The sequence below is a fragment of the Patagioenas fasciata genome, chromosome 19, assembly GCF_037038585.1.
Source record: "Patagioenas fasciata isolate bPatFas1 chromosome 19, bPatFas1.hap1, whole genome shotgun sequence".
NCBI classification, from domain to species: domain Eukaryota; kingdom Metazoa; phylum Chordata; class Aves; order Columbiformes; family Columbidae; genus Patagioenas; species Patagioenas fasciata.
In genome coordinates this window covers 4,297,493-4,440,873 of record NC_092538.1, presented here as the reverse complement: position 1 = coordinate 4,440,873, position 143,381 = coordinate 4,297,493, and the positions used below count along the sequence as shown (strand labels likewise).

Below are 143,381 nucleotides of genomic sequence, written 5' to 3'. Positions count from 1 at the left end.
TTAAAGAAGACCTGAAAGAAGGAGGTGTATGTGAGTTTTGCAAAGATCGCAGAGGAGAGGAAAGGTGGCAGACTATGTACACCCAGCTCTGAGGCTCACAGATCTGTTGCTTTAGGACAATTGTATTCATGAAAACCAGGTATTGCATTTCTTATCCAAGTGATCAGTATCTTGCATAGAATCTCTTGCCAGTCCGTTTTTGTCCTTAAGTCTTATCCTCTGGATACATGAGTTATCCTTAAAAAATATTTAAAGTCCTGTTAGTGTTGCCTTTATGGCCTTCTCATCGGTTTTGCTCTCTTGAGTTTGGTGTATCCCACATGAACACTTCCCTGTTCACACCTCACTGAAGTGTATGCTGTGCTGCCCCACGTTTCACTTTGCACAGCCTGTTGCCCTGGCATTAATCCTTGTTACTCCTTGCAGTGACGATAGTGTGAGGTATTACTACAAGTGTGGAAGTGGGAGGACAAAACTGGGAGCTAGAGTTGTGCTTTTTGTTCTTGGCTATGCTGCTAGCAGCCAGGCAGACTTCAATGTAATCATTTCACTCATAAGGATACTGAAGCAAAGAGCGGTAACCTCTTAAGTGGCTTCACCTCTCTCTGCTTCAGTAGTTTAACGTTGTTCAAATGAACTGGAGAAGACTGCAGGTCAGTTCATTAGGACTGATGAAAACTTACAGGTGGGAGAGGTCAAGCTGTTCCTTGAGAAGGGAGAGATGCTTTTTTGACCTCCTTGATTTCAGCTGTGTTTGACAAGAGATGCTGGCTGATAACACAGGTGCCCAAGAGTGTGCCTCTCAAAATGAGGATCTTCCTCTTGCTGAGATTGTCTTCATTTACTAAACTAAAACCTACCATCCACAACCAAGGGTATGGGAGGCAATGGCCTCTTCTGTTAATAATTCTATTGATTACAAGAATTTGTATTTAATTGCAGTGTGCATGACTGGTATGTTCCAGGTAAGCAGCATGTCAGAGAAACTGGGGAAAGTGAGTTGTTTGTTCTGGTCAGGCATTTCTCTTTATTGCTCCCTGTGATCTGGTTTGTGTGCTCTACATGCATATATATTAATCAATGTAGGCAATCTTTAATTATAGGCGGATGGTACTTACTGCTTCCCAAATCAATGTGTCTTCTAAAGTAGGTGCTAGCATACAGGAAAAAAGAAATCTATGAGCAAAATCAAGCAGCTCTGCTTTGCGCTAGAACTCGTCTTCACTACCTGGTGAAGTCTCACCTGGTCTTTCAAGCAAGTAGCCTTCAAAGGAAAGGAAAAACATTTTCCTAACTCTGTAAAACAAAGAACTGATTTACAAGTGAATGATATTTTTTTTTTTAATTAAATGGAGGAGAGAAGGACCCAATATATCAGTGAACTGTCTTTCAGATGAGTGTTTTCAATAATATGACCAGTGAATGCAGTTCTCCCCACTCTAGACAAAGCTTGGTGAATTGGGGGATATAGCATGTTGAAGTTATATGTACATGCATCCTGTATGTTTTAAATGGGAAATCACCCTGAAGGAATTAACTTGTTTGGACTGCAACAGTGCCAGCAAGCAATGCGTAGATAGTGTGTGTCAATTAATATATAGCCTGCTAGTTAAAAATATGAAGTGATGTGGGGTTTTTCTGGGAGATGTTACTTATGATGTTATGGGCACTCTAAGTTCTTATTCCTTGGCAAACGTTTCCCAGGAGCTGATAGCTATTTTAAAAGTCAGAGAAGGCTTTCAGCCCCAGGTTCCAGTATAAGTTGCAGAAGGACCTGTTGGAGAGCAGCATAGGGGAAAGGGGCCTGGGGTCCTGGTGACAGCAGGATGACCATGACCCGGCACTGGGCCCTTGTGGCCAGGAAGGCCAATGGTACCTGGGGTGGGTTAGAAGGGGGTGGTCAGTAGGTCAGAGAGGTTCTCTTGCCCCTCTGCTCTGCCCTGGGGAGACCACAGCTGGAATATTGTGTCCAGTTGTGGCCCCTCAGTTCCAGAAGGACAGGGAACTGCTGCAGAGAGTCCAGCGCAGCCACCAAGATGCTGAAGGGAGTGGAGCATCTCCCGTGTGAGGAAAGGCTGAGGGAGCTGGGGCTCTGGAGCTGGAGAAGAGGAGACTGAGGGGGGACCTTATTAATGTTTACAAATATATAAAGGTTGAGTGTCAGGAGGAGGGAGCCAGGCTCTTCTCGGTGACAACCAATGGTAGGACAAGGGGTAATTTGTTCAAACTGGAACACAGGAGGTTCCACTTAAATATGAGAAGAAAGTCCTTCTCAGTAAGGGTGACAGAACACTGGCCCAGGCTGCCCAGGGAGGTTGTGGAGTCTCCTTCTCTGCAGACATTCAAACCCGCCTGGACACCTTCCTGTGGAACCTCAGCTGGGTGTTCCTGCTCCATGGGGGGATTGCACTGGATGAGCTTTCCAGGTCCCTTCCAACCCTGGACATCCTGTGATTCTGTTGAGATGTTTACTTTCAGTGACTGTTTCCCTTGTAAGTTGAAGGAGTCTGAACCTTAACAATGAAATGCTCATTCTGAAAGCACAAATGCTTTCCAGTCTGTGTTTCCCACAGTGCTGTATATAGGATGATATGCAACATGAAGATAAACACGGTCATAGTTTTGAGTATACATCAAATGTCTCTAAGCTTGCCTAATATTTTTCACTTAAACTGGCATAGTTCAATATGGAAGATTTTTGCAAAGAAGTGGAAGGAAAAATGTCTCATCAGCACATCTGGTTTTAAAAATTCTGAAATATGAAAAAGAAATGAAAACCAGCTTATTTAAACTCCGTATTGCTTAGTTCAAATCTTCGATGATTTTAAAAACATGACTTCTGAATCAAAGCCGGCTAGGTTTAAATAAAAAAGAAAAAAGAGATGGGTAGAAGGTTGCCAGCAAATAAAGTCCCTGTCTGTTTTAGCTTTTAACTTGTTATTCTGCTTTCAGTGATATTCAAAAATCACTGGGTTGAAACCTGAGCTGAAATCCATGTTTGGGCTCCATGCAGCATGTTGATGGAATCAACAGTCCCGTTTTCTGTTCCTTTGCACTTTGGGCACTAATGTGTACCCAAAGAAATCATAGGTAAGATCTCGCCTTACCAGGTCAATATTTTTGGATCCCTTTGTTGTGTTTCCCCTTGCACTGGGGAACTGAGTATAGACAAAGGTAAAGGGTTTTGTTTGTCTACTGGTGATACCCAATAGTATTCTCTTCATTATTAATAGGATTCTCTTCATTGTGCATGACTCAACAGTGTATTCTTGTCCTATACCAGCTTCTCCAAAATAATGTGATATTGCCTAGGTTAACAAGGGGCACAGTGTGTGGGCAGAAATGCATAACCTTTGTCCAAAAATTAATTTATCTGTGCATTTTTCCTGACCAGCACTTGTTAGAGCATAGAGTGGCATTTGTATGTGAGGCTTTCTCTCCTCCAAGATACTCAGGGCAGTTGCAAATGGTTAAATTATATCATAAAATACATACTTAAGTGTGTATGTGTGCATATATGCATGTATATAAACAAAATTAAGTCATGAGGGAAAAAGAAGTGAGAAAGTGGTAGGGTTTTTTGAGCAAGACATGAGGGAGGTGTGAACTGTTCTCCATTGTGCTTGGTAGCTGTAGCATCGGATACAGCTCTGCACCTCCTTCCCTATTCATCGTGTCTGACTCTAGCCCCAAGTCTTCACTCACCAGTTCTTCCTTCAGATTTAAAGCTACTGAAATGATTTACTTGGCAAAACATATAGCTATGGTGCTGTCCTCAAATTTATAAATGAGTGGTTAAGGTAACCTGCAGTGATATTTTGCTACACTGACAGCTGGTATGGCGACCTGATGCATTATAAATGCACACTAATCTTAGGTGTACCTAATCCTAGGATAGAAATGTGTAGGAACAGGTCACCTCAAATATTACAGCTGAGTACATGTTGTGCGTTGCAGCAGTGATGTGTTTTAAGGTGAGTAGTAAGAGGCCTTGTAGACTTAATGTCTGCAAGGAATTTGGCAAGCAGGTGAAAGGTAGAGAGGTGATTAAGTTGTCCCTCCTGCTAGAAATGCTTGCTGACCCCACTAATTGGATCCCAGATGCAGATTGACACAGCTCTAAACATGAGAGATTTCCGGAAAATCTTGGTCAGGTATAAATGAAAGTTGAGCATTTTTCCAAGTCAGTTGTTAGATCACTTGATGTACAACCATGGTGGGGGAGGTTGAGTCGTACCTTTGAAAATGTGCAACCATATTCTGGACTGACCTGCCAGACAACATTTTAGGCACCAAAACTGCAGGACTTGTCACCGAACAGAAGTTAATCTATGTGCTAAAATTCCTCTTGCTGCTCTAGAATAGTGCAGAAGGACTGGGATTCCTGGTCAAGCAGTTGTTTACAATCACGTGTTCCTGCTACATTGTGTTTTAGTTCACTAGCAGGAGTTTGTGATTCATATTAATGTGGAGTACATGCCTAGTAATGTAAGTCATCTAACTTGTACCAAATGCGGGGTCAATACCATGACCATTATCACTAATGCTATGAGGGGAAATGCTGCTAATGGGAATAATCTTATGATGAGTAGTCTTTTTAATAGCCTCTTGTTCTGTGTCTCGTCCAAAAGGCAAGCACATATTCTGATAAATTGAAGGGCTGCTTAGCTCTCGTGAAGGACTTATCCCAGAAGCTTGTACATTGCATTTCCAACAGTGTGCGGGCTTCCTGAAAAATTCTGGGGTAGTATCCTTTGCTTTTGCATCTTCTGGCCGTTGTCTGATTGCACAGAGCATTCTTCCCTTCTGCACCGCTCATCTGTGATGCACTGGTCATGATCTTTGCCACTGAAAGATTTGTAGAACTAAGAGCAAAAACCCCTGTACTTTCAAATGAAAGAACGTGTTCCCTGGCTGGAAGCTGACATGCATTCACATCACCTGTGCATGGAGCACAGAGGGAAGAAGCGGTACATATTGCATAGTGGGCATCACAGCCCTTTCTTTAAAGCACTGAGAAAGCATCATATACCTTACTGCAAATTTTCTAGATAATGCTGTTTGTATTTGATGAATCTGCTTACTAACCAGCTCGCAAAACTCCTATACATTGATTATTCTGAGAATGTCCCTCCAGATAAACTGAAAATTCATCTGCCATGGATAACACTTAGGCCATTTCTGTCTTATGGAAATTTGCATCTAAAAGATACTAAAAATGTTTTTAATGAGTCCCATAATAATAAAAATAATAGTAGTTATAGCACATAACAATCACTTTCTGAATTTTTCCCTTGGCTGGGGAACAAAAGTGAATTTGGTGTTTGAAGCTGGAATTCCCAGCTGTTCTTTGGCATTTGCTGGGACTGGCATAACATCCCTGTATGGAGGTTATTGGGAAGAGGAAAAAAAGCGATCAACGGCAGGAAGGGACTCATGAGTGAGACTGGACGTTTAAATAGAAGTAGACAAATAGACTTGAAGTTCTTCTATGAACCAACATTTTGCTTCCCTAGTACTCCTGGACTTTATCCTCCCCTCTCTATAGAAACAGTCTACAAGGTTTGGTTCTGGAATTCATGACAAATATCAGTGCATCATCCTCACATACAGAGAGGATCTTCTCCAGCTTCCAGGAGAAAGTGAACAAAAACTTTACAAAACAAATTCTTTACTGGAATTGTTCCTCAACAGGAAAAGAGGCAAATCCTGCTCTGAAATGAAGTCTAAATAAACCTTAAAGCAAGCAGCCAGAACGCTGTGCACAGAAAAACACTTACATGGCTTACCAAGAAAAACGAATCAAGAGTTATTAAATAGGAGGAATCATTGTTAGTTTAAGAAGTTCTCTCAGCTGCAGGTCCCTGGAGGCTGGAAGGGTCCTGGGGATGAACCCTTGTGTGTCCCCTCTTGCTGTGTGTCCTGGGCTACTGTCTGTGTCGGGTATCAGGCTGCTCGATGGGTTTTACAAGAGGCATGATAGGTAGGTATAAAACCACTACTCAAAATGTTGTCTGACTCATATTGCCTTGCTTTACCTCAGCCTATGCAAACTTGTGCCTTTCCTTTGGTAGAACATGCCTTGTGGTTTATGAGCCTGGGTGGATATTCTTTTCAATTCTTTCAGAATCTGTAAAAGCCAAAGGAAACTTCAGATCTTGCTGTCTGCTCCAGTAGGTCTATTGTTATGCTAGTTAGAAATGAGACTAATTGAAATCTATGTCAATTTAATTCTTAATGAGATGCCCTGTGTGACTGATTATTGTTAATAGTAGCTTTATGATCCTCTGGGAAAATTTAATTTCTTAACTACATTTATAGGAAATAATTTTCATGTGAGCACCAAGTATTTGTAGGATTTGAGTCTAAGATCTGAAAATTTTTTTTTTTAAAGGATTTTTAATCTTATTATGATGGTAATCCCATAGTTAATGGTTGTTTCTGAAGCCACAAGATTCTGAGGTGGGTCTTGCTAACCACTAATCATTACACAGCCTCTTTCCCTTTCATTAGTGCCAAACAAAACCCAGCTCTAAGCTGTAGAGACTCACGGAATCATCAGTGCCTGGGCAAAGAGGCAACAGGTTTTATCTTCTGCTCTGTGTATTTCTTAATGTCTGTACAAGCTTTGGCAAGTTAATTTGCCATGGGAGTTTTCATCTGAAGGTAGCTGAGGATCTAACCGAAGTAGTGAGAACCGGGTGTATATCCAGGGCAGAAGTGCTAATAAATACCCGGCACGTCAGTCCAGCAAACTGCCCGAGTCAACCAGTGCTACTAGAAAACACTTTTCCTCTCACCCGTGAGATTATGCACATACCCCATATCAAAACTGGATCAGAGGCTGCCATGGCAATCTTCATATGAAAGCAGATTGGATTGTAGTGAAATATCCAGCTTTTTTCTATGCAATTAGGAAGGATTATGACTAGGTCTGGATGTTTTCCAGATCCCTTGAACTCTACCTTACTTTATCAAGAGTCTCATTGCTTTGAAGGCAAAGAGATTATTCCACTTAATCCCTATGAAATATGTTCTTTCACCCAAACGGCACATCCCTAGAGAAAGGTAAAGGGGGTCCTTTTCAGGCTAGTTTGCATGACATGCAGGAGATGCATACAATCTGCATAGATGTGTTGAATGAATCTCTTTTTATTTTGCATGTCAGCAGTGAGATAATGGATAATACATGTGATCTGCACATCATCAGAATCTCAGTGTTGGGGTGATTGTTGGAACTCTAGGATGTCAACCCAGGATTTCCTCCTGCCTACCATGGCAGTGAATGACACATTCTTCCATTATTGGTGTAGAAGCAGAGGAAAGTGCTTTCTCTAATCCATCTCTCCCACCCAGCCTTGCACCTTGAGACACTGAAAACCGTCCGGACCCGTGGCCGTGGTGTCACTGTGTCTGTTACGCTGGGGCCGTGGCTGTGCGCTTTGCAGGGCTCCCCTCTGCACGTGCTGTTTTGTAAGATCTGTCCTCAATTCCAAGGCTTCAGACAGGCTTTAGTGCTTAGAAATTACACACAGCAAAATACTTGCTTGATTGGCAAGTGTGCAGGAATTTAAATCAATTTCCTATGGAAGCTTTGCCATAGGGAGATGCCTACCTCTTTCATTTCATGCAAGTTACCCAAGAATGTGTGCCTCTGCAGCAAATACCTGTGCATTCAAAACACACGGCTAAGGTAGATTTTTTGTTGTTTTTATCACGCATGTGGCTACCTCATCAACAGAAAACTCATTTTCTCAATATGGAGGCGTATCTACTTGAAACTGTTCTTTGCACACTCCTACCTTTCTGCAGATAGGGTTGTTGTTGTTTTGCCTAATTAGTCATCTCTTGAGGTTTTTAAATTAAAAAAAAACCCAAACAACTAAATTTGGTGCAAAACTCAAGTGGCCAGCTGTTCAGTAACTGGTCTCTATTTGTAAGTTGTGCTGACACAGTATCTACTGATCCATCATGCTTGGACATGTGGCATTTGTATTCCTGATTAAATTAAGAACATGAATGACCAAAGGATGACTTCAGGTCTTCTATAATGAAAAAGCCTGATTTTGAGTTTATATTTGTTAGTGCACTGGAATCCCATAAAATATAAACATTGTGTGTCAGATTTCAGGAGGAAAAAAGTGATGATGTTGTTGTTGTTGTTGTTGGTTTGGTTTGGGTTTTTTTCCCACAATCCGTTGCTATCTAGGACCATAAGATCCATCTCAAGTTTTGTACATCATGTGTCTTGAAAGTTTATTTCCCTTTCAGAGTTAGAGCTTAAATGCGGTTGGCTTCCTGTGCATGTTGTTTCATGATATTTTAAGTGGTCACAGGTTGAATGTGGTCAGTGTTGCATGTGCAGATTGTGGCTTTTTTCAGTAATGACCACGGTGGCAACCTTTATCTCCTAAGTGATGTACGAGCTCTTTTTTGATAAGCATGTTATACACATTGAAGAAAAGGAAGCACCATCTTGGCATTGGATATTGTTCAAAGTATTTTTGTAACCTGTCCTTTACATTAAGCGAAAAGGTATTGAAGGACTGTATTGCCCTTGTTGCAGTGGGAGTTAATCAAATTTTCGACGTGTCTGTATTCTGGCAGGAGAACAACTTAAATGTGAAGGTTTAGACGAGCATAATCTCAACTGCCTCTTGATTTATTGGCCTCGTACAAGCAGGTGGGGAACTGGAGCTTGGCTTGGTTGCGTGTTTGTATATATCTGTGCTGCTTTTTGCTTTCTAATGCAGCCCAGGCAGCAGGTTCCCTATCATCCCATTGCTGTCTGTAAGCACCTGATAAGGAGGAGGAAGCACTACAAGATAAGGAGATGGAAGCTGCCACAGCTTTCAGCCTTGAGCATTTGAAGGGGCAGCCGAGTCTTACACTGAATATTGAGTGCTCTTTGCTTGTAATACTCTGTTGGAGAGGGAGAGCCTTGGGAACATGATGCTTCTCTCTTTACTCTTTAGTGTGATTCATTGTACAAAATACTGAAGTTAAAATCTTGAGCATTATTATATGTTACGCTTAGGTGCCTTATGACCCGGTTTATGGACTGAAAACAATGCAGTTTCCTATAATTTACTAAGAGATGAAGTTGAGTGTTTAGCTTGTTAAAATTATATTTTAGAACAAGAAAGGGCTTGGCCAAGCGGAGCACAAAGGGGCAGTTTCCCAGGCAGGTTTTGCTGTGCACAGGCAGGAATGGCAGATTTGGGCTGTGAAGCCCCAGTGGCTGCTTTGCTGTTGGCAATTCCTGAGCAGCAGGAGCGTGTCGGGGTGGTCCCTGGTTGAACACGGTCCGGTGCGGTGGGACGGACACACACTGAAAGACAAAGTTAATAAGCTATCTGTCCTCTCTTTGCCGTGTTACAGGAGAAATTGTTTGTTTTCCCTTTTAATTTGGCTTATTAACTGATATCCAATTAAACTTGGTGGAGGGTAGAAGGCCCAAGTTCAGTGTAACAAAACATTAAAACATCAGTGAGGCCTATGAACCTTTTCAGAAACATTTGCTGATGTTATTTGTAAACTTCAAAAGGATTGTTAGGTCAGCAGATGTTGGTTATATAGCCTGTTCTTTTACCGCTGGCAGTTACTATCAGTCTATCAATACAGACATGATCTACTCACAGAGACATGAGAACCCAGCTAAGGATGATTGTTTTCCACGTGCCTGAGACAGACGCCAAACAGCTTGTTATGTTGCATATCACAAGGATACCGAATATTAGTTCTTTCTTCTGTTTCCTCTGCCCTGTGGAGGGAGTAGAAGTGTAGGCAAAAATAGTCTCAGGATTCTGGAACTGTGCCTGAGCTCTCCTGGGGTGGGCAGGTGGTGATGTCTGGCTGATACATCTGACATAGTCCCGAGCTGAATAAACTTTCAATACACTGATTTCTTCACTCATGTCATGAAGAGAACGTTTTTCCAAGGTGCTGTTGCAGTTTGCTTACATCAGAGCAAATGCCTGTTTTCTGGTTTTAAATAAAAACCAAATTGGACAGGCCCATCAGAAGATATGGCTATGCTATTGTGCCTAGAAGCTGAGATAGTAGTGTTCCCTTGCTTTAATGCACTTAGGTGTGAGAAGAAGGACTTATCTTTTCCCTGATTTTGGAGAGGAAACAGAGTTTCTGGCTCTTTAAAAGTATGTTAACCAGATTATTAGGTATGTTGATGAAAACTGCCTCTTAAGCAGTTAACTGCCATGAAGGAGTTTTCATCATCTATTTTGGAACTGTGATATGCATTTCTACTGCATATTGGGGAAAAAAAATCCAAGACAAGAAGTATGCACAAGTACCAATTAAGTGATGCCATAAATCGTCTTTGAAGAGCGATGAGAATGCTGTAATCCCATTGTTTTTAAAAGTAAGTTTGCCATTTGGCTTCACAGCCCTGCTCTGTAAGTGCATTGTGCTCTCTGAGGTGACTTGGGGAACAAAGTGCAACACTATGTCACAGAGAAATAGTTAAACCTAATAAATGGTATGGAAAGCAATAAAGGAAAGAAGTCATCACTTCTTTGTCCCCAAAGCCAAGAGTAATTGGGCAAATTCAAGGTCAGGCACAAGTTCTGGCCAGAAGATGAGTGACTTAGTGGGTTAAGAAGATGTTGGCTGCAGTGGCCAAGTTCAGCCCACGTTGTCGGAATAATCTGTCTTTTGGAGGCCTCGCGAACAGCCATAGCAAGGCCAAGGTCATTGAAAACTGCTTGGATAATAGATGTTTTCTCTGTAGTAAAGGGCAGGGAATAGCTGAATAGGACAATTCATGGGCGCTGTTTGAGAGCAGGAGGGTGAGAGGGAAGGGTGAGGTGAACTTTTCTCAACAGAAAATTTAGCCATGTCCTTTCACAGCAAAGGTACTTTGAATGCTGAATGGTGCAAGGCACAAAAAGGGAAAAAAGTCTTTTAAACTAAACCAGCTGCATCAGACTGGGGGCAAATCTTCTGTTACACTGGCCACATGTGCCTTATTCACATGCTATGTTTTCTAAACCAGCCAGACCTGGAAACCACAAGTTCATTGAAGCTGAGACATGCTAGATGTACCTGATAAATTTTGAAAATCAAGCCAACACCTCTGAAGTAATACATCTACTATGTACCCTGTTTTCCCAAAAATAAGACCTACCCTGAAAATAAGCCCTAGTATGACTTTTCAGGATTTTCGAGGATGCTCAAAATATAAGCACTACTGCAAAAATAAGCCCTAGTTACAGTTAATTTTTAAAAAGTCAATTTAAATAGTGTCCTGGCAGCTATACATGTAAAAAAGGAAGTATTTTTTGGAGCAAAAATTATAAAAGACCCTGTCTTACTTTTGGGGAATCAGGGTAGCTTGGTTTCCCCTATGTATAGAAGGGTTTTAGTGCCTTCAGCATCCAAGCAGCTCTTTAAATAAATTAATGTATTTCATTCTTGAAATTCTGTAAAGCTGAATTTGAAAATCCAGCTGGTTTGTGTATGTAGGAAGTATTTTCCATCTTTGAGGAACCTAAATTAGGAAAAAGACATTAACAGCACTAAAGTAAGGGAAATTATTTAGAAGTAAACTTTAAACAAAAATGAAAAGCCGAAATTGTAATGAAGCATACAATATAGAGATACTTTGTATGAGGTACCAAAAATATCCTTGAAGTTCTACAAACCTCTTTGCCATCTTTCCTTCCCAGCATATACACACTGATTTCTAATGAAATATGATCCCAGTAAATCCTGGGTTTATGGTGCGTTGACAGTGGCCTCAAGCATCCCATTTTTGAGGGGTTTATGTTAAGCCTTCTGGAAGATGTTTGTTGTCTTTCATTGCCGCCTTCAAAAATAACTTTTCAATCTATTGAGCCCACGGCTCATCTGACCGCTTTGAAGCACGTGTTTCATTTATGTGTTGGGCTGAGCCTTCCAGCACAGGCTTAGTCCCTGTATCATCAGGCTGGCCTTAAGGAGGGGTTAACTGTAAGCAAATGCTTAAGTACTCTGGTAGGTGAGTGCAGATGGCAATTACTGTCAGAGCTTTGGACATCACCTTGTAATCGTACACACCACTCCTTGACCAGAAGCTTCTGCTAATCCATTGGAATGGCAGGAGAACCACCCGTGCCGAGTCCTGAGGCCCAGCTAGGAGCTAAGCAGTTTGTAACACTGGTTTGAGCTAAGACTAAGTGGTGTGTGCAGCTGCTCTGGAGCCAGCACAGGGGTGATACCCCTGGCAAAGCTCTGGGGAGGACAGAGGGGACAGTGACACCTTCTCTGGCCTTTGGCTTAGGAACAGGACTCACCTACCAAAACTCTTTGTGCTTCTTGGCTCGTGCCTCTGGTGCCTCCTTTCTATTGCCTGTGATTAAATTTGCCTGTGATGTTGATTCTTGCTAGTTTTGGGGAAGCTCATCCTGCATGGAAAAAACCTATTTGTTTAAAAGGGTCTGTAATGAAAGATGACTGTGATAATTGCAGGCTGGTGAATTTGCACATTTGAAGGTTAATTCATGTACTGCACTCAGTCACAGCCAAATATCCAGGACAGATGACTCTGTTTTTAAAAATAGACTGATTATTACAAAACAAACAAGTGAATAGAGATGAAACAGCACAAGTCCACCTGATTGCAGTACTATAGAAATGTCAATGACATACAGTAAGGAACTTCATGTCGATTTAACTATTGCTGCTCTTGTAGAAAGTGACAGAAACAAATCTGTGCAATATAAGGCTTAGCACTAACAGCAGGCTGATGCTAAAACAGGGTCTAAATTAGCTCTCTATTGCTGAGGCCTTTTTTTTTCTGTATGTGAAACTTGTATGTCAAAGCTTGATAAAGTAGAATATGGACAGTTACATCCTTGTCCAGGATGGTTGTGCTTAAGGAAGAAAACAGAGGGCTGCATGTACAAAAAAGCACGTCATGCACCAGGGGAGGGAACAAGTGACTTGCAGACATGTACACACGTGTCTGTGTGCAGAACATATCTGAGAAATGCTAACCTTTTCTCTCTGAGGGAGATTGCAGCTTGGCCTTGCTAGTACACAGTACATTTAGCCAGCAACATAAATATGATGTCAGAGCTCTGCATTTCCTTCTAGACGTGGCTCTCGTGAGGATTAGTTGGTGGGACATGCCTTTGGTTTTACTTTTGTTAGATTTATAATCTTGACAGAGTTGTTGTTTTGTTATAAACCAGATACACAGACCTTGTGGACATCACATAAAAGATAACATGACCCGCTGCATCCAGCTGAACTTAAATGCAGAGATAGGGATGTGACCTGGCTGCTCACTGAGCAGAGTATTTCCCTGGGAACATGGGCTGTGGTCACCGTTGCTCTCCTGTTGGTAGGAGCATGTGTGGGGTGTATGCTCTCTGCAGCAAGGAAAAGGAAGGGTATTTGGTCTTCAGCTTTCCAATTAACTAGGTTTTTGTGTGTGTGATTCGTTTTCTGTTGGTTTGGGTTGGGTTTTTGTGTGTGTGCACTACCCGCATGTTCTTTCCAACAGCAGAATTTGCTCCTTTTGTCTTGGGCTAGTTTAGTGCCTTTTATTGTTTGATGAAAGGAGCGTCAGACAAATGAGGAGAGGCAAGGTGGGAAGCAATGGGATTAATGATTGGTCTTGGATTTAGTGGACTCCAGTCCTGTCTTATCTTTCTGGGGGCTGCTTGGGTTTGGAGAAAACTGCAGTGACCCTCTGCAGGCAAATGCTGTCATCTGTCTTGGGAGAGAGGTGTTTATGCGTGGCCTTTAATGCCAGAAAACCACCTAACCTGTCGTTCTTAGTCTTGCTGAAGTCCTCCAATTCTGCGAACACCCTACTAGAAGAAGGCTGAGTGTTTGCCGTGCACGGTATCTCTGCTGGCCCTTCTGTCTCTACTCACATCTTTCCAAAATGGATCCACTTCATGGAGTGGGAAGTTTGGACCCTCAATCATGATTTGCATTAGTGCTAGTAGAAAAAAACCCTGCATGTTTACACAGGAAAACACGTTTTTAATTTTTAGCAGTATCTTGTAGCCTTAGTATGTTACAGAAATCGCCATGAAGTTGGGGTGTGGGGTTTTGGTTGGTTGGCTTCGATCTATGAAAAATTTTAGGGGGGAAAAAAATCTGGCCTGTTCCAATTTAAGTGTGGTGTCAGAAGCGGTCATCTACTGGCATTGAAAAATTTAAATAACTGTTTGTCCACTGCTCCTTTATAGAAATTATATTGTCTTCAAGGCCTGACCCTAACAAATGCTAAACTTATATATTCAATCTGAGTAGGCATGTGGCGTTTTCTTAATAGCGTATTCCTAATGTGTTTTCTAGGACAAACATAAGCAGATCATGGAAGCAGATGTGTTCCTGGTGTTGTCTGTGGCCGTAGGTGTCTAATCTGTCCCCTTCATGCTCCCAGGCATGCTTTCTTTTCTTCCCTTATCTTTTTAATGAACAGTAACACAGCAGAATATAATATGTGGCCACTTGTCTGTTCTGAGCTATAGAACTGAAAAGAATCTCATTTCCAAGCTATGTTAGCTGGGGAAAAGAGGGGAAAGAGATCTCTTCATAGATAGACGAAGGTTATAAATAAAAGGTTTAAGAGGTATCCTTGATGTTACCTTTTTACTTAAATATATAGGTGAATATTTTAAATATGTCCAGCTCTTTGTCATCTGACCATACTTGTGTTCAACAATTGACTGAAGAAGTGACCATTTGGAACCTGTATAAATGTTAATCTGTCAAAGTTTTGGAATTTCATAAGCATATAGTTGTTAGCAACGTGCTTTTCTTTCACTTCTCTACTCATCTATTAACGGCATTGGTATTCTGTGAAGATATTTCAATATTGTTTAACATTGTTTCAATATTGCATAAAGAGAAATGACTGGAGTCAGCAAACCTGTCCTGAGAAAGGTGAAGCCGTGTAGAGAGACTTCTGTCCATCTGCTTGGACAAGGAACATGGGAGTGCAGGAGTGAGTAAGAAGTTGTGCATCTGGGCGCTGGTTGCAGCATTGTTTCCTGTAGAATCGAAATTTGCAGGGGAGGGGAGGGAAGAAACTAAACTGCAGCACTGGCACTTGGAGGTTGCAATTAGGTCTGGCTTATTCTCTTGTAAAAAAATTTTACAATTTTCCAAGTCATTGGCATAAGCATGGAAAATAGGCAGTATAATGTATTGTTAAATCAGCTTTAGTGGAAATTTCTCATTGTGAAAATGTAATTGAAGCTATCATTTTTGAGGCAGCTTAGTGTAATGATGGCAGCATATTCCACCGATGAGTGGAATCTCAAGATTCACAACATGCTGCCTGCTCACATCTGTGGGAAGAGAACAGAACTTCAGATACAGCCGTGATTTAAGCCTGATTTAACTCACTCGGCAAATATCATCAATGCAGATGCAGAAGAGGATGATGTGGAATGGGTAAAGCCACTTTATGGGCTCTTCTTCTTGTCCTTGTTAAAGAGCGTGCAAAAGGAGATCGGAGTGACAGACAAGTGAAAATACAGCAACCTGCTTTGTTCTGGCCCTGTTTTTGAGGGCATGGGGATTGCTTTGTTTTGTTGTTTTGAGGGGAACTTTCTCTGGGCTTCCTTTGGGGTTACCAGGAGAAGCACCCAGGAGGCTTTGAGCTCTAGCGATAATTTCTTGTTGAAATGTTTGCATTGTAAAATGATAAATAATTAAAATGAAACATTTTTTCAGGAGAAGGCTTGTTTGGAGACTCTCAGATTTTGTCTTTTAAAGTAATTTTTACAGGAAAGGTTTTGATGTTTTTGAAACATAAAAACGTCAGTCACATAATACTGATCCACAAATAAAGCTTATTTTGGACCAACAAAAGGACTTGAGATATTGCCATGGTTCAGCTTTTAATCCTACAGGCAGACCGGTGTCAGGGTGGCTGTGAGCTCACAGCTTGTTTTTGGGCTGATCTTCGTTGCTGCTTGGAACCTCAATAAATTTATGTTCAACCATATTCCAGCAAGCAGCACCTGCCAGAGTTTGGCTTCATTCTGTTTTCATGGCTTGTGGCTTCTGAGAAAAAAAAAAAAAAGATGGTGTATTTTATTGCCCGGCATATAAAAATATGCAGAATGTGACTTTTTCATTTGTTTTTCTCCAAGTTTGATAGTGACTTGAATGATGGTGCCTTGGGAACACAAAATCAGGAGGAGTAACGCTTCTCTTTGGGCTCAGGACAACTACGGTGAAACCTGCGTCACCTGCCCTTAAGAGAGACACCACGGAGCAGCACCCAGCGACAGCCCTTGTGCAGCTTTCACCATGGACCAACGCGCACCCAGATTGGGCTAACTAAGAATTTGCCAAGCAGCTGAGCTGTTTTAAAAGTCCTTGGTATATATGGGGCCTAAGGTGTTTGGGAAGGGAGTTAAAGCACTGGGTTGTCATAACATACCAATAGAATGAGATTCAAGAACTAGGAAAAGCCTTTCTCTTTTCCATCTGGGCATGACAAACAAACAAAAACCCAACCAACCAAAACAAAAGACAAAACAAAAAAAACACCCACAACTTCCTGCAGTTAGGTTTGGGGTTTTTTTTTGAAACAACATCTTACTGTAGCCACATCATGTAAGTGGAGGATATGGCAGTTTTAGACAGATTTGGGGGGCTTTTAAACATCACCAGAAAATGTTCTTCCCCTGGTCAGGGGGCCCAGCTTGCACCTTGTTCTACTGATTTAGTGAAGCGGTGCTCCAACAAGTATGGGAGTGTTCATGCAAGGAGAGGCAGCCTTGGGCTGGAGGGTACACAGCGCGGCAGGGTTTCTTTCATTTTAAAGCTCATGCTTGATCTTTCTAAATGTAGTGCTATCACCACAGAGTTACAAGGTTTTGTTCTTGTTTGTTTAGTTTTCTTCAGCCAAAATAATTATCAAGTCCCTAGTGTGAGTGCAATGATATCATTTGTGTTAAAGCTAGAGAGTGGAAACAGAGTGCTGTTTCATGAGAACTTTAATGCTGTTGTCGTTTTGTTTGTTCTCATTTTGAAAAAGAAAACCAAAGCGCTTAAGCCTATTTTTTGAAGAGAGATAGGGAGAGAGGAACCAGCCCCCTTCCTGTATGGTCGTAGCCCAGTGGGAAAGGCCAGGTTCAAACACCTCATCTAAATCTGGCCTTCCACACTAAAGAGCTTGCCCTTTCTGCTTTGTGTTTGTGTGTCCGTCTGCTCGTCTGTCTGACCCTGCAGTATATGACAGTGCCAGAACCCCAGAAGGAATTATCTGCCTGGCCAAGCAATTCCGCTGTGAGCACAAGAACCTCGGCCCAGCTAACATTTCATTGAAGCTGACGTTTTTCCACAGAAGGCTTTGGTTTCAACAAATCAGCACTTTCCAACAGAGAAGCCTTTCGCCAAAGAAATTCCCTGAATATTTAGTTGTGGTTGTGGTAGCTCCTCAGTAGGGGGAGTTCTGGTATGCTTAGTTATAGGTTCATGCCCATGAATTTGGAGAAAAACATTAAGTGCTTCCATGAGTGTGGTTGGTATATGAGGAAGGGAAAAAAAGCCTCTAGGACTTCTGCTCTTCCTTAGGCTCCATCTCTTTTGCTTTTCGCTCGTTCTTAAGTTAAACAGATTCTGTATGCTATTTTATTTCATTATCATTTTCCCTTGGGACAAATTATTCCAATGCAGACACCTTTGTCATTCAGCCTACTGGAGCAAAAGCAGAGAAATATTCTGGTGAATATGTTGCCTTACCTTCAACTCATTTATTTCTTCTGCAAACATTGTGGACTCATCTAGTGTTCTCTCTGCCTCAGAAGTTTATCCCATTTCTAGCTCTGCCTAAGAAGCAGATCACAAAACCACTGCCTGTTCACTTAAAGAGTAAGATGAGCAGAAATGAATTTGAGTTACGTGCCAAGAGAGGTAAGGAAGACCCTAGTTAATGCCAAGAACTGAGAAAGCTTTTAGTCTTCAGGTAAGAAGCAGATGAGAAAGCAGGTAACTGTCTGGAGTCTCTCTTCTCTGTGTAACTCCAGTTTTTTTCCTTTTCTGTTTTCTGCTAGTCATGAACAGCAATGCAAAAAAAGAAGAAATAAGGGCAATCTACTGAAGGGTTCTTTCTCTAGGTCTACACTTGCTGCCTTGTGGATATAGGCTATTAAAAGAGAAAAAAAATCAGCTGTCAGTTCAGAAAGTGGCTTTTGCTGTCCATCCACCTGATTGCCAGCTCCTGCTCTCCCCTCTTGCCAGAGCTGTCCTCCTGTTCGTCAGGCCTCATCTATAGTAAGAAGCATTGGTTTTGTGTGCAGTATTTATTGCATCTCCTCCCCACCCATCCCCCTCTGCACTTTTTACCCTCCCTCCTTGTTCGACATGATTACATGTTGTTTGGCCCCATTCCATTTAGGTTACTTTGCTGTATCATCCTGAATTTGTGTGTAGCATAACAGCTCCAAAGATCTCCTAGTTTGAAGCAAATTATAGAGTAGGCAGAGTTCATTAAAATAAATAACAGCATAACATGAAACACAGCCCTGAAGTAAACAAAACTGAGATTTGAAAAAGTGATTCTGAGTGTAAAGAAGTCTGTTACATGCTGGCTGATACAGGCAGAAATGGGGTCTTGAAAGCAGCCAGTTTTATATGCTCTATTTAAACCTGTCAGCTCTCCACACAAAGACATGGGTGGTTACAGAACGGGGAGAGAAAGCAGTTGGGGGTAGAGGGGGAATATCTGTGACCGTATTCTAGAACTTCATACCCGAATTCCTCCCTTGATCCTCAAATCTGGAACATTTGCCATGTTGTTGCTGCTGTTTTTCATTGGGAGTCAGTGGCAGAGGAAAGCAGAGGAGTGGAAATGTTTTATAGAAAGCAAACTTTTGACGCAGTTAAATGCAGTTGACTCTCCTTCCTTCCACTTGCTCCCCTGTGTGTCTTGCTGCCCCATTTCTGTAGTCTGCTTGTTTTCAGTGTTTGTAATGTTCCATTTTAAAATATCTCAGTGTTTTTTTCCCCAGCTGTCTTAAAGACTCTTTGTTCCTCAATTCAGCTTTAGTTCCTCAGGGCACTCAGATTATCACTACTAAAATTTTACTCTTAAAATAAAGGCTCAAGGTCCAAGGAGTGGTTTAGAAGAATGTGTGATTTTGTACCTGTTAGACACTAGACAAAGTGCAGCAGAAGAGGCTTAGAAAACACCTGATTCTTACATTCTGCCATCAGCTTTTGCTACTGTCAGAAACAGGATTAAAGGCAAGATGGTCCAGTTCTGCAGTTTGCTGAATTTATTTCAGCAGCTCCTCCTTTGCAGCATCTATGAAGCTGCAAATATAGTGTATAAACCAAGTAAAAAGTATTCCCTGGTCACCGTGGTGGAACACAAAATCTGAAGATGTGAAAACACATTGCTAGCTCTCTGCATTGATAGCTGTGATATTTCCAATATTTTTGCACTCACAAATTGGAACCTGAAGCAATTATACATGACTCCCAAGAGTAACAGAAACAGGCCTTGTGTAGGCAAATGCATGTACATATCCCAATCATGGAGCTACTTCTACATCTCTGTAGTACATAGTTCAGTTTGGTTTTGCTGTTTCTAGTATTAATCTGCATGGAGTGCAGGAGAGTAGTTGTTGTGCATGCTGCTGTATCCTGTTTTCAAGGGACAACAATGGGTTAAGAATCTTGCCCTGGTATGGGAGGCAAGAGGAGGAGAGTATTTTCAAGTACTTGCTGGAATGTGCTTGTCTGGAATCACAAGGCTTGTGATACACGAAGGAAGACCCCGTGTTGGAGACTAGGGGAACAACTGGGCTTTATCATCTAAATCACTCCAGGAAGACTCATTTGTATCGAAGTAATCATGTGAAAAAAAGACCCTTCTGAAGAAGCCAAACAGGAGGGAATGGATGCTAACAATGTGCTGCAGGAAATGCAGGCCGTTAGAGACCTGAGTGCTTCCCTCTTGGAGCTCCTGCAAAGAGACGTGGACGTGCTGGCTCAGACCATCCACCTCTTACAAATGACCAACAGGCCCCGCTTTGTCTCAGCAAAGCCACCGTGTCTCACTGGGACTCCTGCCAGCTTGCCTCAGCTTCTCTTAAAGAGAGCAGGCGTTAGAGTGGATTTAAAATATTCACTGTTTCCTCCTCTTCTCCAAATCTCTGTCACAGGAGTTCCCTGTCAGCCCTGTAGCCAGACAAAAGCTTTGACTAGCACAGCAAATGTGTAGCAATTAGTCCCTTAGGGCAGGCTGCAACTTCTGAAGCCAGCTTCAACAGCAGTAAATGCGTTGCCACAGCCAAAATGGCCCTAGTGAGAAAAGAGCATGGTGTTCACAGACCCACCAAGTCAAAAAAGCCCCAGGGCTTTTCCAGAGGTTCTACTGCCCAGAAGATTCAAGGGGTCCTCAAGTGGAAATGGTAAAACCATGGGAGCCCAATTGAGCTACAGCAGTTGTCAGAGGTGTCCGTGTGCTGCCCTCTGTGCACACGAGGTTACTCTATGAATATATGTGCAAATAAGGTTGCCTCACCATTGAGATGTGGGGTGTAATTTATTGAGAATGTGAGAGGCAAAACACAGAGAATCTTTCCATTGGCATTTGATCCAGAGTTAAATCTTATACCTAAATCCTGTGGTCCAGCAGAGTATACAGGATTTCATCCTGTACAATCAGAACTTTGCAGTGTGTAGACAACTGTTACGGAAAATGTTAATAGCTTACGGATTGACATGGTCCTTAGGAGGCCCCAGATTGCTGTTGACTCCTACCTACTCTGTGTGACTAGGAGAGATGTGTTATGTTCTTCAGTTGGGGGTGTAACAAAGGGCATTCAACAAGACACTGATCTACGCTTTCTCGTGAAATCTCGTCGCCACCAGCAGGTGCCTTCTAGCAGAAAATTCACTGTCTGCTGCTTCCTGCACTGTCAGGAACCAGCTCTTTTATCACACCAGCCTTCCATACAGCGGTGACAGCATTTGCTTGATTCAGTGCAAAAAGGTGAGGTTAAGGGGGAGTTGTGGATAAATTTCACAGGAGTTTCTAATCCTTAATTTGCGGATCATTAACTTTACACTGTAACCCTTGGGAGACAAGGTCACCTGCTCCGTGGGCTGGGAAGGTGCTTTTGCAAATAAGGGTGTTTGTTCAACATTGCTGATCCCTGCTGATCCGTTATAAAAGCCACATTAGTTATTGTATCCACGCGTTATGTACAGTCATGTGATGCTCGAGGCCTGAAATACATTTAGCAAGGCAGAAGAGATAAGGCAGGCTACAATCTGGCTTTCTTCCCTTAGGTTTGCAGAATGTGTTTGCAGATGTGTTGATCTTTATGAGGCTGGTGGGGTGGGTGTATTTTCTTCAATTGCCTATTTCAGTATCAGAAGTACATGAGAAGATGAGGTCATCTTTAATACCTCCTAGTAGCTGTGAAGATGTTGTTCCCACATCCTGAGCTATGCTGTCTCATTTTTGCATCAACAATGATTTTCAGCCTTTGTGAAGTGGACATGACTTACCTGGCTTTGCAGAGAGCTAATGGGCTGAACTGGGTCTGTTCCATTAATACTTATTGTAGCAGATGGCTTTGAGTACCTCACCCGATCAGTAAGGAAACTTTCAGCTTCTATCTCATGTGATGTTTTGGTTCAGCCAGACATGCACCACTTTTTCTCTTTTTGTTGAAGTCATTTTACCTTCCAGACTTTGAGCATTTCCAGTAAACCCCTAGGTGTGACTTACGCATCTTGGTGCTATTGAGAACGAGGGTTTCATACGAGTGGCTGTAGCCATTGAATCTCCAAGGATGTGGACAAGCTTTGCTAGCCACTAGCTAAGAGAAGGAGGAATTGGAACAAAATATCAAGACCAAATATTTGTGCTTGGCTCCTCACAGGCCCAACTTGAGCAAATGTTGCTTGCCTTAGCTGTGGACAATACTCACCTGCCAATTTGAGGTGAACTGAGTTTTGGTAATTTCCTTGCAGTGGTTGGTGCTGCAGTTCCTGTGCCCAACCGTGCATGACAGGTGTGAGCAATTTCATCTTTTTTCTCCAGAAGCAATGTAACATTGCTTACAAGCTGCCAAAGCTTCCTTTCTCCAGCCCAGAAGTCCCATCATTTTCTGTTCTTCCAGGACGGTCGCTGTTAGGTGCCACCAAAGCATAAGAACATAAGTGGGGGAACCAAGATGTGAGGTTTTCTTCTTCCTGACCAAGGTATTTAGTTGTACAATGAGGAACTGATGCAACAGCAGAGTCTGATCTGCACCTCGGCCACCCTGGGAGCATGAAGTGTCTGACCTGTTCAGCACACTCTGTACTTCAACAGTAAATTAAAGGTCTTCATTAGCTTATTTGGTAGTTAAATAAAATGCTGTAAGACACTGGCACATTAACTGCAATCACGTTTTGAAAGGTCTCTGGTTGCTAGAAGGAAATTAGCCTGATAAATTGTTCTTTTCGATTAAACAAATGGGTGATTTTTCACAAGCAAACCCAGAAGCTATCATTTGGGAAGCCTCCCCCCACCCCTGCTTTTAAAAAACATTTTACATATGATTATTCTTAAAGAACTGTTGTTTGGTTTGGGTTTTTAGAGGAGACCATTTGTCACTGAAGTGTAAGATGTCTTGTCAGCCATTCTGTCTGCCTCAACCTCCTAGAGGTCGCATGATCAACCAGTGGCCTATGAACTGTACTTCCAAAATGATAATAACGGATGGTGTGACCTTGGTTCATTGCCTGCCTTTCTGTGCCTTTGTTTACCTGTTTGTCTAAGGAAGCATTACCCTCCCTGGGTCAAAAAGGCCTGTTTAACTTAAGCAAGGAGTTCTAGGATAATTATAGTTACTTAGTAACTTTCATCTTGGAGTAAACTTGTTAGGACTGTTAAGAAATGTGGTGGCTTCCCTTTTGGTCAAAACCACCAAGTGACCTGAGGATACCTCCAGCCCTCAAAGCTTTAAACACAGTCTGCATTCCAAAAGTACCCTCTGAGTTTAGAAACTGGAACAGATTGCTCTGTCCTTTGCGTACGGGGTCTGAAAGGGAACCCAGAAATGCACACCGACCTGGTTTCACACCAGAGCTATCAACATGCTAAGAACTTCATATGCTGTGTCTACTGCAGAAGAGCAAATGCTGGTATAAACTGCTGCAACGCTGGATTCTTCTTGCCTTGGGCATATTTATCCAGGGTATTGCCATTACATCATTCCCATTAGGACTTGTATTATCTGCTATTTTAGATCTTAGAAGCTGTTACAAGCCCTAGTTAGAGGTCAAGATGCTGTTGAACTTCAGATGTTTCTGAAAGAAGAATGTAATTCTGCCAACAGCCAAGCAGTGTTAGATTTGCAGCAATGTCATACAAATCACATGAGATAATTTAATCTAAGTTATGTATTTTTAAATGAGGTTTTATTGCCAAAAAATTGAGATGCTGCATGTTAAAATCCATCTGCGAAAGGCTACCATAGCGTCATCTTTTAGAACTAAATAGGGTAATTTGGGGCTTTTTTTATGGTATCAGGAGAGACCACAAATTATTTGAGAACTTCCTTCCATCATCTAAATAAAATAATACTGAAATACCCTGCTGGAGTAACTGCATAAAACATGACAACTCACGTGATTAGAAATTCTCCTTTATTTTTCGCCTCTGTGTATGGTGTTGATCTTCATGAACTCTTCATCACGGTGTGTAATTACATTCCTTTCACCTAAGCTGTTTCAACATTTTTAAAACTTCGATTTCCTGAAAGCCTGATTGTTGTGGAGTGTTTCAGTTTGGTTTGGAAGCAATCTGCGTGCAGAGACCTGGCCGCTGGACTGCAGCGTGCTCTATGAGGAATTTCACAGTCAGACAAAATTCAGACTCCCGAGAGCCGGAGTCTCTCAGGGGACCGCTGGTGACCTGTGTCTGGCTGTACCTTGGTTGCTGCTGAGACAAGTAGTCAAGGCAAAAATACAGACTATCTTCTTAAACTCCTGTTTTTCACAAAACACTGCATTCCTTCTGAGGACCCCACATCCAGATGGTGCCCCAGGGCAGGGAGGAGATGGCTCTTGCCTTGCTCACCGCTGAGAAGGTTCTGATATGACTGAAAGCTGAGGTATCCGAAAACTGACCATCTGTCCAAATACAGTCTGCATTCTTCTACTGGGAAACCCCACCACCTCCAGGCTTCAAACCCCAAGTTTTGCTCAGTGTTATGGGTGGTATCTGACCTAGACCACTTAGAAATCTCATCTATTTATGATGGCTCATAAGTGCTCTGCTCTCCATCCAGGCAGGACATGACTCATGGTGCCTGGTCCTCATACAGAGATTTGTTCTGCTGCTATCTCATCTTCCTGTTTTCTTGTCCCTTCTCCCCGTTTCTTTGTTCTGTCTGCCCAGCATGTGCTGCGGTAACTGACACTGGAGGCTGTGTGGGCAGGGAACGAGTTTTGGTTTTAATAAAAAAGTGTGGTTACTTCATCTTGCACAACAGGTCCCTGCTCTGTGGCTGGGCCAAGCGAGTCCTTTCGAGCTGCAAAAAAACCCTAAAAACTCAGAATTGCAGCAATCAAAAGATGATATAACATGTTATATATAATAACAACACATTCTAGGCTGCTCCCTGCATGGAATCTCCCAGGTACACCTGGCAACAGGGGAGAGAGAGATGTGAATACTAATGACAGCTGGAGGAGGGGCCCGTAATAGTATTTTGGCTAATTGCCAGGTTGCCTGCTCTTGAAAAAATTTGCTGTGCTGAGCTAGGCATATTTTTCATGTGTAGAAAATTACGTTGGGTGTTGGTAGGGCTTTATATTTTTCAAATGCTTCCTACAGTCAACTATGTGAAGGTTCATGTAGCCATGAGGTCTGTGTTTCTAGCTCAAAGAGGCCTTCAGGCCGGCTTTGAAAGGCTTGGGAAACCATAGCAGCTGAACAGGCCTAGGAAAGGAATTGCAACGTTGGAGAGTACCAGATGTAAACTTACAAAAATGAAGAAGTGTTTTGTGGGTTTGGGGGGATTTTTTTGTGCTTGTTTGCTTGATTCTTCTTTTTTTAGTAAATCCAGATGACTAACTCAGGGCGTCTTTTGTCCTTCCCTGCAGGCAGAACAAAGTCTCTGATGATTTGCTTGCTTCAAAAGGTCCCTACTGGTTTTACCTTTGGGTCTGTTGTATTATATCTCATTGTTTCATGTAAGCTTTTTCTCTGGTAATTAGACTGGTAATAGCATAATCCCTGGTGGCTTTCCTGGAGTGTCTGGCCTCTCTGGCTTGAGAAAGCTTTGCTTGGGGGCAGCATATTTTTTCTGTAAGTGGAAAGGGAAGAGTTGATGTTGTGAATGTTGTCCTGATTATGATGGAAAAATGTTTGAAAGAGCAAAATTTTGCAGAGTTTTCTAGAAGTGATCCAAGCTACATTTGTCTGATTTCCTCTGGAAGCTCTCGGCAACCCTGATAGTGCGTGTTTTGTCCCTGGCTGCTTCCTTCTGGCCTCTGTGGTCTGCATTGTCCCGGAGGAACACGGATATCTCTGTGATTTGTAGATGCAGGTGCAGGCACTTTTTGTAGCTGGGCACAGACACTTTCAGAGCTTTGAAGACCAAGACCTTGAACTGGCAGTGGAAACAGATTAAAAACTCCCTCCAGCTTCCTAAAATGCAACGCCTACAGTCATCTGAGTGTCTCTGTGAGGCAATGAAGGAAAACAACTCCCTGGTTTTTAAGGACTTTTAAAAAAATAGAGATTGACATATTATCTTTGTCTTTCTTCTGGATGATTTTAACTAAATATTGATATGGGTGCCTCTAATTTAAAGCTTTTAATGTTGGGATATGGCCTTTCAGAATTATGGCCACAAAGGAGGAACAGACTTGTCCAGGGGAGAAATGCAGCCACGCAGTGGGAACTAACAGAACTGAAAGGGTTTGGAAATCCTAGTTTCAGAAGCTTGTCTCCAGATCTGGATTCAAGGGATTTCTGCCACAAGAACAAAACTTTAATTTACAACTGCAGAAGGTCTTCTGTATAGAGAAGAGGAATGGTCTGAAGTGGGGCTTGGCCAACTGAGCCCTGATCTTATGCCTTTGGACACATCCTGTGCCTCAGTTTCCCCATGTGTAGAACAGAAGGATTGCTGTTGATCATCTTCATAAAGCCTGTTGGAGATCTTCTACTAAATAGTGCCATTGTGATCTAGGTGGTATTATTGTTGTTGTGTTCATGGCAGAATTGGCGTGATCTGAAGTCAGAGGGAGCCCTGCACTGAAGTTCTGTTTAAGAATACCCCAAGCCCAAACTGAATTCCTGTTTTAGTCTGCGTGGTGTCAGTGGCGCTCTGTGCAGATGAGCTGATGCTCACGAGCACTGTGGCTGGGGTCAGTGTCTCAGTGGCAGAGCCGCCCCCATTCTGGGTTCTGGTTTGAAGGCCCACCCATTCCAGCCTCCCTTCAACCTCCTTATCCAGGAGTAGGGTGAGGACTGGGATGAACAGGCCCTTCACCCTTCAAACACCACCAGCTGTCACACACACAAAGCTGCTTTCATGATCCTAACAACTGTGATTTTACCTCTGTGATACTTGCATGCAAATAGTTGGGTTTTTTTTTCACTTTATATTTGCTTTACAGGGAAACAGATGAGGACTCCCCGTCTGCCACATTGAAGAATAGACACGGTAAGATTTGAGTATTTCCTTGTTGCTAATGAAAACTTTTGAAGTTCTCCTTTCTGCTGGCTTTTGGGTTGTGATTTCCCAAATGCTCTATGTGCCTCCCCCATCTGAGTCGAACAATAGGTGCCACAAAAATTAAACAAAAAGCCTGCTCCCTTACAAATACTTGTAAATAAATGTTATTGTTTTCAAGTGGCTGCTCAAAGTCGCCCCCGAAGGCAGAGACGGGACGGTGGGCAGCGTGGGTCCCCCCTCCCCGAGGCCGGGTAGACGGGCCCGCCCGGGCCGCCCCTTCGCAGGGCCGGGTAGACGGGCCCGCCCCGTCCCGTCCGGCGGCGGCGCGGACTCCAAGGCCCGGCATGCGGCGGGGCGGCGCGCAGGCGCGCTGGGCCGGGCTTGAGTGGCAAGTTGTTTGTTCCAGCGAGCACCAGCTGCTCGGCACTCCGGGCTCCGCTGCCTCCCTCCCTGCCCGGCTCCGCTCCGCCGGCCTCCCCAACTTTTGCACCCTCTGCTCCATCATCTTACCCCCCCGCCCGCCTCTCCCCGCCCGCGGAGCCGGGAAGGGGGAGAAGGAGCCGGAGGAAAAAAAAAATATTAAAAAAAACAAGGCACCGACAATAACAGCCCCCCTCCCCCTCCCCATTCAAAAACAGAAAATAAACCCCAGGGATAGATGAACTACAAATGAGAAAGAGGAAAAGATGGAACTGCATATCCTAGAGCACAGGCTCAGAGTGGCCAGCATAGCCAAGGAGAGCATCCAGTTGTTTACCTATGGATTAATCAAACTTGCTTTCCTGTCCTCCAAGACGAGGTAGGTGCTGGGGATGGGGCAGAGCGGGGGCTGGGGGCGCCCTCCTAGCGAGGGGACGAGGTATTGGGGGGCACCTCCCTTGCGAGGGGGCAGGGTGTTGGGGGGCACCCCCTTTGCGAGGAGAGAGGGCGTTGGGGGGCACCTCCCTTGCGAGGGGGCAGAGTGTTCGGGGTGTATCCTCCTTGCTCCAAGGGGGCTGGGTGCTGGGGGTGCACCCTCCTTCTGCAGAAGGGCAGGGTGCTGGAGTGGGGGGCACCCTCCGTCCCTGTGAAGGGGCTGGGGTGGGGGTACCTTCCTCGCAAGTGGGTAGGGTAGCACCCTTCTTTCAAGGGGGTGGGTTGATAGGCTGGGGGGGCGCCCGTTCTTTTTGAAAAAAGCAGGGTCCTGGGATGGAGGACATCTCTCCTTGTAAGGGGGCAGAGTCCTGTGGTGGGGGGCACGCTCCTTGCAAAGGGGTAGGGTACCCCCCTTCCTACAAAGGAGCAGGGTGCTGGAGAGGGGGACACCCTCCTTGCAAAGGGGCAGGGTTCTGGGTGGCTGAGGGCACACTCCTTGCACGAAGTCAGGGTGCTGGGGTCAGGGGGTACACCCTCCTCTCCAGAGGGCAGGGTTTGTGGGGGGGACGAAGGAGGGACACCTGAGTCTTCGTTACACCCCCCTCCCCAATCACAAGCCTGGGAGATGGTCCTGGGGGTCAGCGCTGGAGTTTCGGGTCCCCCCGGAGCGCTCCGGGGCCGCCCCCGGCGGGGCTCCCGCTGCCTTGCCCAGAGCTGCGCGCTGCCCCGGGCGGGCAATGAACAGGTGGGGCCGGGGGGGCCCGGCCGGGGCCGGCGGGCGCGGGGCGACCGCCGGACAACAAAGGCAACAACAGCAGCGAGAGGAGGAGGAGGAGGAGTGTTGGTTGGTGGTGGGTTTTTTTTCCTCTCGCTATTTTTTTTTCCTGGTTGTTTTTCCTTCCAGCACTTACTGAAAGAGAGAATCATCCACACGTGTGTTTGTTTTAAAAGGTGCTTTTTCAATGCTGCCAAATTGGAGGAGGATGAGGGGCGATGCATGTCTTGCACTTGGTTCTCTTTAAAAATTGTGGTATTGAGTAAAATGAATTGTGAGAGCTTTCGGGGAAAAGAAGAAAAAAACGTAGTGGAAGGCACTGTGATATTTTATATTTTTTTTAGAAGGAGGAAAAAAATACTCTGGCTGGTTTATTGAATGTATTGAAGCTGCTTAGGCCTTTCACAGCAAAACAACTTGAAGTGCAATTGCATGTTCTTGCGTCTTCACTTAGCTTGTTGACTTTGTTGCTCTATTCAGAAAGAGGAATGGGAATGTAAATAACACAGCTCAAACTCTTCTTGTTTTTCCAGCCTCATAATTAAGTATTTCAGTGTTCTCCCCAGATTCACCTCGGATAGCATTCTTGTATGAAGGTGGGAAATTTTCTTTGGCCACAGGAAAATAATAAATAGATAATAAATTTGCTCTTTATTTCTTAAATTGTTTTATTCCAAGCTGTAATTCAATCCTCCCTCTGTGATAATGCTTATGGATGAATGGACCTGTTTGTGGTGTAATTTGATTACGGTCCCTTATCTTACGGTTCAACTTCGTGCATTGAAATTTCGCTCTGATTTGGGCTCAGCCCATTTGGCTCATCGCTGTCGCTGTTTGCTGTGTAAAGTGTATCAGCACGTTGTTTACTGCTGGCCCTGAATACTCAGCAAGGCATTAAAGGCTCTTCAGTCTTAAATTTCTGTTTTTAATGTGTTGTTTCATTATAATTGAAAGTGGTTGCTGATATTTTGGAGGGGTTGTTGCTCTCCTTCGCATGCTTCAAATGTCACTGTTAACGTCAACAGTGAAATCTTTAAATCTGTCACTCCTGATGCATAGACTGGGTTTTGATGAATTTTTTAAGTTCAGGGATGGTCCTGTTGTCTTTTTGTTTCACACTGTATTTCACATCCTCAGCGCTGGAGAGCTGTGAAAGGGTTAGGACGGTAAGATAAGCCTTTTGGGGAGCGATACCTTGTCCTGCATTTGGGTACAACACCTGCCAGTTCGGTATTCTGGTGTCCTCCCCTTTCCATGTATAGCGGGTATTGATAATTCCCCCCCCCAGCTTTCATGGAATCCCAGTGGTCAGGAACAAAAACTGTTTGTGGAAAGGTTTATCTGCATGGGAAACTTCTGTTTATTTCCCTTGTGTTTGTTTTGTTGGTTTTGCAGACAGTAGACATGCAGGGGGGAGAAGGGGAAGCTTGTTTGTGTCACCATTAAGACAGCTGACAGTAGAGAAACATCGCTCTCTCCTGCGTGCTCTTTACATGTCCTGCGGCAAACAAGGTCCCTGACCCCCAAACCTTCTGCTCTGGTGAACACCGTGTGTATGAGGAAGGTGAGGATCTCTGGGAGATGTAACTCCATAAATTGATGATCCCACTGCTGCTTTTCCCTCCTCCTTTAACAAACAAACGTGCCCAGAGACAACAGCTTTTTATATGAGTACCAGACAAATCTCCCCCCCCAGCCACCCCACCTGGAAAGGACCGCTTGGGGGGTGCAAGGGGAAGGTGGCCCACATCCCCGCTTGTCTTTTCTGATGGGATAACAAAGATGCCATTACTTGTATCACCTACGTTTTTCCCAGCGAGACCTTAAACAGAGTTTTTACCTGGGCTGTGAGGCTGCTGGTGAGAAATAATGATTTGTGGGACAGATGTGATCCAGAGAGGTGGCGATGACATCATCAGTGTCCTTATGTTAGTCATGCATGAAAGTCTACAAATTTTACATAGGCTCTTCTGAGGAGTGATCTGGAGGGAATAGTGGAGGCTCTTTCATGTTCTCATGCACCAGGGAAAAGAGCTGGAGCGATTTTTTTTAAAATCTTGTACGTTTTTATTAATCCTCTTGGGAAGGAAAAGTAACAAATCTCCCTCTTATTTGACCTTTTGCCACCTTCAGTCTGCCCTTGTTCATGACATGAGTCTTTTAATTTAGCTTCTGTTACAATAGCAGTATTTTTTCTTTTTAACAAAGAACAGCGATTTTGGAACTATTCCTATGGCCAGAAGCAAGAAAGCAGTTAACGAGGTGAAGAGGTGAGACCAGTAGTGAATAAAACGGTGGGCTGAACTGAGCTGAAAGAAAAACACCATTAATCATAACTTTAAGTTAGGCATGAGGTATTTTATGCAAAGTTGCATTAAGAAAAGTAGTCCAGAAATAAATAACAGCGAAACCCCTAAGCAGTTACACTGAGCGATGAGCTTTCGATGCTTTGCTTCTCTAAGTGCAGACCTATTGATTTCAGCTGAGCTCTGCTAGGCAGGATCAGGTCCACGTAATTTTTGGTTGCGTGCTGAAGATTTGCACATCTCAGCTTTTGCTGTTGCTGTCATCGTCATCCCAGAGTTTTAATGTTGTGTCCGTGTTTGGCTTGAGAGTTCCTTGGTGCCAGGGTTCTTCACCTACTCAGGAGGTGCGCTGTGTATGTAAATGTAACAACCACCTGGTTTTAATGTTGCATCCTTTTTCTTCTGTTTGTGCCGCTGTAAATGTTCGTTCTCTGGGGCAGAGAACAGTGCTTGTTGGTGACCACCTCCCTCCAAAAAGAGCAGTTTCCCTCCCACCAAAATTGTTCCCTTTCCACTTCCGCGGTCAGAGTTAAACCATCTCATGCTTTTGGGTGATGAGCCACAAGTAACCTGCTTGAGGACTTGATAGATATACTAATGGGCTGCTACACTCCTCTCTTGATTTTTCTTTTCCCTAATTGCAAAATATTTTTAACTGTATCTCTTTTTACTACATATGAATTCCCCAGCATTCTGTGAATTAAATCTGAGTGGAGGGGGAGGATGGATGTCTTGGGTAATGCTTGCACTGAGCCACCAGTGCATGCCAGAGGGAGAAGGAAGGTGAGCCTGACATTGTCTTTTGAGTGTATATAAAAATATATGGAGAGTTTAAGTCTTAGACAATAAAGTGGGGTCAGGGTCCTTCCAAGCACTGTATTTGTGTAATGTAATTAGCCCGATTTCTGGGTAATGCTTTGGTAGATCCTTGAACATCTGGAGTCAATGAATTAACAAGTAGCCTTTCCTCTCTGTTCTGGTACCTAATACAAAGATTTGGTGGTAAACAGTGAAACAAAGTAGTTGAGGGAGAAGTGTATTATTTAAATTCTAATGATAGTAAGTTATACCCAGGATGAATGTGAGAGGTTGGTTTGTTCACAGAGCTGGATGGTTAAAATTATTGTAGGTCATGTGTCTAGTATCACAAATTTTAAAATCTGTGAGAGTCTTCTGATACTCTTTAATTTGAGATGGTCATTGTTTCATCGTCCTGAAGAGAAGGAACAAGCTCCGTGTGTGTATAGGATGAGACTTTGGCCACGGAAGGATTTAAAGCAGCCATTTCAAAAGCATCTGTCAGTCTGTTTTCTTTTCCAAGACGCTCAGGTCTTGCAGAGGTGCAGTTTGTGGGTGCTGGTGACTCGAAGCAGGATTCCAGGTACCGTGCAAGCTCCCAGGTGCGGCACTGAATGCAGAAAGTGCCTGTGCAAGGGAGATGGTTCAGAGATGCCGGGTGGGGTGGAGGAACCGGGCTGGGCTCTGCCCTGTGTCCCAGGCTGTTTGTCCTGCTGCCTCCACTGCCCAGAGGTGGGAGATGTTCTTAGAGTGGAGAGCTGCTGGAAAATATTCGTTCTAATAAAAATGTAGCAAGAAATAAACAATGATAAACCGTACAAAATAAACTGGATTTTATTCAGTCTTTGAATGAATAATGAAACTAGGTTTGTTATCTTTGCTGAGTTTATGATGGTATTTTAGGTAATCTGTCCCTTTTGCTTAGTAATAATTGACACCTCTGCTTACTAACAGTGTGTCATTGCTATTAATATAAGTGTTTCTCATTCCCTGATCACTTGTTTACTGTCTAGGTGTCCTGAAATTGGAGGTACTGTAACAAAAGGTCTATTTTGGATTTCAGAACATAATAGGACAAACAAGTGCTTAAAATGTATCTACGCATCACTTGAAGACATTCAAGAGATCAGTATTCTGCGTCCTATGGTATGAACTCAGACAAACAAATGTCGTTTATGCCCTTTTGTGAAATACAGATTGGTCTGCAACATTGAGTGATTACCTGGCAAAGGGAAGTTACTCCTGTTGCTGAAACCTTTTTCTCCCCCCTTGGTTCTGCCATCCCGTATGTCCTAGGAGGACACTGAATAAAGACTTCTGCAGGTTATAAGGTAGCGTTTACTCATTTAAAATGAGTTGCTCCTGTTTGTTTTTGGTGTGTTAAAGACTCCCAAATGTCTTGTGGGTTTTTTAAAATATTTTTTTTCTTTCCTGGGGTTTATGTATGTGTGATATCTGAGGTTTGGGGACTTCTTTTTCAGCCTGACACGGTGACGATGTGTTAGAGAGGGACCGAGCGCTGGTGTCCAGACACCGCATGTGCATGTGTGGGGCTGAATTTGCTGCGAGTGTTCAGGATCAGTAAGAGCTGCTGAGAACGAGTTAAATGAGCAGAGAGAATAGAAGTTGCTTGTTTGGGCTAACGAAGAACATAAGCTCTTCAGTTCTGAATGTCATCAATTTGGCTTCAGGGCTGTCGGGCGTTTCAGCCACTGCTGGGCTGTGAGAACGTTCTGCGGTGGTTTAATACATCAAACCTTGGAAAGAGCAGGTTTCCTTCCTGATGGTCCCTTATTGTTTATCTACGAATGTTGTTGTTATTTCCCTTTCTTTTCAGCTTCTGGCACACGGGCTGGCCGGTGGGGCACTGCTTGGTTGTGTGTCTGTCCCTGCCCGGCAGTCGTGCCCTCAGTCCCCAACCCACCGTGTGCTCTGGTCAGGCCGAGGCTGGTGCCAAGTCCGAAGGTGACAAGAGCGCTTAGAAACTAAATGCAGCTCAAAAAGTGGGACAGAAGTACTGGATCAAACCCACGGTGGAACTCTGGGGAGCACGGAGTGCTGGCAAAACATTGGTTTAGATATTGGGTGTTTTAACAGGGCTGTTCATTTTTTTTCTTTCTTCCTCTTGTCTGAACTTGGACATTTGCCTTTTAAATAAATACCTGGATGTAGTTTGTAGCAGGCTGGTTGTTTTTTCCCTGTTTCCCATGCTGAACTATTTCCATCCATTGGCAGAGCTGTTGCACAGATGTAACACATCATCTGGGGATAGGGTACAACATCAGTGATGTAAAGGAAACAACGCTGTTGCCCACTCATGTTGATCTGAGAAATAAAATAGAGGAAAAATATTTATCTTTTGCTGTATAAGTCATTAAAAATTCCTTTCACTGAATATTTGTTTATTATTTTCAGATGAAAGTCAATATTTAAATGAAAAAGGAGGGGTTTGTTAGCTCCTAGGTGGCTCCCCCCGCGAGCTGGATACTCTTACGCTTCAGCAACAGAGCAAATGTATTGCAGGTCTCTTCAGGAAAAGTGTGACTATGGTGCATTCATCATCAAGAAGTAACAGCTGAGTTGTTCATTAACACAATAGTTTGAATCCACAGGCTACTCCTTCCACTGAGTTATAACTTAAATTAGGCTCCGTTTGATGGCTTGGACTATTTGACAATACCTTGTTTGTGCTCTATAAATATGTAAATCTTTCCAGTTAATTCTTTTTTTTTCATCTGTTGAGCACACTACCTCATTTATCTAACACGCAACTTCTTAATCTTCCTGCATGTTTCAATGTTTTAATATATTTGGACAAGGGCTATAATTTCTTTTTTCAGAGGAAACAGTGCAGATTTGTTCTTTTGTTTACTGCCAGCTCCAGCTCTGATCTGCTGATAGCTGAAGGCTGGTAAAGGAGGAATTATACAACAGGAATGTGAGGAAATAACTCCATTCATTGCAGCTCAGAATCAACAGAGCAAAGCCTGTAAGTCGCAGTTATCATGTCAAAGTAAAACCATCTCTCCTCCACCCAGACCTCAGCTTGATTTTGTGTAGCAAACTAGAAGATATAGTTGTAAAGAGAGAAAACAACAGACAAAAATGTTCTATTATGGCACAAAAGATTGATTAAGTGTGTTCTATGACTATACGGTCCCTCGGTAGCGTCAGACATACTGCAGAAAGTTGTGCTGACCACGGAAACAGAATCTGAGCTCATTTTTGTGGTCTGATGTATAATAAACATGTTGTACTTGATAAAGTTTTATTTTCACATCCAAAAAAAGCAGTGAATGCCTAAACTTCCTCACCAAGCAGAACCGACTTCCTTACTTTTGTCTGTTCAATGTGCTTTGCTGGAGGTTAAAATAAAACATCTAGTTCTGAACTCCAGCCGGCTCTGGAGGGCTCGGAGCCGTAATGCTCAGATAGCAGAGCACATAGGTTCGCACATAGGAAAGAGACGTGGTAAGTTTTGCAGCAGACCATTTGTTAATGATACAGGGATCTCTGAGCTACACTGGTGTGGGGATGTCTTAGTAGGCAAAGTGATTTTGTTCAGACCTTTGTGGTCCAATTAACTTTCATTCATGTGATGTTTTTAAGATATTAGTGCTACTTACTGGCTGGGAATTGTAGGGAGATGAGGGCTGTTACTGGTGATAGGCTGTCCTTGACCCAAACTCTTTCAATATAAATTGTTTATACAGTAGAAACCCAACCCTTTTGTAAGTGTGAGTGTGATCGAGATGTAACTGTAAAAGAAAAGTTCATTTTCATTGCTTGCAAAGTTTGAGTGTCCTTGTTACAGAGGATACTGGAGATAGCATAAGGTGTTGCAAGCTACACCACTTGTTTAGAGTTAAATGCAATCTCTAAGTCTTATGTGAAGTATTCAAGTAGGTGAATTTTTTTTAAAATGGGAATTTCTATAGCTGGGAGGGGAATATCTACAAGTTTTGACGTGGCTAGAACAGTTAAACCGTAGGTGTGACCCTCCCTTTCTTTTTCTGGGTAATGATGTGCACTGGTTTTAATGATACCTGAATATTTATTCTCGTTCTCTGGTTAAAAGGCCGGTATTCAACCCGTAGTGATGCCACACAGAGACCCTGTTCACAGGGTGAGTTCGCTGAAGTTGACAAGTCAGAGGCCTTGATTGAAATGGCCCATGTTAATCTTGTTCAACTTTGGAGCTTTTATTTCTTTTTCTAAAAGAAGATTTTGTCTTTGCTTTCGATAACCTCTGAGGCACTCACTTGCAAATAAATGTAGTCTTGGCAAAAAGGAAAAAGGGTTGTTCTTAATAATGAGAAGGATATACTCTGTATGCATCTAAGCAACTGTATACATTTACATAGATTTACTTAGTCTTTAGTTTGATGCTTCTTTGAAAATGATGGATGACTTATTACATGATTAATCTTTCAGTTGTGATCTTTTTCAAGCTGCTTTTGGATGGAAATTGGAGTTTGATTATAACATGGAAAACAAACATTTTCATTTGCTGGTTTTAAACTAATTAGCAATATCAAATGCGCTGAGTATTTAGGCCAAAAGATCTCAGCGTATTTTGTGTTCATAACTGGGCGGTGTGATGTGACCTGCACTGGACACGTGGAACTGATGGTGACCGGAGCCTTGGCTGTTAAGGCCCTGGAGCAACTTCACTTGCTTTTTCAGTTCCTAATTTGTTTCTTAACCTGGAATGAACTAATGATCATTCTGAACTACATGGACTGATTTGAAATGAGGAAAATATTCTTGCAGAAGATGCTGTTGCTGTCAAAGTCTGGTTTATTGCGCAAATGGACTGGTTCCAGTTGCTTTGTCACCAGTTTCTCCTCGATTGACTTGTCTAATTTGCTTTGGAGTTCCAGCAGTAAAAATACTTCTTTTGATAATTGTTACTTAAATTATCTTATTTGCACCTAAGGTGCCATCACTCAAATGATTTCAGAAATCTTAATATCAGGTTAGCAAATGTTAAAATTGTGCCTTTAATTGTTTTCACGTTCAAACTCCTCGCTTGCAAAATGGGAAAGAGAGAATTAACCTCTTACCGCTGTGGGGATAAATTTAGGACAGTTTATGCTATACTGAGATGATGTGTTTTGAGTTGCACGTTGTTACCCATTTGGCGTTTTCGTAAGCCAAGCAGGGTTTTAACGTGCGTGGCTTGTTTGCATCTGCAAGGGCTGGAACCAGCTGCTGGTGGCTCCTTCTCTCCTGAGCGGGTCCGGGACTCTTAGTGAAGGGTTTTCTGCAGCGAATGGCAGGACTACATGTTTCACAATATTTACCTTTTCCAGTCTAAGGGGAAACAAATCGATTATTGGTTTTGTTAAGAGTAGACAGTATGTAGCAATTTCTGCGCAAATAAAATTAATGCATCACTCCCCAAAATGAAATGAGTTTATGTTACCTGCACTACGGGCAAGGTAATGATAGTTACAAGTGTACAAGGCTGCTGGCTTCCTAAAGAACAAAGCATCAATTTCGACATAGAATGTTTTTAAGTGGTTGCTTTTTTTTCAGGATTTCTGGCACGCAGGTGTCCCAGTGTTGTGACGGCTGCCAGGAACCGCTTTGCTAGACCAGTATGTCTTTGGCTAAGCAGAGAAGAGGTCAGAAGAATTCAGCTTGACCCAAGCAGGCTGGATGGCGGGGCGAGAGGCCGATGCCAGAGCACAGGTTGGGCTGGTGAGCCAGCGTGGATGTCTCAGAACTCCACAGGAGCCTCACACAGGACTCTGACAGTTAATGCCGTAGTGGAACCTTAACGTTTTTGTGGTGTTTTCAGTCTAAGCCTGGTACCGTGCTGTCATCACTGAATTAGAAAGCCAGCAAACCTCCACAGAATGGCCAAGGTCAAGAAGGGTCTCTGAAGATCATCCCAGCTCAAGGCTGGGTCAACTAGAGGAGGTCGCTTAGGATTTTGTCCCGTTGGATCTCGTACTTAAAGCCCTGCACAGTTTTGCGCTCCTCTGTGTTAACGTGTTGTTGACCTTGTTGACATTGTAATGCTTTGCTTCACACAGCATTGTAATGTGTGATTTAATGTCTCTTTCAAAGTGGACAAAGTGGTTTTTTGAACTTAAGAGTGAGACTGTACAGCCTCTCAGTTTTGGAGACAGCTGTGAATATGGAGGAGAAACTGTCCACTGCAGCCAATGTAATGGTCCTTTATGTTTCTTTGTGAGCATTTCATGCAAAACTACTTATTGGCTGTAAACTGAAAAACTAGCTGAGGTTAGAGCAGCCTCAAGGCTCTTCTAACTTAAACTAGAAACCAAAAAATTCCATAGCTTGGTAAGAGCAAAGCTTGCCTTGGGAAAGGGCGCGTGTTCACTTCTGTACCGGGCAGACAGCTGAGTTACCATTTATAATGGTGTTAGGTGGATATGCAAGATGAACGAAGCTACCCAAGCCCTATGTGAGAGTTTTACTTATATTCTTGATTTAAGTAAGGGAAAGTATTAGAGTGACATGAAGTCCAAATGTTACTTGGTCTGACTTTAATGTATGGTATAGTGTGGTGGATGCCCTACAGTAAAAGCTGTACAGTGTCTGCCATCCTGCTGTAATAGCGGTCATGTGAAGAAACCACATTGTATGAAAGAATTTTCTCTCCAGTCTTCGTATTGGTATCAAGTTACTCCAAGGCGCAGCATTTCCGAGTCGTTCTCTTAATTACTGTACATACAGTCATTTTGTTGGCTTTATGCCTTGTCACATTACCCATCGCGGTGCTGTCATCATAAAATCATCTTGGTTGGAAGAGACCCTCAGGATGGTTGGAGTCCAACCATAACCTGACTCAAGCACTAACCCATGTCCCTAAGAACCTCATCTAAACACCTTTTAAACCGTTCAGGGATGGTGACTCCACTGCTCCCCTGGGCAGCCTCTTCCAAATCAGGGGTGCAGAGCCTGAACCCCAGGCCAAACGCCCTGTGTTTGTGTGTAGGGAAGGGCTTACGGCTGGGAAGGGATGAAAGGCTCCAAGGGAAGGGTTTGTACCAAATCACTGAGCTCTCCCCTGGGGGCTCTTGGGCTGTGACAGCCCAGAAATACTCTTCACTTGCACAGGAGTGTAAAATCAGCCTGAATGACTAATGTTAAAGAGTTTTGTGTGCCCTGTACCCGTTCCAATGCCTTTGTTCATTCTGGTGGTGGTTGAATTGTGATCTTAAGCAATTATTTAAATATGGAATAGTCCCCAAACAATATGGTTTTCTATTAGCTTTTAATGATGTTGTCAAGCAGTGTCTTTGGAATGGATATCTTGTTGTAAAGGTGATAATGACCTAATTACCGGAGGGGGAAAAAAAGAAGGAAAAGTCAGAGATGATATATAGTATGTGCACGTATGTGTAAAATGCTTCATGTAAGATTTGTCCTTTTGAGATGTATGTGAGCATATGCTTTACATTCATTTTCTTGTGTGTTGATAGCAGATCACAGAGGTTTTAAACTGATACATCCTTGGCTGTTAATCCATGTTTGATAGCCTTCCATGGGGTGTTATTGCTATTTATCTCTTTTTGAGTTCCCACTGACTGGAACATAATAATGCATTTTTCTTATGGATTTGTAGGTGCCCACAGGACTTAAAGCAGTTAATGGCTCCATCTTTGGTGCCATCTCCGTTGGCTGGATAACCGAGGGTGTAGTTGGGGGATCGTAGCAAGGCAGTTGATGGAATTCCTGGCTCCAAGTCAACAGTTCCCACCTCCAGTGTTGTGGAAGATGCTGTTAACTTGCTGAATGCGATCAGAGTTCAGGGAAAACAAAACCAAACCAATCTTTGAAGCCAAGTAGTTTTGGTTATGTTTATGGCACAGGCTCATAGACAGTTGCAGCAGTGCAGCTATGGGATGGTTAGTTTAGGAGTTGGAGTAGAATTGATTGACTTCTTAACCCTTCTTTACTGCCCAGGAGAATGGTCAGATAATGCTATCTTGTTGTAGGGATAGAAATAATTAATTTGTAAAGGTATGTGCTGTGCGAATAGCAATGGTGTTAACCTTTTTTCCAAACTATAGGTCAGGCTTATCCTATATGTATTACTAGTATCACGTTTTCAATATTACCTTTGCTCACTTTGTGTTTTTAATTCCAACAGTAACATTTTTTCCCCTTTCTCTTGGGTTTGAAAAGCTCCGTGATAGGAATAGAACAGTTCCTGGGTTCAAAATAGAGTAGTAGTTTTTCCTCGGCTTGTTTAAACATATCACTGATTATGTATTCCTTGCAGGATCAGCACAGAGAAAAGGACAATGAAAGAATTTCATGGCGCTCCTTAAATGAGTCTTACATAAAACAAAGTTTAAAATGAATTAGGACCTACCTTTTAAGCACTTGTCAAATGTTCTCAGTGTCAGGTTTTCCTACCACTTAATGTTCACTTTATATCAAATCTAATGTGAGGTACATGATAATATTTTCAGAATCGCATAAGTCCCATTTGAAAAAAACTGACTTAAGCACTTGGCACCTCAAGGCTCATTGGAAGCCAATGGGGCTTACACTCTGCAATGGCTCTTGCTGCTGGAGGGGAAGACACTGGGGGTTTTAAAAGCTTTTCCTGCTGGACAGGCTGGCTGACGACATTCGGGATGGGAGCCGTGGTAAAAATTGCACCCGAGGGAGCGGAGGCTGCGTGGCACTGACTGTCCACGCAGGCCCGAGTGAAGGTGTGTTTGTAAGAATTAGTTTTGGGAATCAAAATGAGGGTCTCTGTTCTCTCTCCACAGAACCAGGGGGTTGGGGAGTCACTTTACTCCAGCGGGGCAGGATCAGGCCCTGCAGTGCAGCAGTGGCCCTGCGGTGCAGGATTGGGCCCTACGGTGACCCCGCGGTGCAGGATCAGGCCCTGTGGTGACCCCATGGTCACCCAGCCTGGTGCACCCCCGGATCGGCACCTCGAGGGGGGGATGCTGCTGGCTTTCCTTGCAGAGGGAGACGCTGAGGCACGTCAGAGCGGCTTATCGGTCTCACCAAGCACGTCTGCATTCGGACCTGAGTGTTTTTTCCAGGTCCTGCATCGTCTCTGCCCCTGGAGCTGTCTCTCTGCAGTAGGACAGATGAAGGCCGTGTTTCCAATCTGTGTATTAGCCGCTTGAAATCCTTATCATCCAGCTGCTGCCTCCTTTTGTCTTTTCTGTTTATAGTTTTTGTAGGTTTGTTAGCAGAGGTGTACTCTGTTGGCTTTGCTTATACCTTGAGAGAGAAATAAGAATTGAAAGATGTTCATTTGAGCTTCCAGTTATAGCAGCTGTCTTCCTGAGCTTCATAAAGAAAACAACCAGAAATGTATGTATGCATGTTTTAATACACACAAATACACATACATATGTGTGTAATATATTTATAGGTATATATGTGTCATCCCAAAGTCAGAGCACTCTTGAAATGGAAATTGCCTCAGCTAGAAATGAGAGGCAGCTTGTGCTGACAAACAAAGCCACATGTTTTTAGGGGCTCTAGTAGCTGCGCTTCAGGACAGAGAGCGTCTCTCTTCCCGCTCTCCTTCAGATGACAGCTGCCACAACGGAGCCTGAATATGAAGAATACATTTTCACACGGCTGCATCCTGGGCACTGGGAAGACTCAAGAGTGCAGAACAATAGCAGAATACGGAGCTGCCAGCAGGGAGTCTGAGTGGACAAGTATAATCATGCACTGCTCAGCTTTCAAGGAAATTACAGTTAGTGCACTGACTTGCTCATAATAGTGATGCATTGTTTAGCTTAATAACTTATCAGCTCTCCAGGAACCAGCGAGTGATCACTGTCATCATACACTGCTAATCATTCTGTTCTCAAATTGTCCCAAGATGAACTAAGGACCTGTCACATCACCTATTAAACTGGCAAACTGAGTGCACTATAATTTTTTTTTTTTGAAGCTAGAAGGAACAATATTGCCCAGCTTTTTTGTTCTCTTGTTTTGTCATTATCTTTTTCATATTTAATTGTGCATGTAGGGTTTTTTTTTTTACATGTGAGGTTGAAAGGACGTTGTAAAATTGTGTTGGGATTTTTTTTTGCGTTTTGTCAAATTTTGTGATATCTACTAGGGAACTGAATCTGAAACCTGCTTTTTAAGGAACATTTTGTTTTTCATAAAGCATTTGGGGCAGGGGGCAATTTTTTGTGATGCTTGTCTATAGTACCTGGGTTCATGTCAGTCACTGGTAAATGCGGCCTGACCGTGGCCTTCTGTAGTAGCCAAGTGTGATGATCCCTGTTACACAAATGTGGAATTTAGGCAGGGGAGGATGGAGTGTTGACCCAGGGGTTCTTTTCCTGAAGGAAAAGCAGCCACTGATACCCAAATAGATTTTACTAGATAATATATCAGAATCTGTTCTTTAGGCGGTAACGTTTTAACCTCTTCTGACTCTTGCTGCTGCCACTGCTTCAGTTTTCCTTACTGGCTGGAGAACCTGGGGACCGGGCACTGGGGTGTTATTTTTTCGCTTTGGTGCCTAATTCTGTGGATGGAAGGGTCGACCTTGCTACCTCAAGACCAGTCTGCACAGCTGGAACGTATCTATAGCTTTAAACTATGTAACATGGCTAAATCTGGTGCTGTAACCAGTCAAATGCGTACCTTGGCACGGACGAAGTGATCAAGTGTTTACCCTGGTTTTAGGTGGATTTTTTGTAGTCTGTGCCGCTACATACACGAGAGCCTTTTCGTCAGGCCCTGACACCAACATTGCTCAGATACCAAATAGAAACCATCCTGTTTTTATGTGGAGTACTGCAAAAAGACCTTTGTTTGCTAACATTGAGATGAAAGATGCAAATTACCAAAACCGTGGGGGTGTTTTTTCGCGGTCAGTGCTGCACAGATGCAAATCCGAGTGGGGGAGATCTCCAGCCTGTTCCATACGTGGGGCTGAAGTGACGCCTCTGTTAAAAGAGGAGGGGGAAGCAGATGGATGTGCCCAACTGAAACAAGCCTCCTTGCTGTTCTGAATAGCGCAGGCAGCTGCGGGATATCTACTGATCTCAGGGATTGTGCACACAGTGGGGTGGGCTATTTTTATTACACCAGGATGAGTACGTGGGGATTTAAATGAAACCCTGAGCATTTCAGTGTTTTTTCAGTTGTTTGAGGTGTTTGCGTTGGTTTCACCTCTGCGGTGTCTGTCTCGAGAAAGACAACTGTATCTCTTGATCAGCGATGACTAGAATTAAAATAGGAAGGAGCCTTCTGCTGCAAGATTTATTGCCTGGCACATCTATGTTGTCTGATGGAGTGTCATCTTTCGTTATGTTTTGAGAAGATGCTGCCTGACTGTGATATCTCTGAACCACATAAGAAAACATTTGGCCGCACCTCTTCTTGTCAAACATGGCAGTATTTTTCTAGCTCAAATTATGTAGGTCTTTGTGTACAGTATTGAAAAAATGTAGGTCCAGCCTCTGCGAATAGACAGAAAAGATGATGTTGTTGTGAAATGATGGTCTCTACAGAGACAGCTTTGTGTACACTTCAAATATATCGCTTATTTTTGGCAGCAAGAAGTGAGAAAAATGCTGAGTAAGTATGTCTTGTCCGCAGGATTGGGTTTCATAATAAGGAAATGCCTGAAGCTTACAGGTGTGGCTTTCTCTTTTCCATGGGAATGTTTCCCACTTCCCCAGGAGTTTGCTGTCTTCCTTCGGAAACAAAAGTTCAGGTAGTTTGGTGATACAAATAAGCCCTGTTACATTGGCTTCAGTTGCTGTAGGGCCAAAACTGGCATTTGGCCCAAACTCCAAGGTTGTACCAGTTAACTGAATCTTGCATTGTGCTAGGCTGAAAAGCATTGCCAGGTAAAAAAATAGAATTGAAATGGAAAGCCTAAAACCTTGTATGAAATAACACCAGTGTGTATTTTAATACAGCATAACCACTGTCAAATGATTTACCTTACTGTTTGTATTGAAATATAGCTGGCTTGGTAGTTATGCTTGACCGGAGCTTTTTCTTGGAAGGGGTATTTCTTTTTTTATCGTGCCTACAGATATGGGAGTGGAAATGTCGATATTCAAGCCAGTGATTTTGTTACAAATCTGCTTGGGATGCCCTGATAACCCAGTTCTATGCCCAGTTCTCTTCATCGATGTCAGCAAGTTAAAGCCCAGGCTGAAGGATTTGTGCAAGAGGGAATGTTTCTGCAAAGTCCTGTTCATGTAAATTGGACGTCAGTACGCTTGAGGTTTCTGGGAAAATAACCTTTTTGCTGAGTGTGGCATGTGTTAGCATCCTTGGATTAATTCATGTTATGTTAATGCCAGCTCATTTCTGGGTGAATTGTGTGAATGGAGAAGTTCCTGTGCTAAGGGGACAAAACATGCAGTCTGGACCTGGCTGTGCAGACTGAGGGCAGCGTTCCCCCTTCTCCTGGCATTTTGTTGGTGGTTTACCAGCTCAGGAAACCCAGCAGGCAACAGGATTGCTTACAGTTCCCCAGCATCCGATTCCAGACTCGTTTGTATGATTTCTGCTACCTAAAGCTTTATTTTGCCAGGGCTCGCCCACCCCTTTGTTCTCCTGGATGACCGATGTTCTCAGTGCTCCCATCCTGTTGCTCAGCAGCTCCACCGTGGTTTGCAGCCCTTGTGCGTTGTGGTGAGTGCGATGGTGCCTTTCTGGCTGTGAGATCTTGTTCAGTGCTAGTTTGTGGAAGGAAAAAAAGAAAATCCATGGTGGCTTTGTGCCATCACTTCAAAGAATGGTTGTTCACCATGATGGAGAGCTTTGAGAAGAAATTATTTTGCTCCTTGAGCATGAAGATGCTGGTTAAGAGTGTAACTGGCACAGGGCTACCTTTGCCTGCGAGCCTGGCCAGATAGGTGGTTTTTATTTCTGTTTAAAACATGAGTCTGCGCCCTCAGCAGTCGTTTCCATAGATATTTTGTATTCAGCTGTCATTGCTGCTCAGGGGCAAGATGTGGTGCCTTGACCTGAGAACAACCCTCAGAGCATCTCTCAGACTGCTGGACAATGGTGGGCTGTGCTGGGAGGAAAGGCTTTGACGCTTCATCAGGGGTCTAGGAAAACTCACGTGTAGCATTTGTGTGTGTGTGTGTGTGTGTGTTAAGCTTTGTTTTTGAAATTGAGAGGAGGATCTTCTCTACACATTTATTGTCTAAGCTCATGCGAAGAGATTCATCCATGGGTACAGGTGACGGTGGTGCTGATCTCTTTGTTTAGAGCAGGAAAGACTGAAGTTTGCTAGTGCTCGAATAACTGCAGTTAAAACATGCGGTTATTTTATCTTTGCCACGTCTTTGTCTTTAAAATTTTGGAACCTCATTTTGTCCTTTCTCCAGGTCCCTCGTATGGTGCTATTACAGCTGGCAGCGATGCAGGCTCTTTTCAATCAGGGCAACGCTCTCATTCGAGGAAGAAGTTAACAGGAGCATGGCTCGACATTGAATGGCTTTTGGTAGGCAATGAGCAAGCTAAGCCTGTGTGAGAGGAGAAATCTTTATTCGATCGAAAGCAGTGGTTGTATTGACGTTAATGTAATTGGAAGGGACAGACTTTGTCCCTGTCTCTTGATAGATTAGTGTTACTTTCTTTTTCCAGCACACTTGTGTTCCGTTCTTTGTGGTTCTTTAAGTAGGAAACGCTGCCCGCTGCTCTCACAGTTCTAGAATGAAGCCTTATGCGCTATCTACAGCTCCACAGCAGTCGTAGCTTTGCTTATTGCAGCCTCAGACGAAACTGGAGCTTATTTTACAGAAATCCAGTAAATTACGCTTCAGCTTTTTTTTGGACAGGTCAGCAGCGACTGGCTTGGAAACCTTGGTATGTTGGATTGCTGTTGTGGAGAAAGCTTCTCTGCAATTTAATCTGAAAGATCCCCACCCCCCGTGTTTATTCATCTGAGCACAGAATGATTACTTTGACATTGTGTGAGCTGATTCCTGTGAAGATAACGGCCCTGCCTGCAGAGCGCGGCCTGGCGCTGGAGCTTCCCCTGGAAATCCACCCAAACCGCTTCACCTTGGCCTGCACACCTTCCCTGTGTGTCACATCACTATTAAACTAGCAGTAGACTTCAGTCCAGGCTTGCACACTGACAGATTTGAAAGGACAAGCTCTGTAAAGCTATTTTTAGTATTTTTACCCATGCATTTGCATGGCCACATGGAGCCTCCTCCTGAAATGTTTGCATCTGTGGAGCAGCCTTCCCATTTCGTAGAAAATCAATGTCATATAGTTATGTGTCACCAAACCAGTGAATGTCTTGACTGTGTCCAGAATGGGAGGTATCACTGGGAAGGACTGGCTTCAGTGGAATATCTGATGTTCTGGTGATCTGATTCATTGCTGGCTTTCTCAAAACCTCATAATGTCCCCTGGTTGTTTTTTTTTCCATAATTAACCTCTTTTTCTTGGTCTGGATTTGTTGGCCCTTAAGTAATGACATCCTTCATGAAAACAGTTTCTTCTGCTTCGAAAAGATGCACAGACTGCTCTCTGTGGGCTCATACTGGGATTTGTTCTCTTGGATTGCGCTCATGTCTTAATAAGAGTCCCGAGTACTTGGGGATTCAGGGATTGTGTTGATTCATTTTAAGGAGAAGATTTTGGTCCCTTTGACAGTTTGTCTTCAGCTTACCACCTTTTGAAATCACCTGCAAGTTCTGCACTGACAATCCGTCAATCTGCCGTACAAGACAAGGAACGAGTGACATGTTTCAACATATCATAACCGTTGTGCTTGCTCCCTCAAACCCTGTACAGTCTTGTTATGTCAGGGTGTGTGGGAGAGGGTTGTATGTATTTTGGGGGGATCTCCTTTTGAGTCCTTTATCTTTTACATCTCGGGCCCTGGAGGTATTTGGTTCTTCCCAAAATGTGATGTTTCGAAGAAACGCCGCTTGTGCTGGGCTGGCCGAAGCCTTTGCTGCCGGAGCAGTGGGGTTTGTGCGCTGCAGCTGAGCAGGCGTCCTGGGGCACAGGCTGGACGTGTGAGAGGCTGGAACGCAGGCTGGAACCTCTGGTGGTACGGGTGGTAGAACAGTGGGCAGGATGGATGCCGTACAGAGACTTAGACAGAAGTTACAGGCTTGATACAGGAATTACTAAATAATTTTTTCAGCCTGTGTTTTGCAGAAGGTTAAACTATAATTACAAACCTTTTCATCTTTCTCGCTCTCCCACGCCACCCCCAAATCTTCTCTTCCCTTTATCTTCTTCATTCTTCTTTCTCTTTAGTCTCCGGAAAGCAAATTCTTCCAGAATTCCTGGCATGAAGATGGAGCCTGATAACGCTGGCGTGTAATACTGAAGTAGGAGCTGAAGCTCCAGCTGTTTCATAGTTTCCAGCACCGGGCTCTTGCAGTGTAGCTGATGGAAGGTTCTGGAGCGAAGCCTCACAACGTGTCCTTTCGCCCCATCCCAGTCCAGTTGTGTGCCCCGGTGCCCAGTGTGGGAGGAGGCAGCGGTTAGGGAGGCTGAGCCCGCAGCACTTGTGTAGTGAGTACAGGAACCAAGATCTCCAGCTTCTATTCTTAGCTCCATATCCAATTCATTGCAAAGCCTTTTGCAAACCATTCGGGCCTAATCCTGCACATATAGCAGCCTCCAGTAAAGTCCGTTCTGTTTGTCACTGGAGACATGGGATCAGCTTCTTAACTGCTGTTTTTCTCTCACTCGGTAGGAGTAGGGGAAGGACAATCACCATCTTTATGCAGAAAGTGCGATATTTTGGTAATGTTTGCGAAGCAGTAACGTGAGCATCACGGCGTGATGTGTGTGACCTGGCATCCATGAAAGGGGACTGATTGATTGTTGTTATCAGCTGGATCTTTGGAGCATGGGATTTTTGGCCTCTCTCATCAGAATACAGTTTTACATGATTATAGAGGATAATGCTGGAAATGCCTCTGCACTGGGTTTGCTGCATGTCCAGATGGCAAGGTCGATGTAGCGTGGACCTTGCTTGATTGCTTTGTGTGCCAGGACAAGTGCTGCTGCTTCTTTCTCTCTTTATGCTACTGGCTCAGCTAGAAATCGAGGAGTTTTATGACTATCAATAAATTCAGAGAGTTGGAAATTAATACCTACAGTGAACTCTGCTTTTATTTGCCTTAAATTAATTTCCCACCCTTTTGCAAGGGCAAATGGGAATGCCTGTTGTTATGTGGTACTTTTGCTTTAAGATAATCTGAGCTGCAATCTTAGAATGACATGGCGTTAAAAACATTCTGGTCTAGGAGTTAATTTCTAGAGTACCATGTAAGATAAAAGGGCAGAACAAAGAGGATGCTACAGCGTGCAAACCCCTTACCTTTACATTTGCGTGTGCTGTATTTTGTAGCAAGTGCAGCTCTGGTATCTGCCAAGTGCAGCATCTCGCTCTGCTGGTTTGTGTGAGGCTTTATTTTCCTGGTGCGGGGACAGGGGTGGATTAATGTGCTGAGCTGCTGCCAGAGATCTGTTAGCGGGCTTTTCAGTGGGGGATCGGCTTGAGAAAAACACAACTTGATTTTTGTGTCAGTTGAGTTTTTGATACGTGTTAGGGAAAGTATGTTCTCAAACTTAGTTCTGAAAACACAGGCCTGGTAGTGGAAGTGCTTGTTAGTGCAGTGGCACTTCATGCTCTCACAGGTCAGTCCCAGTGCTTATGTATGTTTGACTAACAGGGCTTTACAGTGGGCAGGCCTTGCTGAATCAATTATTTAGGTGAAGTAAGAGGCAGAGGAGTGGAATTATTACCTCCCATACCCCTCAGGCTGGGACATCATCCTCCCTTCCTCTCTTCCCAATGAATGGAAATACTCTGACTTGTCCAGCAAGCCCTTTCTGGGAGCCTGGAGGCAACAGTGCAGAGAACACTGGTAGCCCATAGCCAGAAGCTTGAAGATGACTTTGATTTTGTTGGGAGCTACAAGCCTGGACCTTTAAATACACATATAAGTCTGATGGTGTCTCTCCAGCTTTACAGTTTATCTAATTGTCTCTGACTGCGTATGAAGCAATGACCTGGAGCTGCCACCAGCGCTGGTCCTCGTGGTGCATCCCTGGGTGGAGCTGCCGCTGGTGCCCGTGTCCCACCCCAGCGCTGGGGTCTGTATCTTCAGAGAGCCTCTGAGATTAATGCACTAGTGTTGGATCTCTCCCCTAACAATAATAATAATCACCATCATCATCATGATGTGTGTCATTCTGCTCCTGGCAGTCACCTTGCAGTTGTGCTTTGCAGAAGCCCTGGTGTGCGCAGCAGGCTCCTGCACTTTATGAGGTTCCCCTCATTTTGTTCTAATGCTTATCCAAACGTATTTTCTCGTGCTCAAGGTACTGGAGTCTGTTGCTTTGTATCTGCTCTCTGTCCATCAGCTGCCGGATCCCTCCTGGCTGAAGGGAGGGCTCTCAGAAGGAGCCTGCGGGTAAACCATGGGGCGTTTTGGGCTGAGTTTGGTTTGCTTGTCTCACGAGGACTCAGAAGTAGATGTGAGCTTCCAGTTTTCTCCCCTCTCCTTTGCAGAGAGGGTGGCAGCCCTGGGTGCTCCCCACCCCAGAAGAGCTTGAGTGTTCGTCCCCAACAAAATGAGAATCGGAAAAAGGGTCAGGAAAACAACCTTTGCTCTGCTCCTCCGAGTACAGCACCAGACAAGCACCTTGGGCTGCACTCAATGTGTGACTAGTTGTGTTACCTGGTTGTTTACTGTCCTTGGCTGTTTCCAGCCCTGTTGTCAACTAGTGTTGACTAGTTGTGCACTTGATGCTTTTAGCATTTTGACTTAAACCTGCCCAAAACCTAACAAAGGCACTTGGGCTCCTTTGTACACGGACACATTTTTTTCCATGATTTTGATGTGGTTTTAGCCATAAAGCAATTTTTAAAAAATTTCATCTTCATTTCCTTTTGCTGACACTGGAGCATCGTATGATTTAGGGCTTTGTTTTCAAGCTTGATATGAAGGCTAATTACTTCCTTCTTGCATCCTCTCAGTCAGAAAACATGGGACTTAATCTTTCACAAAGGAGAAAAGCGAGGAAAATATTTTGAGTGCATGGGAGTCTTTGGTAAACCTCTAGATTTGAATTTGTTTTTCATAGTGTGGTGAGAACAAAACATTAGGAACTAAGCTCTGAACTCCATAGCACTGTCTGTGTGGACAGTTTCTGTTTGGTTGTTTGCCCTCACTGGGTCTAATTACACAGTTACAATCCAGCCTGCGGCTGAGCGCTTTTAGTAATTAGGGGTACACTCTGGATATTTATTGTTTCTGTAAAAGTCAGGGTGTATTTGTCCTGTTTCAGCCCTGTGACTTGCTGAGATTATCCCTGGTCTTCTAGGCAATTAAGCTGTGTATTTTCTCCCTGTCTCTTTCTTTGTTCTCTCTCTTGCCTTAATTTGGTGTGAGGGGGAGAAACTACATCAGGAAACTCGGGAACATTAGTAAATTGTTAGTGAGAAAGTGTGGGACAGTGTTTTACAGAGATGCCAGTGTAAGGGCCACCTGCTGTTTGGGCACTTTGGGAAGAAAAAGGTTATTACCTCCCCATCAGGTGTTACTTTAATACAGCCAAGGGAATGTCAGTTCTTGGGATCACTCAAGTAATGCAAGACTGACAGAGCTGACATGAATCCTATTTCACTTTGATCAAAGTAGTAGTTGTTAAACTTTGATGTAGGATTTCTGTTAATGGACTAGCCGCTAATGACTGCAGGCACGCGTTAGAAAACACGATACTCCACAACAGAGAGTAAATACCAGATGGTTTGGGATGTGTCTCTGAAAGCGATGGCCATACTAAGATGTGCTTGTGTGACAAACTTGCTGGATTTTTGAGGGGTTGTTTGTTCTGCAGGGTCCACAGTTGGTTCCCAAGCTCCCTGCTCGGTCTGGCTGCATTGGGGCATGCCCGGTGTCAGCACCGTGAGTCACTTCGGTTCAAATTTGTTAGCTAGGTATGCGATTAAGTAACTTGATAAATTGGGAATGCAAGTTGTAAGCAGGGACTGAGGGGCTGTAACCCCTTCTGTGGTGGGATAATTGCAAAATTTGTTTGCTTCCAGGATTTACTAACGAACTTTTTAAAAGTCTGGCAGAAGAAAAGCCAAGTGATTCCTTTGAAGACGGGCTGGTGGGATTCAAAGGCGATAAACCCAGAAAGCTTATTTTAAAAGCAAGTAAGGCGTGTAGAGTATCATTCAGAATAACTTTTTGTTGATGACTGTCTGAACCATTGAAAGCATATGATACAGAGGGATTGCAAGTCCTTAAATGCTTTGTAGAGATACTAACTTTCTGTAAGCGCTTATGATATTCCTCAGGACTTTTTCAACAAGATACATGAAGGATATATCAAAAAATAATAAAATCAGCAATACTGTCTGCCCGCAAGCTTTGTAGCAAGGGAGTTTCTACAGCCTGCTCATGCCTGTGGCTGTTTTCGTTGTTGGAGTCTGGTGTTTGAAAAAATGCAAGATAGACAGCTGAAAACATTTTCACTCGTGTCGACTATACCTACGTTGTCAAAACAGTGCAATTCATTTTAAAATCTTGATTAAAAAAAAAAAGAGCTATTCTTATTTATGTTCCAGGCTGAGCCTCTCTGGTTACACGTGCATCATGTTTGCCCTTCTTCTTCTGTTCGGGTGCCTAAAATACATATCCTTGAGCTTCATATGATTTATTAGCTGGAGCTTTAAAAAAAACCCTTATCATGGGATCAGTGAGAGTAAAATAGATCGGCAATGCTGAATTTTATTCCAGGTGAAATCCCAAATAGCGTCGTATACGCTTGACAGTTGAAAGTTGGAAAGCTAAAGAAAAGATACAGAAATAACTGTTTTTTTGAAGCTTAGTAAGTGTCTAACTGTATTTTCAGCTGAAGAATAGGCTCAGATATGACTTAAAGCGATTGAGCCTGTATAGGGCTTCTCAGTGGACTCTCAGCCGAGGATTTGGGTTTGGGTTTGGGTTGTGCTTCTGAAGAGCGAGTCTGTGCACACGTTCCCAGTAAAGCGCAGCTCTGTTAAGCGTCACCTCTGAGCATTGTTCTAACAGCTGATACTGACTTCACAAATATAATTGTGTAGTGTTGGTTGTGCCGGAGACAACATCTAAATGTGGACTTGTCCTTAGGGGTCTGGATGCGAACCTGGCTTGGGTTAACGCTTAGCTATCTTTTGCCATCAGCTGAACGTTCAGGTTGAAAAGCTGGTTTGTTCTTTTAAGTAGAAGAAGGGTGGAATAAGTAGAAAAAACCAGCAGAGCACAACGTGCACAAGTACTGATGGCATCTGTTCAAAGTGGCAGAGACTTGCCAGAGGCCAAATGGAAAGAATGTGATGTAGTGGGCTTGTTGGAGTTGCTTCTCCAGGTTGCTACGGTAAAGGATCTTTTTAATGATTATTATTATTGCTGCGTGGAATATGAGCATAGAAGATGTGCAGAAAGCTGACTCTGCTGACCGGGCTCTTCTAGCCTGGGTGTGCAAGGGGAGCGCTGCCCCGCAGCCATGGGAGTCGGACAACACGCTGCTCGGAGACCTCTCGGAGCTGGCCAGCTGTTTGAGGAGTGGTGCTACCACAAGTGCTGGATACAAATAGCTGTCAAAGGACCAGCAGCGTTTTATTACCAGTGGTTAAGCCGCAGGACACCCGCATGGGGTGGGTGTGGGTTGGACGTTTTGTTTTCAGCATTGACATACCCAGATAGCCAAAAATCTCAGGAGGTTGGGCCCCAAGAAATAGGACGACTGGCTTTAAGAGGTGAGTTTTAAATGAAAGCACTCAATGTGTGTTTCTTTGATCAGTATCCAGGCTTTCAGTTTAGATTTGTCTGCAAACAACCCTTAACCTATTTATTTATTTTTTAGTGTTTGGTCTTGTGTAATCACATTACTCTAGATATACAGAGAAAAGATATCTGCTTTCTTAATCGTGTTGCAGTGAGTGATGGCCCAGTATTATGTGGGAGGCCAGAAGAGGAGAGTGTTTTTTTCCAGAGCCGCACAACCTCAGCAGTTCCCAGTCTCTCTAGGTGTATGGTGATCATTCATCTGAACGTGACCCCATGTCTTTGCAGAAGGAAGTCTCCCCTTGTCTTAAGCTGCATCCCACCCCCTTCTCCACTGCCCAGAAGACCTTGATGTAAACTCTGGGTGTAAATATATTCCTAAAGAAAACTGCCGTGGAGGCTTTGGTTACCGGAGAAGGGCTGATTGACTTTGAGACAGAAATAATGAACATGTGGCTCGCATGAGATAGAGGTTTAAACCAAATACTCGTGGCTGTATAAGTGATAACGCTTGGAAGACTTACGTGACATCTGAACATGAAGAGCTTTTATTTCTTGTCTCAAGCCAAGTTTTGACAAACCCTGGAATTTCCTGCACAGGAGACTGCAGGGATGTGGCTTCTTGGTATGGGATCAACATGTTGAGCAAAAATTAGATTCAGTAACAAGAGTATGTATTGGAAACTCGTCCTGGAAGAACAGTGCCAGACCTTGGCAGATGGGCAGAAGGAACTAAAGTAAGTAGATGGAGGAGAAAGGAGGTTCCTTTTTTGCCTTTTGCCTTTGAAATACCCATCCTTGCAAGTTTTGAGCCTGTGCATTGTGAGGATAATAACTGCTCCTGGTGTATTAGCTGGTGCTTGGATCAATAAGTGGCTGCACACCTTATGAAAGATCAACAGTGCTCTCAACAAGTAACTTCCATGAAATCCTTTTTCGAGGAGCTCCCAAGCCAAGATGGACATGGAGCGAGGAGCCCAGGGCTGCCCGGTGCTGGACTGCTGTCCGTGCATGAGCGGGGCTGGCTCCTCCGCTCTTCCCACCAGCACTGGGATCTTGGCCGGCTGGTGGGCACATACATGTGCTGGTTTTTCAAGTGGCCTCTGGATCTGCTTGGAGAACCTTCTCCCTTCTGTGCCACTTACATCTTCCTGACCTTGATCTTCACATTTCCTTCTTCCAGGAGGTTCCGTGCTGCAGTCACGGGAGGCTTGTCCTGCCTCAGCACGGGGAGAGCCATCATTTGCATCTCTTTGTAGCAGAGTGACTGATCCTTTCACCATGCCTTCCTCCTCCGAGCTGCGGTGCCACTGTGGTACGCGCTGTGAAGCTTGTTGTTCGTTCAGTGTTTGCCAGGGGATGTGCGAGGAAATAGTGAGCCAGGGGAAAAAATAGAACCCGGAGAGCCGCAGGACTCAGGGTGGTACTGAGATAAAATAAGCCGTGTTATCTAACTTAATACTCGGCGGGGAGGAATGTGGGCCATCGCGGTGTGCCGGTGGTGTTTGATCATTCATGAGGCTTTACTTCATGGCCAAGCGTTACTTGAACGGCGCCCGTGGGCAGCTGAAGCACGGAGCGTGTCTTGGCGCGAGGGCGGCTGATGGATGGCCGCGCAGGCAGGAGGGAAGGCTGATGAAGGCATTTTGGTTTGCAGTTGTTTTCCTGGGACAGGCATTTATTTTAAAGTCATGCTCAATCCTTCTGGCAGCTTCTTCATCACATCCCAGGCTCGTTGGCCGGCCGTGCACAGGACCTGAATCCTCTCCCTCAGGCCCGTTTGGTTTCTGTTACAGGTGGGAAGCTCGAGACCCTGGCCTGGTATGACTACAGGTCCCACATTTTCCATGAAACATAGTTCAGATATCAGAATGGCTCCCTGCCACAGTTTCACACCCTGTAGGAGGGATTTTAAATGCACTTGAATTTTTATTATGTTATTTGTGAGCATATAAGCCATATATTTCATCTTTCCCACATCCTGCACTATACAAACTTCTCGTTGGCCTGGCTGAGGCAGCTTTGTGGTGATGCCAGGGACTGAAAGTCCTTGTTTCCTGACATCAGATATTTTAAAAATTCTGCATAGGTACAGAGAGCAGCTCTTTTCTCAGAAATGGGCTGTTGTGTACATGCCTTCTGAGCAGTCAAATCCTGCACAATGAAGCAGTGGCCCTGTAGGAAAGAAGCGGGCTGTCTGCTGCATTGTTAGAGTGTTTAATCAGCTTTCTATTTCGATGAGTATCTCATTGGTTTGTAAGATATCTTCTTTCCAGACACTTGCGCTTGTGTTTTTTTGTTGTACCGCCCTCAGGTGCGATAAGGAACTTCACGGAGCAGCGCTGGGGTGATGGTCCCGGCCCTCAGGTGCTCACGCGGATCGCAGTCCTGTCTTAGCACGCAGGTTTGACGAGGAGATACCTGGACTTTGGAAACGCAGTTTCCGAGAAAATCGTATTTCCCAGAACGTGTGTTTGGAATATTTTTATGACATGGGCAGATTCTGTGGAAAAAATGTTATTCCCCGAGCGTGTTTTGAGTTTTCACTCGTTGAATTATACAAACAGACCATTTCAGACAGAAGAATAAAATGATCATCGCCCTTTACTTTGCTGAACTGAGCTATAAAAAGCAGCTTAAAGAGCATTTTTCTGTGCAATAATTTTCATGCTGTGACTGTCTCAAGTAAATTAAGCCTTCAGTTCCTGACATAGGTGCTTTTGACTCCCTGAGTGTGTTTGCGGGGCTGTGCAGGTCCCTGCACCGGGGACTCTGGGCAGCAGAGCCACGTCTGCCCATCGGTGGCTTCGCATGGCTGTGGCTGCTCCTCCAGCAGCACGACTGTGCAGCTGGAAAAACCAGCAGATAAACAGCTAGCAGGGGTTGAATCCAGCAAATCTGCAGGAAATACACTGTCAAGTGAGCTTAACCAGGGCCTAACTTCTGTTTTATTCCTGCCGCAAAAACTCTACAGTTTCCTACCAAAGCACTTCCCATATTGCATGTGTAGATGCATCAAGCAAATCCCCTAAGGTTGCCACATCTGCAGACTTGTGGAAGTTTTTCAGCTTCCAGCAAGCCTTCTTACGGCTCGGGGTGGTGGCTCGGATGAGGAGTGAGGTTACCCAGGAATGTCCGTCCCCATCCTGTGGTGATGGCTGCGCTCACAGCGTGGTCCTCTGCTGGCTGGCTCCATCCCAAGGGGAACACTCCCCTCTCATGAGCTTCAATTAGGAGACAAATGTGGATTTTACAAGCCCTGAGAAGTTCCCTCAGGCATTGCTGCAGCGCAGGAGGGCTGGGGAAAAGGTGGTTGTGGGAAATTTGTCAGTTATTTTTCTCCGTATCGTCAAATCGGAAGAGCTTTGAGGCCTGCAAACCCTTCACAAAAGGACAGTTTTTAATCAAGAAACTTAACCACTTCTCCAAAAGCATTTTCAACCAAGGAATTCCCTGCCTGCTGTAGTTTCATTGAAAGGGCTTTAAAATGCCCGAGGTCGGTGCGAGCCCTTACTCGCCAAGTCTGCGCTCAGCCCGTCCTCCGAAACCGGAGAGCCAGGCGGAAACCTCTCTTGTTACCCAGCGGAGCTAATTGATTAATTAGCAGGGGACGAAGTGCACCAAACAATCTGTTATGCCAGATGGATGCTTCAGTGTTAATTTATGTTCTCAAAATAACTGGACATGGATATGCGCAGCACCGCGGCCTAGATCCTGCTCTTCTTGCGTTTGGTGGTGAAGATGTTGTTGGCTTTAGTGATCCAAGTACATAATTCTTCCGGAAGAATGTCTTTTGGCATCAAACAGTAACAATAAAAATGAAATGAATAAAAGCTGTCCAGAGCAATGGGCTTTACCTTCTTAAACAGGCATATATTTGTGCAAAAGCTGAAGTTTTATCTCCCTAGAGGACTTCTGTTATCTGAATGCCAAGAAATGAGTAATTTGGGGATTTTTTGCTTTTTCGTTCATATAAATAACTTTTGATGTGTTTTCCTGAGGAAGTCTGAACTAAAGTTTAGTGCTGGAAAAGTTAAGATGCACGTTGCTTTCCCTTTGAAGGCACCGTGAAGGAGATTGAAAGAAAAAAGCAATTAACTTTAAAAAACTCATGGTGGTGGCTTATTGTACCACACTTAAATGAAGGAGCCTTGCTGCAAATTTCCTTCCTTATTTTTCTTCCATTCTTTCTTTTGTATTTTTTTCCCCCTCCAGCTTTTCATGGCCAAAAGTTGGTGTGGCAGCCAGATCCTTTTCTTATGAAGCGCCTGTTGCAGAAGCGCAGAAATCACTGACAGTCTGTGGTCTGGCTTTTTAAATTCAAGTATTAATGATACATCTTACCGATTTTTAACACTGAAAAAACAAAACCCCGCTTACTCCTATGCTGACCTTTACCTCTGTCCAGATGCTATTTGATAGTTATTTACAGGCTAAGTTGTGTGATTGAAGAGCCAATTCAAATCACTTCTCGTTTTGCTCCATTAGTATGCTTTAAAAATAAAGCACTATTTAGTATGCACAGAGTGATCTCGCAGACTTTGGTTCTGTTTTCAGTGTTTAACCAAAACATTGAATTATTTTTACCTTTGTGATACTGTTAGGATTATTTTTAATTAAGTGTTTTAACATGCTCTAATTTGTTTTTCAGCAAATGTGTCTAGCACTTGATAGAGAGGGGCTGGTTCTGGCAACAAGACGTGCTCTGTCTTGCCTCATTTACCTGAGAGTTGGGTAAATCCTCCTTGAGGACCTGGGAAGGAGAGATTATTGATTAATTACCTTTTATTATAGCCATGTATTATCCCAGAATACTTGTGCGTGGACTGCAGGGCAGAGGCGATGTGTGCAGGTTAAATGCTCCAGTACCATGTTGTGCTGTAGGAGCAGCACATTCCCTCAATAAACTGCAGAAAGCAGAGGCTGAATCTGAGCGAGTCATTAGCTCAACTCATTCATACTCCCTGATGGACTCTCAACCTACTTTTAAGGTTATACTCGAGCCTGAATATATATTTCCCTGGAAAAAAAGTGCCATAAATAATACACTATTTCTTCACCAAAACAACATTGCACAAGCAGTTCTGTGCTTCGTAAAACAAAGCAAGTGATGAACTCGCGAGGGGTCAAACCCGCTGCAGAACAACCTGGCCCTGGTGCTGTCTGCCAGGCTGGTGAGCTCTGGCGTGGCACGGGAGACTAAATGCAACTTTAAGACGACTTAAAGGGGGGATCTGTGACTCTCTACACGGTCTTGGCCTGAGTGTAGAGGATGGGATAAATCGGTCTGTGTGGAGGCTTAATCCGAGGAGGTTTGAAGGTGCTGGAAAAAATGAGGCTACACAGCAGTGGACAGAAGCGTGGCCAAATCTGGGAAACCAAGACTGAAGGTGTTAACCTGACCTGATTGATCGCACTGGGATGTCCTTCCCCGTCAGAGGGAGAGTTGAGATTTGCAGAGCTGAGCCCCAGCCATGCACCTTGGTACTGAGACTTTACTCTTTCTTCATTACTCCCAAAAAACGGAGTTGGCTTTAGGTTAATCATACTCCCCTATCTCCTGCTTGCTGCAATGTTTTCCTTTTCTTCTGTCCTTGTTCCTGGTGACTTTTAGTCTGTCTCCCGCTCTGGTGGCAGTAAGATATAGGGCTGAGGTGTCCCTGCCGTTCCTGTATCGCTACAGACCAAGTGAGAATTGTTCAAATGGAGGTGGTGTGTGATGATGGGGTTTCTAAAACAGATGCCCTCAATTGTCTGGTTAACAAGCAACATTTCAGGGAATGAAGAAAAGGGATAAAGATATGACTGTGAGCAAGAATTTGCCAAGTTTGTCTGCTCCCACTTTGTTTGCAAGTAGGAATTTTACCTCTATTTACTTAAGCTGCATTCAGGTACCCCTGAGTACGACTCCTCTCACTTCATGACAGCCAAAGGTATTTTTGCAGAGTACACAACTAGGTGGTATCTTAATTTTACACTTGGTAGCTTCCAAAAACTCAAAAGCGGCTACAGAAAGTTTGTGTTTGTTGTTTGCTTTGGAGGGCAGGTTGAAGGGTACATGAGAGATGTTGACCTTGTAAGTAATGTTTAGAGAGGTAGGGTTCGAATTCATGTTTATAGCTGCGCAATGCCAACTCGCTCAATAAAAGCCCTGTTAGGTTTCCAAGAGAATCAGGAAACCCAAGGTGGTGTTGGGAGAGGGAAGGGAAGCCAGCTGCTTTTTGTAGCTCAGGTTGCAAGAAAACACGGGTTACTGTGCAGTTGTATTTATTACCGGGTGACAGTGGGGTGATGTTACGTGTAAGCAGCAGATGCATCGCAGATGACAGCTGGAAGTCTTGTTTGGTATGTGGATTAAGTGAATGAGTGACAGATCGTTTTAAGAAATGATCGCTTCCCTTTGCTATGGTGTGATGTTCTCCATCCTCCAGCCCAAGCAGTCTATGATAGCAAGAGCTTAATTGTAGGAGTGTTTAATGTGCGAAGCTTCACAATGGTATGTAGCCATCTGATCTGTACGTAATCTTTCATTATTATCAGTGCAAGACCTGCGGGCTGTTCAGAGGGAAATCTGTGTCCATAGGATCACAGAATAGTTTATGGTTTCCCTATAACGGTGCAACTTTTGGAAGTGCACCAATAAATACAAATACTGTATTTGAGCTGTAATCACTGCGCTGTAGCAACACTGCTTAAATGTGTAACAACACATCTATGGGAGGGAGCGTAGAATTACACAGTTCATTCACTACACAGGTAGGAAAAATTGCTCTCCTTGTGTGTCTCCTCTATGGCTCAGCTGGGATTTATTGTCATAACTAAATAATTTTGTACCAAAAAGTAGCCATTTTCTCCCGTTGTAACTTAAAATACTGTTTTGGAGGTGGAAAGGCAGCCCTGGGATCCCTGCGGTTGTGTCTCGCCCGTGTTTCCTCCCAGCGCAGCAGGCACAGTCCGGAGCGCTGCCTCCCCCTGCTCGAGCAGCTGCCCAGGGTTTTCCCTGCGATGGGAACTTTGTCTCCTGCTACCTCCCCGTTTTCTTCATTTTTCCTTCAATGATAGTAGGTGCCTTTAGTGGGAACAAATCTGTGAGAGGTTGGAGGTGTCTCTGCAGCCATTCTGGAGGGAGCAGCCTTCTTGGCCCAGGGAGCATGTCACGAACTGAATGGAGACATAGTTGGTGTTGGCAGGAGCTGAGCTTTGTCCTTTGGGCACATACAGGGACTTCCAAGTGCTTCTGTAGGCTGCAAAGGGAGGGCTTGGGTTAATCTTTGGGCTGGGACTTGGGCTCTGTTGTGTGGTTTTGATACTGTCTCTGCAGCTGCTTCGCAGGTTTCAAGAGCAACAGCCCATCATTGGGCAGCAAAACCTTCTTGAAGCCGAATGTCCCGGTTTTGCCTGGGGTAGAGTTAATTTTCTTCATAGTAACTGGTGTAGTGCTGTGCTTTGGATTTAGAATAATGTTGATAATACACGGATGTTCTGGTTATTGCTTAGCAGTCAAGGACTTTTCAACTTCTCAGGCCATTCCAGGTGTACAAAAAACTGGGAGGGGACACAGCCAGGACAGCAGACCTGGACTGGCCAAGGGGATGTTCCACACCATACATCGTGCTCAGTATATGTTTTGGGGGAAACTGGCCAGAGGAGCCACTGTTTGGGAACTGGCTGGGTATTGGTTGATGGGTGGTGAGCAACTGCATTGTGCATTGCTTGTTCTATATATTCTTTCATTATTATAATCATTGTCATTATCTTCCCTTCCTGTCATGTTAAACCATGTTTATCGTAACCCACAAGGTTTGCCTTTTTTTTTTCTGATTCTCTCCCCATCTCGGGGGCAGGGGTGTGCGAATGGCTGTGTGATGTCTCACAGAATTGGATTGGAAGGGACCTAGAAAGCTCATCCAGTGCAATCCCCCCATGGAGCAGGAACACCCAGCTGAGGTTCCACAGGAAGGGGTCCAGGCGGGTTTGAATGTCTGCAGAGAAGGAGACTCCACAACCTCCCTGGGCAGCCTGGGCCAGGCTCTGACACCCTCACCAGGAAGAAGTTTCTTCTCATATTTAAGTGGAACCTCCTGTGTTCCAGTTTGCACCCATTGCCCCTTGTCCTGTCACTGGTTGTCACTGAGAAGAGCCTGGCTCCATCCTCCTGACACTGCCCCTTTCCATATTGATCCCCATGAATGAGTCCCCCCTCAGTCTCCTCTTCTCCAGCTCCAGAGCCCCAGCTCCCTCAGCCTTTCCTCACATGGGAGATGCTCCACTCCCTTCAGCATCTTGGTGGCTGCGCTGGACTCTCTCCAGCAGTTCCCTGTCCTTCTGGAACTGAGGGGCTGCCTGCTGGGTTAAACCACCAAGTATAGGCCTTTCTGGCCTTAATTTCTGTGTCTCCTCTCTCTATTTGCAAAGCAGGATAAATGTCCTTCTCTCTTCACGTTTTCCTGCTGTGTCTAGATAAGGAGATCACTAGTGTCACAGCTTTGCATAGGGGACATGTGGGACACATCTCCCATTTTGCCAGCTTGTCGTCCTCCAGCGCAGCCTTAGGGCATCGCCGGCAAGCCAAGAACACAGCTGACTTGAGGATGGGGTTCTCGCAGTGCTGCTGTTGTCGCCTGGTTGGGTAGATTTGTTTGTGTGTTTTCTCCTTCTTTTCTAATTATGCTGATATTTACTACTCAACAGCTGTAGTCTGGGAAGGAAAGTGGTGAGCGGCGGCTGTGCAGCTGACAACCGCCTTGTGCCTTGGCTGCTTGTCAGCAAAGGGCTGTTGCCAGCTGGGGTAGAGATGTGCAGCCATCGCCTGCAGTTGACCAAAAGGTTCTTTAGAGTCCCCTAAAAGTACTCCTAAAAAATTAAATATATGTATCATTTTTTTTCCTGGTTTCTGTGACAGGAACTACCTGGCAAATGACTGAGAATTTGTGAAAAGGGCTTATCTGAGGACTGGGATCTACCATGGTGCAAAGCCTGTACAACATGGACACTCGAGCAGTTTTTGGGTAGATGATACTATCCGGACTCCCCATCCTGGTTGGCCTGTTGCTTGTGCGTCTGTGTTTCGTTGTTTTACCACGTCTGTTTCTGAGGATTGCTGGATGTCCTGGTTTCATAGCACCTTTCCTGCTATGTGCCTGCTCTGGGGGAGCATCGCAAAATGGTCATGGAAACTTTTCTTGTCCAGAGACCTTCATCCTCCATCCCCTGAAGCCCAGGTCCAGTGTGATACCGGCACTAAAAGGGGCCTGAATTGAGAGATGAAACTGCCACTTGGGCCTTAAACTTTACATTTCACAGTTCACTCGTCTGATTTTGCAGTAAAACTTGGTTTATCTTATAAAACAGATCCATGCTCTCCTGATGCTGTTTTCAGGGGTCACCATCCTAATTCAGGAGCTCTTAAATTTGCTCTATAGCTGCTTCAAATTTCCATTTACAGTAGTGGGAGGGCAGATGCATGGCAGGAGCATTACTCTCTATGGAGTGGATATGGGAGTGAAGAGGTGGGATGTCTGAGCTGAGCTCAGATGTGGCATCTAGATTAATGTTAAACTTGGCTCTGATCTATGCTCTAGAAGTTGGTTTTCTCTCTGCTTCCATGCGCAAAGATGAAAGTGGTGGAGTTAATGACAATTTACACCTGTTTGCTTCAGGGAGATGTGAAGATCTAGTTGTAAAATACAGTTGCAGACGATGCGTGCCCTGAATTGCTGAGTATCCGGCAGTGATATGAAATAGGCTGCTGAAAATCCAGGTGAGTGATGCTGGGTGCTGCATTGTGCCTGTGTGGATGTTCGAGGCATTGGCCTTCACTACCCCATTTTTCCCTATTTGCCAGCATAGAGCTTTGTACTGAAATCTTTGGGCCAGCGTACAGTAATGGGTTGTTTTTTAGTTTCTTGCCTTTAAGCAGGACTTCAAATGCTACAGCTTTGCCATGGGGGTATAATTACATAAGCCATAGAAATGTACTTCAGTGACCAGTCAAATGACTTTGTTTTTGCCAGTTGTTTAAGCTCGCCGTTTATTAAGCTGTTGAAGGAATAGAGTTGAAATTCATTGGGGAGTTTAATTTTATCAAGGCCTCTCTAACTGCATGCTTTTTCTGTGTGCATTTGGGTTGCCTATAAATGGCTTGTTTGCTTTCATAAAGGAATTAGCACAAAAGTGCAGCTGTGTAAGGATCCAGCCGCTGAGCTCTGCCCCGTACTGGTTACGGTGTAAAAGTATTGACATAAATATATGCAGGAGTGGCCTCTATGTATTTCAGTTGGTAGAAAAGTGTTGTATTTTTATTAATTTTGCTGCAGTCCTCTCCTTTATTCTATTCTTGAGCATGGAATGACACTGGAGGTCTAACATAGTCAGGGTTTTAATGGCCGCTCTGAGGATGCTCCTGCAGCGCTGGCTGGCGCTGGGAGGTGTTTGCTGCCCTGCCGGGCATCACGGTCAGCAAGAAACTCTCGCTTTGTCTCTATTTAGGGCTTTTCAGCCCTGTAGTGCCCGGTTCCCAAATGAGGAGGTCTATGCTCAATCTGGGTTCTGCCTGCAACTTGGTGCACGTGGCTCAGCAGAAGAAATGCACTTTGTGCTGTGGGGAGTCCTTAGCAAACAGTGCTTGGTCCCCCGCTATGTCCCCCTTCCTGCACCATCCCATGTTTGTGTCTGCCACATGTGTCCCCAGCCAGGCCCTGCATTTTGCCTCTTCGTCCCACGTTTAAGTTGTGAGGTCCGGTGATGCTTTTCTGACACTCCAAAATTGGGAGGAGGAGTCGTGGGACCGGCGCTTCTATAGATGTGGCAGGGCCTCCTCCACTGGGATTTCTGTAACAGGCAAATCCGGGGAGGAGTTAAGGCATTGCTTGTCTGATCTCAAGATGTGGAATAGCAGGAACCTTCTCCACCAGCTCCTGCTCTGCGGAAAATACTGCGTCAGCATTAAAACCTGAACGGAAATCTGCCATCCGTCGTGTTGTGGCTGTCCCGCCTTTTAGGTGTTGCAGCTGTTCTGCCGTCCGGGAATCGGTGTGCTGGCCGTGCGTCCTGCCTTCCCTTACCGCCGCGAAATATCTGATCACCGCCATCCCCATGGAAACGCAGGAACTCTTTTTCTTTCTGTGCGTGCTAGTGCCTAGTCTGGATGCTGATGCTTTGGCACTGTGTTCCTTAAAGCGGTGACTTTAGCTGTGAAAGGTGAGCACGTGGGCAAGCGCCTGGTTATGGAGATCTGGCAGTCTCTTTGGGTTCTTTCGCTAGTGAGGTTCAGCTCAGTTTCCCCTCTGTTCCCTTGCAGTGGGGAGGGCAGGAGGGTGGGTGCTGTGGATGGGTTCAGTTCTGCTCCGCAGGCTGGGGAAGGCGTTGCTGTATTACCGTGCTAGGTTTTTGCTTAAGTTGGACTTTTGAGTGATTGTAAAGATTTTTCTCTAGTCTGATGGAATTGATTCTTGCTGCTCTCCTTGGTTGTCTGGCATCACTTTAAAAAGCAGGCTGATGAGGATTGTTAACATGGGCTGAGCCCAGCTGTACCTGGGTACTTCTCTGTAGTGTGGTCTTGCTGCCTTTTCTTTAATCAAACTTCAGTGTCTTCTAATTGCTTTTTAGTGATTGTGCTGCACTCCGTTGACTCCATCCTTGAAAGTATTCAGCCTACTCAGTTGGCACCAGAGCTTCTGGGCTTTTTGGCACAGTGTCATAATACCAGCCCTTCTCACGTTGGTTTTTTCTGAGCTAGATGTGAAAGGGAGCTCACAGAGCAAGGAGATTGGTGCAAGATCACGGAAGAAACATAGAATGGTAGCGCAGGTGGCTTTGAATTCTCAAATTTGATCTGTAAAATGTGAGGGGGGGGGTGGAATTCCCTTCAGTCTTGTGAGGGTAAGTGCATCAAGGACAGTTGGCAAAATAAGATAGTACAGTTCTGATGACCATAGAAATACATTGTATTTCAGGCTTGGGGTTGCTATTGTAATATAGACAGATTCCTCAGGTTCTTGTCACCTCAGAAGATCCAAATGTTGTGTGTCGACTGCAGCAGCAGTTACAGAGACTAAGGCTGGTTTTTCTGACTGCATTTCTTTTGACCATACTGCTGTAAGCACATGAACCAGACTGTCTTTGAGACTGTGCAGAGCGGAGAGGAAATCTGGAGGGGTTATGTTAAACATTAAAGTTTTCTGCTTACTAAGTACAGCTTGGTTTCCCCATCTGAGATGTTGAAAAAGACTGAATGAATTCTTGGAGGCAATTTGCAGGAGGGAGGGCTCATCAAACAGCCTTTTGCACTGTAAAGAAAGAGCATCAGTTATGGGGGGATCTGTTTAGAACAGTGCTACAACTGCATCATGCCTTTGGGAGGCCAAGAGTGTGAACACAGTGAAATTATTAATCTGTTCTGGTCTATGTACAGGATTATTTGGGAACATTGACAGCCAAGGGCACCCATGGCTGGTTTAGCAATGGCTGTTTGTGTTTACTTACTGGAGTGTTTAAAGTAAAGAACCAAATTTTCACGTGGAGGTGCTCAAATGGCCACGTCTGCATTGAAATGCCGAGTGGGTTGTTCCCTACAGAGGTGCTGAGCCCCTGCAGCTCCAGCTGGTGGCAACAGCCCTTTGGAAGCTGCTGAGGGACTTGCAAGCAGATGTAGGTGCCCATCTCTTGGCAGGGGAAGTGAAAATGCTGGCCTGAGCTTGTGTGGCAGGGGATCATGAATGAATAGCCAGAAATTAAGGAGGGTGGAGAGAGGAAGAATTTCCTGGTAGACATAGATTTTATGGGAAATTAACTCTTTCTTCCTTGCTGTTGTAAGGGTGGCGAGCCAGATGTAAACTCCAGTGGTGTTAAACCAGTGATGGTGATTTGATGCTCAGGAGTTATGAGTGCAGCTGGGTATTGCATTGATCTTATTCAACAGGATTGTTCCAGCCCAGTGGATCTTGAGCTTTTGCTTCTGATTTCCTCCTACCCCCACAATGGCCTAACCATTGGAGTTGGTGACAAAACTCTTGTTCCCTGTGTGCACAATAAAATTACTAAAGATGTCCCCATTCCTCCCACTGTGTTATCCTGCCAGAAACCTTCTGACTCTATTTGCAATAGAGGACAGGGACAGACTCCAACTTTTGGGCACCTGTGTCAGACAGGACTGTCCCTGGTGAATTCACCTGGAGCACAATCTGTGGGAAAACTGTTGTTAATGAGGAATGGAGCAGTTATGGCTCTGAGAGACACAGTGTACAGGTGAACACTTGATAATATAATATAATAGGCTTTGTGAAGCAGCAGGATTCTCAGATGCCCTCACATATGCCTTCATTATTTTCCTCCCCCTTTGCGATCGAAGAGGTGAGCAGTTGGATGTAACATGGATGCTCAGCGTGGAGACAAAGTCTGGCACTACACTCGAGTACAACAGAGCATTATTGTTTCTTTGCAACAGCATTTTAAAACCATAACTGAATGTGCTTGGAAACCCTTATTCCATCTATTGCCTCTTTTTCTTCTCCCCCTCTTGTTTATTTTGCCCCGTTGCTCTCCTTTATGCACACAACTGCTTAATTCTCTCTGCAGGCTTTTTTTCAGTCCGTACAACTGTGTGTCTGTCTGGACATCAAACTTCTCTTACCTTGGGAAGTACTTTGGCTGATGTAGATCTGTTGCTTCCATTAATATAGTCTCCACCTTCAGAAGATCTTCAGATCATTTAAAAGGAAGAGAGATCCTCAAGCACTTTTCCAAATTTCCACTGCTGGTTGAATACTCACTCAAGGAATTATTTAGTAAATGATGAGAGTGCCAGGGACATGATGGTGTTGGTGGGTGGTCAGGGAACGGGTTAATTGTTCCGTGGGGAAATGTTAGCGTTTGCTCTCTGTCCTCCTTGCTCTTTGGTGTGAGATGAGAATTAGGGCTGTTCAGCGAAAGACTTGATTCTTGTTGAAGCAATTTCTGATGGAAAATGGGCATTTCAGGCATACCAGTGATACTCTTCTGCTGTAGCTGACCTCTAACTCCAGCTTGTAGTTTTGGATGATCCCTGAATATTGGTTCAGTTATATGCCTTTAAAAAATATATATATATATTGTTTTTGTTGTGTGTTTTGGTGGCTGATATCCCAACGTCTACCTGGGAGTCTGTCAATTTATGCTGATGTCAACCTGCAGAATTCAAGGTGCATCAAATCTCCACATGTGCACATAATCTGGCATCTTGTTTTTGAGTTGTGGGTTAATGCTTCAGGACCTTTCCCCACACCTGTGAAGTCTCGCTTAACTTCTTTATTTTAAAAGGGCTTTTTTTTTTAATGACCTGTGATTACATGAAAACTTCATCTGTTTCTAGATATATCAGCAAGGAGGCAGTCGTAAGATTTGACAAGCCAAAAATAATTGCAAATTTGGTATCATGGTCCAACATCAAATTGCCGCACTTTGGTAAAAGCGTCGTGGGGAGCCTTGCTTTCCCTGATACTCCCCCAATTCTGGGCCAGGGTGTCAGCAAGATCAGTGTTGCTGGTATAAGATGGACACTGTCTGGACACACAGGGCCAATAAGGGCCCAGATTAACTGGATTTCTCTGTACTTGGTTCTGGTTTAATAGTGCACTAAGGCTTTGCTCCTCTTGCCTCCACACTTCCTGAAATTATCTGCTGGCTAAAATATGACCCTTTAGGTGTAATCTTGCCTTTGGTTTTGTAACAAAAGGAATTAACTTTGTGACAGTACTTGTTCCAAACTATGGGCTTCTGACCTAGGTCTCACCTTTTATTTCTTTTTCTAGCAGCAAAGGCAGCTGATATAATTTATGTTGGTAATAACATCTGAAGCATGCCTGGAAATATCTGATAAGTTGCTTCATTCTTTTGATAAGGGAGCAAGGCAGAGAAATACAGAGCTTAGTGTAAAGTTTATTAAATGGCAGAGCACGTTTAATCTTCCCACCCCACACATTCAAGCCAGAATTCAGCATTTGTCATCAACAGTGTCCCCGGCAGCATTACTAAAAAGCCATTTGTCTTCGCCACAGCAGGTTGGTCTTTTTCTTTCTCAGATGGACACAATGGGTTGTTTGTTCTTTCTCCCTGGGCAGCTGAATAATATGTGCACAAAGCCACCTACCTCTGTGCTTCAAAATCCTGAACATCAGCGAGTTGTGCAGCTGCCCGTTTGACGGCGCTAATGTTCATTAATATGCATTGGCAACTGCTGGTGTTTTGACATGAAGTATTCTACAACTCCCCCAAAAATGGCAAGTGAACGTAAAGAAGTGGCACCTTGAGGAACAGGTATATGAACACACAGAGCATGTACATAAGCTCTTATATGTCCACTGTTGAATACTTCTTATCTCTTCCACATGCTTGGGCACTTCAGTGCACTTTATTTTCATGAATTTTAAGGATGATTGCAAACTTTGAGAGAGCTGAATTAAAGTCCTGAATAGATAGCTTGTCGTAAACCCCTAGCAAGTTGTGGTGGTAGTAGCAGAAGCCATCATATGTTACCCCTGATTGCATATATTTTATATTTTCTGGCTTTTCTCCATGATTGTAATGTTTTACCACATCTACTGAACTATCATATGGAAATAAAATGAATTGGCTCCTTTACTGCTGCTGGGTGAAAGCCTTGCCTGTGGAATACAGTGCTTCACTGCAACTGGGAAGCTCAGAGTACACCGGAGAGGTTGATGAGCTTTATTTCTACTCTTATTTTCCCTGGAAAAAAAATATGTGGAAGAGGATTTTCAGCAGCCAGCTCAAAAATACCGCAGTGAATTCATGTTGAAGCCATGAGCTGCACTGGAGAGCCCCGAGTCCCAGTGCTGCCACTTCCGTTAGATTTCTTCCCTGTTACGTAGATCCAGGTTTGTCCCAGCCCTTTGAACAACCGTGTGCGCTCACATACGCGTTTCTACTCCTGTGGCTCTGTCGGTTTTCATGCTGGGCTTTCTCAGACATGTTCTTTATATCTAGGCAGAAATTGGAGGTTCGTAATTTGCCCACTCCTGTGCTTGAGAGAAAAAAAGGCCTTTTCAGTCATAGCCATAAAGCTGGGGAGGAATGCAGGAGCGAGCACTGCATTCTTATTTTGCAGGGTGGTTTTCTTAGGGGAGCTGGCCTTTTCCCAAGGGAACGCGCCTGCCCTTCGCCTCTTGAGAACAAGAGCCCTCACACACGCTAAGGCATCTTAAAATGGAAAAGTATCTTTTTTGGCCTTCTCTTCTTCGCTAAAACCACAGGACTTTGTTCCAGAGACCTCAGCACCTGTATGCGTGTGCAGTTGTTTTCCCACACTTAAGGTTCTGTTTTATACACAAGCTTTGGACTCTGTGAAAATCTGTGGCTTGTGCTAGGACACAGATTAGTCAGGATGATGTCTCCTTTTGGGCCTCAAACCCATCTTTGGCGGGCTGGCATTCATGAAACTGTGGTGTTGAGAGCGTTCTTGTCTTTGCAGTGCATAGCTTGAAAGATAAAGCCACTTTAAGTGAAACGCAAAATAAATGTGCTCGGTAGCAGAAGTAGATGCTGGCCTGTGTTGACAAAGTGGATTAGTCTTGTAGCACGTGTGATACGTGGGGCGAAGCGTGTCCCTTGCTAACCAAAGATGTTTTCTGTTGTTCCTTTGAGTTTCCTTGTCTCTGGCAAGAGCTTCATTTATTGTGCTGGGTTTGTATACAAATGGCCTAGAAAAGCACCTTTGGTGCCATGTGCTGCCTAAGTTTGTCTTCCCCAAATCCAGCGGAGTAACCAGATAAACTAGGAAGACTGATTTGGCTGATTCCTCACAATTGTTTGCTCAATTAATTCCTGTAGGCTCAAATTTGCAATACTACCCACGAGTGATTCAGAGGAGATTGTGCTTTCTTGGGAATGAGATTTTCTGGGTTTTACCAAAGGGCTGATTGGACCCAAAGGTTGCTACACGAGTAAAAACAGAGGAATATTGTAAATCATTTCTATATGCATTAGTAGAACTGGTATATTTATGTGTAGTGATGCAGATGTCAATTTATACAGGAGGATGTAAGTGGTGTTTATCTAAGATGGATGTAATTTCTTTTCTTAGGAAGATGAGTGACATTTCCCTTACCTGCTGAGGAGTGGAATTTCTCATGACAAACATGGGTGCTGAGAGAAAACTATCAATACTAGATTCAGTCATGTCTTTAAATAAAAGACAAAAATAAAGCTGTCAGTCAGCTCCGTAGCTTATATTTAGCATGTCCATTTAAAGATCTGCAGCTTGAGTGTATCTGAAACCAATGCAGAGGAATGAATAAGAAAGCATAGCACAAATTAGTACAGGATGACATTCTGTTCCATGTGTAGCATGAAAGCGTTTGGCACCACAAGCTCGTTTTGATCTCGCTTGTTGTGTCTTCTGCCTCCTACCAGCTTGGAAGAGAACTGGAGCTGTGCCGTAGCCAGATTAGCTCAACATGAATGATCTCTGCTTTACTGAGAGTTTATCGAAGTTATGTGGCTTTTTTGACAGCAAGGATTGCTTAGATGGGGTTTCCTCCCACCTGCTGCCAGCGCTGGGTGATTCGCTGGGTCTAGAGATGATAACAACGCCAGCGAGGTCCCTTCTCATCTTACTGGAAAAGACCCTCTGGTACGGCAGCGCCGTGGGTGGGAAGCAGAAGTTCCCCACGTTTACAGGGTGAGACGAGGCACTGAACATGCAGAGGGATTTCGTTTACTCATACGGGTTTTCAGAGCTATCAAAGCACCTGATTCTTTTTCCATTTCTCTTGATGGGGCTGATACTATGGCAGCTTCACAGTCTGCGCTGTTAGGAACCCTGCCCACCTTTGAAAGTCTGGCTGCTGGGTTTTAGTTTGGAAATTGGTTGGCTGGTAAGAAACTGTGGAAAGGTGCTGCTGTCGGTGAGGCAGAAGCAGCTCTAAGTTGATTTTCCCTTTATATCAATGACTAAAACACACCTTCCCCCAGTCTCCTTTCTGGGAGGTTCTCCTCAAGCCTTGTTTGCTCAGTGGCTTGTAGCTAATATGTAATGCTGAAACCTGAAATTATTTCAACTGTGTCAGGGTAAAGAGGTGGCCATTTCCAAGGAGAAGGTGCTAAGCACCCTGTACAGGTTTTGCAGTGTGCTGAAAATCCAGGTAACGGAAACAGCCAAAAGTGAAGGCTGAATTATATTGGATTCCTGAGTCATCAGCTATGGCTGCAGAAGATCCTGCTACCTACGCTTTTGTGGTGATGCTGCTAAGTAGCATTTCCAGCCCTCTGGGCAGTGACATCAAAGGATAGCGAAGATAAAAACAGACCACTGTTGACTTTGAGAGAAATGTTATATTTATACAGGCAGATGTTGAGGTAACTGAAAACTTCTAGACTGCTTTAATGAAAGTTTACCAGTCCTCAGCCTTCAAAAACTCATACTCAGGCTTACCTTCCCTGGCTCTCAGCAGAGGAGAGCTTGAAGAAGATGGAGAGCTTTTCCAGAATGATGGAGGAGCTCCGGGAGGGAAGCGAGGCCTGCGGTGACCGAGCAGGGCAGGAGGGCTGGCTGAGCCCTGTCCTGGGTCAGAGATGCCCCTCGGTCATGGCCATGTCCCCAGAGCAAGCGTGGGGACAGACCCTGTTTGTTACATGGACGTTTGGGTGCCTGTGTGTAGGCTGCTGGGTTTGAGTCAGCTCTGGTTCCTGTTTGGTTTGGTGGCATTAACGTGTTTGTGTCCCCAGCCCAGGCACAGCTCTCTCCCACCAGCAACACAGCCGTGTGCTCTTCCCTTAGCTGGAGATTCTCACTATTGGGTTTTCCAGCCCCTTCAGGCAATTGATATAAAGAAACACCACAGCTTTACGTGGAGTTTCTGAAACAAGGAGGACTCTGCGTCACAAAGCATGCCCGGGCCGCACTTCTCTGAAAACGAGCAGCTAAACCAGCAAAGCCGGTTTTCTGTCGCTTTCTCTTGCAGCGATGCTCTCTGGGGTCTGGTGCTGAGAGCTCTGGGGTTTCCTGTGGTCGGGACATGCCCCTTGGGGATTCTTTGCTGTCTAATAAGGTTTGTTCTTGCATTATGGCCTTTCAGTGCTGCTGCACACAAGCTTTCCTCTTCTATCCAGCATCCTTTTTAATGAACCTTACGTTAATTAAGTCTCTTTGAAGACTACAACTCTGAGAGTTTACAGAAATTAGCCAATAGGTCAAAAACTCATATGGAAGGGACAAGTGGTATAGTGTGTTTGCATTAAAACTGCTGTTCTCTTTAAAACCAGGTCAAAAATCGGGAATCTCTCAGTACTTTCCCGTATCTCCCCTGCCCTGTCTTTGGGAGGATGGCGATCATTTCTTCCATCAGCTCCATCATGGACCAGGCTCTTGATTGTCACTCACAGTGAACAGCACCCAAACCTGTGGGTGAAATTGGTGTTTGTGGTGCAAAATGCTGTTTGGACTCTTTAATGTGATAGGAATTGACTGTTCTGTATGTCAGAGGATCATTCTGCGATTCGTGGCAGTACTCATTTTAGCAGAGGAGCAAAAGGCAAAATGGCAAAGAACTTGCTGGCAAATAAATGAATGGTAACTTCCCTCTGTTGGATTTGTTCAGTTCTTTGAGATATAAATGTATTCTTGATGGCCAGAGAAATCAGTCATTCTGCATTAGGAAGCTTGATTGATGTCTTCAGCAGGCTTTTATGAAGGGCTGTGTAAGTGGATCTGGAAATACCCTACAGGGAAAAATAACCATGTGGCCTAGTTCATTTAATACACAAGTATTCAATTATGTTTTTCTTAGTTTTGGTTTTGTTACTACTTAAGGAAATTTTAATTGTACAGATATATGTAAATAAGTGACTTCACACACCCCTTGTGTGACATTAGTCACCCCCAAACTACTCTGACTTGCACCACATCTGAATTTTAATCGTTGTATTGCTGTGTTTCAAGTTGATATCTCTCTTACTGTGACAAGATCAGATGTGTTTAATTATGGATCGGGATCCTGCTGAGGTTAACAGATCGTGCTTGCCCCAAGGACGTTACATCTGAAGCGTGTGGCTGCTCATCTTCCCTCTCCATGGTCTGTGCAACAGCCCAGCCCCGCAGTGAAGGTGCTGGGGATGGAAGGGCCGGTGGCAGAGCCTCAGCAGCGGGAGAAGGGACATCAGGGTGGGCAGAAGAGACCAGAATGGTGCATTGAGACAGTCTGGATGGGGAATAATAGCAAACGCTCTAGATTTGGACTAAGATGGTCTTGTCTGTGACGCTGTGTGTATATTAATGCAGTATCTTGGACTGAAATAACAAAGACTCTTGGTTTGGCAACTGGGCACGCTGTCATAGCTGTGGAGAAGACTGTTTTGTTCTAACCTTCCAGTGGGGTTTGAATCTTGGCACAGAGCGAAGAAAAGCTTGTGCAATACGCAGTGGGTTTCCTAGCACCTTCTCTGTAGCTCCCCGTCTTGATTTATAACAGCCTCGGAGATCAGAGGTTCAGTTTGGATTGTTTTCTGTTCTTTGAGCAGCTTCCACCCCCTCACTCTTTGATCAGAAAACCCATGTTGTTTACTCACTGACATAGGTCAACGACAGCAGGAAAAAAATGGTGACTAAGCCAATTAATTGCTGCCAGAACAAAGCCTGCGGACTTTACCTCCAAGTGTGAGCTTGACAGTAAAGCCTTGGGCTCAGCAAAACAGAAGTTGTCCGTGTTGAAAGAGAGATCTACCTTTCCCAGAGTGTCCCGCACTGTGTTTCCCCAGCAGTGAAGTCCCGGTTCCAGACAGTTTTGTTATAAATCCACCAAATATTACGTGGGACAGGAGCATGAAACCTCCTGAAGCTGCTGCTGGAGACATCTGGTTACGGGAGGCCAGATCCTGCTGGAGACCTGTGCACCACGTCAGACTAAATTAAGTGTAGATCCCTGGTCATGCTTAAAGAGTCTTATGCATGTTCATCCTCTGTATGGGACTGAATTTTGTTTTTCAGGTCGTTACTTCCTTTTCCAGCTTTTATGCTGTTGCTTGGGTCAATCTGTGGATGGGGATGTCGGGGGGTGGGTGGTTTGGGCCAGACCCTGGTCCTGTGCTGTTCCTCACCTCCTCCCTTGCTCACTCTGTAGAGCTTGCAGACAGCAATACCTGGTGGGTTTGTTCCTGATTGCTGTGAAAAAAACAAAGTCTTGGCTTGAAAGCAAAGTCTTGTATCTTGCCCAAGGCTGCGCTCCCTTTATCCTCTCAGCATAGGTTAAAAATGTTCTTTAGCTGTTACAAACTGTTTATTCTACTAGAGGACTTGCTGGAAGAGCACTAAATGTTCAGACCTGCCCGGGCTGTGTGAGGCCAGAGAGAAATTACTACTTTTGTGCTTTGTCCTATGAAGCCGAGATGCAATAAAACCTGATATTGATACTGACTCTCTTTAGAAAGCGCTTTGAGAAAAGCGGCAAATAGCAGCCAGGTGGAATTGTGCCTTTCTCAAAGCCTTTTTCCTTCTTTTGTTCCTTGACAATAGCAGTTTAGTGGTTCCCTAGCAGGTCTACTCTGAGCCTAGCAATAATTGTGTTCTCTAGTTCTTATTGTGATTGTCTTAGTTCAACATTGTACTTAGTTTTGTATCTTCTTCAAGGATATTCAAGTGTTTTCTGGAATGTAAATATGTATTTTAAGAGAAAACTCTCTGATGATGCTAATCACAGGTATTTGCTGGCTCTGGATAAGGGAGAATTGTGGTGTGTGAGTCAGGCTATAAGCTTTCATTGATATCTTTGTGTTCTGCATTATAGTACCCAAAATCCAGGGCTGCATCTCACCTGAAGTTTTTGTCGATGTCCTGGTTGTGGTTCCTCAGTAGAACAAACTCTTCATTGGACTCTTAGGAAGCACTAGGCAGATGTAGGTTATTCACCCAGATGAACCAATAAGCTTGTCTTATGATCATACTTGGAAGTGTTTTGAAATATCATTGGCAGAAAGGACTCATGCAGGCAATGAATGAGAATCCTCAACTGTATCTGTGAAGTGTGTTTTAAATCTGGATTTGAGTGGCAAGGCGTTGTCAGCATGCCTTGGGCATACCCCTCAGTTCATAGGGCTGTGCTTGACCCTGAAGCTACAGATACATAGGTCTGTTATCCTGGAGTCCTATATTGTTGAAGTACTTAAGTTGAAAGGTAAGTAACTGAGGTAACAGAAGAGCCTTTTATGTTAAAGGCTCATCTCACTGAGATTTTGACTCATTTCCTTTCCAACTTGGATGCTGATGCTGCAGACTGGAGCTCTTGGGCACCTGAGCTGGTTGCGTTTTTCCACATCACAGGAGTTTAATCCTTTGGAGTTTTTCAGCCCAGCCGGTGTGGTACGAGCACACATGGGTGCTTGAGGTGTCTCGGGACCTCTCTGGAGGTGTCTCATCTTCCCTTTTTGAGTCATCTGATGGCTTAAACTTTTTTTTTGATAAAAGTTCAACATCCGACAGTGCGTCTTCTGGTTTGTCCACTTGACCAGTTGTTGGAAGCAAGAACGAGTCAGGAGGACGGAGGGGATATTGATATTGCACAGCCTTACCCTGGTTTGGTTTGGTGGGTCCCAACACAACTGCACACAGAGGAAGATACAAGACTATTACTCATTAAGTTCTCATACTTTGGAGGTGTCTTTTGATTATACAGCCTTGTATTGTTCTGAGAGTACTTTTTCTTCCACAAACCCTTGCAAGAGGAGCATTGTGCAGTTTAGTTGTGTTTTTTTTTTTAATCCCAGCTAGTGATTTCACAATTTTAAGTAAAATCTTTGACAGTTGTTATTTTGTTGCTTTAATTTTATTCAGTCAGTTTTAATACTTAACCTGCACAGCATTTTGTGAGGACAGGACACAGATGGATGATTACAACTCATTGGGTCTTTCATACAGCCCAACTATTTTGCAGTGTTTGGCTGCTTCCAGAGAACGTGTTTATGGACTCTGTTGGTTACTGAAACATCATCTTCTTTTCTCGGCAGCAGGGAATGAACAATGAAGTCAAACATAAACTGAAACGGTGATTAGAATTTCCTGCGAAGTGGTATTTTAAATGGTTCTGCACTTGATTCGTCTGCATTTTAAAGCAAAGAGGGCAGGGCAGGGGAAAAATCTGTTAAAGTATTAAAACCCGCCAGAGGCACAGAATTTCCTTTCGCTTCCAAAATGCCTATCCAGTCCGAGACAATTGGAAATGGAAAGATGTTGTCTGTGCCCTTAGGCTCTCACTTAGAACTACCTTAACTTCTTGCTACCTCTGCTTGTGCAAAGGGTTTCCCAGCATGTTCAATGCATTATATTTGCTCCTATAGGCTTTAAATGCCTCTTTAAAACAGACAGACTACTGCTGTTGAGGTGGTTTTTAATTTGACTGAGATGACAGCTATCACTGAACACTCTGATACCTGACACCTCTAAACCTTTACTCAAATGCTGACTTTTTTCCTGATACAGTTCTGTCCTATCTGCCTTCCCCAGCACAGTCCGTCTTGTCTAAAAAATACTTTACAAATTTAGTAACCGTGAGAGCTATGCCAGAAGATGCTATGTCTTGGGAACAGGCTTTACCTGACTTCTGGCTCTGTACTCCCCTGTGTCTTCCTGTCTTACCCTTGCTTCGAGTGGTGCTACCCTTTGGAATACAGGGTTGGTGGAAGCAAAGTCACGTCTTGCCCAGCACCATATCTCTCATAGCATAGATTGTGATGCTCAGGGAAGTGGAAAGGGGCCTGTGTACGTACCCTGGAGCATCCTTCGGATCCAGAAGTTCAAGATGTCCCACAGGGAAGATTTCATCGGAGCACCATGTTCACCAGTGAAATCTTCTTCCTTTAACCCATCTCTTTCCTGTGTTTGTTGGCGCTTGTGTTGTTATCTGGTCATCCCTTACGTATGTACAAAAAGCATGCAGGTTTTAAAATGGAAAACTTTGTTATCAGGTAATTCATGGCATGCCCCACTTTCAGACATTGTGAGATAGTGAGTTATTCTTCTTTATTCACCTTGACCTTAATAATCCCATAATCCCACACTGAGCTGTTACTACTTGTGATCCACACCTTGGATCGCTCTTGGCCCCTTCTCTGTGCTTCTTCCAATTGAATTCCAACCCATTTGGCAGCCTTAGGGTGGTTTGATCAGGAAGTACTTGGTGGGTGGGTATGTGCTGGATTTATCTGTGCTTTGGGGTAATGAGATGTTCCTGCCTCCCTGCCTGGTTATTCCTGTTATCTCAGCTCCTTTGAAAGCCTCGACCCTTTCGGAGAACAGCCCATGGTGACTCCAGAATCTCTTTCCTGAGTGGTAATAGTAATAGCTCATTTACAACCTGTCATTCTTCATTCAGAATTTAATTCTTTTTTTCCCTAGTGTGCATTAATTTCCATTTATTGACTTTGTATTTCACCTGCCATATTATTACTCAGTCATCAGGTTCTGTAAGATTTTTAGGTGGAAACTGAGTTCATGAATGCTTGGCTCTAAGCAGCTGTTTTCTTATGACCCAGCAAACTTCCCAGCCTTACGAACCAGCGTTCCTAATGTGTCTAGAAATGTCTGAGCCTCATTGTGCTCGGTGCTGTGCAGAGAGCACGAGACAGTTCTTGTGCTGAAACTGTGAAAGAGTGAAAACCCAAATATTGGTGGTACTACAGGTATGGTGCAGACAGCTGAAGCAGCCAGCAAACATCTCCCAGAACACAGCGAGGGAATGAGTAACTCTGTTAATGTCTGGAGAGCTGGGAGCATTGATTGGAGGCCATGATCTGAGCTGCTTTTGAGTTTGTTTAATGCTTTTCAGACCGACAGCCCTGCAGGGATCCGAGACAGACCCAGCAAGGCCCTATGGGGTGACTGTGATGTTCCTTCAGAACCGGGCAACAAGAAATGTCTATGAGACTGTGGAAAACTGGCCATGACCCTGGTTTTGGTGCAAACAGTGACCCACTCTACATTATCAGTGGACTTTACTTCTCCAGGAGCTCTGGCTTTTGTTTTGGGTGTTGATTTGGCACCTGGACTGCAGGAGCAATATTCAGAAACCACAGAGTTTAATCTTGCTGAATGATTTCTCATGTTTTTCCTCGGGTCTGATAGGCCTGGGAAGAAGTTGTGTGCTTCTACCTTTACCATGGGCTTTTCCTTCACAGCCTGAAAGAGACCAAGGCTGGAACTTTGTGAATCGTCAGTATTGACTTAAAAATAATTGAAATGCATTTTCCCCTTTGCTTATATGTATAGGGCACTTTATAAAAAAAAACCCACACAACAGAATTGTCACAAGAGCAGCTTCCTTTTGCTTCATTAGCAAAGGAAGCAAATGAAGGTTCCATTCAGTCCCTGTGAGCAAACACTACAGGTTTATGGAAAGCTGGCTGCAGGCACATCACAATGCTATTTTGCAAGTAATGTCAGCTAGAATATGCAGAAATATTGCTGTGCTTGTTGATCACTGGATTTGTTAATACCCATGATGGGCAGGACCCAAAAGCAGAGCCTGGGAGAATGAGAGGAGTCAAAGGTGCTTTTCCTGTAAATGTGTCCCTAGTTCATACAAGAAACTAAACCTGCTCTCTATGCTTAAGGCAAAGTTGATGAAACTTATTTTTTATAAATGTTTTTATTTATTCAGGCTCAACAGCGGCTCTTAAATTGTTAATGTGCATCAAATTGGGGGTTGGTGTGCAGACTGGCAGACAGCGTTCCCCTTGGATGGAGTTAGAACGCGAGGTTTTGGATCCTTTTGCAAATGGAAGCCCTTTGAAAATTCCACAGACTGAAAGGTTTCTCGTGCCGCTCCGTTTCGATGGAGAATGGCTTGTTCTGTCCTCCTCCCCCTCCCTGCCACACATGTTCTCAATTACTGCCTGCATTGAAGCTGCAAACATTTCTTGTGCATCTAGCTTTCTATATTGAGCGCTGGAAATATATTTTAGTAATTTGTGGGAGAACTGTTATGTCCCATGCTGGGAAAATTGTGTTTATGGTTCCTGCAGGGAAACAAGTTCATCAGTTCCAGTCCTCAACAGTTTTGCTGTTTCTTCCTCCTTCTTTTGTATCTTGGAGCGATATCCTAAGAACCTCTTGCCCCCGTTGTGTTGAGCCTGGGTTTCTCCCATCTTTGAAATAAAAAGCATATGCTCCGCAGTCTGTGTTTTTCAGTGCTGTCCACAAAATAATCATTGGTTTTTGGCTGAACACAATAATAGCTACTATGTACCCCAAATATTTGGGTTTGGATGTGCAGCAGCACTGCACTTATGGAAACTTGATTGTATTTTATTGTTGGGAGCATTTCAAAGTCAATATTCTGCAGCAGAGGGCATTAAAGGAATAATATACGAGAGAATCAAACTTGCCAGTACTGATGGATAGTGCCTGATTTGGAAGGGGAAAGCAAACAGGGCTTACTCTTTTTCTCAGCATTCACATTGTCCTCATAAGATGATCCTTCTGGATCCAGTTGGTAAAATGGATTAATGAGCCTTTGTTGTACATTAAATCATGCTTTGTTTTCAACCGTAAAGCTTAGGTCCCACACCCACATCTGTAATGTGTTTCTCAGTTCAGTTTCTGATTTGTAGAAGATAATTCTGTGGTTAAGGAAAAATCCGTGTTGTTCTCCACCTCTCTGTCTCGTGCTGAAAGGGAGTTCAGCTCTGACAGTGAACAGCGGATGCTGTTACTGCTGAAAAAAGGTTTTAAAGCACGGTTACCTTCTGCTTAAATTTATGATGGACTGTTTCAAAGAAATAATTGCTTTTGCATCTCTGGTGTGGGTAAGTTGGCTCACAATAGAAGGGCTTCTGAGAGTGCTGGCAGGCTGGGATAGCAAAGGGAGAGAAGGAAAAGGTGTGTCTGGATCAGTTAGTTAATTGTTAGATAATAAATGAATCCTTTTCCAATGCACACAAACTGAGCTTCCTTTTCATTTACTGCCCCAGCTTCCCCTTCAGAGATTTGATTACAGAATTCTCTCCCAAAGCAAAGCACTCTTGCTATTTTGATTCATTGACCCTCTATGGAGATTTGAAAAATAACTTTCCTGTCATTAATAGTGATAAAACTGTAAACAATATGGGGAGAGAGGCTTTAGGGGGGCATCAAAGGAAAAAACTAAGGGATGCGGATAAGAAGTGATAAGAAGTGATGCGCACTTCTACTGTTGTCCTTGGAAAAGGAAGTTAGTACAGGCAACACAACACTGTGCATCAGCCAGTAGTTTCATCTTTGCAAACAGCTTTATGATTTTTGCAATTTTGGGAAATCAAATGTTTTTGCTATTGCTCTATTGTTTTGTTTCTGATAGATTGGTTAAAAAAAACCAAAACAAAACGAAAAAAAAGCTGGAGGAAGAACAGCAATAAAATATGAGTGAAGTGGTGCCTGAGATGCTCATCTAGTTCCCATTAGCACAGTAAATGAGAATATTATGAGGTTTGGTTTGATTTTCCATCCCCATACTTCTCAACAGGAATAGTTTTAGACCTGTGTCACCAATCGAGGCTGAGTCGCAGGCTGGCCCATAGGACCAGCATGGGGCAAAGTGTTAGAGTCGAGTCTCTGGACACTGTTTTAAAGTGGATAAGAGTCTTGTCTTATCCTATTTATAACTCCAAAGACATTGCCCTCTAAATTAGCAGACAAATAATTCCTGATGTGATCTATGGGTTTGCCTAAAGGAAAGAGAGCTTTCCTTGCTGCCGCGTAGGCTTAGCTCGGTAGCAATGGCCACAAGCTCCCCTGCTCGCCACCTTGCAGTGGGAACGTGCTTGCAGCCTTTGGGGCTGTATCCGTCACCCAGGAGGTGTCACCACCGCTTCCAGCCCCGGGAAGAGCTGCTCCTGTCCCACCAGCCGTGGAGCCTGGAAATGTCACCGGCCTCGGCCACTTTCACTGCTAGAAGAAGATCTGGCTTCATGATTACAGCCTGCTGGGTCACTGTCCTCTCGTCGTTGGCTGTGGCGACTGGAGGAAGGTGTTACATAAGACTACTTTATCTTTTGAATATTTCTATTATCAGCTTCTCTCAGATCTCCTGGGTCTCAGGGCTGTGAGTGTTCACGCTGTTAGGGTCTTGGTCCCTTTACACTGTTGTTCCTGATCAAATTTTTGGGGAGGTGCAGAAAGGGGAGGACATCTGTTGAAATTCAGGTTTTGGGTTAACAGAGGAGAATGTGCACAGAGGCCTTGCGGGCAGTCTTCTGTTCTCCCCAAAGTGCTCTGGGCTGAAAGGAGACGTCCTTGCTCCTCCTGCCTGTTCATGGTCGTGTTAACGAACTCTACACAAGACCCCTTTGTACAACTGGGTTTTGCTTATATATCCAAATAACCAGAAAGCCCTGAACTCATGAAGACAGGACTCAATAAACTTCTTGGCTTAAATTCCCTTAATTTGCTCTTCCATTGCAAGTAGAACTCCTTAAGTCGCAATCAGGGCTGTAGTGAAGCCGAGAGAGATTCCGTCTATTGAAAGCTCCATGTTAACCATGACTTGCATTAACAGTTGGAGGGGAGAAAAGCAGATCCTGGGGACACTTGTGAGACTTGATGGGCTCAGCTGTGTCCAAACGGAATAGTGCCTTCCATGAAACGTTTGGTGCTGACTTGTATTTTTTTGAGTTCAAACTAAGAGGAAGTGGTTAATCTTGGAACTGTAAGAAGTGACTTCCTAGTTTTGATTTATAAAGAGCTTGTTCCCTCAACTTCTGTTGCCTGTTTTTGGGAAGATGGCAGAGAAGATAAAAATACTATGAATGAGAAGTAAGGTGAGGTAATTATTATTTTTTTTTTAGGTTACTTCAGGAAAATTGAAATTATGTTGCAATAGCTGATTTTTTTTTAGACCAAGAGCCCTTCCTTTCAGAGCACCAGCCAGTCTTTCAGATCTACCACATCCTTACAAGTGCACGTATCAAGTACTGCGAAATATCAGGGAAGAATGCTGAAACGGAAGGAATGTCACCCCGTGGTGGTGTGAAGTGTGGTGCAGATCTGCTGCAGGTTACCGTCCTTGTGCTTTGGACCCTGATTGCTGGGGATGCTGAGAGTCCCAAAGTGCAGGTGGCATTTGGAGGTGACTGGGTGACTTTGTGTGAGGAAGGAAGGATTCTTGCCAAGCACCTGGCACTTGCATCACCTGGACATCAGCCAGAGAATTAAAGTTCAAATCCAGCTTTTGACTCAGCCCCATTCACTAGTGTAGGTGGTGAGTGGTGATGCTCCAAGTAAAATGTGTGCAGCAGAGCTCACTTGAAATAATTTATCACCCGGGAAGAAAAATCTGTGCAAAGAATAAGTTTTAATTACGTCAGGTCAGTAAATAAATTAGTCTACAGATTTATGCCCAGGACAAGTCTTGGGTACAGAAGATGTGTTAACACCTAAGGGTGTTGGTTTATGTATTGTTCTCATTGAGTTCATCAAAAAAAATCTCTGTATTTAGCTCCTTCAGTGGACAAATAACAGATGAGCACAGTAACACTTGCATGGTCTTAAGCTGCATTTGTATTTCCTGCAATACGTCTCTGCTAAACGTCAGACTCTTTGCCTGTTGGCAGTCGTGCGGGGATGGGGAACCGGCACCCTTCTCATTTATCAGCTGGAGTGGCTTAATGAGGGTGGACTTGGACCTTTTCATCTCCCTTATATAGTTTCCTTCAGTAAGCTGAGCTTTCCACCCCGTTCCAGCATGTAACGTGCCTTGGTTGCTTCATGGGATGTATTTTCTTACTACTACTTCAGTGTAGGTTTGGCTTCTCTCCTCACATTCGGCAAGAATTTATTTCAAAATAAACCAGATTTTCTTACAGAATCTTTGTAAATACGATGGTGAATGTCTGTTGAAGGGGGAAAAATAAACCAGACGAGTACATGTTGCTTTCTAATTGTTGTTGTTGTTTTTTTAGGAAGTATTAAAAGAATGCTGTCATGACAAATGAAGATGTGTTTTAGTATCCCAAGTAACAGTTTTAGAAAGCAATACTGTGCTGTGCTTTGACTAGTGAAAGCATCATGACATGGGCTTTGCTAGTCATGCAAAATAAATTCCAAATGTCTCTTTATAGAGCCAAAAACCAAAAGTCCTGTGGTTATGTTGCGAGATAACCCTAGAATATCATAGCTTTGCTTAATCTGCAGCTCAGGAAGTCTGAACTGACCAAGTCTGACTCAAATAGAAATCACATCAGAATTAGTAGTTGGGTTTGTTTCAAGCTAGTGCTCATCTTTCATTTGCATGGGCTCTTGTAGTCCAGACCATGTGCAACTGTACTGATGAGCACTGGAACCACAGTTTGATAATGGTTTAATGAAGGCAAATACGGTAGATTCCCAGCAGACTCTTCTTTTGAATAATCCTCGTTTATTTGCGCCATGTGTCCTGGCTTTATCGGTAAGCTGTATTTTAGATCAGTATCTTCTTCAGCACATCTGCATATTTGTTTTCTCTATCACAGGTCACCCTTTTGTGTTCTTTCTTGACTTTTGTTCCTTCAGGGTGCCAATAATTTTTCTTTTATTCTGCTCCCAGTTGTCTCAAAGTTTAAATAAAGGCTTAGATAACTTTCCCAGCAACAGAAAAGGAGCAAGAAGAGGAGCTGACTGAAGGTCTCTCCTTTTAACTTTACACAATGTAATCTCTAGCTTAAACTGTCCTTATTATTATTATGGATTAATCAAGACCATTGTGGTTATCGTGTTGGAGGTTTTGGCACAGACCGGTTGTAGGACTTCCCTGAATTTCTGTCTGTTCATGAATACTTGCTTTCCTTGGCCACAAATCTGTTAGTTTTGTTCTGTGCTGGTTTTGAAAATGATTAACTTTCTGTAGTGAACTAAGCTCTGCTATCACAGTCACTCTTTAGGTGGTCCCTGATTTTATTTGCTGATGTCTCCGTCCCAGATCTGAGCACAACCAATGCCTACAAGGAATGCTGCCGCTGTCCTTTCACCATTTCTAACGGTGCTGTGCCAGCTTCAGTGTTTCCCTTGGTAGGGACGGTGGTGTGGAGTTTGTTTAAACAACTCATATGAACAATGATGCTCCTTTGAACAGGGGAGCAGCTCTGCTGGGAGGACAGGCTGAGAGAGTTGTGGATAGATGAGCTTTAAGGTCCCTTCCAACCCAAACCATTCTGTGATTCCAACAAACAAATACGCTGTTTAGAAAACACCAGCCATTTTCACTGTTGGCAATTTTCAGTGCCATTTGACTGTATAGTCTTGTAATTAGATGGTGTAAAGTACTTAACATGTTACACAAATATGTCAAAATGCATTAGCAGCACAAGTGTTCTTCACTGCTTTCCTAAACACACTTCACAATATGTCGTAGTGGGATCCACCTCTTGTCATTATTTATAAAACTGCAAAGAAGTTAAGATCACTGAGAATTAGATTATTAGCATGAGACTGTCTTTTTATACTAAGAATATATATTGTCATGATAATGTACAGAGTGAAGCTTGCAAATCCCTTCTCATCTAAAATGAGAAGACAGCCTGGAATAAAACCCCACAAATTATGTTTTTCATATTCACTCAGTTCAGCTTTCTGCTGCTGCTTCTTAATTCCCATTCAGTTCAACCGCTGCTTCGCAAACTTTTGGGCTACCTCCAGCCTTGCCTTTGAATGGCTTTCAGGCATCATATTGCTTTTGAATGGCATTTGGCCGTGGTTTCTGAATGTGGCAAAGCCAGGCGCCCAACTGCTGCTGGGAAGGATCATTTCCATAGAACAAACAACTTTGCAACACCCTACCCTGCCTAGGCAACCATTAACTAAGTAGTTTCCTTATAAATGAGAAGATAGGACTTGGAACTTCCCTAAGGATCATCATCTGTGCTGAACTTTGGAATGACCCATAGCAAGATTCCCACAAGTGTGTGTTTAATGTCTGACGCAGAACCAGTGGAAGTCGCATTTGTTCATTCCGATATTATCCCTCAGGCCTGGGGACCAAATGTCTTGAGGAGTTGCTTCTGGAGGCCAACCAAGATGCTCTCCTGCCTGCTCGCTTCTCCCGTGGAGACCTCAGAGCTGTTCGCAAACTGAAATGATGCTGTTGCTGCATCCTATGCACGCTTTCCTGCTCTGTGCAAGCTCGGGTATTACTTCCATACGCAGCGAGAGCTTTGCAGTTTTGAAGAGCTAATCTAATAATAGACTGGTCTACATTTGCTGCGTTGCCAGAAAAAGACATATGTTGTCAGGCAGTCGAAGTCAGCAACAGTGCTCAAGTGGAAACGTGCTGAAACATGAAGAGGGCAGAAATCCAGAAGAATCTGTCCGAGGTTTGGCTGTTAGGAAACTAAAAATACTTATATTCTTCTTATATACGTGCTTTCCACATGTACTTAGAGAAATACTGTTTGCCTCATGTCTCAAAATGATTAAAGGGCAATTTTTTTCCTTTATCAGCTTTAGTGTGATAACAGAAAATGCTGTTGGCATCCTGCTTATCAAGAATGGGTGTAAGAGGAAAGAGAAATGATTGGAATAACTTGAATGGAAGAGGCATGCGTAGTATAGTGCAGGAGAGAAATATGACTTTGAGTTCCTCCTGTAATTGATGATTCAAGATGTAATTTTTGACTTGCGCTCACAGTGGAAGTAGATCTTTACAGATCTCTGCCGAGGCACAGGTTTGATGTTGAGGACTTGATTTTTGGCAGCATGCAATGGTAAAGAACATTTCCATGCTGTATTTTATCACACGTTTGCCATTCCAGTTTTTCATTTTTAGCTTTTCTCTGGGAGAAGGAGGCATCAGTGGCTTGAACAAAGTGAATGTGTAGCCCAAGAACCACTGCTCTTTGTGCTGGTGAAGACTTGGCTTTATGGTGCTGACCTTTCCTAGAATTGCGGTGAGATGGGGTTTGGGCTTTGAGCTGCTGTATGAAGATGTGAGGTTTTGACATGTGTTCTGAGCCAGCAATTATGGGATTTCATCTGTACATATCCCTTAAATATCATCGCTTTGAGATGTGTGCTAAGAAAATGGCATCTGTCACGATCATACTTTTTCTGCTGGGGTTAATGTGTGCACAAGACGTGTATTACTCTTCTGCAACAAAATTCTTCCATAAATGCCATCTCAGATCAGGAAAGATTCTTTTTTTTCTTCTTATTTAATATTAATGTTTCCTCCTATAAGACCACTGGCTTCTCCCCAGCCAGTATGCTTGTGGCTCAGTCACGTAGTAGTAGCAGCAAAGAATTTGGTGACTTCTCCGGGGAAGTAATCAACTAAATAATAACTACATAGACCTCCTGGGACCCACCTGGTGCAGGATCCCAGAAGCCCTTTTTCCCAGCTCATAGGTAGCATCGGGCTCCTACTGTTTTCTGCTTCTCCTGGCACTATTCCTAAGGAGAGTTGAGTTAGTAAATGTGGCTGTCACAGTAGCTATTACCAATGACACAAAATAATTAAGTTGTGGTTTCTGCAGTGGTGGGGCCACTTCTATATTTTATAGCGATACGTCTGTGCTGGGAGGGAGAATGTCATGCTTGATTGTCGTGACGGATGCTTCCAGGAAAACGAGTCTCTAAATGCAGGTTATCTGATACTTTGCATTTACATGAAACGCTGTTGGTTACATGGCAGATCACTAATAGAGCTGCGTGTTGGTTCTTCTGCTTTCCCCGACGAGGCGACGGGCAGCACCCATCTCATCTTTCTCCCCGTTGTTTTGGGAGGGGGTAGCTGCAATCTTTGTTCTTTTCAACCAGTGCAAAAACAAACTTCAAGCCAGTTTTTAGTCTGATTCTCTAATCAAGCGAATGGCTCTGTTTGTTATTCTTGAGCCACCAACCTAGGATTCTGGGCTTTCAGAAGTCCTGAAGGCTTTGGGACACCGATGCTCAGCAGAAGCCCTGCTAGTCCCTGCTGCTGAACTGTGCGAACACACCGTGAAATTTGGGCACCTTAAGAACAATCTTTCTTTTTCCATTGTTTAAATAATTTTCTCTGTGTCGTCTCAGATAAACCTGATCTTATTACAGTGTAACTGTGAAATCCTGCTCCTTGGTCCTTGCAGACACAAGGTCTTCCTATCGCACCCTATTTAAGCTTCCGAGGGGGAAAAATTTCTTGTGGCTTGGGTGGCAAATGCGGTCCCTGTGCCCTGATGTGCTGCTGTGTGCGTTGGGGACCGGCCGGCATGGTGCTGGTGCTTGACAAGCACATGTGCTGCTGAAGGTGAACGTGAGCTTGCAAAACCTTGTGCAAACCTTCCTGCTGTTGCTGGGGACCAACTGGATAGAAACCTGAGAAAGTGTGCGTTTGTTGTTTGTTTGGTTTGTTTTTTAGCAGATATTGCTGCACATACGTTTGTCAGGGAAAAAAAAACCAACAAACTTGGAAACTGCATGTGGTGTTAAACCTTAAGGCTGAGGCTTTGTGTGTGTGTGTGTGTATCTACAGTGGAAGAGTCCCGTGTCACATTTGTTTTGTATCTGGTGTTGGAGGTGACATTGTGCTCAGTGCTCAAGGAGCTGGAGAGGCTGCGCTGCGCATGGCCTGCGGTGCCAAAAGATGAGCACGGAGAACAGGGGCAAGAGGAGGCTGAGGGGGGAAGCTCAATGAGCTCAGTGGCTGTGTCCACTTGTCTCTTCACCTGGGGCTCCCCAGGGTAGGGAGGCACCTACTGAGGCAACGGGCAAGGACTAGCAGAGGGAATTGGGATGTTCTGTGCTGCTGGGAAAAGCCTCTGAAGCAGCAAGAAGAGATAGTGGGGCTTGGTTGCGAGATTCAATGTCAAAGCTTGACAAGGGAAGAAACGTCAGTGGGCAAACAGGGAAGACGGGGGCATATGTGAACCATGGGAAGGCTTTTGGAGGGTGTTGGACTGAGCAGTTGGTGAGCAAAGCCTTTTGCAATACATCGGTTCTTGGGCTGTGGTGGGAAACCTTAAGGGATGTGGCAATTAAGAAAAGTAACTAAGAACTAAGTCATAAAAATAATAAGTGTTTTACCAGCGCCATTGTGCATAGGCAGGCAGCGGGGAACGGGGGTCACACAGTGCGAGTGGCTGAGCCAGGAATAAAATCCAGGCTCAGCCTCGGGTCTCTCCATGAACACCAGACCGTGACTCTTTCCTCCGGCACAGCTTGAGTGGGAAGGGACCTCTATTGTAGGTGGAAGACCAGGCCCTGCTTGGTCTAGTGACTAATCATATTCTGCTGTTTGCCTTTGCCAGGTGCAAGTTCTTCAGCCTCACGGAAACCCCAGAGGACTACACCATCATTGTGGATGAAGAAGGCTTCCTAGGTAAGTGGCGACGTGTGCCACTTCGGGATCCAGCCTGGGGATGGAGGAGGAAAGCGCGTCATCTCTCACTGAGATGCTAAACCAAAGCATTTGTAAAACAGGTCTGTTTGTCAGCGCTGGTAGTGCCGCGATGAAAGGTGCTTTGATCACTTAAGCACGCTGTCGCTGCTGCTGCACTCTACAAGGCGTTTCACACATGGAATATGAATATATTTTAATGCCTGGAGAAAAGCACACACAAGTCTTAAAGAGCAGCTTGGGCGTATTTGGAAAAGCAAGCCCATTTGCATATCATTGTGTTAAAATGAGCTGGGCTTTGTCCCCAGACCTCCACAAGCACACCACATCTTGCTGCTCCAGCTTGTTCATCCAGCCTCTCTCTTTAAAAGGAGCCCTTGAAGACGAGTGGTTCGTATCGTCCCCGCAGCCATTGCCACGCTGTGGAGTTGCGAATCGGCTCCTTTGGCTCATCACTGAAAGCGGTGATGATTTATTCCCCTTTCTTATGCCCAGCTCTCTCTGTGCTAAATGTGCCGTGTTTGCCCGCAGTGGCTGAGGGTCCCTCTCAGCCTGTGCCAAAGGTGCAGCCGCGGTGTCAGAGAAGGCGATGGACATGGGGGCTCCAGGCGCTTGGCGTTGCGCGAATGCTGGTGGAGAGAATGGTTTGGCTTTGTGGATGGAAATAGTTTGTAATACGATTTATCGTGTGGGGAGGTTTTGTTTGCAGCAGTGTTATTGAGGTGGTGGAATGAGGAAGCGTTGTCAAGCTATTGTTATTTTTGTTCAATCGCTGCTTTCTGTGGTTGGAATTAAAAACCTACACGTTTTACTAGTTTGGAGAAAATTCATTAAAACATGAAAAAAGAGGATTTCGTTCCTGAATAGGAATTAACTGTCGAGTAGCTACTTGTGACACTGCAATGTTCAGTGCTTTTTTTAATATCCAAAGGAGAAGATTAGAAACTATACCATCTTTATTTAGTACAGAATCAAAGTTTTGTAATTAGTAGCATTGCTGAATTATTCCCCTTTCAGTTTCAGAAGTACTTATAAGCATATAATAGAACAAATTATTACATTTTAGAACACTAAAATGGTGGATAAACATTTTCATAAAATAATCACTCGATTGAGAATAGGTGAATGGATTTTTACAGCTATTGCAATTTGTAATTTGGGAGTTGCGGGGTTTGATCGGAGGCGTATGTCACGTGTTATGCTTTTGCTCCAAAAAGAGGAGGCGATCTAGAGTTCTGCTGCCAGAATGTTCCTTGTTGCATTTGTGCAAGGGGCACGCACAAAAATTTCATTACTGCTGTTGGTAGTCTTAGCTTCTTTATTATTGGCGGGAGCTGGGGGAAACTGGTTCAAATTTGGTTTTGCCATAAGAGTGAGAGGCAAAGCCTATTTAAAGAGACTCATTTTAAGAGAGAAATCACCAAAGGAAGAGAAAAGGGTTTTTTTCCAAGGGCTGTGGTACATGGTAGAGCAAGAAACCTGGAGATCCCCGTTCTCAGGACAGACTCCTTGTCACTGAACCGTGATGTCCCTGCCGATTTCCCGTGCTAGGGGTGTGCTCCTCTCCAACATCCTACCTGCGTCTGTGATACCCATGGCATTCATTTCTCTGCCCAGTTGGCACAAGGCAGATTCCTCAGTTCAGTCACTGGTGGCCAGCTTGGCTTGCAACCATCCCCGTACAACCTCCAGCAGCCATGCTGTTATTTATCTCTGGAAATTATTCCGTCTGACAGAAAGGTGAGCTCAAGCAGTGGTTTAGCTCAGCAGTAATGGGGATTGTGTTGCCCTTTGTGTTGTACTTGGAGCAAATCCCAGGTCTCAGCAGAGCCGTGTCCTCGAGGAGCCGTGTCCCCCACGGCTGTCCCGGGTTATCTCTGGGAGCCAGACGGTGCTGCCGCGCTTCAAAGCAGCAGCTCTCTCTGCTCGCACCCTTTGGACTCTGTTACCTTGGCTCTCGTTCACACAGGAATTTACTGCTGATACTTACAGTACCCATGTAGCTTCTGTTGGGCTGTAGTTTTGGCAGCATATGACATCCTATTTTATTTATTTATTTATTTCCCAAATACACCACATGTGGCTGGGGTGGTAAAGCAAGGCTTTGCAGGAGAAAAGACCACCATCCAGACAACGTGGGGGAGGAAGGAGTATGCTGCGAAGGCCATCCTCTGCTACAGCATGGCGTGGAAGCCAGGTACAAAACCCAGCAGTAGTGTCACAGACGTGGCAGCTTCATCACCGTTTCTTTGCTAGTAAGTGATGATCTACTGGCGAGACTTGTGAGCTCTGAGTCCTGCTCGCTCTCCTAACACAACCCCCTTGTCCTTTGGGTTTGTGTCCAGCCCGTGCTCTTCTTTCTGAATTGTTATCACCACATCCAAAGCATCATCTCAGGGTTAGCTCCACTGTTGCTCCATCCTAGTTCTCCATTTCCATATGCTGCTTTTCACAGTCTGGAGGAATTCAGGATCTACCATCTAGGATGCCCTGGAATGCTGAAAGGGCTCTGCTTCGCTCCCTGCTTCCCCTCACTGTCTGGCTATAAATGTCTCAGGAGGACAAATCTCACTTGGCCTTTGGATAGTGTGCAATCAGCCCAAGGATTTGAACAGCGTCCAAATCTGTAAGAATTGCAGCATCCCATCTTCTTGCAAAACAGCACCCGTCTTGTCTGCCTCAAGTGCATCAGCTGCTTCTTGACCTGACCAGCTCAGTGCCAGGTTCAGCTCCAGAATTACAGGGTAAATTTGCACCTTTGGTGAGCAATTTGAGTGCAGCAACAAGAAGTGACTTTTTACTCTCCACGTAACTTCTGTTCTTCCAGTGCTTAACAAACTCAGTAGATGTAAGCCTATGAAGGGCAGGCCTTTCTCTATGGAAAATCAGGACCTTTCTTTCTCAGGTAGCTATATGAATGTTCATAGTGGCAGCAGTGAGAAGATTGTCCTGTTAGCTTGGGTCTCTCAAGGCAGCCAGGCCCCTTCTCCTGCGTATCATGAACAGCACTGAAGGGAAGAGGGTAGGCTGGAAAAATACTGCCATGTTCAGCAATCCTCGAGGTTAACACTTCAGGCATACTGACATGCAGCAGTCATTCGTAACTGTTTTGTCAAAAAATAATCCTCAGGCTCGTTTCCCTGGGAGTAGCAGGTGAGTTGGGCTGGGAAAAAAGTCATTATTTCTTCTCCCCAGAAAATATCTGCAGTGCAAAGCCGTAACCTGCTTAAGCATTCATTGTGCTGGAGGGGAATGGCCACAGCCTAATTCTTTGCTTTAATTCCCCAGTGGTGAGGTGGGGATTATAACTGCACAGAAACTTGTTTGTTCCAGTGGCCGTTTCTTGGGCTTTGGCCTGTTAATGAGGAAGAATTTTATTCAGCAAGTAACACAAGGGGACAGTGCACAGAAAGCTCTTTTCCTGGCTGATACTGAGATGAATTAGCAGAAGGAGTTTGGCCACAGGCCCTCCTGTGTGAAGACAAGTGTCTCAGCTCCGGGGGTGCTTGGACAGCCATGTAAAATCCTTGCGTTTATCACCTGCAGTGCAGCCAGCGCGTGGCAGAAAAGTCAAGCAGCTGCTCTTTCTGAAATGTAGGGATATTTGACTTCAGTTTGCTTTTTTCCCAAGGTCTGGCTGAAAGCAGGAGCTGCCTGTGCGTGGTGCAGATCTGTCATAGCTCCTGCGCTCTCTGGGCAGTCCGTCCCTTTCTCAGAGGGCAGCAAGGACAGATTCCCAACGTCCCTGGGCAGCAGCACCAGCAGAGCTTTTCGCCTGGGATCTCGCTGGTCCCATTAGTCTCTGTTCACAAAGGTTTTGGCTTTCCCACACTGGAAGGCAGGCACATGCCAGCACCTGGGGACAGCCGTGCTCTCGGAAACCCCATGTATGTGCACCAGAAAGCAGCTGCTGACATTGCAAACCTGTCCTGGAGATGCCATCCGAACAAAATAATGGGGTTTGGGGGTAGCACTGTTCCTCCAGTGGCACTCCCAGCAGCTGTCACATCACAGCGTCTGTACCGTTTATCCAGAGAGCCTTTAATTGGAGGTAAAGGGGAATTTAGGGTGTTTGGTTTGTTTTGATTGTCCCTTTTCTGTTTCTGGTTTCTCCAGCTGATTTGTCTGTTCATCCTTTTTTTCTGTTGGAAGTTCACTACTGGTTTTAGCAGTAGCTTTGCTTGGGTAGCTTTCAATGAAATGCCATCCATGTAGCCTCCCATTTTAGAGCACTTCTTTAATTGCAACTCAGTGTGAAATGAAGAACTAACACTCTCCTTAACCACCTTTATTCTGTACAAGCCTAGTGAAGGAAGAGCCCGTCCAGAGTCATCTACGTAAGTTGGTCCAATTGCATGGAGGTGAGAGATGGCTACAGTTTACCCTCACATATTTGTTCCTGTATCTGTTGCATCCAGTTGAAACAAAGCTGGACTGTTTGATACAAACCTTCCCAGACTCACCTAGAAGGCAACAAGTTCTATGTTTTGAGTTTCTGCCCTATTTATGATGGAAAGAGGAGAGTCTCGCTGTTCAAGACCTCTTACTGTGGATGGAATCTGAAGGCGACTTTCTCCGGTGGGGGCACAGCCCTGTTGGGTTGCTCCAGGACGTCTTCATGAATGGGATTGGTGGCAGTCTGTCGCCTGGGGGAATCTGTCCTGAAGATGGAAGTTTGTAAAGCAGCAGGTTGCTGCCATTTTCAAGGCAAGAACGCAGCCTTCCCAGCTTTAGTGCTTAGTTGGTGTCCCTTGCATGAACTCGTTCTCTGTAGGCAATGAACTTAAAAGGTATCGAAGAAGGGGAACAGAAGTCGAACGCTGGGATTAAGGAAGGAGCAAATCCTTATTATTTCCAAGCTGGTAAAAATGCTTATTCCAGTTTCAGGGAAGCTGATGGTTAGTGAGGGGAACACATCACCACGTACTCTGGACTTGTGTCTCCTAAACCAGCCAGCCTGTTTCACAGAGGCCACTGCGGTCAGCACACCTTGGGTTTGGAACCAGAGAGGAAGAGCAGTTTGATTTCGGTACTGAAGCAGCAGTAGGAAGATCCCGTGTGAACGTAGAGCAAGACTTTCCATCTCCCCACACTGAGGTTCCTCTGTGGGATAGAGATGACAGCCCTTGCTTTAACCTTCTGTGACTGGCAGTATGGCTAATGACTTCTCTGAGACCAGGCATCCATGCAGTTACAGAGTCTTCAGAATGAGGAGGCTCCTCATCTAAGTTCATACCTCGCAATAAATTGCCCAGTGCTTTAAGAATAATGGAACTATTTGAAAAATCTCAACTAGTTAGAGTGGCAGAGCGATTTTGTCAGAATTCAGAAAATGTTGACCTCATTCTAATCAAAAGCAAAAAGCCCTCTTGCTGGCAGCGCTTTGTTTCGATAACAATCATCCTCAGACAACCTGCTCCCTATCTGACCTTGGATTCAGGACCATCATATGCTTTAGTACCACACCGAGTCCCTTTTCCAATAACATCAAAATGGTAAATTGCTTTCAGTGTCCTCTCGCTCATCCTGTATATAAAATGGGCAAGAAATCAGCTTTATAAATAAGTGCACGCTCAGAACCCATCTAGCTGGGAGCAATCTGTAACTTCATTTAAAGATACGGAGGGAAGGAAGCTAACAGATGCATCTGTTTGTTTGAATATTTCTTCTATAACTATTTCTCCTTTAATTTTTTATTGCCCAGTGACTAGGCCTTTGTATCTCAGGCACGGTGGATTAATTTGCTTGCTGACATTTATAGCGCTGAATTCCTTCCCCTGGACCGCCAGGAGAGCCTGCTGGTTGCTAGGCAGAAGATGTTTTTCTCTATTAAACACGTGCACAATCGCTCGCCTTTGGATCTCCGTATTGGCCAGACTGCGCCGTATCTGTCGTTTTCAGGTTTTGTAAGTAATGTAGTATTAATGACCTAAATTCAAATTAAAAACATGAGGATTTTACTACTGGCTAATTAGAAGGACCTGTTTGTTGCAAAGATTTTTCCTGCATTGCATATATGCTAATACAGATGGGGGGCTGTAATTATATGGGATTTGTGCCTGCTCCCAAGAGGCAGTTTAGTTTGGTAGTTAAAGCTTTTGGGGGAAGGGAGAGAAGGATGAAATGTATGTAATATTGCAAGGTCTGGTTTGTGTCACCTGGGGAAAGGAGCATTTGAGCTTCTCCTTAGAGCTCATCTCTGAGTGGGTTTGGAAATCTCAATAGCACGTATTGTTTCTTACGTTTGTAACCTGCCACATAAAGCCTTTTGTCCAGTTTCTCTGCCTGCTCCTATTTAAAGAAATACTGCATAAATAATACACATTTTGCACTGTTTCCTCCAGCAGATGGGTGTGTATCGATATCTGTTTTTGTTTCACAGCCTGTGGTGAGAAAGCCCAGACATCTCTTCCTGAACCACTCGACTGGCCACGATTTCCTCCTTTAAATTTATTATGTCTTGGCTGCTGCTTCGTGCTTTCCGAAGCCTGAGATAGATGAGCAGATAGATACCGTGGCTCACTCTTATCAACCCACTCTCCTAAATGCAGGACCTAAAAAGCTTTTCTGGCTGAAATGATGGAACGATTCACTGAAATTTTAGGTTGGTCTCTAAAAGCAAAATGCAGCTCAACAGAGAAGTAGCAACCCTGCTTATTTGTTTCACTGGAGAACATTTGACCATCTTGCTGTTCCAACCAGTGCATTTCTGTTTCGGTGTTGGTTTGGGGGTTGTTTTATGGGTTTTTTCCGTGTGTGTGGTTTTGTTTGGGGTTTTTTTGGTATATGTGTTTTGTTTGGTTTGTTGTTGGTGTGTGTGGTGTTTGTTATTTTTTTAATTAAGGTAGGGGTCAATGGCAGTTGGTGGCTTTTCATTGTTTGCCTGTACCTGGAGCAAACCACAGACTGTGCAAGGAAGGGACTGGGCTGAATACACTCCACAAGCCCTTTGAAAGCATTTGTGTATTTTAAGTGCTGGTACCATTGTAATTCGTGATCTTTCCCTGCTTTTTTAAGTGAATTTTGTGTGGAGCACCCTGTGAGAGATGGAAGTGCTGTTACCCCATCGCAGGCTGAGAACTGGAGCACAGGGAGAGCTGAGGGACCAGTGACACAGCGCAGAAAGGAGCCCCCTTTCCCCGGGCTGAAATCGTTCAACTCACAGCTCCCAAACTTTGCCTGTTTTGAACCTGCTTTAAGTTTCAAACCATATGTAAATTCATGACCTGATGAAGAAGTGGGTTTCCTCCACCTTGGCATCTCATAAGTGCTGTGACCTTAGTCTAGATGTGCTGAGACTACAGTAACCTTCCAAAAAAACCAGTTCATTCTCTCCTGGTGCGGTGATCAGAGTTTTCCAGCTTTCTGCCAGCCTTGGTACAAAGTCTGCAGAGCTAATGAGGGATCGAGGGGAGCTCTGATGATCCCAGTGCCATGGGTCCGGTTGTTTGGTTTTCACTGGAATCGGTTGAATTCCTTGTTTCCAACTCTGGAAATGCAGAGTGATGTGTGTGTGTTTGTCTCCAAGCTAAGAGTTCACTTCTGGGGAGGAATGAGGGGAGACTTGGTGCTTTGAGCTAATTCTGCGTACTTAAACCAAAGAGGGGCTGTTTTATCATTTACATACAATATTAAGCTGATGGTGACACGCTGGCCGACCATAATCTTCAGGCTTTTGGCCTGAGAGTCACAGAAAGTCTCTTTTAGGTTTGTGAAAGGGCAAATGAGCCTTTTTTGAGTGAGTGGCTTTGCTGCTGCCATGGCAAGGACAGGACTTGGAGCAGCAGGGTGAAGGTCCCCGGTCTGCTGCAGGATTTGACCTTGGCCAAGTCTCTCATTGCGTCTCAATCTGAAAAACAGGGATAATCCCATTAAATCACCTCATAAAAGGCCTTATAAAGATTAATTAGTAAACATGTGGAAATGCTTTCATAATGTAACAGGCAAGGGCCATGATAAATAATAATTGAGGTAGCTTCTGTCGCACAGGATTCACTTTTACAATGGGTGCACTTGCAGACCTACTGAATAAATCATCTCTACAGAGAAACAGATTGGGGATTATGGTGGAAGAAAACACCCTCTTATGAAGAAAGTTCCGTAATCTTTTTAAAAATCTCATATCTTAGTATTTAATCTTGCACAGGATTAAGCCTCACAACCTGATGGTTACAGTCATACAGTACTTAGGAATTGAGTGGGTCCATCTTAAAGTCTTGTTTGAAATGTCATCATTTGCTCTCCTCTGTCAGTGCAGTGAAATATTGTCTGAAATGTGTATTTTTTTGAAAACAAAATGAGATTCCTTGTGCTATTTCGTTTGAAAGTACAGCAAGAATTGCAAATGTGAGTCCAGCTGCATCGGATTCTGTCATCTTCTTTTCCTCCTGTGTTTCTCGTTCTCCGGTGGAACACGCTGCCTGCGTCCCCTCGCCAGCAGTAACCTGAACCATCGGCGCTGCTTCAACCGCTGGGCCGGGCCAGGTCCTCCCACCCCCGGCTCGCGCGTTCTGCGAGCGGAGCCTTTGCCAAGAGCTTTTGAAACACGGGGAAAGTTTTGTCGGGAAGTGGGAAATCTGCTGATTCCTGCAGTTCCTGTCCCCTGGTGAGCAGAGGGAAAATCCTCGGTTCTTTTGGACTGTGGAGCAGTGAGGGGTGAGGAGAGGAACAGCCACGGTCGGTGGGTTGGGAAGGACCCAGCTCTTGCTTGTGGTGCAAGGAGGGCATCAAAGTCAGCGCATGATTTGACAACCAGTGACAGGACAAGGGGTAATGGGTACAAACTTGAACACAAAAGGTTCCACTTAAATTTGAGAAGGAACTTTTTCCTGGTGAGGGTGGCAGAGCCTGGCCCAGGCTGCCCAGGGAGGTTGTGGAGTCTCCTTCTCTGCAGACATTCAAACCCGCCTGGACACCTTCCTGTGGAACCTCAGCTGGGTGTTCCTGCTCCATGGGGGGATTGCACTGGATGAGCTTTCCAGGTCCCTTCCAACCCCTGACATTCTGGGATTGTGTGACTTGGGAGACAGTCCTGTGCAAAGGGACAGATACACCCATACCTGTGCTCTGAACGCATCTTGAGCCAATATTTTCATTTTCCTTTGCTTATCGCTGAAGAAAAAAGCTAATTTCTGCTCCCTTCTTCCCTCTCATGAGCAAACGCCAACTTGTGGAGCTTGGATCTGGTTTTGATTTTCCAGGTTTGCTCATTGTTAGTGGTGCGTTTTCCCAGGAAGAGGAAGGAAGAGAGCAGCCTGGGGCCTAACCTGTGTTTGGATTCCTAATCCGGGTTTTGATTCCTATCTTGGGTTTGGGTTCCTAACCCGGGTTTGGATTCCTAATCCGAGTTTTGATTCCTAGCTTGGGTTTGGGTTCCTAACCCGGGTTTGGATTCCTGACCTGGGTTTGGATTCCTAATCCGGGTTTTGGTTTCTAGCCTGGGTTTGGATTCCTAACCCGTCTCTCCAGACAGAGTGGACACAGTGGTTATTTTTGGAGTCTACTTTGCCATGTTCCACATTTTTAGCCAAACATAATAATGCTGCTTTGTTTTTGGAGTGGATTCACACTTCCTATCTTATGATACCCCTGTGAAGTAAAAGCTTTTTTCTCCCACGTATGAGGAAACTGATAAAAAAGGATGACTTGATCCGTCCCACAAAGTGTGTTTGACTTGAAACAAGTCTTGCCTTAACTACAAGCCCAAATTGCCATCTACTTGTCTGCGCTTCAAAATCAGACTTTATTTACCACTGTATTCCAACAACTTCAGTATCTGTTGTGAGATATTTCTGTAAACCAACAGTTTTCTAGTGAATCCTCCTGGTAGTCTGTGGTGAGTCACAAAGTGTGCGAGGGCATTACAACTTCTACATTACAGCTCGACTTCTCTGCGCAGTGCCGTTTATTGCTAAATCGATGTCTAGCCTGGCAAAAACTCGCCTCCTCGCTCCTCCACTATTGCTATTCGTCCAATTCTTTTGTTTCTCACAGCAGAAATCACAAGTGGGAAGACAGGAAAGGAGGCCACCATAAATGTATTTTTGAGATGGATATTTTTGTGGTTTTTACATGACTGCGTCGGTCTCACTGGAAATGCACTCCTCCTTTTTGTTTAATTTTTAAAAAGTCCCTGTAAAAGTATAACCTGCTTAGATTCTAGATTGCTGTCAAAGTTTAAAGTTACAAGGATTGCAAGAGGAGAAGTAATTGATTGAAAAGGAGATGAAAGCAGAGGTTTCTGTGTAAGCATTTCCTTTTATCAGCCCTTGATTGCTCTCTTAGTGGACACTTGTACTGAGGGTCTCTTCCCAGGAGGTGCTGATTATTTAAGTGGAGGGAAGGCAGTGCCTGTGCATACATATGGGTATGTGAGCTCCGGGTTCCTACAGGACTCAAGAAGGACTGGTACTGTGTTATCCCGTGGCTCAATAGGAAAGGATAGTTGCATGCCCTGGTGAGATGTTTAGTCCCTTGGAAGGCAGAGGAGCTGGTTGTCAGAGCCAGGATGTCAGAGCTGGGCTATGTGTTTGCACAGCTTCATTTAATTCCCAGTTACCCTTGGGTTATTTAATTTCCTGACAGCTGCAAAAACAGTGTTCTCAGATAACAATGGCCTCTAATTAGGCAATGCGCCTAAAATGGTAGAATGTTTTATTTGACCATGGCACTGATATTCCGTGTGCAGCTTTCGGATGAGGATGTTGAGCGAGTTGCGTTTCCAGCTTCCCTTGGCAGAGACGCCTCTGTCTTGTGATGCGCGGTGCGTCGTGCTGAAGGCATCCCCGCTCCTCTGCCCCCGCGCTTCAAACGCTTCTCATCCCTTTGGACTGTGTCACCAGTAAATCTGTCTTTCAGCTGTAACCACCTCCCAGAAATGTGTTTTATCAGCACAGCGAGACTAACAGGGCTCGCACAGCTGAGGCTGCAGAGCTTTTTGGAGACACACAGGCAAGAAGAAAGCGTGAGATTTACCTGTAAGTTGAGGGTTGTGGCTTTTTAGGGGTTTCATTACACAGCAGAGTCACCCATATGAGCTTTTGTGGCTCATGCACTTAGTGCACAATCAGACAGCGATAGAAATAAACATACGAGTCAACTGTTCTTCCAAATAATGTATTCAGTTTGGAAAGGGTGTTTGCATCAGGTTATGTTAATTAGACCCTGACTCATGGTTTGGAAGCTTTATGCACTGGGCGGTGCACATTGATGATTTCTGGATTCCCTCCTGTGACAGCAGGAAGTGGTTGTTCAGGAGTCCTTCCCTCCTTTAATTCTTAGACTTCCCTTGAAGTGTTGAATCTAAAAGAAAATAGTTTATTTCTTTTCTTTATCACTGTTCTACTCCCTATTTTAATTCCTTTCCAAAGCTCATGATTCTGACAATTCCCACCAAGTCCTCATCACTGCAGGGCTTTAAGCTTTTTCTTTAAGGTTCTGTTTATATAACCGTGATGCAAAATTGCAGTTCTGATATATCAGGTGCCTCCTTAAGTCCTGCAACCCTAATGAGGTGTTTGCTGATGTGCAGTCAGAGTTCCCCACTGCAGGGCAGCACTCTGTGCATTCATGTCCTGTGCCACTGACCAGAGAGCTCTTTTGAAGGTTTCTGGTATGGATTCTGTATAGCTGTTTGCTTTTAGGCTACTGATACTCTTCTCAGACATGGGAATATGATGAAAGAGAGATTACTGCATCAATTGCAGTGTATGGTAACAGTGAAAACTTACTGTCTGTGTTAATCTGGATTTACCCAGTTCTGCTGAGGTGCTCAGCTCAGGTTGGCTTGTGGCTACATGAGCAATGCCCATGGGTCATCCTCTGTGTAACATCTGCAAGGGTAAGAGATGAGCAAGAAAATTTGTCTTCTTCCTTCCCCACCAGTCAACAACCAAGGGATTCCTAAATTACAGGTTGGATCCACATGACCGTATTTAATAGCTATCACTACGTTAATCCACCGCAAAGGTGTCTGAACCCCTTCTGAAGCATCTTCATTCTCTCAGTCTCCACGACTTCCCCGGGTAGCACGGTGTGTGTGTCTGGATTTGTACTTCACATCCCTAAACCTGCTCCTGTCTCATTTCATCGGTTTTCAGGAGTCATTTGTTTGCATTGTAGCGTAGTGATACCCGTGGTCTTATTCACAGTTCTCCCAACAGTTCTGCAGTATCTCTGAACATCGACTTGATGTGTCTCAAAGGACTCTCCACAGTGTCTCCAAGACTCGTAGGAAAGGGGATGAACAGAGCCCTAATAAAAATGTGAAATAACATAGGTCCTGCCAGGGGCCCCTGTTGATTTATCCTGCAGAAGTCCCTCCATTCAGAACTGATTGTTTATTGCTGTTTTTCTTCGAAGTCCATCAGAGCATCTTCCATTCCATTGTGCTAGGGAAGCAGTGACAAAATTTGGAAGCCTTTTGATAAGCTGTTTCACAACATCTCTTCCCTTAAAATCCTCTCTCTGAGAACTATATTGTAGCTATAGTGCTTTTCCGGTTGATTTTCTCATGGAAGAGAAGAATAAAATTCTAAAATGCAAACACTTCTTCCCCAGAAGACAAATGGAAAGAATCACAATGTATTTGAGTTCATACCTCACTCTGTCTTCCCTCCCTCCCCCTCTCTCTCTGAATATACGTATCAGTTTGAATCACATAAATTCTTAGTCCTAAATCCTGACTCTAGGAACCTAGTTTAGTTATAAGGTATGATTTGCATTGCTTAACTTCCTTCAGAGTAGCATAGAAGCTCAAGTTTATTTTCTTCCATAATCTCTCTCCAAGCTTTCTGCTTGTGGTAAACATGCCCCCAGTTTTGCTTTGTGTGAGTATTGTCCATTTTCTTTTGAGTTTGCTCATCGCCATGTTCTACTGAAACATCCTCATGTTTGTTTTACGAGACTTACCGAACCTTCTTCCGTTTCCACTTCCCTACTTCCACATTTATGAACTGTATCTCTGCAATCAGTCTGTTTGATTTTTCAGTACAGAAATTGAAGAGTTTTAGAAGATGGGAGAGGCAACTTCTCAAGGGCAAGAGGTGTCAGCAGCACTGGCCTTGTGGCTGGTGTGTCCTTGGAGGGTGCTGATTTCTTTATCTTTGTATCTTGCACAGTGCTGAGCAGACTGTAAGCACTGAATAAACAGTGGTCTCTGGAGTCCTGCAGAAGTAACTGTGTCTGTGAGGTATTTATTTCACTCTTCTGCTTCCCTGGGTTTGGGTAAGATGTTTATCTACTGAAACACTTTGAGCCGAACTTGTGTGATTAGAAGTTGCAAATTTACATATATATTTATATCTATAATACCTATGCGTATATACCTATATTTGTATATGTATGTATTTATTCAGGGAGGAGTTTGTCCACAGGAGCCGGATGGCAGGTTGTGTCCTGAAGTCCTCAGTGAATTCTGGTTTTTTGTTTATTTGTGTGTTTTGGGGGTTTCAAAAGTTAGAACTGAGCCTTTGGAGTGGTGGGGTGAGGATTTATGTGGGTCCTCATGGATGGGCCTCTGGTGGGTGTCTGTTTGGGTGTTTCAACCAGTGAACGAAAAATAAAGCAGCCCCTTGTCGCAGCTCTCTGCTGTCTGCATGGACATGAGTTCCTGCTCTGATGGATGTTTACCGTGGCTCTTCATGCTCTAAACAGAGAAGAGATCGCTTTCCCCCCAGACAAATTCATTTTTAGAATTTGTACAAACAAATTCTTGACGGGGATGAATACTCCAACATGCCATAATGTGCCTGCGTTTAGTGGCTTGGATGTACCTCTACAAGGAAATTTATGTATGTGTCCAAGAATGAAGGACACTCCATGCCAGCTTCTCAGTTTGCCTCCCGGCTGGATGAAAAGAAACCACAAACTGAAACCAGTTTGCTTTCCAAAGTACAACCTGTGTCTCATAAACACCAAGTTCAAAGAACAGCAGCGTACACTTCACCAACCCCGAAGAAAAACCCTCTCTAGAACGGGAGGTTTAACAGCATTGGGGAGCAATGGCTGCACCTTTAAGGCTTATGCACCTGCTTAATTTTAAGCATATTAAACTGGGCCTTAGAGAGCCACTTGCATGTTGAACTTGGCTTAAATATCCAAAAGATCAGGACCCCTTTGCGTACCACCCCGTAGAAGAGGTGGGGAAGGCAACACATTTGGAGCGAGCCCAGCTCTTTGTGGTGGGAAGGAGAACATCAGCAGAGCTTTTACTGGCATAAAAATCTGGTTATGTGGATGTATCTGACGAGGGGAGTTGATGGTCTGTTGGCAGCGGAAACCATTGGATTTTGAACAGGGCCTTTGATGGTACAGCAGCCGAGGCACGTGCCGCAGTGCTTGCTGCAGGGCAGCTCTGCTGGGCACCGCGGCGTTTCGCGTTATTTGTCACTGATTCTCAGTCCTTCCTCAGCTGCTTCACAAAGTTCTCTCCAGTTTAAAAGTTTCTGGAGGGAAATTGAGGATGAAAAAAAAGAGCCTATTCCATGGAGATTCCTGCGATTGAGTTTAGTATGGTTTTGATGGGTTGTTATAGGCGGGGACACTTTTTGTTGTCGGTTTTGATTAGCTACTGAGGTACAGTATATCCTGCCTCTTTGTACATAGGTGGACAGGGCCCCTGTTGCTGGATAGTGACAGTATATATATAATTTCTACAGTGTGTAGATGTGCAATAATCTGTTGTTGTTTTTCTCCCAGCTTCTTTCTTCAGTTCTTTAATGATGTGGCTACCAACAGGGACTCATGGATTAGAGAGGAAGATTGATCTGGCCTTTTTCCATTGAGGCGAGTTAAACAAGGCAGCCCCTTGTCAATATAAGTCTAATTTGACCTGATCTTCTCCGGTTTGGTGAAGTAGAGGAGTAAGAGCTGGAATCGCTGATGCACGTTGGGTGGGTGACTGGTGCGACTGCAAAAAACACACGGTGTTTAGCGGGGTGGGGAGCACTTGATAAAGAGAGGGCCCTTGTGCTCAGAAATGCCAGCGAGAAATTGTGTGGAAAATTCTTTCAACTAATGGTCTGAAAAATATTCTGCAAAGGCTATTTTCTACTCTTACTTCTAATTACATCTTAAACATTAATAGCCTGAGCAACTGGAGAATCGCACACACTAATGTCACAGTTCACTTGGAGCAATTTGTTCTGTACGATAACGAACTGTGTCAGTGAAGGTTTAGGAGTTGTTATAGGTGGGGCTGGTGGTACAGCCTGCTGTTAACTTTGCCCGGTGCTTCCCATTAAGATGCCCGAAGCCTTTGCCTGATTCTCTGCTTGATTTGGTGCCCTGGGATGGGATTCTTTATGTCAGGGCACTTGTTTTTTTAAAGTTTCATTTAAGCCATTCTTAGGAGCAGCTTGGAAGGAAACACTGCAAGATATTGGCAGCCTTGTCTTGGAAGAGCTCTGGTCTTCTCATGCTTTCACAGGGGAGGTGACTTTGCGTGAGAAGGTACCTTTGCCTTATTAGGAAATAGAATAAAGGTGTAAATAGTGAGTCTGAGATGTGAGAGAGGAAATCTGTGGGTGAGAGCAGCAGTGATGGAGATGAGGAGAGGCTGGGGGCGGATGGACCTCGTGTCAGGAGGAAGAACAGGGGACAGGGCCGGTGGGAAGGACAAGAGGAGACCAAAACGAGTAAAGCTGAATGCATGAACAAGAATGGTAGAAGGTGTGAAGATCAAGTGCTGTCGGTGAGGGTGACTGGGATGGGGAGGTGGGAGGAGAAGAAAGAGGAACAGGTTGGTGGGTGTCAGATCTGCGGATAAGCAAGAATCAGCCACCCGGAGCACTCTGTCCTCCCGCTGGGCACGAGGACACGTGTGGCAGCAGGTACCTGTCCCACTCACCAGCCAAGGGTGGTTTTCATTCCACACCAGCAAAGGGCGGTGGAAAAGGCCATCTGTGATCACAGTGCACACCGCAGAGCCCTCAGTGAACCAGGAACATGCACCGAACACGAGGAAGCTCTGATGCAGTTGTAGAGATTGTCAGCAGAGCCCGGAGCACTGACTGGGTACTCTTATTATAGAGTAGTAAACATCCAAATAAAGAAATAAATCAAACGTCACCTTCCTCAAATGAGAGTTACAAAGTGGAGGTAGCAGATAGTGATAAGTATCTTCAGAAGATCTTCTAAATTATCTGGTATGTGCTATGAAGTTTAAGCAGAGGAGACAAGGAACCAGAAGAGTTACTGTCCAAAGAGCATGCAGACACTTAACAACAAAAATAACAACCTTTGGCTGGCAAATGCCAAGCCAGTCCTAACTGTAGCATACACTTCAATGATATGAAGAAAAACTATATGATAAATAACGTTGTATGCATTGTAACTTCCCAAACACACTGAGTGGCTGAAGAATAAAAAGCAGTAAATAAACTCCCGCAAAGGAGAGATACAAGGTTATTTTAGTTGAAATGTAAATTTCGGATAGAGTCCTACAAACATCAGCAAGTGTAATGGTGTTGTTGCTAAGATTTCATTCTTTATAGTAGGCTCTAATTTTAAGTGAAATACGGATTTAAACCTCTATAATCATGATTTTAAGGTTTTCAGTGCCCAAGCTGGTATTTGTATTGGTTTTGCTTCTGAGTGTTTTAACTATTACTAAAAGTGCCTGGGGTTCTTAGAAGGGCTGATGCCAAGGCTCAGTTTACCTGTGATAATTCACCTGCTCCAGTGCCTGCTCCGTGATGCAGGCAATTCTGTCGCATCATTACAAGCTGCTGCTTTGAGATCCATTACCTGAATGCCCAAAGCTCCTGTATTAAGGTGGCATCTGGCTGGGCTGGGAAACGCAGCTGGGGGCTGTGACAGCTTCATCCTTCCTGCTGCTGAAGCTGGAGACTAAATAAATCAAATGGCAGGAGAAGATAGATTGGTTTTGTGGCAAATAAGATTGTGTCCCTGTCTGTGACAGCCTCGGTTTGACAGCCTCCTACCTTCGGAGCACTCAATATTGCACCGCTTTAAACAACAGTTTTATGTGTAAGATAAATCCTTAGTAACTGTGCTGGAGTGGCTGGTGTAAAGCAGGCTCCAGGGTGGTGGTTGGTGAGAAGTTGTCTGCAAGGAGCCCCAGTTTCCACCTCTGGGTGCTAAATGGGTGTTTAACCCCTGCTGAGATCGGTGGCACCTGGGCACATGCATTAACGTTTAATATGATTTGCAGCGTCGTTGCAGGATGAATCGTCCCACTGGGGACTGAGGGGGCTGTGGGGCATGATCCCTGACTGCTGATGAATGTATAGCTTTCCATGCATAGGTAATAGCCCCCAAACTCCATGCCATTGTGGGATTTGTAGTAAATTGTCCCTATGGAGAAACTCTGATGATGATGTGCAGCGATATTGAGAAGCAAGATTACACTTTTCATTAAGGGCGTATGTATAGGGAAGTTATAAAAGGTTAATAAATTATAAATAAGTAGCTAATCAATGATTAACCTGAGTCCAGCAGGTCAAGAAATTACTTATACCTGTTTGCAGGGCTGTCTGTGCCACACATGGGAGAGATGGTGCTGCAGCAACCCACCATTTAGGGTTTTCTTGTTGCCTTTCATCTTCAGGATCAGTTGGGAGTCCTGGGAGTGTAGATCCATCTCCGACTGTGTCTGGTTCAGAAGAAGCCCAGATTTGTTTACCCTAAGGAGGAGGTCATGCGAGTCCAGCGCAGACACGACGCCTTTGTTCCGCAGCACTGTTCTCTCTGTGCTCTCTTTCATACCCGCTGTCCCATGGCGTTCCAGAGCAACGACGGGGCACGGCAGAGCTGGAAAAGTTAGCTGGCCTTTTATTTGTATTTTTAGGACCCAAGATTGGTGGATCTGATTGTAATTCTTAGCGTTTAGCTGTGTCAGGGTAGCACTTTGGAAATGGAGCTGAAAGCAAGAGCCTGAGCCAACGGCTGTGCTGAGCATGGGGTTGCTGGGGGGCTCCGTGCCCTCTCCCCACTGCCAAGAGGAGGGGTGAAGTTGCGGAGCGGTGTTTTAATCTTGTGTTACTTTGAAATTCTCCTTCTCTGGGACATCCATCATCTCTTTTAGTCAGTTCTTTCAGAACTTGTGTTTAGAAGGAGATGCCTGTTTTATTTCTTTGCTCAAGAGCTTGTGCTGAGCTTCTGCTAAGCCCCGTCATGGGACTTTCTTTTGCTTTTGATTCCCTGCAATGCACAGAGAAGTTCCACTTCGCACTTCTCGGATTATGTCTGCAGAAATGAATTTAAACTATTCTTGTCTGTGCTTATCTTCTTTACTCTGCTAACATTTCTCATGCTGTGGAAACAGCCAGAATGCATTTTTGCTTAGGTCCGTTGTCTCTCTGTATTAAGTTGAAATGTAAACTCATGGGGGCAAGAAACATCTTTTGGAAAACAAGTGCAGGGCCCTTCCGAGTACCTCTGTCTGTGATCTGTTTGTTGCAAGTAAAGTGATCAGTAAAATCTTATGTTAAAAACTTAGGTGGTACAAACATTTAAAACAAAACCGTGAGTTTAATCAGATCGCTCCCAGCTGCTGAGACACGCTGAAGATGCTGATACCTGCTATTCTGCTTGCTCTGTTCTTTCTTTAAATTAGCACCTCACCTTCCTACGCAGGGTGTCCGTTTCCACAGCTGCTCTGTCGCAGGGTTAGACAGGAGCTGAGCCCCTGTGGTTCTGCTGCTCCGGAATCTGCCCTCACAGCCACCGTTTGGGTCTGCGCCTTGTCCTGCTTGAGCATCTCCAGGAGATCCAAAAGTGCCTGTGGGTTTGAACCCCCACCGTTGCTTCCAGAGAGGGAAGCGGGGGCTCTGACCCGAACACAAGAGTGAATATTTAGCAGTGGTTCAGTGGATGTTTAGCAGTGGTTCATTGTGCTCAGAACTGCGGTGGGACCAACACCCATAGTCCTGCTGTGCTGACCGCTACTCCACAGGTCTTTTGCACCCTTTACATGGTACCTGTTTTGGCAGAGTTTAGATGAGCATTGTTTACCTATTTTATTTAGTGCAGACCAATCTGAAACCCTTTTAACTGGCATTATTTTCCACACTCTTACATTTTACTCCCTCTCTTTAAACATTTGCTTTTCTGTTGATGAGCATTTGCAGTAATGCAAATATCCAAATATCTCTTGTTGCATCTCAGGAGGGAGTGAACGCTCCATGGGGGAAGTTCTTTTTTTATAAAAAGTCTTCTTTTTTTTTTTGTCCCCTCTAATTTGAATGGAAAGCAACATTTTACTAATCTTTTAAAACTGTCAGCTTAATTCTGTGTTTGTTACCAGTGTAACCTCCTGTCCCTGTAGCATTGCGGGTGATTGCAAACTGAGAGAAGCTAACAGCTATTTCACTCAGCCCAAGTTGGCAGAGCTGCTCGCTTGATGAAGCGTCAGCTCTCCTGTCCCAGCCCCGGCACGTTTTGCATTCCCGGAGTTGCAGGGGATGTTAATGCAGTCTGAGAGATGCTTCTAGTAGCTCATGTCATGGGCTGTGGCAATACAGTTAATCAATAGGCTATTAAAGAGGCAGCAGGCTCTCTATCACTGGGTGGTTTCAAATAATGCATGAAATAGAATTGGGAATGATCGAGGACTAACTGGTCCTGCCATAGACCAGCTGTGTTATGCCTGAAGATCTTTCAACCCTGTTTTGTTTTTTTATTGTTTCCATGGGGTGTGTTACAGATGTGCACAGTTCTCATCACCAAACTGGGACAGAGTTGCATTGAATGCTATGTAAATGTAAGAAGGAGCTGGGCCATGCCCTGCAGATTTAGACTACAAGCTAGGTAGGAATTAGGAGTGGGGGATGTTATCTTGGAGGTGGAAACTGTGATACAGAGGGATGCTCTGCAAGATAATCTGTGGTGGGGACTGGTCCCAGCCCCCAAAGCTGGTATCCTGTGCCCCAAATGGCCTCTTTGCTGGAGCCAGTTTAAAAATACATGGCAGTGAAACAGAGCTTGCAGGCCTTTTTGGCTGGGTGCCCACAGCTAATCACGAGAGATTTCACAGTGAAGCCTTTCAGAGCGTCTGTTTGATTAATGGTTCATATTTTGCAGATCTGAGGCTTTTTATTTTATTCGTAAATTTATTACATGTCACTTACATGAGTTAAATCTGTTTTAATTCCGTCTTAAGAACAGTAGAACAATCTTTACAGTGAAGTTGGCTTTTTTTTTACCCAGCAGCAGCATGTTTGCAGCCATGCTTGTGTGTGCAGATGGTTAGTTAGGATTCTTCGCAGTCCTGTTGCTTGTGCTTCCCTAGAAGTCTCATAAAAATAAGAGACCAGGGAACCCTGAAACCACTGATCTGAACACCCATGCGTTGTGTCTGAAGGCTGTGAGGGATAACTGTGCACATGGAGACCTTTTTTAACAGCTCTTCCCCCTCCCTGCTGGCTGGGACTAATGGGGAGCTGGACAAAGGAGGCTCCTGATGGAGAAGGGCCGTGCTGTTCCGTCCTCATAAGAGTTCAGCCGCTTTTGTCTGGCCAAATTTTTGAGTAGGTCAGAGTGAAACCTGACTTGTACAAGTTCACACAGTCTGTACGCTGCTCCCTTCCTTTTAAATTAAACATCCTTTCCTTCCCCCCTGGCAGGAAGACCCCCAAGCGCGCTCCCATTGTGGCTGCGCCGTTTGCGGACGGGCTGTTTGCTGCCCGCTCCAGCGCAAGTGCCGCGGCAGCAACTGCGCTCGTCTGTTTGATAAACAGCGCCCAACCGTATGTTCAGCTGTTGATTCCTGGGGATATCATTTCTTCCGACCCCCCCATTTGCATACATGCATGAACAAGCTACTGATATATATGTAGAGCCATGTAGATGGGTTCATTAACAAGGGATTTAGCAGTTGTGCTGTGTTTGCCTGCAGAGCTTTGATCTTGAGAAGGGCACTCAACAGCAGAAACAACCCTGTGTCCGACCCCGTATCAAATGCCTTTATCCGGAGCACCTGGGGCTGGAGGCGCAGCAGGGCAGAGCAGCTTTGAAATGAATTAGGAGCGTTTCTCCTGAGAACCATGAGCATTTGTCTCAGTTAAGCTTGTTTTTGCTATTTCCCAGTGCTGCAAGTGATGGGTTATTGTAAAATCCCTTAATGGCTTGTATAGAGGAGAAAACCATGACAAATGCAAGTAAACTTACTGCTTTTGCTTGTTTTAACTTCTTTCTCTAATATTTTCAGTCCCAAATGACAAATGGCTGTATTCCTTGTGGTTATCGTGGACCACTTGCAGAGCAAGGCGGAGCAGCAGTCCATACATTCGTATCTTCACAGCTCAAACAACTTCTCAAGCCAGCTCTTCTAGCAAATGACTTTTATCTCAAATTAATTATTGAAGATCATAACAGCTAGGTGTCGGAAGCCCACAAATCAGTGCAAGGGAATACTCCCTGTGTAATAATATACCTTAGTAGATTTGCAAAGGTTTTGTGAGCTATTCCTCCTCCCCTCAGCTGCACAACTTCAGCCCAAACCATGCCAGCTAACTCATTTTTTATCCCGTCTGCTCCCTCTTTGTCCTGTTCTCTTGGGTGTTTTACCCATGTTCACATGCCCTGCCAGGCTGTCCTCCTGCAATCACTGCCTCCAGAGCCGCTATCAGTAGTGGGCTCCGCTGTGTGCCGTGACAGCTTTGAAAGCCAAACCCCCTCTCTCTGAATTGCCTTAGTGCTCTCCAGGCAGCTGCATTTGTATTTTTTCCTTCTCAGTTCTTTCAGGGTTGTTTTTGTTCCCGTGTGTGGCACCCAGCGATGCTCTCAGCACGATGCCTTCCCATCAAGGTAGCCCAGGGTTGGGTTTATTTATAAACCCAGCGCGACTCAGGAGAGCATCGGTGGCATTGCCGGTGTGGGGAGGTGGGAGACCAAAAGAGCAGAAGGGAGCAGCTTGCTAGCAAAAAAGTGATTATTTGTCAGATGATGTTTTCTCCTCTTTCTGGAAGCAGCTCATCTGTTTTAGAGGACCAGCCTGGAAAAGGCGGAATTACTGAGAGTGCCGTGTTTGTCAGAGAGGCTCTGTGCTGGGCTAACAAAAGCAAAGTGAGCCCTCCCCAAAGCCCGGAGGGCAGCGTGATGTGGAGCTCATGGTGTGCCACTGAACTGCTTTGTATTTTTGCATTCAGAGGCAGAACACCTGCTTCAGCTCTCCTCAGGTTCAGAAAATGAAATAAAAGAAGGGAAATATTTCTAGCTTTTGGAAACTTTCTTCTTTTTCTCATGCAGCACCTCGTTTGGAAGCAAAGGTCTGTGTTGCTCTGCCGGTATGGCTGGTAGGAAGAGAAGATAGAAAATACGCCAGGGAAGATTTAAAGAAGCACCAACAGGCAATGATCTTGCTGGCAGATAAAGAAAATCTCCTTCAGTTTTTCCTTAGCGTTTCTCACATAGTGCTCCCCCCTGCTTTATTTTTGTCTCCGGAGCAATCATCACTATGAGATAAAAAACCCTCCAGTATTGAGAAATTTAGTGTCTGCACAGAATCACAGCCTGTCCCTTTAAACTACAGATAAGCCTTAGTGGAATTTCTATTCTGGGAATAGTTAATTCTGTTTGAGGTTGGGCAAGAGAGAAGCGCTCACAGGCTTAGTAACAATATTTTTGCTCCATTTGATTGTTCTCCTAAGGATTTGCCTCCCTCATTTGATGGAAAGTGCAATTATTGATCAATCCCCCACTAAGGAGAAGATTTGAGGAAAAAAAGAGGAGAGAGAGAGAGAAAGAGCAAACAAACAAAAAGCCCAAAAGAGGGTACGTGTGTCTGTTATATAAGAGCCATTATGTAATGCCTGTTGGTGCCAACTAAAAATACACTGGAAGGGAACGTCCAATTCATTGAAGCATTTAACTAGCATCATCCCAGGGCTTCTGGTTCTGGATCCAAACCCTTCTGCAGATGTTGAGAAGAGCTTACAAGTCCCCTGGACCACACAGCGACCTGCTCTCTCTCTTATCCCTCTGTTTCTCCAATCTCGTTTTGTCTCTTCTACCTGGAGTTTTAGAAATGGTAAATGCCTCTTCAAGTCGCCTCTTTGCACACCCGACTGACCACGCCATCGGTCCACACAGCCGCTTTTCTAATGCTTTGTTCAGCTGAGCTTTAAATGTCCATGACAGACACTGAGTTTTCAGCAGGAGGTAAGTGTTAAGCATAGCAGGGAATAGATCTTGCAATTGCTTGTGCAGCAGCCATCAAAAACTCGACAGCTTCACAGGCGGTGTTTTATAGGGAGCTCTTCTGCGGTAGCTGAGTCACAGCTGAAAGTATCTTTTCCATCCCTGAGCACTCCCTGGACTGCCAGCGGGACCTGACACCCATGCCCAGGGGCTCAGCCCAGCTGCAATGGCAGAAATGGAGCAAACGCCAAGGTGCCCTTAGCCAGCGCTGGGGAGGTGCGACGTGGACCTTGTTTGGCTTTTATTTCCCATAGCAAAGCGTTGATGTGGCTGTGCAGGGCCTGCAGCCCCGTTCCCAGTGCTGGGAGGTGGCAGTGCCGGGGCTCGGGGGCAGGGGCAGCCCTTGGGACAGGGGGTGACATCAGCTGTGGTCCTCCGGATGGGACTGGGGACAAGGGGACTGCTGGAGGTGACACAGGCAGCAGCATTGAGCTACACCATTGATGGGGACCCTGCAGGGTTTGGTATTTTGACAAGAGAAACCCAAATAGGCCTGGCTGAAAAAAAACCATGAACAAAATCCTCTTTACATCCCCATGTCCAGGATTTCAGGTTGCATAGAGACTTACAACACTGTGTATCGCAGAAGTATACGAGTGATTTAATTAACACCTCACAGTAGCACGGGGAGAGGGTAACTAGACTTGTTATCCCCGGTGGTGAAATGGAACCGTGGTTGAAGCAACTTCAATTGAATCCCATATTCACACGTGGATTCAGAAAGCCAGCTTTGGGCTCCCGTCTTTTGCTGCAGTTGGCCTATAGCATTGCCACTTCTGTTCCTCGTGACTGGAAACAGTCATCGTGCTGTTCATATCCAAGCACTAACACCAGAATATCAGTACCAATGGCGTAAATCTATATGCAGGTTTCTTACTATAGTAGATGTATCCTACGGCATCTCTGTGATCAGACAGTCTAAAGCTTCTGTTTCAGGGGTGGCAGGTGCTATTTTGAGTGTCCAGAGGTCATGTCTAACTGTCCAAGCCCTCCAGGATCGCCGGTTGAAGCCCCAGGGGGATCAGCAAGGGGTTTTGTTTTTCAGAAGAGCAAAGGCCAAGTGTTTCTTCAAGACTTACAGGGCATTTGTTTTCCGTGAATTTGCCCAAGTAGCATCTTGACTGCATCCGGGCAAACCTTATATACATCATGTGGCACGCTTTGCTCTTGAAGATGCAGTAGAAATCATTAGCACCTGTAGTAATTATTGTTGTTGCTATTGCTTTATTACAGCAATATAACGAAGAACGAGTGGAGATAACTCCTGGTTAAACTCAATTTCCTCTGCAGGAACAGAAACGTTGACAAAGTAATGGAGGGAACCAGCAGCGCTCTGCACTCGCGTTGGCTCTGTGTCAGCCGCGGTGGCAAGCGCGGTTATGTCGCATCCAGTTTTAAGGGGTGGGGAGTTGAAATCCTGATAAGTAGAACTAGGATTTTACCAAACAAGTCTTTTTGTCTGCTTGCTTTTAACTAAAGCAGCCTACTTTCTGCCACATGAATGTGCTTCGTGTCCCCACCCCTGGTCAGATGAAAGCAGATGCCTATGTAGGAAGGGCAGAGGGTTAAGGTGGTGGATCAGGACATGGAAATCACATCACTGTGCCATCAAACAGCTTAGCCTGGCTGTGTGTTGATGCTCAATATGGAGTGACGTGAATGCTTACTCAAAACCACAACAAATTAGGTGAGTGATAATTGTTTAGCACCCTGGGATAAAGATTTAGGACTCTACAGGCTCAGTCCAGTGTGATTTGCTTTCTGTGGGGTAAGTACTGTCTACAGCTCTTCTTGCTTTGTGTGTAAAGAGGGGGAGAGCCCAACGCAGAGGGTTTTTTGCTGGTGTGTGCGTTAGCAGGAGCCGCTCTCCATCTCCTCGTGCCTGTGTGTGTTCAGTGCCAGGTGGCAGCCGGTTGGAGAGGGGAAACGCAAAAGCTGTGCAAAGAAGAGCCAATGGCTCTGACGCTGCCCGTCGGTCCAGCCGGGCGCAGTTACAGCGCTGTGCTCGCTTTGGCGCTCTTCCCTCGGTGACGTCGCCGGCGTATTAATTGAAGATGTGGCCATGAATTTTTTAGTGCCAGCAGAGAGCTGAAAGCCTGAGACGCTGAATAGGTAACGAGGGCCGCTGCCCTGTGTGCGGTCCCCCGGCGGAGATCCGGGGGGGACAGCAGCGTGGGACAGATGCTCGGCCCATCGCTGGAAACCTCTGTGCTGGAAAGTCCCGGTCTCCATCCTCTCTGTGCCTTTAACAGGGCCAGTTTGGGGAACTGGCTTTGCTGTGCTGTGGTTTTGTGTGCTCACGGGCAAGATGTGTTGAGAAGAGCGTTCATTAGGTTCTGAATAGGCACAAATAAACCAGGCGATACTGCATCAGCGATATTGTTGCGTGGGATTGTTATTTAAAACAACGTTTCATCTGGAAGCTTTGGCCAGCTCTTTGTCTGGAAATCAGCTGGGTTTGTTATTGTGCCTGTGTTTAAATTGTGCTTTCCTTTTAATCTCTTTAGTCTACATCTTGCATTAAAAATCCACTTAATTTTACGACCAGAAGATGCCCTGGCTGCTTCTCCTGTAGCAACTGCTTCACCACCAGATATGCCATAGCCATTAAATCGACCCCTGCAGTGACCTGCATATCTTTAAGCATTTAAATGAGTTCTACAAATTAGGCTTTTAGGATTAGTCATTGTAGATTTGCAGCATCATTGGTGTGTTGCCAAGGACCCCAGTTTTGTCACCATGACTACTACCGCAGGGTTACCAAGAAACACAAACTGCAGGAAAGTTTATTAAGCAGAAAATTCACGTGCCAGAACGTGAGTGGGTGAACGGTGACGATGCAGGGAGAGCGCCCGGTTGCTGGTACCCAGTGCAAGTGGGTCTCCAGAGGAAGAAGAGAAGGTGCTCTTATCCACCCAGGAAAGATCACCATCGTATGTATTTATTGTATCGTCACTCGTGCCTGTTCAATAAATAGTGTGTTTTGAGAAGGCGGGGAGGCAGTGGGAGTGTGTGCTTAGTCCATGAAATGCTCTGATCCTGTGTGAATTGTCCCTTCCAAGGAAGGGCTGTCCCCACCCTGGGATGTGGAGCTGCAGGAGGGGTGATCCTGTGATGAAGCGTTTGTAATAATAAAATCCCCTAGTCCTGTCTTGTGAGATCAGTGGTCATGAACTGTCAATTTTGGGGGATTTTTTTAAACTTGAGCACTGAAAAATGGGATGCTGTGGTTTGTCTGTAGCAGGGAAGACACAGCCCAGCTTTTCTTTGCTGTTGCTTCTTTAAATACCTGCCTGCCTTGCGCAAGGGGAAGCTCCCGGCCCCTGTATTCACCTGCTTTTCTAGACCTTCTTCAGACATTTGGGCATTAGGGCTTTAGAAAGTAGGACTGCTGGAACCTCCTGAGTGCCATCCCTTCAGGGTTCGTGCTCTTCTGTCATGTGAAAACCCAGCCCTGTGGCTCCCCCCCCACCCTGATGTCTTCTCCTGGGACATCTGACATGTGTACATGTGAGTTTTCTTGGGAACTCATGAAGCGAACGTGCATTTAGTAGCCTCACACGGTTGATATACACAGCTCGCTCTCATGTATTCATCTCCTGTTCCTCATCCTCACCTGACTGTTTGACAGGGGCTCAAGACCATAGTTGTCCTCCCGGTTGAACCTCCTGTCCTCTCTGGCACATCTGGACTCTCTTATTGAATGTGTTCCAGAAATCATCAGGGGATCTTCACTGGCACCTAATGAAAGTGTGGTCTAAGTTAGGAAATGTCTTTTATAGTCCTTGGAGGGAGAAAGAAATCCAGGGGATGGTTCAGGCACTTTCTGCTGCCCCAGGCAATGCAGATAAACCAGCTGCCCAACAGCCTGTTCTCAGAGGGTATTTCTCCTGAACCTGCCTTTTCCATCTCACCCCTTCCCTTCCCTTCCCTTCCCTTCCCTTCCCTTCCCTTCCCTTCCCTTCCCTTCCCTTCCCTTCCCTTCCCTTCCCTTCCCTTCCCTTCCCTTCCCTTCCCTCTCCCCAGGATCTTCTCGCTGGTCTGGTGCCCGAGCGTCTCTGTCAGGCTGGCCGCCCCGTCTGAACGTGGGATGTTCCCTGTGCTGTTCCACCAGTTTACCATGTTGGCATGGAGGCCTGAGTGGGTTTTTTTGTTTTTGAAAGAGATTCTTTGAATTCAAAACACAGCAAATTCCTGGTGGAGGCAGCTGACAGATCGTGCTCTGCAAGGGCTCCGTGCCTGGGACTCGCTCTTCTGTGGTCCCTCCCTGACCTTCCAGCAACAGCGCCAAAAACCTCTGTCCTGGGTTACAGATCAAAAATACAGAAATAGAACGAACCAACACGCTGGGGTCAAAAAGAGGACAAATGCTTCTGATGCCAGCTCACACGTGTGGCCTGAAGACAAATTGCCTGTCCTGATGGTGCTGCTCACTGAAAATGGGGCTGGTCGGGAGGGGAGAGCATTGCCGTGTGTGCAGAAGCTGCTGTGCTTATGTGTTATATATAGGAGCATGTATGTAGATGCATGCAAGCACGCTATATGTTTACGTGCTAGCAGGCCACCGCAGCCCAACTGCTTCCTCAGTTTGGAGGTTTCCCACTGAAACCATTCTGGTTTCCCTTCTATGTTTTGTTTTTACCTCTAATTTCCCACAAATGAGTGGTCAGGGAGTTCTCCTAGCACTCTCCTAAAGGTTTCCTTCCTTTGAACTAAACTGCTTCTGCAGGGGATTTTCACTTACGCAGTAAAGTGCTTGTTAGAGGTCTGTGTGGGTGACTAAATGCTATTTGCTCTCCAGTGTCGGTCCTGTTCCGTATTTGTATTTGTCCTGAACATTCTGGAGAACTAGAGGAAAAATATGTTTTACCTTCAGACCCATCTCAGCATAAGAGAATTTTGTGCCTGTTTCTTCTGAGTCCAGCTGCATTGATCCGATGGTTAAAGGAGTGGAAATAAGTAAAATCCTGAGCTGTCGGAACCCTGTTGGGGTGAACTGGCTGCCTCCTAAATATACAGCCTGGTGTGGAAAGCATCTCATTTTTAATTACTACTAATGCTGCTGTTTCAGTGGCGCTTAGCGCTGAATTATCCAAAAGCCTGGCTGTCTCAGGACCATCGGTGTATTCCATGGCAAAGTGAGATTTGCACACTTGCAAAGATGAGTCTCTCTGCTTGGCTGGTTTCAACCAAATTGGCTGGAGGCAGAGGAAGAGATCTCAGGTTCGTGCAATCGTTGTGAAAACATGAGTGGGAAATGGAAGAGTTGTTGTGTCCCTGTTCACCCTTCCCTGCTCCAGGGAAAGGTCCCGTATCGCACATCAATGGGACCAGGATTTCTCCGTGCGTGGCTCCTGTTGCATCACGCTCCATACAGCAGATGCCGAGGAGAGGAGAGAGCAGCGATTCCTGCCTCATCCCATCCCTGAGCCCCTCCTGCAGTCTCTCTTCCTCTTCTGCTCAACCCATTACTCTCTTTTTTTTCCACTGGCAATTCCCATAATAATAATAATAATAGAATCAAATACCAAAGAGGAGGTGAAAATGCCATAGCATCTCTCACAACATATAACATTGGACCTGGTCCCTCGAGCAAGAATTGCTGGGAGCTGTTGGGTACCCCCCTTGTAGTGCGATGTTGTAATTCATCAGTGCGTGCTCTTGAACCATCTTGTTCTTTGTTGCTCAGGGTAATAATTACTCAGGCCATTTTACCTTCTGAATGCTTTGCAGCTATTAAGCACTCATTAGCATTCCTGGAATAACAGCGTTCGTATCCTCATTATATAAATAAGGAAAGCAAGATGAAGAAGGTAGCAACAAAACTTCATAGGAAGCATCTGCTTTGGGGGTTGATATCCAAGGTTCTGTGTCCCGCAGCGGCGCTTGCACAAAGTCAGGTTCTTCGTGTCCCAGGATGGGGAGAGGCTTGTGAAAAATTGCCCCTAAATTAGAAAGCAGAATTTAGGAGTTCAGGCTTAGCTCAGCTCTCCCCAGCTGTGAGGCTTGTTTTTCTGGAGGGCTCTGCAGGGAGATGGGAGGCGAGTTCCCAGCGAAGCCGGCACGGCGGGGAGACAGGCAGCAGCTTGCAGCCTTCCCGCATCCTTTCCACAAAGCTCAAAGTGTTTCCAGCAACCTAGAATGCAGAGAGGCCTCCGCTTTTGCCAAACACCATCCAACCACGCAGAGGCAAGAAGAAAGAAATCTGCTGTCTCTCGTTTGCTGGGGTTGCAGCTTACCCTCACATCCTGGCTGGTTTTATTCCCGGTTTCTAACCTGCCCTCCTCCTCCTCCATCTCTCTGTATCCTGGCAAAGGAATTGCTGTGATCAAATGTTAATGCTCAGGAAAATCTCGCTGTGAGCAGCCGCGCTCGCGTCCTGCTGTTTAATTTTCCTTGTCATGGGCTACAGCTGTCAGGGGTGGGACAGACGGACTTTCCTCCCCATGGCTTTTCCTGGTGGGGGCTGCGGGGAGCGGTGCCAGCCATGGCTTCTCCCTCCTCCCAGCGCTAAATATGTGACGTGCCGATCTCTAATACTCCTTTATCAGATCCTGGCTTTGTTTGCTTGCATAATTCCCTCAGTGCCTTATCAGATTAGCATGATTTCAAAGTGTTAAGAGCATCAGTGCCTTGAAAGAGTTTTGCCTTGGCCTCCCTGTGTTCAGATTAGATGCAAACATGTTTGTGATAATAGAAAACTGTTTGGACAGGGGTGGTTTTCTTTTCATCCTAGATTAATAATAGAACCATGGAGACCTGTAAGAAAGGAGCAAGGCTTTCTTATATAGTTACTTTAATCCTATGTTATTTGTATGAGGCTTCTTTGTGGGGTGGTGTTTAGGACCAGTGGAGAAAGCCCCCGTGTCCCACAGCAAAGGCCACTTGTGTTTAAAGAAGGGCCATGAAAGAGGTTACGCTGGAGTTGGCCACAGGCATCTCTTCTCCCCTCCCTCCTCCTCCTCTGATTGCAACAGTAAAGCATGTTATATTTAAATAATCATCATGCCAGCACATCTGAAATAATGAGACTTTCCTGGTCATAACAGTGGCAGGAATAACCAGACCGATATCTTCATAACGTCGAGAGGAACAAAGAGTTTTGGGTGTGTGGCTGGAGAGGGTCAGCAGCCCCTGTGGGGATGCTCGCTTCTCTGAACGGGGCTGGTCCTGAGCCTTGTCAGATGTGGGCAGAGCTCTGACCGAACTGGTACCTGCTCCGAGTGTTTGCCACCCTCTGCACATCTAGCACAGCCAGGAGCTGTTTGCAGAGTAGTTTTGCCTTGCCTGGACTGCTGGGTACAGCAGAAAACAGGCTTGTGGTGTAACTGGGGAGATATCTTTAGTCTCAGCCAGAAAGAATCTGCTCTGCTTTCCATGCTCATACCATATACCCATTCCTGGGATGTCACGTCCACAGCCCCCCAGCTCCCTCCTGTCCCCCTTTTGCCTGGTTGCAAAAGCATCCAGCAGCCACATTTGCACCGACTGTGGGCTCAGCCCGAGCCGAGCGTTGACTTTTGTATCCCGAAAGATCTGTTGTTATTTCTGCTCGCTCTCACCCTTCCCTTGCCACCCTCCCCTAAAATTCCCACCCCTTGGCTTGCTGAATAATTTCAAGGTGCTAATTGCCCCACACCGCAGCTGATCCATTGATCTGGAACACAAACAGTCTCGAGGTAATTTTCTGTCTGAGCCAGTCTGGGGCTTACGCAAGTGCTGGTGTTTGTTTCCTTGTTTTTAATTTCCTGCAAAGAAAAGCTTTTGTGTTGCTCTCGACAAGATGCCTGTGCCACTGTCTCAGTCGCCGGCTGCTCCGTCAAGGCCACGTGGGTCTCGAGGAAAATTGACACTAACAATACCCGTTTCTTGTGTAATTGAAGTTCTGTGGGTGGGAATTGAAAATCCTGCTCAGTCATGTCCCTCTATCAAAGCTGTTAGTCTGTTCCTTGAGGTATCAGGTGGCTTCTCTTGTCTTACATTTGGGACCGATTGGGAGCAACTCGATCTCTTTGTCCTGTTAGAAAAATACTTGTTTTGTTAGATGAATACCTGGAGGCAGAGGTTGCTGGGGTTGCTCGTCTCCGAGGGTTCAGACATCCCTTTCTGTAACAGCTAACCGCAAAAAACAAGTGCTGGGTAGGAGAGTGCAGCATGCGACCTGCACAGCAAAGCGTTAATTTTCCGATGGCCACTGAGCCATAGCGCCTTTGCAGGGTTTGATCCGTGAGGGTGATGTAATGGTAGCAGCTCCCTGTGCTCTGGTAGTAGGAGGCTGTGCAAAAATAAACTGATCTGCATTCATTTCTCTCCCCAGCTTGTATATGCAGGTTCGGTTTACCTGGAAGACTTGCTCTCGTAATTTTAACTAAGATCAGCGGTTGTTTTGCTAATCGGGGAACAGGACAAGGTTGGTGGCAGCTCTGGGCACAGGGGGACACACGGCGAGGGGTCCGCACCTCTCCAGAACAGCAGCGTCAGTGAATAAAGCACAGAATGAGCTTTACATCCCATTTCTGAAAGCAGTCTTATCTCCAGGTGGTGTGTGTGTCTAAGTAGAAATGAGTTGTAGTTTTCCACCCCTGACTCATAAGCACCGTGCCCTTGCAGGGATACTGGCTCCTGTGCATGAAATCACAGCTTTAAGGGTTTATCTATAGAAAAGGTAGCATTTCTGCTGCCGCTGTCTCAGAAGGATTTGCCCGAGTGTGTGCAACTCTCACGCCTGTGTACATGGCTTTCCAGAAATGGCAAAGCTTGGTGACACCTCAGGAATTATTTGGCACCTCCCAGCCAAGAAAAGGTTTTCCCACTTCAAACAAAGTACCGAAATATCCCCTCTGTCCGTCCACAAGTTCACAAATAAAGTGGGAAAGGGGAGGTAGAAGGAAAGAAATGAACATCTCACAAACTGGAAACTGAACTGCTTTCTCTGTGTTTTGCCCACAGATGTGTAGATATGTCTGCACTGCCCCAAAACTCCCTTTTAAACTGATGCAGTTGTTTGGGCCGTGCTTTGGATCCATTCTGTAGGTTCAGAGTGGGATGGGAACGCTCGAAAACCGGACCTGTGTGATCACCTGTCGTTGGGCACTATTGAAACTGCCTCTGGTCTGACCCAGTGTGGTCATTCCTGTGTATCCAGAACATCTCCAAAAGAGATGTCTTCTCCTCCACATCTTTTACCTGGCACAAGGGGAGGGGACGTTTAGACAAACAAGTTGGAGAGCTTGAATTTTATGTAAAGGCCTTGCAAAGCCCTGCTCTAGCATTGCTGTATATCAGAGACCCGCTTGAACATTTAAAATGGCTTTTTTCATCCGTTTCACGTCATGGCTCTGCCTCTGGACAGGACCTGGGATGCTGTGTTAGAAGTGGTGGCCAAACATGGCACCACAGCAGCACTTGCAGGAACAGAGATCTCTTGCACCCGCCAGGGACACAGCTTCACCAGGCTTTTCTTCTTGCCACAACCTTCATTTCAGGCTCGGGCTGAGGACCACAGTCAGTATGGGTCCAATTCTTTGCTTGAAGAAGAGGAAGCTGAGATTGGGAGGGATATTCACTGTTTTGGAAGTGGGAGATGTCACCCCTGCAAAGGGAACTTGCTTTGCAGACACATTCTTTTCCCCCTGGGAAATCCTGGCCTTTCATTCATGCAGGGGTATCCAGCTGTTCTCCAGATGTAGACCACAGGAGTCACTTGTTTTGGTTATAGGTTGGAAGCTATGGAGGGAGAAAAACAACTGCTTGGATTTCTGCAGCTGTTGCTGGTTTTCCTGCTTGAGTGGAAGAAGAGGCGTGGAGACCCCTCACCTGAGTGGCACCGGCACCGCTGGGAGTGGCTCCCAGTGCCACCGTGCTGCAGAGATGGGTGGCTGTGGGAAAAATGCGTTAAATGAAAATACCAGGAGACAAATAAAGGGGAGCTGCTTCCTTTAAGTGCACCAGGACAGGTGGTCAAATCATATCTCTTGAGCTTGTTTTTGGTGCTATTACTGTAACATCCAGGAACAACAGCACTCTGTTGGGCAAATATTTCACGTATGTGTTACAGAATCACAGGATGTCAGGGGTTGGAAGTGACCTGGAAAGCTCATCCAGTGCAATCGCCCCATGGAGCAGGAACACCCAGCTGAGGTTCCACAGGAAGGGGTCCAGGCGGATTTGAATGTCTGCAGAGAAGGAGACTCCACAACCTCCCTGGGCAGCCTGGGCCAGACTCTGCCACCCTCACCAGGAACAAGTTTCTTCTCATCTTTAAGTGGAACCTCCTGTGTTCCAGTTTGCACGCATTGCCCCTTGTCCTGTCACTGGTTGTCACCGAGAAGAGCCTGGCTCCATCCTCCTGACACTCCCCCTTTCCATACTGATCCCCATGAATGAGTCCCCCCTCAGTCTCCTCTTCTCCAGCTCCAGAGCCCCAGCTCCCTCAGCCTTTCCTCACACGGGAGATGCTCCACTCCCTTCAGCATCTTGGTGGCTGCGCTGGACTCTCTCCAGCAGTTCCCTGTCCTTCTGGAGCTGAGGGGCCACAACTGGACACAATATTCCAGGTGTAGTCTCCCCAGGGCAGAGCAGAGGGGCAGGAGAACCTCTCTGACCTACTGACCACCCCCTTCTAACCCACCCCAGGTACCATTGGCCTTCCTGGCCACAAGGGCACAGTAGAGAAGAGAGAGAAGAACTTTAGCAACTGAATACTTAATGTAGAAGGGAAACACAGGTAAGGGAGAGGATGTGATGTGCTCCAGGTCACTTGACAAGCCAGTGGCAGGTGAACCGTGTCTGCTGGGGCCAGGCCACTGTGGAGGACTCACAGCATCCATCTGCGATGCTGCAACCCTTGTCACTGCCCCAGCATCCCTGTCTGACAGGGACGGGGTACCTGGGCAACTGCCCGCAGCTCTGCTTACCCGTAATCCAGCAGTGAGCTGGGCAAGGAGCAAAAAAATATCTGGAAAAAAGAGAGATGCTGTTGCTGAAGCCTGGAGGGTATTCATCTGGAGAACTGGCTGCTCCAGGAAACACCAGTGCTAAAATGCTGTGGGAAATCCGCAAACAGTTTCATGTTTTCCAACATGTAGTTGAGATGTACTCTAATTCCCACGTATTTAAAAGATAAATAAGCAGTGGGAATAAGAAGGAACATATTTCACTCCTTTTTCTGAATACTGATAAAAGTTCATTATGTGGGCCCCCCAGTACCTTGGCACATATTTTCAATTACAAAAATCTTCTTACCTGCAGCATACTGTATTCGTCTTCTAAATATCATTGTTCCTTTCTTCCACAAAAAAAGCTGCCGTGAACTTGTGCAAATATTTGCTGTTCAGTGGCGATTTGGACAGTCACCAAACCCAGGAGCACGGATGCACAAGTGAGCTGTGTTCTGCTGGAAGGCAACTCCAGCTATAACCCTGGAGAGAGTCCAGCGCAGCCACCAAGATGCTGAAGGGAGTGGAGCATCTCCCGTGTGAGGAAAGGCTGAGGGAGCTGGGGCTCTGGAGCTGGAGAAGAGGAGACTGAGGGGGGGACTCATTCATGGGGATCAATATGGAAAGGGGGAGTGTCAGGAGGATGGAGCCAGGCTCTTCCCAGTGACAACTGAGGACAAGGGGCAATGGGTTCAAACTGGAACACAGGAGGTTCCACTTAAATTTGAGAAGAAACTTCTTCGTGGTGAGGGTGGCAGAGCCTGGCCCAGGCTGCCCAGGGAGGTTGTGGAGTCTCCTTCTCTGCAGACATTCAAACCCGCCTGGACACCTTCCTGTGGAACCTCAGCTGGGTGTTCCTGCTCCATGGGGGGATTGCACTGGATGAGCTTTCCAGGTCCCTTCCAACCCCGGACATTCTGGGATTCTGTGTGACACAGCCCCATCCCTGCAAGGAAAGAGCAAAGGGTTAAAATCACTCTTGCAGCCACTGGTGTTCCAGTGACCAGGACCAGCTGGGGAACCAGCAAAAGCCCCGAGGTGACTGAAATCCTCAGCAAGGGCAGATCTTCTAGAAGCTTTCTTTTTCCCATCTGCAGTGCCGTCATTATCTTTGAATTACATCATTCATAACCTCTCAGCTGTGTCTTCTCACAGGTGCAGGAGACATCTTTTGCAAATCTAAAGGTACTTCCGTTATGGTGGGGGTACATGGGCTCACAGCTGGGGAGTATTGCTGGGCTGTGGAGCGTGCTAGTTCTGCCAGTGCTGGGATGGAGCTGGTGTATGCTATAATATACGTGTCCAGGAGCACATATATTATATACAGTAACATGCCTGGGACAGAAACCCTGTGCAGTTCCCTGTGCAGGAACGGGTGCATTTCTGAGCACAGCATCTTTCTTGCCTCTGCTTCTTAAAGTCAGAAAAAGCAGCAGACAGTTTTGACCTGGCTTTTGCTGGCTTTTTGCATTCACGTCAGGCTCCAGCAACAGTATTCACTTTATTTTAGCTCTTCCCTGGGAATGGGCTTTTCAGGTTCCTCTGCTTGCCTGTTTTCAGGAGCAGAGAGATCCCAAACTGCTCGTGTTGAGTAGAAGTCCCTGGCTTGTCTCTTCAGTCCCAGCGCTGTGCCAGGCGTATTTGATGGCTGGAACCAGCCCAAATTTCTGTCTGCACCCTTAATTGGGAAACAGAACTGGGGATGAGCAGGGGACTCCAGAGGTGTAAATAGATCAGTCAGCCACATGGCGTCATCTCTGCTCTGTACAAATGCAGTTGAGGACATGCTGAGCAGAAAGAATAATTTTAATTAGCACGTACTCCTTCCCGAGCTCTGCAATTGCTTCTGCTGCTTTGAACAGACCAGCTAAAAACTCTCCAGGAAGGTGCCACCCCTCAACTCGTTCCTCAAAACCCACGCAGGCTCTGTCCATGTCAGCAGAGGCGAGGATCCCTTCGGCATCTGCTGAGAAGGGGTTGCTTGTGTTCCTGGGGAGGCCAAGAGAAGCAGCAACAAACTGGGCTCCTCCATCATCCTGGGGCATGGACATGGTACCTAGAATGTCATTTTGGAACTGTACCATCAATGATAAAAATACACCGACTACTCCATCTTTGAGCGTGACATCTCCAGCGCTGTCAGAATGGCTTTCCTGATTGTGCAGACGCGTGGGCAGATCTATAACAGTCGAGAAGCTGCACTGCGTTATACCGACCCTTCCCTGCAAACTTCTGTAAAGGCCTTGCTAGAGAGCTGCTCAGTTGTAGCGATTGCAGAAATGGTTGTGTTGTATGGGATAGTGGATGGGGCTGGTTAGAAAAAGTAAGTACTTTTTTTCAAATTCAAAATACTCAAGTGTCCCTGCAAGATGTTTATGGGGCCAGTGAAGCTTTGGTGGAGGTGGCCGAGCTGACTCAGTCCCTCTGGTAGCTCCTGAAGTACCTGGAAATATTCAGTATTAAATAAATCACTCGGTGGCTCTGGTTAGGAGCTGTTTGTCTCTCTTTGAGAAGGGGGCCTGAAGAAACACCCTGAGTGACCTCGGTGCTCTTGGAAGCAGGTTTTTGAGTCTCCCAATTGTTATAAAAAAAAATGTGGGATGAATGTGTTTCTAATTTCCCTCCAGTAAAGGGTGTGGAGAACTCCCTTGCTTCTAACAGTACTTTCTGTCAGATGGACATGGGACCTGGGGTCACCGCATGTAATTCCCTGTTTATGTAATTTGTCCTGTTCACGAGTACTGTGAAATTCAAACTGGTCATTACACTGGGTAGAGTACGAATTGAATTGTCAGGAAAACACGAGAAAATTGCCCTGGGTATGTTCACTCATTCTGATGTAAACCCATAAATAGCCTTTTAGATTTAACTAATCTGTAGTTGAAAGAAAATCTGTAAGAGCAGACAAAGACCAGTATAAGATGAATTTCATGTGAGAAATGAGGGAATTTGGCTGGATTGCTGGACGTGCTTTGGGGAGCACTGGTCCATACTGGTGCTCAGGGAGCGAGACTTCGGCAGACTCTGCGTGCGTGTTTTTCCTTAGAGTGCTTCTTGTTTTCTTTTTCTTTCTTTCCTTCTGTCTTTCTGTCTGTCTTCTATGATCTTGATAATGGAAAATGAGAGACCGTTGCCTTTCTAACCTACCTTAACATCCCCAGCATTGCTCTAGCACCAACAGCTTCCTCCCTCAATGATGAAGGAAAGATGCTCAGAGAGGCCAGAGCAAAACTTCCCCATTCCTTCCATACTCACCCTGTTTTCAGACACTTAAATCTTTGCCAAACTACCTCTTTGGGCAGAAATTTTCCATGGTGCTTGTCCGCCTCGCGCTGATTTTTGGATTAATTGTGAAGTGCTTCAATTGTGAGATGTGTATAAACCTCAGCTAAACAGGTCAGCTGTTCCTTGAGAGCAAGATTTAGAAGAAAGGTTTTATAGATAGGAAACTGAGGCACAGAAATATTGAGGTTAAAATATATAAAATGTCAAGCTGTCGTTTACTCACTGCAGTGTTTGAGTTTATGAACCTAACAATGTTCTTTTGACAGTTTTGTGAGTGGGATAATTCCTAAATAGGAAAATGAGATTACAGGTTTCACAGCTTCCCTGTTTGAGGCAGTTTGGATTTAAACACTCAGTTTTGCATGCTCTGTGAGGAGAGAATGTCAAAAACACAGAAGCACGTGGTTAGAGATGGCGAGGTTCCCTGGCTGTGGATCCAGCCCTGCAGAGGTGCCCGGCCACCCCATCAGGAACAAATCTGGGATGCACACAGATCAAGAAAACAGACAAAAATTGGAAGTTTAGCATTCTGCAGTGATCCTGAAGATACCTGGTGTCCTGTGTGCTGGTAGAGCTTGGTATCTAATGAACATTTGGAGCTACCGGTGCTTTAAAATGTGCCGCTGAATGAGACGTGTGGCTCAGAGCAGGTGCTGAGGGGCAGAGACGCGATGCTGGAGTCGTTGCTGCCCTCATGTCACGACTCTTGCTCCCAGGGACATCGTCTGTGCCCGTCACCTCGACATTGCCCTCTGAACAGCGTGGCAGCCGAATAAACCATTACCATAAACCTCCAAAGCGGCTCTGTTGTGAGCGTGCCGACCTCTTCTCAGGATGAGCTTGAGGTGGTTGACGTGCGAGACGATTTCAGCTGAATCAGAGCTGCGGGATTTTCTTCCTTCTCTCGTTCACAGAAGCATTAACTTTTTGGACCCAATTGTCATGCTTCCCGACGGGAAGCCGAGCGATGTGCTTCCAGCTCACCCGGCTGTTGTGCTGAGCTCAGTCCCCGGTGTGGCAGCGCTCTGTGGCACTCGAATCCAACCCACACCAAGGCCTTTCTTCCTGGCACCCCACGCCACAAACCACCCGTGGGGCAGCAGAAGGCTTAGTTCCCAGTTATTAAGTGTGCAGCTGGCAATGTATGTGTTTTGAGGTGAAAATAAAGGATATTTGCATCTCTGAAAGGTTATGATTTGCATTGTAACATCCCAAGCTGGTTTTGCTGCTCTGCTGGGGTCCCCGTGGGGGAAGCTTCGTCTTGTCCATGGGGCAGAGCAAAGTGAGAAACGGGGCATCCTGCAGGAATAAACCTCACGGGACACACAACACTGGGCGCTGGACCAGCTTCGGAGCTCTTTCTGGATTTTAGCGCACTGTAGAAACTGATACATGACAGCTTTAGTGTGCTTTACCCCCTTTCGTGTGGCTTTCTGTCAGTGAGACAAACAGATTGCTCTGTTTCCAGGCATTAAAGGAATGTTCACCTAGCCTAATTTTGCAAAAGCGGTGAGACTCAGGTGGTTATCCTCCTCTCGCTCTCCCCTCCACCAAACATTCTGAGCTCATGTGCCCCATTTCCATGGTGCCCTCAAGGATAAAAGATCCCTAAAATGTTTTATGAGCAGAGACATCCAGTTCAAACACATGCGCTTTATTAGATGTGCGGGAAGCCACACGGACGGGTGCTGGAGACTGGCCTTGGGCATCCGGCCTCCTCATGGGCCCGTTGATGTTTGGCCATGGGATGCTGTTTGGGCAGCACCCGGTTGCAGCCCCCGTGGCCTCCAGCCCCTCCTCTGCATGATAAAACCAACAGAGAAGTCAGAAAGATGCCCAGGCTTTGGATCAGGCTTAGCGACCTGAGATAATCCCTCACTTTGTTATAAGATGGGATTTTAAAACTGCAGAGCAATCAAAAGCTTCCACTGGGCAGTGGGAAGAGAACCCTTTAATAAACATAAAAATCCCATTAAAAATAGATATACATAAACTGTGCTGCCACATGGAGGCATGGGCGACAGCTCTCCCAATTTATCATGAATTTTGCAGTTGGCAGCACTTTTATTTTTAATGCCTGACCATTGGAGTCCTGCTATTGCAGGCACCCTTCTCTCTATCTTTTTAGTACAGGCCAGAGTCTAGCTGTCATTTTTGCAGAGAGAGGCAATAAAAGGTGAAATGAGTACAGCATAATGGATCTAAAGCCAGGAGGCTGATCTAAAGCCAGGAGGCTGATCTAAAGTCAGAAGGCTGATCAAAAAATGCTCAGTATTTTTCTGTATTTTTTAACATTTGGAGTTAGCCATGGCTACAAACATAAGTCCTATAATGATTAATTGAATAAGCAGTTGGCTCATCCAGAACAAATCAGGGAGCTGCACATCACCCGGAGTACTCCACTATAATGCAAGTTTGTGTGCTGAGTAAAGATGAGTGCTTAAGAGGTGATCCAGCATCCCCACCAAAGAAGCAAACCAGCTCAGCGCCTTCATTGCTCTCCAAGCACTACAATAAATCCATCTGATATCTACAGTTTCACTTGAAACCTGATAGGTGTCCTAGGGTGAGTATGTGGAGTTGAAACAAGGTCCATGGCAAACAGCACAGGAGGCAGAAAAATGTTGCTGTTTCCCCCCGTTGTGCATACCCACACGGTTGGACTGACTCTTCCGTCAGGGCTCTAAACCGGGAGATTTTCCTTCCCTGCTTTCTGTGACCACCTTGGGTGCCTGTGAAGACCCCTGAGCTGGAAGCTCATCATCTGGCCAACATCTTCCAAAGGTGTTTTAGGAGTTCTCCATGGAGCACCAGCTCGCAGTGCTTACAGAATTTTGTAGAGCTCCAGCGGCAGCAGTTCAATACCTACTTGGGTTGTGGCCAACGTTTGTTGTCCTCGCTGGAAATGGTATTGATTATTTGAGCTCAAGAGCCAATTATGGCCGATATGATACTCACCACCTCGTGCCCCAGGATGACGTGTGCCATGGAACCTGCTTTGCTTCAGCTGTACCTGCCAAATGGGCCAGTGAGGCTCCAGACAGACCTCTGGCCTTTGAAATCACCCATGGTGTGAATAAGCAGTTCAACTCCTGCCCTAAGCCAGGGGTGTCAAACTCATTTTCGCCAGGGGCCACATCAGTTGTGGTTGCCTCCAAAGGGCCGAATGTAATTTTAGGACTTAGACAGTGGGAAGAGAACCATTGAGGACTTGTAGAGTCCTAAAATTACATTTGGCCCTTTGAAGGTAACCACGAGGCTTATGTGGCCCCTGGTGAAAATGAGTTTGACATCCCTGCCTTAAACCTTATTTGACATATTTATTTGGTTTGTTTTGAGCAGGGATTGGCTTTTGTTTAATATCTGCCTTGGAAGAGCTGTGTCCCACACAGCATCTGTCTGTCTGTTTGGTGGCACTGCAGATTTCATGTGGGGTGGAGAGTTTTGGGTGAGGGAAACTGCTGTGCCAAGGGAGAGTGGTACCACGGGCTATTGGAGCCTACCAGCAGTTGGTACTTGGTGTTGCACGGCAAAATCATACGTGAGATGAGTGCCGTGCTTGGGCTGTCAGGATGGTCACATCTTGCATAGGTTGGTGGGTTCCATGGCAGCTACCAGAGATGAAATGACAACTGGAGTCTGTGACCCACCTCTACTTGCTGGTCATGATTGTGATGATGAACAGCAAATGATGGTTGTGATGGTGGACAGCAGTGACGGTTGTGATGATGGGCAGCAGTGACGGTTGTGATGATGGACAGCAGTGATGGTTGTGATGATGGACAGCAGTGATGGTTGTGATGATGGGCAGCAGTGACGGTTGTGATGATGGACAGCAGTGATGGTTGTGATGATGGGCAGCAGTGACGGTTGTGATGATGGACAGCAGTGACGGTTGTGATGATGGGCAGCAGTGACGGTTGTGATGATGGGCAGCAGTGACGGTTGTGATGATGGGCAGCAGTGACGGTTGTGATGATGGACAGCAGTGACAGTTGTGATGATGGGCAGCAGTGACGGTTGTGATGATGGGCAGCAGTGACGGTTGTGATGATGGGCAGCAGTGACGGTTGTGATGATGGGCAGCAGTGACGGTTGTGATGATGGGCAGCAGTGATGGTTGTGATGATGGGCAGCAGTAATGGTTGTGATGATGGTTGTGATGATGGACAGCAATGATGACCATGGACCTGCGACAGCTGAGCTGCTCCTGGGTGTCTTCTCCTGGCAGAGTGTTACATAGCAAACCCACAAAAGATCAAAAGGCTTCACCCCAATGCAAATTCAAAACAAAGACCATGACTATCAGAAGCAAAGCCTGGGTTTCTGACCTCTTAGAGGTCCTTCTCAGCCAGAGGTGGATGTCCCCAGAAGTAGGAGGGACCTGCTCTCAGATAAACCAGGTGCAAGAGGATCTCGAGAGCCCACCAGGGAGATTTCAGTGCTGAGATCACAGTGTGAGGACAGGGGAGGCAGCGGTGCCGGGGCTGTGGGGCAGCAGGAGCTCTGGGGGAGGTGCTCAAGGTGCTGGGTTGGTATTGAAACTTGGGCAATTCCTCATTTTACTCTTTATTTATTACTTTATTCTGCCTCACTGAGTCTGCATTAACATCTGGTGTTCTCAGCTCTCCTTGGGTCTACTGCATTTAACAGCTTCCTGGGCAAAGCACCTTCCCACGTGGCTTATTTGATGCTATTTAGCTGAATTTGTTGAGCCTCTAGCCTGGATTTGTTTCGTTAGAATTCGGGCTGTACTTTTCCATCTGGCTGCCTAGTGGAAACAGTGTACCAAAATAGGTATTTCAGTCACTTTATATACATTTTTTGCAAAGTTAATTGAATTATGAGAGGCAGGTTACTTAAGCAAATGCAGTGACCCCTGTCACACTTCATAGGGCCTGTTAAACACATAAAACCGAACAGGATCAACACTTTGCAGTAGTTACAAATGCAACCAGCAAATCAGCCCTCCTGGCCCGTGAGGAAGAGTTTGACGAGGTCTCCTCGGGGCAGCTTCTCCAGCATCGCTGCTGCCAGGGTGAAATGTGATAATTCCTCTGTCCACCGTGAAATACTGCATCTTCCAGCGTACCCCTGACCCAAAATTGCATTTAAACTGGTATTTAATGAACTGCAGCCAGCCCCACGTCACCCATACAAAGCAGGAGTATCATCTACTCTGTTTATAGAGAGGGAAATGAGTTGTGATCTCGAGTCATTAGCGGACGTGGGCACATCTGGGACGCGGCCGCTGCGGGTGGGACGGTCGGTCCCCGGAGCACACCGAGCTGCGTCTTGCACAGCTGTGCTGCCACAAAGCTTTTGGGGACAAGTTTGCAGAGAGGAAAAGTGTCACTTGACCTTTCTGTGATTTAGTTGCCTGGCTGCTCTAATGGCTTTGGGATGTGGGAAATGGAAGTGTAAATACTGATGATGTGCAGGTGGCCTTGCCTGTGCCTGCCCGCTCCGTCCTGCCAGGAGCAAACACATCTCCAAAGAAATAACACTTTTTTTTTTCCTTTCCTTCTTATTTATTTCACAGGCAAGGAGCAGAGGTGGGGGTGAAGGAAAAAAATATGTCAGCTGCTTATTAGATCAGCGGCAGTTGTTTTGAGCCCTAGCATCTCTGTGCCAGGTGATGCAGTAAGCTTTGTTTTGGGGGTGCTTTTCTGATGCAAAGGGCCGTCTGATCAGAAAATGGTATTTTGCTGCAATAATTTTCTGCAAGCAACTTGCACTGTTCTCTCTGAGGTAACATGCTGTTGATTAATGCGCAAACTTACCTGTTCTCCCTGGTGTTTAGTTTTCATTCCATGCAAGCTCTGATTATTCAGTAAAAAAGAAACATTGGCCTACAAAGCTAAACATCAAAATGCAGGAGCAGAACCCTCAGTGTCCCCACTGTTTGCAGTGTGTTTGCTCAGGGTTATTTTCATGCCACACACAATTGAGGTTATTGAGGGGAGCAAAACGAACAGTATTAGTTATTCAGTTCATTCTGGGTTTTCAGCACTGTTGTTGTCTCACAGCAGTGGTGCCTGGGGAGCCAAGGGGTTGAGGTTATGAATTTATTACATGGTGTCTGGAGCTGTACAGAAACAGCTCCCAAAGGCCTCGCTGCAGGAGAAGGGAAGGATACTGGATGGAGGAGCCAGGAGTGGGTGGATAGAGTAGGAAATGTGGGGATGGAGACACGAACCAGCTTGTCCATGGTGCCAGGGCTGACTGCAAGAGCAGCGATACTGGGATTTCTGTTTTGGGGCTGCTGGGCTGCATTTAAACCTCTAAACAAAGTCTGTGGGTTTCCACTGGGACCTCTGCTGTGTCTCGCCTGGCTGGATCTGCATCTGAGGTCGGGTTCCTTGTGGCAAGTAGATTTACCTGGGATTATGTATTTGTAAGCCTGAATCCAAACTGTTTGTTTCTATAATTTGCCAAACCAAAATCCAAAGTCCAGAGAATCTTAGAGAAGTTTATACCTTAATTCCAGAGTCCACGTCTGGTTTCACGGGCTGTTGATACATTAAGGTTTCTTTAAAACGGTTAATGATATGTATAAAATGGTTTATGTGCAGATTTTTAACTACTTAATGACAACAGACTAAGAGCAGGGACTTGCTCTGCATCTCTTGGGCTTGTGCCCAGGCTGCTTTGTCAACCTCCATCACAGATCCAGGAGAACAACGTTTGGGTTTAGAACACAAAGGAGGAAACGAGAGAGACCAGAAAAGCTCAAGTGGAATACTTGGAGAAATTGTGTCATAGAGGAGGTGCAAGTTAAGTCAAAGAGTTCAGGCTCTTTCCACTTGGTGAAGTCAGCAGTGCCGGTCACCAGTGTCCATGTGAATGGCCAAAGCTCGTGTGATTCTTTGTGTTGTCCTTGAAAATCTATATGAATCCTGCAGTGGAAGATGAGGCAATTGGCGTATCTATAAAGCGGTACAGTGGCGACCTGTGAAGCAACGTGGAAGGCCCAGGAGGTTGGCTGGATAATTGGGCTCATCTCATTCCTTCCACTGAGGTCTATGCTAAACACATATGGACCAGATGGTGGACCCGGCTTTCCCTGCCTCTAAACCAACCTTCTGTCCTCCCCCTCTGTCTCTTTGCAGAGCTGCCTTCCTCGGAACACTTGAGCGTGGCTGATGCGACATGGCTCGCCCTCAACGTGGTGTCTGGTGGAGGTGGCTTCTCCGGCTCCCAGCCCATCGGAGTGACCAAAATTGCCAAGTCAGTCATAGCACCCCTAGCTGACCAAAACATCTCTGTGTTCATGCTCTCCACCTATCAGACGGACTTCATCCTGGTAAGAGGACTCGAGAGGGCCATCATATGAAAGTTATCTGCCACCATATGAAAGTTCACTTGGGCAGTTTTAATGACATTTCTGGGAGCAGGTTGTTTGAGTAGCAGCAGAAGTACTGAAGTCTGCTTTCCCCAGAGCTCTGTGCCTCGTAGTGAGGCTCTCTGACATCTCAGGAGCTTTTCCCATGGGATGAGGCAGTTGTTGGTGCGGTTATCTGATGTCTAATGAGGGTGCTGAGCCCACACTGCAGTCTCTCCCTTAATGGAGGCACTGGCAGAATTTCCCACCTCCCCATAGACTTTGGTTTTCTGAGAGTTAGAGGAACATAGTGTCTGTTGTCGGGTTGGCCGGTGATGGCCAGGAGGCTCCAGAGATGTTTCAGGGATGGACAGTCAGACTGTCTTTCTGTCTGACACGCATGTGTGTGCACTCACACAGGGCACAAACACATAAGCTTTATTTTCTTAGGAACAAAGGCTGAAGAACAGGCAGTGCTGAGTTCTTGAAGGAATACTGGAAAAGAGGTGAAATATCTCTTTGTTAGAAGTCTCCACACTCTATCCACGATCTTAAAAAGCACGGTGGTGCTTAATCCTACTGATATTTGCAGTTGTGTCACCAAATGTGCTTCTCTAGACACACATGTGGATGGTAATTATCCTCACACACCAGCTGGCTCCAGCAGGAGCGATGCGCCTGCTTTTCTGTGCCCTGAGAGCCCATAACCTCTCTGCAGCGGTGCACACCATCACGAGCTAATCCTGTTGTCACCTTCAGGTACGTGAGCGGGACCTGCCCTTCGTGATGCACACACTGGCTGCTGAGTTCACCATCCTGCGGGTAGTGAACGGGGAGACGGTGGCTGCCGATGACCTCGGGATAACGAATGGATTTGTCAAACCAAAACTGGGTAAGGACCAGCGTGGGCTCAGCTCGCCAGGGAGTTGGTCTCCATGACACACGGGGGCGAAAATCTGCCTCCTATCTTCCTTCAACGTTTTGGTGAATGTTTATGTTGTTGTAAGGTAATAAATTATCTTAACACATGCCTGAGTCTATCCCAGTTCAACCAAGGATTTGAGTAGGTGCTTAACTTTCTGAGCAACGCTGATGAGCTTTGCTGAATTTCAGCCTTTTAATGCTAGTTTCACATTTCCAAAGGAGACGTGCCTTTTGTAGGACAGAAGGTTAAAATACAATTAATTTCAGTTGCAAAAATAACACAGTCTGTAGCCCATACTTCATCTTTCAACTATTCAAAGGAAAATGACTTATATAAAAGCTCAAGTGTCACAGTGATTGATGCACAGAGAATACTGTTGTTCAAATTTCACACTTCAATACCTGTCAGCATCAAGGCCACTGTCAGCCCAGGGCTGTATAGAACCTTAGGATGCTTATAGTTCAGAGGAGCAAACATCAAGCAAAGGGCACAATCAGGAAGAGGAACTACTTAAATACACGTTTACCTCCACACCTGTGTGTAATTTTATGCCCATAACCAAACAAATCAGGGATCAGTTATTAAAAAGTGCCACTCAGCCTCGTCACTTGATAGCTGTAGATAATCTTGTTTAAGAAAATGAGCCTTATACAAAAAGCATGAGGGAAGGGCCCACACATTGATTATGCACAGGTATGCAGTTCACGGTGTTGCTGTGGTTAATAGTTGCAAGCCTACATACCAGCCTCTGGCTGCAAGCGTGTTTGCCAAGCTGCTCCATGTCAGCTGGTTTTTATTTTTTGTAGCTATTATGGCTTCCAGAAAGGAGTGGAAAGAGGGTGTACTGCCAACAACCACAGCCCGAGAAATGCCTTCCGTAGCCCTGCCTTTTGAATGGTGGAAGCCTGAATTTATTTTGACTTTTCAGTTTGCATTGGCAGCTCCTTGAGTTTGCCCCTTGTCCCGTGTGGATGCACCCAATGAAAGCCCCTGTGAGCAGAGAGCTGACCTGTGCCCCGTGCAGGGCAGGGTGCTCGGGGTGGTATCACAGCCCACAAGAGCAGGTTGTCATCAGGCCCTTGGTCCCTGTCTGAGAGCCAGCAGGACTTCAGCAATGAGAAACTTCCTTATGAACACTGTCAATTTTCTCTGTGACTGCTGTGTGGGTAACGCGTCTGGTGGGATGTGAACCTGCTGCAGACGTGGCATCATAGTTGTGTGTGTCTGTGTGTGTCTCTTTCAGTTCAGAGGCCCGTCATTCATCCCCTTTCCAGTCCAAGTAACATGTTCTGCGTCACCAGCCTGGATCCAGATACCCTTCCCGCTGTTGCTACACTCCTCATGGATGTCATGTTTTACTCCAATGGGTAGGTCCTGGCAGGGAGATGGGCTCCCAGGCGAGATGTGGCTGCTGTCAGGAGGCACAAACTCATATTGCCGCTCCAAGATGCCCAGGGATCTGCTGTGGCCTTAGGCTGCTCTGGTGCTTAGCGAGGTTTCAAAAGCTCAAGAGGGTTGTCCTGACAGGGGGAAGCAAATTAGGAGATTGAAGGTGCCCAAAGATATCCATTTGGAAAGCTGAGCCTTTTCAGGTTTAAGCTAAGAGTAGCAATGCAATCAGTGTACTGGACATCCATGTAGGACGGGGGGATGTACAGATGTGCTGCTGCCCATGGTGTCTGCAGCTCCTGGTCCTGCCAGAGGACCTTGGGGCAGGCCTGGGAGAGTTTTGTCAGTTGTGGGTAATGGCATTTTGTTCCCTGCAAAATCAAAAAAGGAAAAGCGGTATAATATGACAGGACTCAAGGTCACTTCCCTAAGTTAGTGTATGAACATTTCTGCTTTCAGTGTGTATCTGCTTTAAGAGCCTTCCTTTGCTCTTCTAGCCATGGTTAACGCTGTTCTCTTCTGTTTCATCAGAGTAAAAGACTCGGTGGTGGGCAGCGAAGACTCAGGACATATTCGCTTTTTCTCCTTTTCTCTCATTGAGGGTTACATCTCCTTGGTCATGGATGTCCAGACACAGCAGAGGTGAGCTTTGGTCTTAAGGTCTCTTGGGCCCCAAAAAAACACCCAAGACATTCTCAAAGGGGGCAGGAAGCAGCTTAAGCTCCTACATGTTAATTCTTGGGAGCCTCATTGCATGGGTGCCATGTGCCTGTAAACCCTGTCACATTTCCGAGTGCAGGCTGGCATGTGAGTTCCAGCTCCTGAAGTCTGGGCTTGTCTGTCCAAGCTCTCAGTGAAATCACAAGCCAATGTAATGTAGGGCTATCTTACTTTTGAAAAAGGGACACTGGATCAAAGCGATTTAGATGTTTTTATTTTCGTATTGATTAGTTGTGCTTTTAAGAGCAGAAACAACAAAAAAAATATTGCATATGTGGTTGAAGTTTTGCTGTTAAAGGGCAGAAGTAGGGTGGGGATGTCAGCAATGCTGTCCTCCCGCTTTGCTTTTACACATGGCTGGGCTTGGTGCGGATTCTGATTGTGATGATGATGTTCTGAGTCATCCCTGTGCAGCAGGAGCCCATGGCTCGTTTGTCTGGCACGGAGAAAGTCAGCCAGGGAGCAAACATCAGCCTGTTTGTGTGTGTGTGTGCTCGGCAGCTTTGCATCGCAGAGATCTCTGAGGTCTGGAGGCCAGACAGGATGCTGCGCTGAGGTGCAGTGCATAGATTGAGTTTTGAGACACAGTACAGCGTTTGGTTTTGATTGCAAACTGTTAATTGCCCTCTTGAAAGTTGCTTCGACCTTAATTGGAATAAGACCTGTCTGCCTTCGAGGGAGGCTGGAGGGTTGGGGTGGTGTCGGGTGCTTGGAGAGTCCCGGTGGCCAGTTCCTCTTCTGCCTGCTTGACCTTGGGCAAGTCCCTTGGTCACTGGTCTTCTCTCCCCTGCTAAGAAACAGGGGTCTCTGCAGGGATTCCAGGGACGGTAGGGAAAAAAAGCACTGATGATGCAGGGACACAAAACCGATGGTCACCGCTCACACGGTATGGAAACATATTCTGTCCCTAGATGTTTAGAAATGCAGCTCAAATCACACCTTCAGATCAATGGTCTTGAGGTTTGGAAAGCTGAGGCATGGCCTGGTGTTTAGAAACCTTTTTCCCTGCCTCTCTCGGTGCCTGTGCGCGCTTCCAGCATCAGATGCCGATTTACCATCAGACATCTGGAGGGCCAGGCAGGTGCATCTGTCCTGTTTGATTTGAGTTTTCTCAGTTTCACCGAGCTGTTGCCGCTGCTATTGTTGGCTACAAGCAGCGCAGGGATACAGGAACAGCAGCATCCCCGCAGGCAGAATCTGACACACTGCTGTGCTTTAATTGCCACGTTTGGTGTTCCTTTTGTTGTTTTTTTTTTACAGATTTCCTAATAATTTGTTGTTTACAAGTGCATCTGGTGAGCTCTGGAAGATGGTGCGGATCGGTGGGCAGCCTCTTGGCTTCGGTAGGTAGACATTTGGGGGATCAGTCGGTGCACAGGTAGCCAGGTGCCTCAGGGCCTTCAAGGATGATGGAAAAATCCATCAGAGGCTGAAACTTTTTAAGAGCTTAATATGGCTTCACAAGCTGAGCTCTTCCAAGAGGAGTCATCTTACTCCTACCTAATAAGTCAGGCTTCTAAGTATACTATTGAAAGTGCTACATGGCCTGAGAGCTCCATCCTGGCATTCATCTGCTGGACTTTGGGGGTAGCTATGGCTGGGTCTCTCTTTAAAAAGAAGAAATGTAGGAAAAGATGGCATGGGAATGCATTGTAGATGACAGAAATGTGTGGTCAGAAAGCGCTGTTGCACTCCACTGCAGTCCTTGGGCAATGCTGTGGCTTTAGTAGATTTGGGACAGATTTATAGCAGTCCGAGTGGGACTCCTGTTCATAGTCCTGTTTCACATTCAGCACTGCAGACATTTTCTCCGCTCAAAAGAATATTGGACCTACATAGCACAGAGCAAATGCTTCACGTCTGCAGAGGTGTTCTTGTTATTTTTGTGTCCCCTGAGATTTTAAGGACGCCGATCTGAATATTGCAACAAAGGCCTGGTCTTCAGAAAATACTGGGACTCCTTCCCATGGTCTCTGAAACAGTTACAAAACATGGGATTCAAGAACATGTCTGAAAAATGTTTGGCCAATTTTTATATTTAATTGCAACTTCTACACCAGACAACCGAAAGTAGCAAGAGGGAAACTTTAATGCACCTTCTCTTTGTGTAGAAGTAGCATGATGTATGTCATTGATGGGATATCGGGATGCCTACTAGTCCCCTAAATATTTGATGTTTATGCATTATATGTAATATTGTATTAAGTTGAAATGTTCGCTTTGGATCGGTGAAACTAAGATTTTATCTGGAAACAATGTACCATTGATCTGCCACGAACAGGACAGATGAACCATTTAAATTGGCGTGAAAATCCTGTCTCAGGGGCTGTGGGGTCTGTGGTCCAGGAACCACATGTCCAGGCCAACCAGCGGGTCAGCATCTCCTCTCAAAGATACTGGGCAAAGTGTTCAAGAGCAACAGCTAAAGAGAAAAACAGAGGTTGAGGGCTTATGAGACTGATGTTGGTGCTTCCTTCCTGAACATCATTGATTGCCTTTCTTTGGACCTCTGGAAGTCGTTCCAGTTCTAATGTTTTGTGCCTTGGGGGGATTTATATTTCTCTATAACAAAAAGAAGGCAATAAAACCAAATGTGCAATATGTTGTGGTGGCCCAAAGATCCTGATTCTGTGAGACAGAACACATTTTACTACAGAGATCTGTTCTCGTTGGAGTTTGTGAAGACAAACTCCTTGCTGTATAGGCACAGAGCTGGAGAGACCCAGGAGTTCTGTGAGATCGACAGGTGTCATTCAGACAACAATTGATTGTTTTATCTCTCCCACAGATGAATGTGGAATTGTTGCTCAGATTTCTGAGCCTTTGGCTGCAGCCGACATCCCAGCCTACTACATCAGTACTTTTAAGTTTGATCACGCGTTGGTGAGTATCAACACACCTTCTTTGGAACAGAGGTGATCTTTTCCCGTAGAGAAAACTCATGATGAGAACATCATTCCCCATCTGGAGAGCCTGTTGGAGTTGCCCAGCAGACACGTCTCTCCAGCCTCCTGCCCATCACTGCCCTGGGTCAGAGGCTCCTGACCCAAGCCCAGCCCCTACCCCAAGGCAAAGCCGCATTTTGGAGTCTCATTCTTGCAAAGGCCAGGTCTCTGTCCTTAAACACCTGCAGCTGTGGAGACTTCACGACCTCCCTGAGCAGCCTCATCCACTGCGTCACTATCTTTTATTAGAAACAGCCACAAACCCTCCCTGTTTTCCTGCAAACGTCGTTGGAAGTTCCAGCCTCTCAGGAGGGTGCCTGTGTTGGGGGGAACCTTTTGGAGAGTCTCCCAATAGCAGACCCCTGCCTTCATTCCTAGTACCTGCATGGCGCTAACCGTTGGGTTTTGGGACCCATCTATGGGTCCTCCTGTCCCTGCGTCATCCTCATGGTGTATGCTTAGATAAAATAGAAATAATCGTCAAGACAGCGAGGGAAGGTGATTTTGAAGCAGAGAAGGGTGTTGTGTGTTTGTTCTCATCAAGTGCCTGTCACCAGCACGAGGGTCTTGCCATGAGCATAGGGTTCTATTCTCTTTTATACTGCTGGATACTTTACCTTCTAGGCCTACCTCTGCTCTTCCTTTGGCTGTATAGGACACGCTCAAAAATCAGGAATTTCCCTGAAAAGGGAGAATTGCCGTGTCTGTAGCCACAAACAGGATGGCATTGACTTGGAACCTTGTTCCCCAAGCCCTGAGAGCGGGAGTCAGCAGCCCGGGCACTAATAAAACTCAGCTGCTTTCGTCTTTTCATTGTTTTTTTCTTAAATGTGCACTCTATTGCTTTATACTTCTCCTTTCACCACTGTAAATTCCCTGCTCAGGCCCTACATTTGACCCTTAAAAGCTCCAATGAGTTCAAGGCAGGTTTTTGCTTCAGCTAATTACTTTGATTTTTCAGAGTTGGTGTGAACCATTTGCAGCCTATAGGTCATGTGTGTAAAGAGTAAAAGTAAATATTATTCCAGATAGCAGAGGTCAAAGTGTTATATAAGTTTGTCTTATTTTCTTGAATATTAACTGTGCTGATAAGATAAGCTAATAAAACACCATTTTAAAATCAATACTGTTAGCTTTGCCTCACATTCCTACCTGCCGTTGTGGCCCCAGGTGCATGCTTTCTGCGCAGAGTGCTTCTAGTTGTCAAGCAATATCTGGAGAGCTCAGCCCTGTCGCTTAGAATAGAGATTTCACTTACAACTTGTGCCATACAATTGTGATGACTCTGCAGGCAGCTCCTCCTTTGCAAAGCATCTCATCCTGCCTCACCTGGGCCCGGCAGATCCCCCCGAGCAGCTGCCAAGGCAGGGTTTGGGCTGTATGTATTTCAGCATTTTCCTCGCTACTCGCTGTTCTCTTTTCTTATGGTTTTAAAAACCTTTTCGCCTGGACGGTGCTGTTTTACCTGTCAAACCCTTCCACCAGACTGTGTTGGATGCGGGTGCATTTCAAGCCATCCTCTGCTTGACTTTGCTCCAGGAGCGGTGCCTGGACTGGGTGCTTGCTGGCTCTTGGTCAGTTTTACTGACCTGACCTCTAGATTTTTACATGTTTTCCTTAATTTTGCTACCTTGACTTCTAGTGACACTTACCGAGGTTGAAGTGCATCTTGAATCCTTTCTCCACGTCCTTCCTTTCATTATTTACAGTTCTTCAGTACTTGTTGTCAACAACTTAGAGCACTTCATAAAACCTGGTTGTCCTTTTTCACCTGTGCATTTTAAGGTGGTTTTTGTTGCTTGAGTTTTTATTTGGCCTGGGTATTAACACTCAGGTCTTCCTGCAATGCTGTAGCTGTAGAACTTTGCCCTGAAAATCAGCATTTGTGCTTGAGAAGAAATGTCTTTTGGAGACAACGCTGAGATGGGAAGCTCCAGGTCTCTGCTGTGTCCCCTGGATGACACAAGGGAGAGAGCTGTGGTTTCCAGCTCCCTCTAGAGAGAGCAAGGGAGAAGAGTCCCCGTTCCCTTTTCCAGGTGCTCTGCTCCCCCCGTCCTGTGCTTGGAGGTGTCTTGCTCATCTTCACCAGCATTTTGCATCTCATGAGGCTGAAGCTGTGTCTGGGATGTAGTTTGGAGCTTTACCTTTCCCTTCCCGGTAGATGCTTTGATCTGAACACGTTGCCCCAGCTGCCCTGGGATAGAGATCTTTTCTAAAGGACACAGAGGGGTAGGACTTCTCTGCTGGTGGCAAGCTAGGATGTGTCCTACAAATCAAAACTGCACATCAGTCCTGGAGAAAATCCACCCCAAACATTTGTGGTGTGGTTGAGACCGTTCCCTCGATGTTAAGGGAGTCGAGCGTCTGCAGTGAATGCAGGTTCAGCCCGTTGCGTTTCATGAGGAGGTGGGTCCCTGTAGGTCCCATGGGCCGGTTCTGCCTCCTCCTGCTCCTGTTCTGCGCTGACAGAGCGTAGGGACAGACCCACTGACCATCTGCTGAGGCTGCCTAAGAGAATGGGTTTTGCAAAATTGATTCCTATGTCCTTTCTCATGATCTTCTGGAAAAACAAAGAGTCATACAGCTTCTCCCACTGCAAAGTTCAGCATACCAAGAAAAATGATGGAGAGGCACTGGAGAGTCCTGTCTCCAAGGTCTGTTTCCTGCAGTGGAGGTTTGCTGGGGTTTTCTTCCTAACCCAGAAGGATTTGCTGTGTGGTTGTTTTAAGATGATTTTCTTCCTTCCCCAGCTGACTTCTGTTCACACATCATCAGATTTAGCCGCTCCTATTTCATCTTCCCATTGCAAAATGGAACGTTTTTCTTGTTATTTCTCATGGGGTTTTTTCCTCAGTTTTGTTAAAAGCCTTGCAGAAAATCACAGTTCAGTGGTATTTCCACTGTCTGAGCTCTTGAGGGTGTCCAGTGAATCCAGGTATCGTGCTTGTGGCCAGGGACTCAGACACCTCACAGATGGGACAGCCTCTTCTTCAGCTTACTTAACGTGAATTATTTTGGCTTCTTGCAGTAGCTCACAGATAACTTATTTTTCCCTTAGTCCCCTTTCCACGAGCTGTCAGCTGTCCCCTGAGTGTCAGATTCGGGTTTATGGAAGGGTCAGACACCTCTTTTCTGTCTGGTGTAACTTTAACTTGTTATACTCTTTTCTACCGACAACGGTCACTCTTGAGATCTTTCGCATCTTCTGCTTTTTCTTGCAGTAGGACACCTCCTAATGATTCTGTATGTGGACTTCTGTGGTTAATTCTCATCCCAAGACTGGATAAGAAAGCTCAGGTGCCTCACCACACCATCCGGGACTCCCCACTACAAGCAGATTGGCAGTTCTCTTCTTCTTTCAATGAACGTGCCCCCTGTCACCCAACATGGTCTCCCCACCCACACTTATGGGTCCCAAACCTTTAGGGTGCCCTGGAGAGCCATTAGGCACAGGCGCTTTGCGTGAACGAGCTCCTGTGTACAAATGCTTTACCAAATAAAGGAGGGCGTGAGGAAGAGGAATCCCAGAATGTGAGGGGTTGAAGGGCCCTGTAAAGCTCATCCAGTGCAATCCCCCCATGGAGCAGGAACACCCAGCTGAGGTTCCACAGGAAGGGGTCCAGGCGGGTTTGAATGTCTGCAGAGAAGGAGACTCCACAACCTCCCTGGGCAGCCTGGGCCAGGCTCTGCCACCCTCACCATGAAGAAGTTTCTTCTCAAATTTAAGTGGAACCTCCTGTGTTCCAGTTTGAACCCATTGCCCCTTGTCCTGTCACTGGTTGTCACCCAGAAGAGCCTGGCTCCATCCTCCTGACACTCCCCCTTTATATATTTGTAAACATTAATGAGGTCACCCCTCAGTCTCCTCTTCTCCAGCTCCAGAGCCCCAGCTCCCTCAGCCTTTCCTCACACGGGAGATGCTCCACTCCCTTCAGCATCTTGGTGGCTGCGCTGGACTCTCTCCAGCAGTTCCCTGTCCTTCCGGAACTGAGGGGCCACAACTGGACACAATGTTCCAGGTGTGGTCTCCCCAGGGCAGAGTAGAGGGGCAGGAGAACCTCTCTTGACCAGGAGCAGGAAAAGGAAAACCCCAAAGCTGTTGCCTCCCCACCAGCCCCCACCACACAGACACCAACCCAGCCAGATGTTGAACCAGAGGGTGTCTCCTGTAGGCCGAGTCCTTTCTCAGCAGAGTTCAGTTGTCCAGAAACAAAGCCCCTGGCTCCTTGGGACTGTTGTAGCGTCATCTCCTGCCTCTCCTTTCCTTGTCACCCCTCCCTGGCTCTTCCTAGAGCACGACCTTTCTTGTTTTGTTTTCTTGCAGGTACCTGAAGAAAATATAAACGGTGTGGTCAATGCACTCCAAGTCAGTCAAGCTGAAAAGCATTAGAAATCTTCTGAGCTGGTTCCAGATGCTTTTTATTATTATAATTATTATTATTATTATAATTATTATTATTATTATTCTTTTTTTCTCACAGTATTTCTTGAAAAATCTGATTCCAGAGAGTGACATGAAAAGAGACTGTGGAAAGTTGAGCAGAAACAGCTCCAATAAGCCTTTGTTTTAATTATAATAATAATTATTATTGTTATTTTATTAAATTTATGAATGAGGGGCAGGAGGAGAGGGAGTTTCCTGACGTTCAGCTCCAAGGAAGCGTAACCTGCCCGTGTTCTCGGAGTGGAAGGAGCTGCCTGGGGGCACCGGTGTCGCCCGAAGCGCGGGGCCGGCCGCGCACACAGGCTGGACGGACGGGCCGCTTGCTCAGAGAGAGCCCTGGAAACCGTAAACACAATGAAATGTGGAATTAAACAGAAAAGACGTGGCATGGTGCTGGCTTGTCTCCTCGCATCAGACTTTCTGAGGACTGTCCGTCATTGCGTGTGCTGACATAGAATGGGAACTGGGTTCTGTTTCCCCTGACAAAAACGGTTGGTGGTGTTGGAAAAGGGGAAAACATCTGGTTGTTTGAATTTTCCCGTTTCCCTTTCTCCCCGCAGTCAAAGCCCGGCTGCTCAGAGAAGGCTTGGGGAAGTCATTGCTCTGGTGCCGCCAAGACTTCCGTCTGCTTTGAAACTTGGCCATTTTAGCTCAGTTTTCCCCAGTCACCCTCCCACCACCCCCAGTGTCCTCCCACCGTGTCCCCTGCTCCAGGGCAGCTGCTGTCCCCTGGTCCCACCAGCAGAACCATCCCCAAGCCCTTGTCCCC

At 45.3% G+C, this 143,381-nt stretch overlaps 1 protein-coding gene across 1 annotated transcript; it reads left to right on the top strand.

The window, feature by feature from the left end:
* The first annotated feature begins 27,080 nt into the window (after positions 1–27,080).
* CASTOR2 (cytosolic arginine sensor for mTORC1 subunit 2) lies at positions 27,081–143,005 on the top strand. The gene is made up of 9 exons (XM_065852883.2): positions 27,081–27,474; positions 87,395–87,465; positions 131,978–132,171; positions 132,949–133,081; positions 134,358–134,481; positions 135,035–135,145; positions 136,484–136,566; positions 138,012–138,106; positions 142,493–143,005. Exons 1-9 carry the CDS (start codon positions 27,362–27,364, stop codon positions 142,556–142,558), a joined length of 990 nt encoding a protein of 329 aa, XP_065708955.1. The 5' UTR covers positions 27,081–27,361; the 3' UTR covers positions 142,559–143,005.
* The last annotated feature ends 376 nt before the right edge of the window (positions 143,006–143,381 follow it).

Bases quoted from the DNA above. Each gene is read 5' to 3' on its own strand.
- CASTOR2 (XM_065852883.2), top strand. From the start codon at position 27,362: ATGGAACTGCATATCCTAGAGCACAGGCTCAGAGTGGCCAGCATAGCC. The intron at 87,466-131,977 runs GTAAGTGGCGAC...GTCTCTTTGCAG, and splicing joins GGATGAAGAAGGCTTCCTAG to AGCTGCCTTCCTCGGAACAC. The intron at 135,146-136,483 runs GTGAGCTTTGGT...TTTTTTTTACAG, and splicing joins GATGTCCAGACACAGCAGAG to ATTTCCTAATAATTTGTTGT.